The following is a 107,487-nucleotide window of genomic DNA, read 5'->3' as shown; positions in this document are numbered from 1 at the left end:
GGTGTCGGGGGAGGGGTGCTCCCCTTCCCTCCTCTCTCCACCCTCAGCTCTGTCCTCATCTCCCAGAGGCTCTTGTTGAAGACCCCGGCCCAGGGCCACCCTGGCGCCTAGCAGGGAGCACCAGGAGCAAGCTGTCATTGGGGAGAGGTGCTCCCCAAACTCTCCTGCGAGTTCAGGCACAGGTGCAACCCATGTGGGTCACCTGGGAGCTAAGGTAACGCTTTCTACTCCTCCCCTACAAAAGCCAGGGTCAGGTGTGAAGTAGGTGAGGACCGCAGGCAGAAGCTGAGTCAGGGCAGGCACCCTGGAAATGGGCGTCCCTCTCTGAACCAGGATGAAAGGCACCCCACCTTTAGAATCCCGCCCAGCCCGCATCTGGACCTAAACTGTGCCATTTGAATAGACACTTCCAAGCCCAGAGTCTAAAGTAAACCGAAACATTGTCACGCAGGAAGGGCAGTGATGCCTCGGGGGCTGTGGAGAGCACGGTCCGGCTCAGGTGTTCAGAGCAGGGGCTCTATGAATCCTGGGAACCCCCCTCCCCAAACCCGGGCAGGGGTGGAGCCTCAGGGGTCACCCTCCCAGGGAGCAGAGGTGACTCTGAAACCCCCATTTTTGGCGTGTGGTCACAGTCCCCTGTCTCCACGGCGTATACTCTGCCAAACAGCACCCCATCCTATTCCAAACCGTCAGCAAGTCTACGTTCCCATCTCACTGTGTATTTATGGTTGCCACCGTGTCTGATTCGATGGTGTTGTTTTTGTTTTTTCCCAGTTTTATCGAGTAGCAATGTGACTTCTTCTCCTTTGTCTTATGGAACTTTAGTAAACTAACCACTGTCAGTGACGGGGGAGAGGTCACGTGCAGGGGCTCGGGGGAGCCTTGGACCCCGGCGAAAGGCCACAGCATTTCGGGATGGTTGGCAAATCGCAACATTCTGGAAATGGCCCGAAAAAGGCCCCTTCTTCTACGATTCCCAGACCAAATTCTAGACCAAAGACACACGCAGACCAAGTCCCCAGGCCCCGCCTGGAAGGAAGGTCAGCCCCTCTCCCAAACCGGGTCCTTGCCTATCCCCGGGGCACCTGTCAGCAGTCTCGAGCCTCCTGCCTGACCCCCTAGCTCTTGAGTATCCATACAACTCGGTCTGTGAGTACCTTGTGTAATGGTGTGTGCCTCTGATGTCTCCGCGTAAAGGAAACTTGTCATTGGAGCTCACGACTCTGGTTCACCTGTCTCTGGGCAGGCCCCCTGCCCGCGCTCTATCTGGGATGGAATTCTGATGTTTGCAGCCAGATCTGGAAGAGAGGCAAGAGGGAGGCTTAAAGGATGTTTCTAGGGGTGCAGAAGTGGGGAAGGGCCCCAGGACAGTCTCACCTGGGGAGATGCTCCATGGAGCTGGGCCTGGGCCCTGTTCGTCCCTGTGGTCCCCAGTGACGGAGAGGCTTCCTGGGTCCCCCAGTCAGCACCCTCATTGTCAAAGGGGCATGTTCACCTTGAAGACCAAAGACCAGCCTTACGGCAAAGGGCATGCTCCATCCCCAGAGTCCAGGGACCCTGTGAGCGTCCTCAGGGGCCGGCTGGACCCCAGGCTGCAGCTCAGTGGGACAGGCAACACCGGCCCACCCGGCACCCCACCCAGCAGCCCTCTGGGAGCCAGGCATTGAGAGCCTGGGATGCAGGAGATGGCGGGATCTAGCCTGAGGCCACATGGGACATTCACAGCCATCACAGAGGGGCCTCGGGTGGTTTCTGGGCCCTGGGCAGCTCCCTCTGCAAAGCCTCTGGTCCCGCAGTCTCACCCCAGGTCCCTAAGACGGTGGGGGGTCAGTGTAAGGGGAGAGGGGGTCCTACTCAGCCTGGCCCATAATGTCCCCAGGTGCCACACAGCGGTAAGGGGCCCAGCATCTCCCAGCCCTTCCCCCACCACCACCCCTCCCCACCCCCAGGCCTCAGAGACTGGCCAGGAAAGAACCCAAGGGAAACCCCCTCGAGGTGGCCAGAGGTCCCATCCAGCCCTCAGACCCAAGGTCAGGGGGGCCAGGCTGTCCACGTGGACGCCGTGAATATCACTGTGCAAAAATCCCAACAAGCACAAAACAGAAAGCTCAGGCATCAAAACTCGGGGAGGGGTGTGGACACCCAGAAGCCAGGAAGCAGCCTTTGTCCCCAGCGGGCCGCTCCCTCCATGGGTGTCGCTGCAGACATGTTCTGCCCTGTTCCCTGGGGGGGGGGGGGTGGGTGGCTGAAGCATCTTATTATATATTTGACTTCAAATTGAGATGTCTGCTTCATTTTTTTTTTAACCCAATTAATTTTTGCATCCTTAGCAACTGTGACTGTATTTAGCACAAGAGAAAGCTGAGAATATGGGTCTTTGCCTCCTTCCAGAAATGTCTGGTTCATCAGGACTTTTTTTGAAACTTCAAACTATTTTTAAGATATTTTAAACTTTTGTAAAAGAAAAAAAAAATCTATCAACCAACAAGAGACTCTTCTGAGGAGCATTTGTATTTGAATAAGATCCTTGGTGTGTAATTCAGTCTCGCTGTATACAAGCTTTTGTGTATAAATGTTTTCTGATACGAATCCCTGTATTTTGCAGGGTGTTTTGTTTTCCTCTTTGGCTTTTCAGATAAATATGTATATCGATATTTTAAATTCATCTTTGCTTTTTTTTTTTAGAGGAGTTTGTAATCACCTTATAACATGAAAATAAAATTTCCTTTTAAAATCCGAAACGTGTGGATTCCATTTGGACACAGCCGTTTCTCTTTATGTTTAGCAAGCTCTTTACCGTTTTTACAGAGGGCTTTTAGTCCTGCCCCGGGGACATTCCTCAGAGCGGGGTGTTATTCTCTCAGGCTGGAGACACCGAGGTGAATGTCGTGGAGTCTGAGCCCTGGTTGGAAAAGAATTTCCAGACACGGAGTAGTTCCGAAAGGAATGGGTTTATTAAGAACAGAAAGCAGAGATAATGAGGGCGCTGCAAGCACCCACAGAGGGCCAACCCCCGCCCCGACAGACCAGGGAGAGTCCATGCAGGGCTAGCAGCCAATTATCAGTCTCAGGACAGAACATTCCTGCTGGAAGGCTGGCATTAGGTGATTAGTTGGGGCTTCCCTGGTGGCTCAGACGGTACAGACTGCCTGCCATACAGAAGATGCAGGTTTGATCCCTGAGGCGGGAAGACCCCCTGGAGGAGGGCATGGCTACCCCCTCAGTGTTCTTGCCTGGAGAATCCCATGGATGGAGGAGCCTGGCGGGCTGCAGTCCATGGGGTCATAGAAGAGTCGGACACGACTGAGCGACAAACGCTTTAGAGCAACATAGGCTGAGCGCCAGCGAGAGCGGTCAGGAGGCCTGCTGGGGATACCCAGGGGGGCTTTTGGCAATTGTGACAAAGGGGCTCCACCCGCTTCGGAGGTGACCTTGGTTCTGGGCTCCACTTCTGTGGCCGTGGGACAAGACTCCGCAGTAAAGAGGCAAGAGGGGACAGTTTGCCTCAGGATGCAGGAGTCCCTGAAAGTGTGGGCAGTGGAACTCAAGTCCCCGAATCCCTGGTCGGTTTCAGCGGCTTCTGATAATAGGACTTGACCGATCACCTGGGCCTGGGGTGGTCATCTGATCCAAAGCACCATGTGCCCACTGGAGGTGCTGCTCACCGCGTGCCAGCACCAGGCCCCATCATGTGCTAACACCCAGGCTCTGATTGCCATGGCCCCGGGCGCTGAACTGGGAGAGACTAGTGATTTTGGAGCCCAAGGAAGTAGTCTGTCACTGTTTCCATTGTGTCCCCATCTATGTGCCATGAAGTGATGGGGCCGGATGCCATGATCTTAGTTTTTTGAATGCTGAGTTTTAAGCCAGCTTTTTCACTCTCCTTTTTTACCTTCATCAAGAGACTCCTTAGTTCTTCTTCACTTTCTGCCATTAGGATGGTATCATCTGTGTATCTGAGGTTATTGCTATTTCTCCTGGCAATCTTGATTCCAACTTGTGCTTCATCCAGCCCAGCATTTCGCATGATATTCTCTGTATATCATGTATGCAGGTCAGGAGGCAACAGTTAGAACTGGACATGGAACAACAGACTGGTTCCAAATCAGAAAAGGAATATGTCAAAGCTATATATTTTCACCCTGATTATTTAACTTATATGCAGAGTACATCATGAGAAACGCTGGGCTGGAAGAAGCACAAGCTGGAATCAAGATTGCCGGGAGAAATATCAATAACCTCAGATAGGCAGATGGCACCACCTTTATGGCAGAAAGTGAAGAATGAGTGAACCTCTTGATGAAAGTGAAAGAGGAGAGTGAAAAAGTTGGCTTAAACTCAACATTCAGAAAACTAAGATCATGGCATCTGGTCCCATCACTTCATGGGAAATAGATGGGGAAACAGTGGAAACTGGCTGACTTTATTTTTCTGGGCTCCAAAATCACTGTAGATGGTGATTGCAGCCAAGAAATTAAAAGACGTTTGCTCCTTGGAAGAAAAGTTATGACCAACCTAGACAGCATATTAAAAAGCAGAGAGACATTACTGTGACAAAGAAGTCTGCCTAGTCAAAGCTATGGTTTTTCCAGTGGTCATGTATGGATATGAGAGTTGGACTATAAAGAAAGCTAAGCGCCGAAGAATTGATGCTTTTGAGCTGTGGTGTTGGAGAAGACTCTTGAGAGTCTCTTGGACTGCAAGATCCAACCAGTCCATCCTAAGGGAAAGCAGTCCTGAATATTCATTGGAAGGACTGATGCTGAAGCTGAAACTCCAATACTTTGGCCACCTGATGTGAAGAGCTGACTCATTGGAAAAGACCCTGACACTGGGAAAGATTGAGGGTGGGAGGAAAAGGGGATGACAGAGGATGAGATGGTTGGATGGCATCACTGACTTGATGGACATGAGTTTGAGTAAACTCCAGGAGTTGGTGATGGACAGGGAGGCCTGGCGTGCTGCAGTTCATGTGGTCGCAAAGAGTCCGACAGGACTGAGTGACTGAACTGAACAGAACTCCGCATGTAAGTTAAATAAGCTGAGTGACAATATACAGCCTTGATATACTCTTTTCCCAGTTTTGAACCAGTCTGTTGTTCCATGTCCAGCTCTAACTGTTGCTTCTTGACCTGCATACAGGTTTCTCAGGAGGCAGGTCAGGTGGTCTGGTATTCCCATCTCTTAAAGAAATTTCCACAGTTTGTTGTGATCCACACACAGTCTCTAGCATAGTCCATAAAGCAGCTGGTTTTCTAGCTAATCTGTTAAAGCCCAAACTCCCACTTTATCCCTTCAGCCCGTGTTTCTTCTTTGGTGATCATGTTTGCCATCTATTTCCCTGAGTCTATTTGTTTCGTAAATAAGTTCGTTTGTATCAATTTTGCTTGATTTTAAATATAATCGATATCACATAACACTTGTCTTTGTCTGACTTACTTCACTTAGTATGGTAATCCACAGGTCCATCCATGTTGCCACAAGTGGTATTATTTCATTCTTTTCCGGCTAGTAATATTCCACTGTTGTGTGTGTGTGTGTGTGTGTGTGTGTGTGGCATCTTCCTTGCCATGCAGCTATCAGTGGACACTTAGGTGGCATTTGGGTCTTGGCTGTTGTAGGTAGTGTTGCAATGAATGTTGGGGTGCGAGTGTCTTGTCAAATTACGGTTTTCTCTGGATATATGCCCAAGAGTGGGATTGCCAGATCACAGGGTAGTTGTCTTTTTAGTTTTTCCAAAAAACCCCAAATACTTTGCCCTGTAGTGGTTGTTACCAATGTACCTTCCCACCAACAGTATAGGAGGGTTCCCTTTTATCTAGGTCCTTGGTTGGATGGCATTACTGACTTGATGGACATGAGTCTGAGTAAACTCCAGGAGTTGGTGATGGACAGGGAGGCCTGGCGTGCTGCAACTCATGGGGTCGCAAAGAGTCGGACACGACTGAGCGACTGAACTGAACTGAACTCACAACTAGTGTCTGTAGACATTTATAAAAATTATTTTTATTGCACTATAGCTGCTTCACAATGTTGTGTTATCCTCTGCTGCATAGCAGGGTGAATCGGCTATATATATACATGTATATGCCCTATTTTTGGATTTCCTTCCCAGCACTGTGCTCTACAGTAGCTTCTCATTAGTTACCTGTGTTATAAGATCGCCTGGAGAAGGAAATAGCAACCCACTCCAGTATTCTTGCCTGGAAAATCCCATGGATGGAGGCACCTGGCAGGCTACAGTCATGGGCTTGCAAAGAGTCAGAAACGACTGAGCGACTTCACTTTCGCTTCACTTTCATACATAGCAGTGTATATCTTTAGTATACAGTTCATGGAATTCTCCAGGCCAGAACACTGGAGCGGGGAGCCTTTCCCTTCTCCGGGGGATATTCCCAACCCAGGGATCGAACCCAGGTCTCCCACATTGCAGGCGGATTCTTTACCAGCTGAGCCACCAGAGAAGCCCAAAAGTGAAAATGAAAGTTGCTCAGTTGTGTCCGACTTTTTGCGACCCCATGGACTATACAGTCCATGGAATTCTCCAGGCCAGAACACTGGAGTGGATAGCTGTTCCCTTCTCCAGGGGATCTTCCCAACCTAGGGATTGAACCCAGGTCTCCCGCACTGCAGGTGGATTTTTCTGTAGCTCAAATGGTGAAGAATCTGCCTGCAACACAGAAGACCTGGGTTTGATTCCTGGGTTGGGAAGATCCCCTGGAGAAGGGAATGGCAACCCACTCTAGTATTCTTGCCTGGAGAATCCCATGGACAGAAGAGCCTGGCGGGCTATAGTCCATGGGGTTGCAAAGAGTTGGACACAGCTGAGTGGCTGACACTACTTCGAGTGTATATCTTTAAGTCCCAATGTCCCAATTCCCTCTGCCCCAGCCTTGCACCCTTGGTATCCACATGTTTGTTCTCTATGTCTGTGTCTGTCTTCCTCCTTAACATAAAAGCTCATCTTTATCATTTTTTAGGTTCCACATAGGAACAACATTATACAATGTAGGTTTTACTCTTTCTGAATCACTATATGCCGGGAGCCAGCTCACGAGATCCCACCCATGACAGAGTCATGAGAAAGAGGAATGATTGAGCACGGCTTCTCAGGCCTCAGGGATTCTCGGAAGGCTGCCTCAGCGCTCACCTTAAAGATATCTGTCTTTCTGATGTTTACTATGATAAACCTCTTCTTATTTTCTGTGACTTAGGCAAAAGGCCTTTCATGATTCCCTTCTAAAACAGATCATTCTGAAACCTCAAATCAACAAGGCCCCGGAATGGTAGCACCCTAAATAAAATTATCTGGGATATAGAGTATGCTGATCTAAATTCCTTTTGCTAACATATTAGTTTGTTTAATAAATAAGCCTGTGCCTTTAGAGCTAATATACATGACTGCTCCTTAATAATAAAACAGCATTGAGAGCCTCTGCACTGAAAGCCCCTATGGACACAAAACCCTTCGCAGGAAAAAAGGCTTGTTAGGAAATATAAGAAATATTGCTTTATGAAACTGTTACTTAGTCTATATTTACTCACTATGTTTTTACTCTTAACGTATTTAGCCTATATAATGAAAGCATAATAGTTAAAAATTTATAATAAGACAATTGTTGATTTAACTGATGATTCTTACTTAGAGCTGACCTTCAGCTTGCTGTTCTATGACATTATGGGACCACATTCTTTTCTGTTAAGCTCAAGGCGTAGAGTAAATTACCGAAAACAGGTTTTACCTTGAAACTTTCTATTGATGAATTCTTTCCTGCTGTGCCTGATACAAAAGTGTTCTGACTGATCAACCCTTATCAATGCAGAGTCACAAGATGTTAGCAGGCCCCCAGGCCGGAAGATGATGTAAACAAAATGAGGCTTTTTGGTAACTAAAAACATGCAAATGGTTTCGACGAAGGTCAAAACTGCTGGCCTATTAAGCTGAATTGATAGGCCCATTAAGCTGAATTCATATCCCCATTAAGCTAAATTGGTATGCCCACTAAGCTGAATTGTTATGACTCTATACTTTACATTTGTTTCTATGTACCACAAAAAATATAAAAGCTGTCTTAAAAATAATAAAGTTGGAAGACACTTGGGGAGACACTTGGAAACGCTGAGACTCGCTGTGTCTTCTCACTCGCATCGCCGACGCCGTCCATCCTGAGGGAACCCCTGGACCTGCTGGAGCTGGACTCCGGCAACTATACTGTTTGACACTCTCTAAGCCCATTCACAACTCTGCAGATGGCATGATTTGGTTCATTTTATGAATAATATTCCACTGTACATATCACACACATCGTCTTTATCCATCCCTCTGTTGTTGAATATCTAGGCTGTTTCCATGTCCTGGTTATTTTAAATAGAGTTATGTGAACATTGTGGTGCATCTATCTTTTGGAATTACGGTTTTTTACAGGTATACGTAGTAGACATTATTATGAAACCCATCCTGACTGCTGCGAACGGATACCTTATTTTAGACTTGATTTTAGTTACTCTAATCATTGTCAGTGTTGAGTATATCGTCATAGACTTCCTACTTATATAAAAAGAATGAGCAAATTACCTCCTGAAACTGACGCCAGGGACCGTGGAGGCTGTGACATTTCCAAGCTCCTCGAGACCAGAGGTTCGGGCCAGCATCCCTTAGGGACACCGGGGACTCTGGTCCCAGCGGAGCCAACCAGACAGTACAGATTTAAGAGGGGGCTCAGCTGTACTCTTGCCTGGAAACTCCCATGGACGGAGGAGCCTGGTGGGCTGCAGTCCATGGGGTCGCACAGAGTCGGACACGACTGAGTGACTTCACTTTCACTTTTCACTTTTCACTTTCATGCACTGGAGAAGGAAATGGCAACCCACTCCAGTGTTCTTGCCTGGAGAATCCCGGGGACGGCAGAGCCTGGTGGGCTGCCGTCTATGGGGTCACACAGAGTCGGACACGACTGAAGAGACTTAGCAGCAGCAGCAACTGAGGGCACCCTGCCTGGCTGTCTGGACCCCACCCCGATCCAGTTCTGGCACCAAACCCTGGCCAGGGCCAAGAACAGGATAGGATCTCAAGTCCAAAAGCCATAGGCTATAAAGTAGCTGTTGCCTGTCTTTGCTTTCCTTTCATTTCTTGATGCCAATGCTCTGTTGGAGGAGAGCCGATTTGCAGTGCTGTGCTTCTGGTCAGTGCAGAGCTGCCTGATTGAGGTATTACTTATCCATGAGTATATCTGTTCTATTCTTTTTTGGATTCTTTTACCAGAGAGATCATTGCAGAAAGTGGGGCAGAGTGCTGGACATAGGTCCTTGTAGAACACTACAGAAACGAGGGGGAAAGGAAGGAAGGAATGAGCTAATCCTGTGGATTATCTCTTAGAGTTTCAGATTTCTGTTTGTTAGAGATAGATGTCTGTGTATACATGGAAGGAAGGAGATAATTCTTTTAATTATCTATTACAAATGCAGACTGCTGTGTCTATGTTAGTACCGACACCCTGATTAATATCGGACCCTTCAATTTTTTTTTTGGAGCCCTTTGAAAGTTCCCAGGGACTCTTTTTGTGCTGTGAATTACTTGTTTTCCATCTCTTTCTTCATTTCTCCTCCAAGGGACATGATATGGTCTTGTCATCCTCTGTCTTGCTGACTGCACTTAGAGAGTGATCCTTCAGACTCCATCCTTGTGGCTACCGGTGGTAGCATTTCATAATTTCAGTGGTGGTTCCTAATGGCTGAGTAATCATTCCGCACATATGAGCTCCATGTCGTCCCGAAGCTTTATCTGTCGGTGCGTGTTTTGCCGTTTCTCTGTTGTAGCTATTCTAAGTAGTGCCGCAGTACACGCTGGGGTGCGTGTATATTTTTGAATGATGGATTTTGGGGGGTACAGGCCTCGCTGTGGGTGTGTCACATCCTAGGCTTAGCCTCTCTTGATATTTTTTCAAGCTTTGGGAAACTGTCCGTTAGACTGGCGTTGCCCATGTACATTCCCACCTAGGGTGGAGGGGGGTTCCCTTTCCTCCAGACTCTCTCCCATTTACTGTCTGTACTCTTGTGAGGATGACCATTCTGACTGGTGGGATTTAATTTCTCATCATTTTGATTGGCTTGCCTGCACGAATTAAGGATACTGAGCATCTGGCCCTGTGGTGGAGTTTTCAGCTGATTTTTTTTTCTTTAAAGTGTGTGAAGAAAATTTACCTGTGCCAGTTGGCATCTTGAGTCACTTGTGTTTGGAAATTATTTCTGCAGTGCTCACCCCAGGACATGTCCTGAGGGCAGCTGTGATTAAGGGCACCCCATCGTCTCTACGCACCTGTGGCCTTTAAGCTTTAACCTGTCAGAGATTTGGCTGGTTCTGTGATTTCATACCGTGCTTAGTTGTGACCGTGAAGGATCGGGGGCAACTGTCGTTTTGAATGATGGTTTCTCAAGATACAGGCCCATGTATGGGAATGTTAGATCCTAAGATTAGCCTCTGTTGATAGTATTTTTGTGTGTGTGGCATTTCAACACTGTCCATCACACTGGACCTGGCCAACGTATGTTGTTACCCACAGTGTAGGGAAGTTCCCTTTCCTCCTGCCTATCTCCCGCATTTAATGTTTGTAGGTTTTGAGGATGTCCGTTATGACAAGTGGGATGTGATTTCTCTTTGCTCTTTTGATTGACATTCCTACAGTAATTAGGGATGCTGAGATCTTGTTCTGTGGTGGATGTTTGGGGTATTTTATTCGTTAAAGCTTATGAGGATAACTGGCCACTGGCATTGGGCTTTTTGAAAGTCAGGTGCTTTTGGAATTTTTTTTGCATTATCTAGGCAGGATGTATCCTCAGGGCAGCTGTCATTAACAGTCCCCCCAGGCATTGTGAGTGAGATATGCAAGTAGGCACATGTAGTCAGCTGGTGGCTACAGGAAATGTTGACAAGGTGGCAGAACTTTTCCATGCCCACCTTTGTTCCTGAGGCAACTAGAGCTTTAGGGAAAGTGATCAGCTGTTTTAAGAGTCCCCCAGGCCTTGTGGGTTAGAGGACCAGGAGGCACCAGAGCGCAAGGTGTAGTTACAAAAAGTGTCCACAAGATGGCAGCATGTTTCATGTCCACCTCTGATTCCTGAGACAACTAGAGCCGTAGGCCAAGTGGACTTCTGGACTGTGGATGAGAGTGGGATGTGCCCGAGGACGCACTTAAGGGCTTCATTCTCATTAATTCTACTCCTAATGATTCACACCTCCCATCTCAGAACGAATGCCAGCCTTGGACACAGCACCCTGCTGAGGCACTTTGGTGGCTGCGCGCACAGGAAGGAGGTTCAGGGTACGAGCCCAGGACAAGTGCAGGCTCGGTGACTCTCCCGCCCAGGTCCCAGTGGAGACTCTGGTCTCAGCCCGAGCGGGGGACACGCCGGAAGGTAAAGCGGTTGCTCACTGAGGCCTCTCTGCCAGGCCGTCCCGACCTAGCCGCTGTGCAGACAGGGGACTCCAGCCGGCTCAGGCTCCAGGGACAGCGGAGCAGCCCGATGCAGGGAGGGCGGAGGGGTTAGAAGAGGCATTTCCCTTCCCTTTCATGTCACCCACATGCTGTGGTCTGAAGGTCCGGCCGGCGTCTGTTGGAGGAGAGGGGATCTGAACAGTGGAGCATTCTCTGAGTGCACCCCAGCCTGATGCGGGTCTCAGGTATCCAGGAGGGTATCGATCCTATACTTCTGGGGAGACTTTGGCCACAGAGCTTATTTGACAAGGTCCAGCAATGGGCTCCGACCCTTGTAGTTTCTCTCTCCCTGATACAGGTCTCTCTGCATATGAGGAAAAACAGATGGAAAGAACCCTCCTCCTTCCTTCCTCATACACACAGAAATCTCTGTCTAACCTCTAACAGAGACCCTGTGATCAATATTGCCCAGAGAGGATCTCCTTCCTTCTGGATATGCACTGAAAACCGTGTGGCTTAGATAACGGGCCAGCACCTGATGCTCAGCTCGGTGCTCGGCCTTCTGCAATGAGCTCTGTCCAAAACACATTCGATTAGACGCGACAGACTCTGCAGAAAAGTCACCCCTGAATCAGGCGGCTGGACACGGAGAAGAAGTGCAACAGTGCAAATCGATCAGGGCGAGAGCCTCGGCTGGACGAGAGAGGAAGGGGAGGAAGGAGGGAGTGGAAAGCAAAAGAGAGGGCAGGGAAGCCATGCCTCCTTTCTTTCCTCCCACCTCCCTGACTTGGGCCACGAAGCCCATCCTTGGGGCCCAGCCTGGGCCGGAGTGGGGTTCACAGAGCCTGGCAGAACGCCCTTTTAAGAACCCCACTGGAAACCTCTACTGCCCCCCTTTCTCTGGCTTGGTCCAGACACCCAATGGCTCAAGGGTTCGAGGATCTTGGTGGCAATACACATTGGCCTCTACCTCTCCAGGTGCTGGTGTTTGCAGCCCAAGCCTCCTTTCTGACAGTACAGCTTCCTAGGCAATGAGCAGTCTCAGCAGGGTACAGGGGCCCTCATCATGATCAGTCCTGAAGGGGCCTGGTGGTGACGTTTTAGGGGGAGTAATGAAACACATGCCCTTGGGTGTTTGCTAACACACATTCCACGCTCACTCCCAGCCCAGGAAGCTGCCTTTCCCTCTAGCTTGGAGGGCCTAAGGACCAGAGGTGGGCATGAAGAAGTGCTGCCGCCTCTTGGACGTCTCCTCTAACAACAAGTCGACAGAAGTTTATTTTCCCTCCTGATTCACAAGGCCTGGGTTGTGTCAATAACCCTATTCTCAGGAAATAGCCTGCGGTAGATAATGCTAAAAAAATTCAAATCTCAGATGACTTTCAGGAAGTCAATTTGAAGAGGTAAATATACTCACACTGGTGATGGAGAAATAAGTAAATAAGCCATACCCTAAGATGCTCAAGATCCCTAATATTTAGGGGAATGCCAAGCAAACCTACAAAAGAGGGGTCACTCCTATAAGGAGGAGGTCTAGTCATTAAAAATCTACAAATAGTAACTGCTAGAGTGACCAAGGAGGAAAGGAGCCCTCCTACACTGCTGTTGGGAATATACATTGGTAAGAGCCACCATAAAACACTCCCCACCATCCTGAACAATGCTTACAGCAGAACAGTCCCATGAGTTGCCATTTTCTCTCCCGGATGTATGTCCAGAGAAAGTTCTAACTGGAAAAGAATGCACCCCAATCTTCACAGCAGCGCTGTTTCCCTGAGTCCACGCAGAGCAGCCAGGAAACTGTCCACCCGGAAACGAGTGGAAAAGGAAGTTGTGGTAGAAATAGATGACGGACTACTAGCCAGAAAAAAGGGATGCGCCCACAGAGACCCTACACCAAGTGAACTACTTTACACAGAGGAGGGCCAGTAAGACACACTATCACACATAGATGGGGTTGAAGCACAGGCAGAAGAGACTGACTTTGCAAAAACAGAGTGGCTCAGAGACTTCAACCAAAACGTAGGTGGAGGGATAAATTAGGAGGTCTGGATTAATACATACACAGAAATATATATATATATGTGCGTGTAGTGAAGTCACTCAGTCGTGTCCAACTCTTTGTGACCCCATGGACTGTAGCCTACCACACCCCTCCATCCATGGGATTTTCCAGGCAAGAGTACTGGAGTGGGTTGCCATTTCCTTCTCCAGGGGATCTTCCCAATCCAGGGATCGAACCCAGGTCTCCCACATTGCAGGTAGACGCTTTTACCATCTGAGCCACCAGGGAAGTCTTGTGTGTGTGTGTGGATATAATAGACCTGAGACCTGAGATTCAGCACATGGAACACTCCTCAAACTTCTGGAATTCTCAATGGCAAAAGAATCTGAAAGTGAAGAGATATGCTCTATGTATAAATCAAGGAGATCAAACCAGTCCATCCTAAAGGAAATCAGTCCTGAATATTCATTGGAAGGACTGATGTTGAAGCTGAAGCTCCAATCCTTTGGCCACCTGATGGGAAGAAATGACTCATTGGAAAAGACCCTGATGCTGGGAAAGATTGAAGGCAGGAGGAGAAGGGGACGACAGAGGATGAGATGGCTGGATGGCACCACCGACTCGATGGACATGAGTTTGAGCGAGCTCTGGGAGTTGGTGATGGACAGGGAGGCCTGGTGCGCTGCAGTCCATGGGGTCGCAAAGAGCAGGACACGACTGACAGAAGTGAGCCGATAAGTCAAGTTGAATCAGGCCGCTATACATCGAAAACAAACAACAGTGTAAATCAACTATACTCCAACATGTGTTAAAAATGAAATTGAAAAGAAAAAAGTAATGAAAGAAATGCCTTGCATAATGCTCTCTGTCCTCCTTGTCTTGGGCTGGTTGGTATTATATCCCTGGAGCCTGAGCCAGCTTGGGTCCCATTGCTGAACTGCACTGGCGCTGAGAGGCCTGGGGTGCATGCACTTGCAACCGAGCCCCACTTTGCTCCTGGAGCACATCTGTTTTACTCCTGATACAACCACAGTCTCCAGATCTAGGCAGACCGTCCTACAGCTACAGCAAGCCTGGCACACCTGAACGACAGTGGGCCTTCTGGCCAGGAGGAGTTTAAAAACTCACGGAGCCTCTGCGTGCCCTGGTGTCGGGTTCCCACTTCAGCCTCCTTCCTCCGAGTTAGCCCTTCTACGAACCACCGGCCACTGAGGAGGCCCTTTGTGCAAGGCTTGGGGTTTTTTTTTTTTGTCTAGGGTTGAATCTTAAGGGGGCATAAGTGGTGAGACACAGGCCCATAGTTCTTTGCTCAGGCACATTCCAGGCTAACTCACTCTTCATGAAGAACACTTTCCCGAAGGCTCTAGTGCCCCCAGTAAGCAGAATGAGGTGTAAACAAATGCTACTGCCTTGTGGACACTGTCTGTAACAACTTTAGTATTTAAAAGTATCGGGATTACGGTGTTTTTTTCCTGTATGTTTTTGTCTCCTTTGTCGAAGATTGATTATCAGATGTCTGTGGCTTTATCTGTGAGCCCCGTATTCCCTCCTATTGATCTATACGTCCATTTCTGTGACAGTGGCATGCTGCTTTGATGACTGTAGCTTTGCAGTGTCGTGTAAACTTTGGGAGACTTACGCCTTGTCGTACGTTCTTTCCTCTTTGGAATTGCTTTTTGCAATTCTGGGTCTTTTGTGGTTCCATAAAAATTTTAACAATTACTTTTCCTTGTGTTGTGAAAATCATCATCAGTAAGAAGTATCACAAGCCAATGATTTATTTTTTAAAGCAAATACTCTAATCCAGGTGGTTGTAAATAGTTTTATTTTTTTTTAAAAAATCACCCCAACAGCAGTCTCCTACCCAACCCTCAAGTCATTGCAACTTGGAGGGAAGAGGTCTGTACACATGTCCCCAGACAGACCCCAAATGGCCTTTACAATTTGGCACCCCTTGTCACGCTGTGCTTCCCAAGAGCCCTAAGAAAACCCCTTGTAGAAAAATACTTTACAAGGAATATGCTCTAATCTCAGCCAGAGAAAAATACAGCTTTTAGGGAGCGGGAGGGGCACATCGGGGGGAGCGGCTGTACTGAAAATGCATAGGCAGGCAGGATGCTCACCGGGGAGACGGGTGTCAGGAAACATCGATTCTGGGGTGACCAGTCCCCGTGAGAAGACAGAGGAATATTGCATATGAGGAGGCCGGCCGCAGCCAGCAGGCTCACCTGCAGGGCCCGGCTGCAGACATCTGGGGGAGTGGTGGAGGCCTCAGCCCGAGGATGCGCGGAGGGCTGGCCAGGTTCAGGGCGCATCTTCCTCAGCTGCTGTCCGACAGGCAGAGACGACTCTGAGACCGTCCCCGCCCTAATCGTGCAGAGGGATCAGCCCGCAGGGGGCACATGGCAATGTGCAGTGACCCAGCTTGCAAACAACACAGCTCTCGGGTCCTCACCAAGCCCCTTGAGGGGAAGAGCGTTATTCTGGGGACACAGGGGTGCGAGGTGGAAGGTGTGGGTGGGCGGCGCCTCTGTTTTCCTGGGACCCTGTTAAGAGCTGGGCAGGGTCCAAGCATGGCCGGAGACCTGGCTGAATGCTTCGCCCACCTGCATCCCTGGAGGGGGACACAGCCCTGACCTCCAGGGAGATGTTCCGGGCCCTTCTCCAAACCGAAAGGTAGCAGAACACGAGGAAAACCATTTTAAGCGATGCTGGTGCTTCCAGATTTTCCAGAGAATCAACTTCCAGGCGTGACCCCTTTGGACACTGTTGCCCCCAGGAGTGAGAAGGAACAGCCCGTCTCCCCCCGCCCCCCTAGGCTCTCCATCTGCTTCTGTCCCCGCCTCCGCTGATCTGGTGAGGAGCTATATCCCCCACACATGCATCCTGTTTCCAAGGTTCTCCCATCTTCACGGTCACAGCAGCTGAATGGAACACTCCTGGGTCTTCAGTCCGAAAACGATTCCCTCCCACCCTGAGATGGGTGGGCTGAAAGGGGTGCACTCGTAGGGGGCAATGGCCACGCATCCTACGAAAGCAGCAGGAGAGGCAGACAACCTGAAGCCCGCCTTGTGAAAGCTCACCCAATGGGCCCAGAAATGCGATCGCAAGCCACAGAGGCTTCGACCAGAGTCTCAGAAATGGAAGAACCGCTCAGGGGGCCCAGGATTCCAGACGTCCCGGTTCCGAGTCTCCTAAGTGCGTCAGGGGAGGGTGTGCCGGTGAGCCCTGGACCAGATTCTGGAGGGAAAGGGGCTGGCCCCCTTCCGTCTTTACTGGCGGGAGGCCATCCAGATCAAGTATCCCCCAGCCTCACCCTAAATGCTCCCCTGAGGGGAAACCAACCACCTGAGCTTGTGTGATCCATCCTTGAGAAGCTGCACACCCCTGCCTGTGACTGCGCAGCTGGGATCGGCTCCTCTTGCTCACCTCCTGAGACAGGGAGCTCACTCCTGCCCTGCAGTCACTCAGCTTCACATCTCTGCTGGGTGATCACTCCCTGCGTGGCGCTGAGCTGTCCCCGTACTGGACGCTCTTCCCAGGGGCCCTGCAGGGACCTGGGGCAGCCCCTTGACTCCGGTTGAATGACCTGCCTTCACCTCTATTGGGCGCCCCGCCCCACCCCGGCTCATCTCAGAGGCCCCATTGGAGAAAGACCTCGATGTCACTGCAAAAGGCCCTCACCCCCGTCACCACAGATTTGGAGGACAAAGTCCGGTCTGAACCTGCCCGGATGACAGACGGAAGGGCGGGTGGCCACTTCTCCAGTCCAGCTGCAGGCGTGGGAGCCAGGATCTTCCTGGATGTCCAGATCACGGGCCGACTTCAGAGCATCCGTGGGCCGCTGGGGCCGGGTGCTCGTGGGGACCGGCTGGTCTGGGCCAGCGGGTTACGGCTGATGACCAGCTCCACAATGTCGCCCGCATCGGCCAGGAGCGGCACGGTCAGGCAGCAGTCCAGGTCCCACGTGCGAACATGGTTGACCTGCACACGCATAGCCACGGGGCGCACGACATCCACTCAGCCTGGGCTCAAGGGGGTGAGGACTTCCCAATACACAGACCCTGTCCAGGCTGGACACACGGTCAGTCTGAACACTGACAGAGGCGGGCACTCCCATTTAACTCTTTCAGCCCTTCCATGCATCCTTCACCCTCCAACACCTGCACCTTCTCTCTGTTAACATCACAGGCAGACCACACGCTGAGCCTCCTGCCCGGCACGTGGGGCACAGGCAAGGGCGTGCCCACTCACATTTCCCAGGCTCCCTTGCTGTGAGACCACAAGACTTAGTTGCCATGGAGTCTGGGGCATTTTCTAGAGGGTGGAGCCTCCACAAGCCCAGGTGAAACAAGACCCACGGTGGATGTATTATAGGAGAGGTGATAAATAAAAGTTCGTGTGCGTTAAATCATTGAGATTTGGTGACTTCTCTGTTGGTCCAGCAGTTAAGAATCTGCCTGCCGATGCAGGGGACCCGGGTTCAATCCCTGGTCCAGGAAGATCCCACATGCCACAGGGCAACTAAGCCGGCTGAGCCAGCGCTCTAGAGCCTGCAGACTCCAACTACTGAGTCCACCAGCATATCCTAGAGCCTGTACTCTGCAGCAAGAGAAGCCACCGTAGTGAGAAGCCCATGCACCCCCACAAGAGAAAGCCTGGGCAGAGCAACCAAGAGCCAGCACAGCCAAAACGAAAATAAAAAATTTAGGAAAGAAATACCTAAAAACCACTGAGATATGGGGTTGTTGTTACTGCAGCATAACTTAGCCTCTCCTCACCAATATAACTGTGCGGTCATCCCCTTCTCTCAGATGAAGAAGCTGGGTCTCAGAGACGGGAAGCCACCTGCCCAAGGCCACTCAGCCAGGGTAGATGCTGGGCTTTCTCCCCACCCTGGGGCTAGGGAAGACCACCCCATCAAAGGTACCCCTACCCTGGCATTACCTGGAGAATCCGGTCGAAGGGCCGGAGATCCCCACGGTGGGCTGGCCCATCAGGCCGCACAGTGTGGACGTAGACGCCCTTCTCCAGGAGGCCGTCTGAGACGCTGAAACCGAAGTCACCCCGTGTGGGGTCCTTGTGCAGCGTCACCTGGGAGCAGCAGGAGGAGGAGACCTCTGGAGCCCCGACCTTCCCCCAGCATCCCACAGTTGCCCAAGTCCCTCGGGCCGGCATCAGAGGCCTCTGGGACCCGGCCCCAGCCCACCTGCCTGCCTCCCCCACCTCTGGAGACCCTCAGTCTGCAGCACTCAGTCACCATGGAAGCTGTAGGAACAGAGTTCCTTTCTGTTCCTTTTCAGTCTTCCCACTTCCATTCCAGAACAAAGTCTCCACAGGGTGGCCATGTGCTTTCACCAGCCTCTGACACTTCCCATTGCCCTGTCCACCAAAGAGCTCAGAGCCTTCTGAAGGCTATTATGGGGTGAGAGGTCTCTTTGCTCCTGTGTATTTTATCTTCCTAGACTGTAGCCTATAGTTGACAAAAATGCTGGCCTTTCCTTTAAGGTAGTGATATACATGCACACACACACACATATGGGCTTCCCTGGTGGCGCCATTGGTAATGAATCCGCCTGCCAATGCAGGAGATGCAAGAGACGCAGTTTCGATCCCTGGGTCGGGAAGATCCCCTGGAATAGGAAGTGGCACCCCACTCCAGCATTCTTGCCTGGAGAACCTCACGGACAGAGGAGCCTGGCGGGCAACAGTCCATGGGGTCACGGAGAGTTGGACACGACTGAGCGACTAAACCACCACTGCCATACATATATATACACACACGTACTACAAGCTTATATATTATATATACTCACACACACAATAACTTAAGTGGGATAAAAGTGAGTCCACTTAAAGAAAAGCATCACAAGTGTATGTGTGTATTTGCACACACAAGTGCACGAATGTATAGTGTGTGTGTGTGTGTTTCAGCCAAACGGCAGGAGTTTTGGAAAACTCTACCTTCTACATAATCTTGTGTTTTACTGGTGGAGGAGAATGAAGCCTGGAGAGGAGTGTGGTCCATCTGGGGAGTCTCCACAGCATCAGGACAAGCGCCCAGGCCTCCCGCGCACCCCGACCCCCAGCACCCACCTTGTGCATCTCCACGGGCATTGGCAGCAGCAGCTCCTGCATCTCTTCAGGGGAGGCTCGTAGCTCCCGGCTCTTCCTCCAGGGCTGGTGGCGGGGCCTGCCCTCCAGGGCCACGCTCTGCACAGCGCCTGTCATGATGGATGCCTGAGGGGACACAGCCCTCCATTCAGATGCTTCCTGCCGTTTGCCGTCAGCAAACTTTTGCAAGCGTATCCGAAACAGTTACTAAAGCTGATCACATCCTTGGCCACCAAGAAAGAAGTCTTACAAAAACTCCAAAGAGTTAGTATCAAATTGAACGCACTTTCACAACCCAGTGTGAATTGGTTTTAAAGTTTGTGTTAAGAAATAAAATAAAACCAAACATACGCAGTTCAAAACCAGACACCCCACTTCTAGAAATGTAATTAAAGGGCTTCAGTAAAAATCTCAATGGAAATTTTTTAAATATTAGGAATTGAATAGACCATAAAAGTACCACAACTTAAAGTTTATGGGGTGCAGTCAAGCAAGGGCTTACAGGTAAATTCATATCCTTAAATGTTAGGAAACAAGAAAGATTGAAAATTAAGGAGTTGAGAAACCAGGAAAAGTATCAGGACTTAGGAAGGGAATATGGAAGCATAACACGAAAAAGGGTAAGACAAAAAACCAATGAAACGTGAGAGAGAATGAACAAAACTAAAACTGGATTCTCTGATGAGCCATGTAACTGGCAAGACTAATAGAAAAAAAAGCTCCATCAAAAATCCAAGGAACAAACACAGGGCAGAAGCACAGATAAAGAGAGGGTACTGATCTCGGAGTGGGAAGGTGCTCCAGGAGTGACCCGGCGAGGACCCCCAGCCCGGGTCTCCCAGGGCAGCCTGCCCCATCGTGGGGAACGTGGACCTCACTGCAGCCGCATTCACCTCCCGGCCCCTCGTCTCCTGCTGTTACTGACGCTGACATCCAGAAGCTTCCCCGGGCATGCTCACAACCATGCAGACCACTGTACTGCACATACACACACACAACTGCCCTTATGCATCCACACATGCACACCCGGAGGCGTGTTGCGACAATACACTCCGCACTATGCGTGACAATACATTGCAGCGCTGTGCTCACATGCGCGCACGTACATACATGCTCCAAACACGCTCGCAGGCGCACACGCCCCAGTGGGCCACGCCATGGCACTTGCAGCTGCACACGTGTCCATCCGTGCGCGTGCAGCGCCTCCCCCGGAGGAGGCCAGGCACGCGCACTCGCACACAGGAGCACAACCCCAGCCACGTGCGGCCGCCCCGCAGGCACACGCACCGGGGTGCCCAAGCCCAGCGCCCCCCGGGGGCCTGAGGGCAGGGGTCCCTACCTCCAGCTCCCTCAGCAGCTCTGACTGACCACACGACTCCAGGTCTTCCAGGGCTTCCCCAAACGTGCGCCAGAAGCCCTCCTCGCGGCCGGGGCCAGGGGCTGGGCTGCAACGTAGGAACCAGAGAGCGTCAACTCCCAGCGGGCGGGTGGGCGGGGGTCTGAGGCGTCTTCTGGGCCCTGGGGACCCTGCGCTGGGCTCAGGGAGGGCCAGAGGGTGGGCGGGCGGGCGGGCTGGAAGGCAGGCGTCCTCCGCAGCAGTGCTGGGGCCCCGGGGCAGTGGCTGGTGACACGGAATGGGGGGGAGACGCAGTGAGGGGCCACCGGGACTGGCGGTGAGCGGCTAGAACAGGGGCAGATGAGACGGGGCGGTGAGCGGTGACACAGAACGCCTGGGAAGAGAGACAGACGGACAGAGAGACAGACAAGAGAGGAGATCCATGGTGCAGCCCCAGAGGACAGCCCCTGGCCTCCCCCCACCCCGCCCAGACACAAGGCATCACAGGACAGTGACAGACACACAGCTGGAGCCGGCGCGGACACGGAGGGATGAGGATGGAGGGTCCGGGCTGGGGAAAGGGCCGCGCCCCCCAGCGATTTCCATCACAGGAGGTCGGGCCCCTACTCGGCTCTAGACTCGCGTCCCATCAGAACGCAACAAGCCACATTTTCACTCTTCACCGCCTACAACACCCTTTGCTGTCGACACAGCCCCGGATGTTATCAAGTGTGCCGTGGTGTGCAAAGCACTCTCTCTCAGGAAGGCACCCAGGATTACATTTCCTGGGGAGCCTCCAGGACAATGATACAAAAGAGGCGGCCCCCTCGCCTTCCCATTTCAGAGATGAGAAGACAGAGTCTGAAGGCCATGCGCTGCGTTCAAGTCCATTCTACAGACACGCTGAGCCAGGCCCTCTCCTGGGCACAGGGCCGTGGAGGGGACTAAGGTGAGGGCCCTGATCTCACGGTGTGTGTGCATGAGTACCTACTGGGTACCAGGCTGAGCTAGGGTGCCACGCAGAAGACACGACAGCCAGGCCGTTACAGGCAGAGCCAAGGCAGCCAGTGCTACCAGGAGGCTCATGTGCACAGCCGTGGGTTCCAGCAGAGGGAGGCGTGCCTTCCTGAGACTCAGGGAAGCCTGCCGCGAGGAGGGGACGGCACTCTTGGCAGCAGGCACTGCCCGGATCAAAAGCACGGAAGAGGGAAGAGGGCGGCTGGTACTCATTGGGATCGCTCCTCACAGGAGCCGTGGGCAGCTGAATTCCTCCGAAGACACCACCACAAACACCATCACACCCACAGCCCAGGGCTGGTGCTCGTGACCATAGCCACCCGGGGCGGGGGGTGGTCTCCGCAGGAGGGCCACTGCCATCTGGGCCAAGTCGGGAGGGTCCGGGTTCAATGTTCCAGGTTCTGAGAACAGCCGATCACCAGACACGGGGTAGGCTGGGGTGGGGTGGGGTTGGGTGGGGTGGGGTGGGGTTGGGTGGGGTGGGGGATTCAACCAGGCTGCCTCCCTGCACCCCTCTTGCTTCTGCTGTGCCCCCGCCCCCCACCTGGGCCTCCTGAGATGAAGACAGCTCCGCCCCACGCTTCCTCTCCTCTCCCAGGGGCCACATAAGACTCATCCATGGCACCCACCACCCCAGCACAGGGACCGGCTTCCTAAGCCCATCCCAGCTGAGAGGCCAAGCCTGCCTCCTCCCCTGGGGGCGCCCCCCAGCCCCCCACAGACCTAGTGAGCGGCTCCCAGTCCTCCTCCTCCTCCTCCTCGGGGAAGATCTCGTTGGCAGGGCCTGGGGTATAGCTCGTCCTCCGGGGCTCTGTCGGAGGGGGACTGCTTCTCAGCCGGCTGGGCCGCCACTCCTGGGGGGTCACGGCCCGAGCTGCCGCCTGTGGAGTGTAGGAACCTGGCGGCGGGGAGAGAGAGAGCATCGAACATCCTGTCCATGTGCCCCGCTGGCCCTCCTTCCTGCCCCACCTCCAGCCTGGCGGGGTGGCCTGGGTCTTTGCCTCCTCTGGACTTGCCGGACCACCCAGGCCCCTACCCCAGAACCTCGTGACCTCATGACCATCAGCAGAGTGAATGCCGGGCCTCCAGGACCCTGTCCCAGGTCCATGGGGCTCAGCGTGGCCAAGCCCTGCCTGAGAAGGGGTCCACACTCTTAACCATCCCCTTCTCCCTGCCCTGAAGGTCCTGCCCCGCAGGGCGATGCTGACCCAGGGCTGCAGATGGGGAGGCTGAAACAGAGCGGGCAGATACACAGTGAGGGATGACCAAGGCCAAGGGTCCCTGAGACTACCTCGAGGCCTCACCCCACTCCTCCCTGAGCTAGGCCTTGGGGAGTCCCCTGCAGTTCTGGGTCACAGAGATCACAAGATTCAGACATCCCCCAAGGCCACCCATGGTCTCCACATGCAATGGGCAGGGGGCGGGGGCATGCGTCCTTGGGGGTGGCCTCCCAAGTGCGTCTCGTTGGCGGGATGGCAGGAGGCTTTCTGCCTTCCTGTCTTTGATGGGATGCAGTCAGCATTGAACATTTGCTGAGTGCCAGCCATCGGGCTGGGAATGAAGGAGGTAGAAGGCAGACCCCTTAGGCTCAAGCCTCATGGGGGAGATCTGAACGGGCAGCTTTGTGCCATGGATGCCAATCAAAGCCCAGGGAGGCCTGCGGTCCACGCTCTGAGGGTGAGGGGCCGTGAGAATGGCTGACCAGGCCCGGTCAGCTCTGCTGTTAGGAAGGGTCCCTAAGGGATGGAGCCAGCAGAGGAGGAGCGAGGAGGCGGGGCAGGGGCAGGGAACAGCCCCTGCAAAAGCCCAGAGAGAGCACAGTGCTTGTCCAGGGGCCCAAGGCATTACCTGGGCCCCCAAAGCCACCCTCTGTGGCCGAGCTGCCCCAGGACTCCACAGCACTGTCCACGCTGGGAACGGTGGGCGAGGATCGGGCTGCCAGCAGACCGCCTTTCAGCGCCTCTGGCGGGTCTTCATCCACATCACTGGCTTCGCTGAGGCTGCCTGATTTGCGGGGTGCGAGGGAGCCTAGGAGGAAAAGCAGGTGTCACCACCACTGGCTTCTGACCTTGGAGTCAGAGATGTTCAACCAGTCTGTTTCCCTGCTTTGGCCTGGTTTGGGGAATCACAGGCCCCTGGGCGCCCTGAGCCTCTTGCTGACCAAGTGGACATGTGAGGTGGGAGGCAGGCTAGTGGGAAAACCCATTTCACAGATGGGAACACTGAGGCTTTGGGAAGGCTGCACCATACCCCCAAGGTCACATGGTAAGCAACAGTGGAACCCAGATTCAAAGGAGAGATCTAAAGTCTGGACTCTTGTCCACTCCCTACCAAAGCACGGGGGATCAACACAGGGAAAACTGGGGAATGTATAAGTGACAGCCACAAGGGATAACAAGCAGGCTCTTTAAGAGGCAGGAGGCCGAGGCAGGAGGTGATGAAGAGCATGGTTCAGGTCCAGAGCTCCACAGTGGCTGTGTGACCTCGGGCGCATCACTCTGAGCCTTGTCTCCTCATTGTCCCAGGGACCCTCCCATCTCCACTGGGTGAGCAACATTCTTGTGAGACTAGGCCCACAAAGCGTGGCACAGTGCCCAAGGGATCTCTCTTCCTAAATGGGCTGGACGGCCCCCAGGGTGCAGGGTGAGGCTCACGGTCTAGCTGCTTCTTGATCTTCAGGGTGACGGTCTCGCCAGCCACCTGCAGGAGGTGGATGGCCTCGCTCAGTGGCCGGCCCTTGAGGCTAACGCTGTTGATGGCCAGGATACGGTCCCCGACGTGGATGGCGCCAGTCCTGGGGAGGGGGCACAGGGTACAGGACGGGAGTTAGGGACTTGAAGTGGGGGTCTGCCCTTCGGAAACTCGGGAACCCCAAAGCACAAGCCTGGCTGACCCCGGGTAAACCCACCTGTGGGGGATAAAAAAAAAAGCCAGTGTGATTGTGTTAATAGAGGTATCAAGTCTATCATCTGGGAGGGGATTTTTCCTGCTCAACTCTAAAGTTAGGTTCTGGAACCAGTGTTCAGCATGGATTTTGAGGATGTTTGGAATGCCACTTACTAGCTACCAAATACTATGTGGTCTTTTCAAGCTGAGCACCGAAGAATTGGTGTTTTTGAAATGTGGTGTTGGAGAAGACTGTTGAGAGTCCCTTGGACCGCAAGGAGATCCAACCTGTCAATCCTAAAGGAAATCAGTCCGGAATATTCATTGGAAGGACTGATGCTGAAGCTGAAACTCCAATACTTTGGCCACCTGATGCAAAGAACTGACTCATTTGAAAAGACCTCGATGCTGGGAAAGATTGAAGGCAGGAGGAGAAGGGGATGACAGAGGATGAGATGGTTGGATGGCATCACTGACTCAATGGACATGAGTTTGAGTAAACTCTGGGAGTTGGTGATGGACACGGAGGCCTGGTGTGCTGTAGTCCATGGGGTCACAAAGAGTCGGATACAACTGAGCAACTGAACAACAGTGTGGCCACTACAGAGTTTATGAATACATTTGCAACTCACATCATACTACACTTGGACAGTGCTGACCTAGATAAGCCAGGCGAAGGCAGGGAGGTTGTCTACTGTGCCCCTTAGGGCTGGTTCACAGTGGGTGCCCAGAAAACGTGGTTGAAGACCTCCGAAGTCAGAACCATTCATGATGCCCTCTGCAGTGTGCTGGGCGTCCAGCAGGGGCCGCTCCAGGAGCACAGCCAACAGGGTTACCCCTCAGCTCCTGAACCCCTCCATCCCCTGCCCCATCCACCCCACCGTGGTGTGCCCCGCCTGAGCTGTGTCCTCCTCCAAGGGTCCATCAGGCCGGCCAGGCCAGACGAGGCTCCTCTTTTACAGTAAGCTCTTCTCAGTGCCTGGAGCTCACTGCAAAGCTCTCCAGAGAAAGCCTGTCTCACCCACACTGGAGTTGTCTCCCTGTGACCCACAGGGAGACCCCCTCTCCGAGGGCGACCAGTTCCACTTCGGGTCCAGATCTCCCTGCTTCCCCTCCAAACTGGACAGCCTGGACATCACTCTTCTCACAGCTCCCCCTGCTGCCGCAGTTTTGGGGGAACTTCCTAGGGGAGAGAATAGCGGGCACCCCCCACCCCAGTGCCTCAAAAGAGGTGCCAGGGTCTGCTGGAACCCAGGTACTAGGGACATGGCCCCTGTACTATGAAGGGACAGCAAGCATGAGCTCCATAAAGGCTCACATGCTCACTTTCCAAAAATAGGGAGATCTCCAGGTTTGAGGGAGCAGATGGGCGAGTACATATTTATCCAGCATGCGTGCATGCTCAGTCACTTCAGCTGTGTCCGACTCTTTGCGACCCCATGGACGATAGCCCGCCAGGCTCCTCTGTCCATGGGATTGTCCAGGCAAGAATACTGCAGTGGGTTGCCACTCCCTTCTTCAGGGGATCTTCCGGACCCAGGAACCAAACCCATGTCTCCTGCGTCTCCTGGATTGCAGGCAGATTCTTTACCCACTGAGCCACCTGGGAGGGATTTATCCAGCACTTACCTGAAATCAGGATGGCTGCTAGGGGCTGGCCCCCACTTGAGGAACTGAGGCTCAGAGAGGGACAGGACAGGCCCCAGACCATGGATATTGGAACAAAGCTAAGAGCCAGTTTTGACTGACCTCAAAGCTCGGCTCCTGCCCCATGGGGTCCCTGGCTCACCCGTGTGTGCCCACAGAGCCCTGGCTCACCTCTCAGCCAGGCCACGCTTGGTGAGGCCCGAGATGACGATGGGATCGAAAGGCTCCTCTGTGCCTGAGATGGTGATGCCCAGGGGGCCCCCGTAGCGTTTCAGCTCCACTGTGTAGCTAATGGCACCTGTGGTCTCCTGTTCATCTGTGGAGGGTGGGTATGCATCAGAGGTTGGGGCACGTATCAGGGGCTGGGGCATAGGAATGGGCACGCCCAGAACCCCACAAAGCTTTAATGCACCACACTCATCATACGTTTCCATTAATACACCCATTCCCTCAGTCAGAATAAAGTTACCCATTCCCTAAATCACTGATACACCCAATTCCTCTGCCATTAATACACACATTCCCTAGGCCACTAATATATCCATTCTGTCAGCCACTAATTCACCCATTCCCTCAGCCATTAATACACCATTTCTTCAGCCTTTTAATTCACCTATATCCCTCAGCCATTAATTCAGCATTCCATCATGCTATTAATACCCACTGCCTAAGTTATGAGATCACCCATTCCATTACACCAATAATACATCCATTTTGTTACCGATTATTTCATCCTTTCCGTCAGCCATTAACAACCCATTCCCTCTGCCATTAATACACCCATCCCCTCAGTCACTAATACACTCATCCCCTTATTCCCTTAATACACCTATTCCTTCAGTCTTTAGTTCAGGCTTTCCTTGTGCCATTAATTCAGCCATTCTCTAAACCAGGAATTCAGCCATTCCCTCAGCCATTAATTCAGGCATTCCCTCAGCCATTCATTCAGCCATAATTTCAAATATTCCCTTAGCCATTAATTCAAGTCCCTCATAGCATTATTATACCTATTCCCTTAGCCATTAATACACCCATTCTCTCAGCCCTAATACACAAATTCCCTCAGCCATTAATTCACCAATTTCTTCAGCCATTAATTAATCCATTTTTTAGCTACTGATTCACCCATTCCCTCAGTCATTCATGCACCCATACCATTTACCATTAATTCACCAGGAATTCATCCATTCCTTCATTCCATTAATATCCCCATAACCTCATGCCATTGTTCCATCCATTCCCTCAACCATTAAATCACCCATACCTTCAGCCACTAATTGACCCATTCCCTCAGGCATTAGTTTACCCATTTGGTGAGCCCCATTCTTCCATTTCCTAAGGCATTAGTTCACCCATTCCTTTAGATTCTACTATACCCATTCACTCAGCCATTAACTCACCCTCTCCATCAGCCATTTACTTCAGCCATTGTTTCATCCATTAATATACCCATTCTCTCATCCACTAATACACCCATAAATTCTGCATTTAGTTCACCCATTCTCTCAGCTTTAACTGACAAATTTCCTCTGCTACCAATTCATCAATTCTCTCCACCATTAAATCAGCCTTTTCTTATACATTAGTTCACCCATTCTTTCAGCTACTAACACACCTATTTCTGCAGCTATTCATTCATCCATTCCCTCAGCCATTAATTCACTGATTCCCTTAGGAATTACTTCATTCATTCTCTGAGCCAGTACTTCCCCACATCCTCAAACACTAATTCACCCATTCCCCGAGACATGAAATCACTCATTCCCAGGGCCCTTAATTCAGCCAATCCCTCAGCCATTAATTCACCGATTCTCTTAGGAATTACTTCACTCATTCTCTGAGCCAGTACTTCCCCACATCCTCAAACACTAATTCACCTGTTCCCCGAGATATGAAATCCCCATTCCCAGGGCCCTTAATTCAGCCAATCCCTCAGCTATTGGTTCACACACTGTGTGTGCTACTCACTCGGTCGTGTTGACTCTTTGAGACCCTGTGGAGTGTAGCCCGCCAGGCTCCTCTGTCCATAGGATTCTCCAGGCAAGAATACTGGAGTCAGTTGCCATGTCTTTCTCCAGGGGATCATCCCGACCCAGGGATCGAACCCAGGTCTCACACATCGCAGGCAGATTCTTTACCATCTGAGCCACCAGGGAAGCCCCTGTTTCACACGTTATCTGCTGTTAATTCAACTATTCCCTCAGCCATTATCACCCATTGCCTCAGTCATTAATATACCAATTCTTTCATGCCTAAAATACCCATTCGCTCAGAGATTAGTTCACCCATATCCTCAGCCATTAATTCACTGATTCCCTTAGGAATTAGTTCAACCTCTCCCTCAGCCATTAATTAATCCATTCCACATCCATTAGTTCACCCATTCCCTCAGCCTTTAACACACCATTCCCTCAGTCATCAATACACAATTCTTACGTCCATTAATTCACCCATCCTGCCTCCAGTAATTCGCCCTTTTCCTTAGCTATTAAATCAGGTATTCCTTCAGCTATTAACTCAGCCAATATCTGAGCCATTAATTCATCCAGTCAGCCATTAGTTCTCTCTACCTTCAAACATTAATACACCAATTCCCCCAGCTTTGATACACTCGTCATCCACTTAGCGATGTTTACCCAGTTGCTCAGCCATTAATTCACCTTTTCCCACAAAAATTAGTGCACCTATTCCTTTGCCCACTATACACTCATTCTATCAGCACCTAATTCAGCCATTCCCTCAGCCTTCAATACACCATTTCCTCAGTCATTAATGGAGTCAAGTGCCTCCATTAATTCACCCATTCCCTCAGCTATTAAATCAGGCATTCCTCAGTTATTCAGTTCAGTTCAGTTCAGTCGCTCAGTCGTGTCCAACTCTTTGTGACCCCATGGACTGCAGCACGCCAGGCCTCCCTGTCCATCACCAACTCCCGGAGTTTACCCAAACCCATGTCCATTGAGTCGGTGATGCCATCCAGCCATCTCATCTTCTGTCGTCCCCTTCTCCTCCTGCCTCCAATCCTTCCCAGCATCAGGGTCTTTTCCAATGAGTCAGCTCTTCGCATGAGGTGGCCAAAGTATTGGAGTTTCAGCTTCAACATCAGTCCTTCCAATGAACACCCAGGACTGATCTCCTTTAGGATGGACTGGTTGGATCTCCTTGCAGTCCAAGGGACTCTCAAGAGTCTTCTCCAACACCACAGTTCAAAAGCATCAATTCTTTGGCACTCAGCTTTCTTTCTAGTCCAACTCTCACATCCATACATGACTACTGGAAAAACCATAGCCTTGACTAGATGGTCCTTTATTAACTCAGTTAACTTTATTAACTATTAACTCAGCTAATACCTGAGCCATTAATTCACTCATTGCCTCAGTCATTCACTTATACCCTCAGCCATGAATTTACCTGTATACTCAGTCATTAATAGATCAATTCCACCATGTCTAATAACACTGACTACCTCAGCAACTAGTTCACTCATTCCCTCATGCCATTAATAGAGCCATTCCCTGGACATTAATTCACCCATTCCCTCAGTCATTAATTCTCACACTCCCTTAGCCAGTGATACATCTATTCCTTCATTCCCTTATGCCATTAATACACCTATTCCCTTAGCCATTAATTCATTCCCAGAGCCATTAATAAAGCCATATCATCATGCCATTACTTCACTCATTTCCTCCATCCTAGTACACATAGTCCCTCAGACATTCATTCACTCATTCCTTCAGCCATTAATTAACCTATACCATCAGCCATAATTCACTCATTCCCTCAGCATTTAATTCATTTATACCCTCCAGCCAGTAATACACCAATTTCACAAGGCATAATACACCCATACCCTCATGGTTAGTTCACCCATTTGCTCATCGATTAATTCACCAATTCCCACAGCCATTAATACACCCATTCCCTCAGTCATTAGTTTACCCATTCCTTCAGCCATTAGTTCACCCATTCCCTCACCTGTTACTTCATACACTCAGCCCTTAATTCTACCACTTCCTCAGCCTTTTTAATACCAATTTCTTAACTCATTAATACACCCAATATTTCACCCATTAGTTCACCCATTCTTTAAGCATCTAATACATAGATCCCCACAGGAATTCATCCATCCATTTCCACACCCTTAAATTCACTGATTCCTTTATGAATTATTTCACCCATTCCCTCAGCCATTAAGTCACCCAACTCCTTCACCATTAATTCACCTATTATATCAGCTATTCATACACCAATTCCCTGAGTCATTAAGTCACCCATCCCTTCAGCTATCAATTCATCTATTCTCTCAACCACTATTACACCCATTTCCTCATGACATTAATTCAGCTATTCCATCAGCCATTGATTCACCTTCCACTAAGACATTAATTCAGCCATTCCAACTCCCATCCATTTAGCCATAATTTCAAACTTTCCCTCACCCATTAATTCGCACATTTTCTCTCAGCCATTGGTTCAGCCATTTCCTCAGTCATTTGTTCTTTCATTCTCTCAATCATAATTTCAAACATTCCCTCAGCGATTAATATAGTTCCCTCATGGCACTATTAACCCATTCCTTCATGACATTTATACACCCTTTCCCTCAGCTTTAACTGCCTCATTCATCTGCCATTAATTCAGTTATTCTCTCCATTAAATCAACCATTTTCTTATCCAGTAATTCACACTTTTCTCAGCCGCTAATACACCTATTCCTGCAGCTATTCATTCATCCATTCCCTCAGCCATTAGTTCACTCATTCCCTTAAGAATTGGTTCACCCATTCTGTGAGCCATTAGTCCACCCATTTCCTCAGCTTTTAGTTCACCCAGTCCCTCGGCCACTAGTTTACTCATCCCCCCTGGCATTGATTCCCCTAAGTGTCCTAAGTGTCTAATGGACCCAGTTCTCAGCCATTAATTCTTCTGTTCCTTCATGTCATTAATAAATGCAATTACTAAACATTAATACATCCATTCTTTCAGCCACTATATCATCCATTCCCTCAAGTATCACTTCATCCATTCCCTCCACCTTGATACACCAATTTCCCCAAGCTTTAATATCTACATTGGCCCATAAATTAATTTACCCGTTCCATCTGCTATTAATTCAGACATTCCCTCAGCCATTAATTCACTTATACCTCCATCATTAATTCAATTGGCTACTCAGTCATTAACAGACCAATTTGGTCACACCTAAAACACCAAATCCCTCAGCAACTAGTTCACCCATTCCCTCATGCCATTAATAGAGCCACTCCCTGGACATTAATTCACCCATTCTCTCAGTCATTAATTCACCCTTTCCATCAGCCATTAATTAGGCCAATTCCACAGGCATTATTTCCCCCATTCCTTCAGTCAATAATACACCATGCTTTTCATGCCTAATATACACATTCATCCATCCATCTATTCACCAATTCCCTTGTGGCCATTAATCCAACCTACCTCTGAGTCATTAACTCAGCCAGTCTCTCAGGTTTTAATTCACCCATTCCCTCAGTCATTAATTCACCTATGTGTGTGTGTTAGTTGCTCAGTTGTGTCCGACTCTTTGTGACCCCATGGACTGTAGCACATGAGGTTTTGTCCTTGGGATTTCCCAGGCAAGAATACTGGAGCGGGCTGCCATTTCTTTCTCAAGGGGATCTTCCCCACCCAGGGATCAAACCCAGGTCCCTCACACTGCAGGTAGATTCTTTACCCTCTGAGCCACCAGGGAAGCCCAATACCCTCAGCCATTCCCCCAGGTCTAACACACCCATCCTCCCAGGGATTAGTTCACCCATTCGCTCAACCACTGATTCACCCATTCCCACAGCCATTAATACATGCATTCCCATATGCCATTAGTTCACGCATTCTCACATGCCATGAGTTTACCAACTCGTTCAGCCATTAGTTTACCCATTCCATCGGCTATTACTTCAAGTAGTTCCTCAGCCATTAATTCAACCATTCCCTAGACCAATAACACACCCATTCCTTCCACATTTAAATCAACAGTTTCCTCAGCTGTTAATTCACTCATCACCTCAGCCACTGATTCTCCCATTCCATTAACTATTACTCAACACTTCCCTCAGCCATTAATTCTGTCCTTATCTCAGCCTTTGATACACCAATTCCTTCAGTCATTAATAGGCACATTCGTCTCATCCATTAATTCACTAATTCCCTCAGCCATGATAAACACATTCCTTGTTCTATTAATATACCTATTTGACCATGCACTAATACACCTATTCTTTCAAACATTAATTTATCTATTCTCACAGGGGACAACAGAAGATGAGATGGTTGGATGGCATCACCAACTTGATGGACATGAATTTGAGCAAGTTTGGGAGTTGGTTATGGACAGGGAAGCCTGGCATGCTGCAATCCATGGGGTCACAAAGAGTTGGACATGACTCAGTGACAACTGACTAACTGAACTGATTCTCACAGGCATTAATACAGCCATTTCCTCATGTCATTAATTCAATGCTTGCCTCAGCCCAGATATACCCATTCTCTCAGCCATTAATTCATTGTTTCTCTCAGCCATTAGTTCACCCATTACCTTGGCCATTAATTTACCCATTCCCTCAGACGCTAGTTCACCTATTCCCTCATGTAATATTTAATTCACCCATCACCTAAACCATTAAATCACCCAGTCCCTCAGCCTCTAACATATCCATTCCCTGGGCCATAAATATACCTATTCCCTCATAATATATCCATTCCCTCATGCCATTAATATACTCATTCCCCTCAGCCATTAATACACTCATCTCCTCAGACCACTAATTGACACACTCCACCCTAATACAAACTTTCCACCAGCTATTAATTCATCCATTCTTTCAGTCACATTTTACCCGGTCTCTCAGCCACCAATATTCTAATTCCATAAGTCATTAAGAGACCCATTCTTTCCACACTGAAATTACCAATTCCATCAGCTGTTAATTCACTCTTTCCCTCAGCCATTCATTCTCCTATTCCTTAGTGGCCATTACACAGCCATTCCTTTAACCATTAACTTTACCATTCTCTCAGCCGTTGATATATCAATTTCCTCAGTCAGAAATATACATATCCCACCCATGAATTCATCCATTTCCTCAACCATTAACTCATTTATGCCCTCAACCATTAATTCATCTATACACTCTGTCATTAAAACACCAATTCAGTTATGCCTAATATATCCATTCTGTTAGTCATTAGTTCACCTATTCCCTCATCCACCCATACACCCATTCTCTCAGCTGTTGTATCAAACATTCCCTCAGCCATTAATTTAATCATTCTCTCCCCCATTAGGTCAGCCATTTTCTCATCTAATAGTTCACCCATTCTGTCGGCCATTAATAAAGCCAATCCCTCAGCCATTATTTCACTTATCCCCTCAGTCCTTAATACACCAATTGTGTCATGCCTAATACACCAATTCCCTCAGTGATTAATTCACCCATTCCCTCAGTCATGAATACAGCCAATCCTTCAGGTATTAATTCAGCCAATTTTTCACTTATTTCATCTGCTGCTATACACCAATACTTTCATGGCTAATACACTGATTGCCTCAGCAGTGAGTTCCCTCATTCTCTCAGTTATTAATATAGACAATCCCTCACCCATATATTCAACCAATCCTTCATCCACTAATTCAACTAATCCCTCAGCAATTATCCGAGCCTTTCTCGTAGCCTTTGAAACACTGATTCCCTCAACCATTAACATACACATTCCCCCATCCATTAATTCATCCACTCAGGCCTCCTTTAATTCAGGCAATCCCTCAATCATTAGTTCAACCAAACTCCAAGCCTTTACTTTACTCATTCCCTCAGTTATTAATTCATCTATTCCCTCAGTCATCTGATCACTCATTCCATCAAACAAAAAATTTCTTAAGACTTTAGTTCACTCACTGGCCATTAACTGACCTTTTCTTTCCCTCAGTCATTTAATTCAGCCATTTCCTCAACCATTGATATACCCATTCCTTTATCTACTAACATATCCATTCCCTTATACCACTAATTCACCCATTTCCTCATCACTAATTCACCTATCCCCTTCATATGTAATTCACAAATTTCCTCAGTTTGTAATTTACTCATTCCCTCAGGCATTCAGTTCAGTTCAGTTCAGTTCATTCGCTCAGTCGTGTCAGACTCTTTTCGACCCCATGGACCGAAGCACGCTAGGCTTCCCTGTCCATCACCAACTCCCGGAACTTGCTCAAACTCATGTCTTTTCAGTCAGTGATGCCATCCAACCATCTCATCCTCTGTCATCCCCATTTCCTCTCACCTTCAATCCTTCCCAGCATCAGGGTCTTTTCCAATGAATCAGTTCTTCATATCAGGTGGCCAAAGTATTGTAGTTTCAGCTTCAACATCAGTCCTTCCAATGAATAATCAAGACTGATTTCCTTTAGGATGGACTGGTTGGATCTCCTTGCAGTCCAAAGGATTAGTCCCTCAGGCATTCATTCACCTATTTTCTCCACAATGAAGTCAGTCATATTCTCATCCATTATTTCACCCATTCTTGCAGCCACTAATAATGACTATTCCCAGAGCTTTTCATTCATCTATTCCCTCAGCCATTAATTTACTGATTTGTAAGACTTAGTTCTCCCATTCCCTATTAATTCATGCACTCCCTCAAACATGAGTTAACCTATTCCCACAGACAATAATCTCAATAACCAGAGACAATTCCCACAGACTATCACCTCAACTATTAATTCACCTCTTCCTTTCAGCCAGTAATACACCCATTCCCTGAGTCATAAAAACACCTATTACCTCATCTATATATATCCAGTTCCTCATACCATTAATGCACTATTTCCTCAGCCATTAATACACCAATTTCCTCATGCCATTAATTCACACATTCTTTCACCTCTAATATGAATTTTCCATTGGTTATTAATTCATCCATTCTTTCAGCCATTCATTTTCCATTCTCTCAGACACTAACCCACTATTTCCATGTCATCAATTCACCCATTCTTTCTGCCATTAGTTCACTCATGCTCTAACCACTAATATACCCATTCCTTCCGGCATTAATTCACCTATCACCTCAATCATTAGTTTACCCATTCCATCAGCAACATTCATCAATTTCCTGAGAAATTAGTTTACCCATTCATTCAAACAGTAATACACCCATACAAAAGTAAGGGATTAATGCACCCATTCTCTCACCCATTAATACATGCATTACATTGGCCACTAATATCCATATCCTTGGCCACTAATGAACCCATTGCCTATCAATTCATCCATTTCCTAAGCCATTAATTAAGCCAACTCCTCAGTCATTTTTTCACTTATTCCTCTGCACTTATACACCAGTTCTTTCACTTATACACCAATTGCCTCAACAATTAGTTAACCCATTCCCTCAGTGATTAATATAGTCAATCATTCATTCTTTAGTTCACCCACTCCTCAGCCACTATTTCAACGATCCCAACAGTCATCCCCACGTTGCTCAACAATTAATACAAACATTCTCCCATCCATTGATTCACCCATTTCCTTAGCCATTCAGTCAGTTCCTCATATATTAATTCAGCCAATCCCTCAGCCTTTAATTACTCCATTGCTTTGGCCATTAGATTACCCAGTCCATAAGTCACATTCCCCTGTATCATAAGACATTGGTTGACCCATTCACTTATAATCTAATACACCCATTCATTCAGCCACTAACTCACACATTCCCTTAGCCACTTAATTCATTCATTCATTCCCTCAGCCATTAATATACCCCTTCTTTCATTTATTAAAATACCATTCCTTCATGCCATTAATTCACTCATTTCTTAATCACTAATATGCTTATTCCCCATTTTATTCACCAATTCCCTCAGTAAGTTACTTATTTCCTCCACCATTAAAGCACCCTTTTCTCCACCATTAAGTCAGCTATAGTCTCATCCTTTATTTCATCCACTAATACACTTATTCCCACAGCTATTAATTTATTCCCTCAGTCATTAATTTCCTCAGAAATTACATCACCTACTACCTTAGCCATTAACTCAGCCAATACTGCAGCCTTTGATACATCAATACATGCCATATAAAAATATCCTCACCCATTTCCTCCACTCTAAATCACACATTCCCAAAGCCATTAATTCTCCCCTTCCCTCAGCCAATCATTCACCCATTCCTTTAGCCACTAATTCACCTATACCCTCAGCCATTAATTCATCTGTTCTTTCAGCCATTAATTCACACATACTCTCAGCCAGTAATACAACAATTCTGCCAGGCCTAATACACCCAACTCCTCAGGAATTATTTCACCCACTTGCTCAACCATTATTTTCCTCATAACCTCATGTGATTGGTTCACCAGTTCTTTCAGGTATTATTTCAACTATTTCCTCAGCCATAAATTCAGGCATTCCCTCCACCTATTTTTTTTTTGACAGGTAAGAAATAGATTTATTTAGATGACACATTCCATAGACAGTGTGGTCCATCTCAAAAAGTGTGAGCGATTTTGGAAGAAACACTCCACAGAGAGGGTGGGCCATCTCAGAAGGCAAGAGGCCTCCCTTAATCTTTGATACACTAATTCCCTCCATCATAAAGACACACAGTCCTATATCCATTAATTCACCCATTCCCTCAGCCATATTTCAGACATTCCTTCAGCCAAGCAATCCCTCAGTTATTAATACACATTTCCTCATGCTATTAATTCACACATTCCCTCAGGCCTAATACAAACTTTCCATTGGCTATTAATTCATCCATTCTCTCAGCTATTAGTTTCCCATTATCTCAGCCACTAACCCATTTCCTTAAGTTGTTAAATCACCCATTCTTTCTGCTGTTGAGTTCATCCATAAGCCAATTCACCCAGTCCTACCATCATTAAATCACCTATTACCTTAGCCATTAGTTCATTCATTCCATCAGTCACATTTACCTGTTTCCTATGAAATCTCTCACCCATTAATTCAGCCAATCCAAGACATTTTAACACATTCTCTTGGCCATTAAACTATTTCTTCAGCCAGTAAATCCCATATTCTCTCAGCCATTAATTCACCCATTCCATCAGCCATTAACTAAGTCAATCCCTTAGCCATTATTTCACCTATTTCATCAGCCCTAATACACCTGTTCTTTCATGTTTAATACAGATTCCTTAAGTGATTAGTTCACCCATTCCCTCAGCCAGCCTTTTAGTCATTAATTTAACCAATCCTGCAGCCATTAACTCAGCCATTTCCACAGCCTTTGATACACCAATTCCTCCAACCATTAATACACACATTCCCCCAGCCATTAATTCATCTATTCCCTAGCCATTAATTCAGTCAATCTCTCAGCCATGAAATCACAAATTCCCTTAGCCACTAATACATCAATTCCTTAATGCCTAACATACTGACTCTCTAGTTATTAGTTCACCTGTGTCCTCACGCCATGAATACGCTCATTCCCTATGTCATTTATAAACCCATTCACTCAACCATTAGTTCACTGTTATCTCAATCTTTAGTCACAGATTGCCGAACCAGTAGTTTATCCATTCCTTCAGCCACTAATTCACCCATCATTTCAGCCACTAATTCTCTACCATTAAATTCAATCAATCCATCAATCGTTAATTTACCCAAACCCTGAATCATTAATTCACCTATTCCTTCAGCCACTAATTCAGCCATTCCCTCAGCCATCAAGTCACCCACTCCCTCATGTCATTAATTCACGCATTCTCTCATGCCACTAATTCACCCATGCTGCCATACCATTAATACAACCATTCCCTAAGCTACTACTTCACCCATTTCCTCTCCATTAATTCACCTCTCCTCTCAGGCATTATTTCACTATTCCTCCAGCCATTACTATACTCATTGCTTCATGCCTTTAATACACCCGTTCTCTCAGCCATGAATTCACCCACTCCTTAATTCCATTCATTACACCCATTCCCCCAGACATTAATGCAGCCATTCACTCTGCCATTATATCATCCATTCACTCGGCCATGAATACACCCATTGTCTCATGCTATTTTTCCTTGGCCATTAATTCAAACATTCCATCAGTCATTAATCCACCCACTCCCTCAGCCATGAACACACCCATTTCCCCCATGGGAGGACTTCAGATGGCACCACCTGAGGCCATCTTCTGCTTCCAACAATGTTTCATTCTACCCAAACAGCTATTTCAATAAGAGTAGAAACACTGAACCAGCATTTTTATAATAAAGATTTCACATACCACACAGAACAACAAGGATAATGATGGTGATGATGATATTGACTATAAGATGACACCAGATTTCCCGTTTTTCTTAAAAACTCTGAAATCTGCCCACAAGTGAGCCTCCTTCCCAGGGTGGGAGTTGGTGGCAGCCCTTCTGAACAAGATTCTTGCCAGTGGCCACAGTCTTCTCCTTCTCCTTCTGTCTACCCAGACTGAATCATTTTTTTTAGCTTCGGCCCAATTCACTCACTCTGTCACCTGTCCAGCCTCAGATGTGCCTGAGTTTGCAGCCTCAGCTTATTCACAGCCACCCACGCAGTGGTACATCCCCCACCCCACACCCAGTTATCTGCACCCAGCAGCTTTGGGCAGGGCTTGTTGGGTCCAAGTCTCGCTCAAACTCTAGCAGACCTCACAAGGGCCTTTGGAGAAGCCCAGACCTGGGGACAGTGACACACCTGCCATCTTCCCCGCATCTTCATTCAAGGGGTCTCCACCAGCAGCCCCTGGGTGGCATCCACCACACTCCCTCCTTGGCCAGGTGGAGCACCAGATTGCCAGCTGGGTACTGTCTGGTTGGCGTGGGTGGGTGGGGATCAGGGCCCTCACCCGAGTTGTCCTCGTCCTTGCGGATCTTTAGCTTCACCAGGTCCTCACACTGGCGCAGGATTTGCACAGCGTCCTCCATGGGACAGTTGTCCAGGCGGATGTTGTCAATGGCCAGCAGCTTGTCCCCCGGCTCGAGCGTACCAGTCCTGCAGGAGCAGGGAGGGGATGTGAAGGAGTTGGCCACAAGCAGGCACCCAGCCCACCCCCGTGGGTCAGCCCCACCCCCTGCCAGGGGCTCCCCTACCTATGTGCCACACTGCCTTTCTTGATGTCAGAGATGACCAGGGGCTCCCCTCGCTTCCTGCTGGCCGCTGGAGGAAAGAAGCCAAAAGCCCATCTTTGGCCACCTCAGCCTCAGGGGCCCAGAAGTTGGGCGTGGACTCGGAGCCCCACGCCCCACTTCCCATGACTCCCTGGCTGGGTGGACTGTGAGCAAACCAGCTCCCCTCTCTGTGCCTCAGTTTCCCCTCTGTAAAATGGGGATGAGGCTGGAGAGTTCAGAGGGACATCCAAGATTAACTGGATGAAGCAGGACAACACCTCCCATGCTCAGCTCGTTCTCCAGCAAATGGAGCTCCCTGAGCGGCTGTGTCTGGCTGGTGTCTGTGACCCCAGTAACAGGTACAGACAAGGCCAGGTTCCAGAACCAAGTGACTCTTAACAGCTGAGGTCTTCCTTGCCTGCTGAAGGGAATGCTGGCTGCGGACACTACAGCAGGATCCTGCTGGGGAATGGCCTTTGGCTGAGCGAGCAGCCTCACCCAAGACAATGTCTACACCCATTGACCAGTCCACTCGGTGGTGCCAAGGCCTGGCTCCCAGCCTCTATGCAGGACAACTCCCACAGAAAGTGACAGTATTAGTCACTCAGTTGTGTCCAACTCTTTGTGACCCCATGGACTGTAGCCCACCAAGCTCTTCTGTCCATGGAATTCTCCAGGCAAGAATACCGGAGTGGGTAGCCATTCCCTTCTCCCAGGGATCTTCCTGATACTGGGATTGAACCCACATCTCCTGTATTGGCAGGCAGATTCTTTACTGTCTGAGCCACCAGGGAAGCCTCAGCTCCCGCAGCCTCCCAGCAAAGAGGATTGGGGGAGCCCTCTAATGGAACTACATCAAAGCCTAGCTCCTCCCACTGCCTGGTCCTACAGTCTTCCGCCCACAGGTGTTGATCCTAAGAGCCCTCCTCAATAAGGCCGCTATAGGTCACTCTTTGTGGGAGAGGCTATTTCCCAGGGAACATGATCTAAGATAATGGGTGGCTGAGTTTTCCTGCAGAAAGAATCCATTTGGGTTAATGGGTTTTCCCATGAGTGACCAGGTGTAAAGCGGTCCCTCTAGCCCAAACAGCATCTTTTCAAATGAGACAAAGGGGCCCCGTCTAATTAGTCTGTTGAGAAAATGTCAGAAAAATCTAAGTCTACCTTGAATGGACACCTTGTGTCATGTACAACCTGCACAGCTGCACCTGGTGGCCCTGCCCAGAGGTTCCTGGGCTGGAAGCATCTTCTCCCCACTGGCTGCTTCAACTTCCACCACCACTGACTGCGGGGTCTGGGGCAGGAAGGAGCTACAGCACCAGCCCTTCTGGACAGCTGCTCCTCCAGGGTGTGTGATGGGGAGATGGCAGGAGAAGAAGTTAGAGAGGGCTTCCCCAGTGGCTCAGTGGTAAAGAATCCACCTGCAATGCAGGAGCCACAGGAGATGGGGGTTTGATCCCTGGGTAGGGAAGATCCTCTGGAGCTGGGCATAGCAATCTACTCCAGCATTCTTGCCTGGAGAATCGCAAGCACAGAGGAGTCTGGCAGACTACAGGCCATAGGGTCTCAAAGAGCTGGACACGACTGAAGTGACTTCGCATGCACGCACGCACAAAGTCAGAGGACTTGGGCCTTTCTGGAGTGAGATGAGGGCTGGGGAGGGTCTGTGACCATTCCTCTGCCTGTGTATTCTACCTTCCTCTTTGCATTCTGCAGTCCCTCACTTTCACTCCTTTGACAAACCTGAATTAAGCACTGACTATGCTCCAGGCCTTTTCTGGGCCCTGGGAACACAGAGGCAACAGAGAAACAAACCTGGGCCACGTGACTGGTGCCTCACAAAACCACCTAACCAACCCTGAAGACTAAATAGGCCAGGAGACTCCCATTGTGCAGAACAGAAAACCGAGACGTCCAGAAGCCTTGCCTGAGGACACGCACTGAAGACAGAGGGAAGCCAGGTCAGCCAGCCCCCTCTCCCACCCAGAGCCTTCCCCGGATCTCCTCGTGCTGGGCGTTTTCTCAGGGCAGGCTGGAGGGCGTGTGGGACGGAGACTCACAGCTGATGGTGATGCCCAGCTCCACGCCGCGCCTCTTGGGCAGCTTCACGTGGAAGGTGCCGCTGCTTGGGATGACGGACTCTGGGTGCAAACAGACACAAACCCAGGAGACTCAAGCGAATAGCCTCAGGGAGTCTGCACCCCACACTCATTCTGGTCCAGTGGAGAGGGATGCTAAACACAACCCCATCCTGCTGCTTCTACCCACAGAAGAAAGTGAGGCACGGTGCACTGACTTGTCCCAGACAAGCACCCACGGGGTCAGAGCAGAGTAAAGACTGGTACCCCGACCTACAGCTGCCACTGGGGCCCCCTGGCCCGGCCCAAGCCATTCGGATCCAGCAAGGACTTACAGGGCACCTCTCACATGCCAGACCTCGGCTGGTGCTTCCAGGAGCTTCATCTCACCTAATCTCAACAACACCCCTTGTGACAGAGAGTTCTATTCACTTTACACTGCTTTTACGCTGGGGAAAACTGAGGATGGAGGAGGACGGGGCCCATCCGAAGCCACACGGTGTCCAAATCAGGAACCAGAATTCTAACCGAGTTGTTCGGGGATCTTTGCATAAACCCTCACCTCCCCGACCCGCGGCTCTTGTCCCCTTGTGAAAGTCCTCATCCACAATGGCGTGTGCAATTCCTTCACTCCCGCCCTGTGCCTTTCTCCTAGCGTTCTGGGGACACGCTGCAAACGCGGGAAGAAGCTGGGCGGGAGGTGAGGGGAGAAGGGTGGAGAAAGGAGGGAGCAGGGGGTCTCGAAGGAGACGAGGAAGCCGCAGGTACCCACTCACCGGCCACGTCGAACTCCACCTCCAGCACGACCTTGTGGGCCAGAGCCGCGTCCCGTAACAGCTGGTTGGCCTCCTCCATCGTCCCGTCCTCGGTGGCGATGCCGTTGATGGCCAGGACGCGGTCCCCTACCTGCAGCAGCCCACACCTGAACCGGAGAGAGGAGCGGCCTCTTTGGAAGCCAGGAACTTGAGGCGCCGGAGCAGGGCCAGGCCCCGCCCACATCCCGGGCAGGGGCGGGGCTTGGGGGGCGGGGCGGGGCGGAGAGAGGAGCGGCCTCTTTGGAAGCCGGGAACTTGCGGCTCAGGAGCTGGGCCAGGCCCCGCCCACATCTAGGGCGGGGGCGGGGCGGGGCGGGGCGGGGCGGGGCGGGGCGGGGCTGGTAGCGCACCGCCCGCCCCGCGCCAGCTGAGGCTTCTCAGGCCATTTACCAGGGACACTGGCTATAAGGGATGCCCTCGCTGGGCCTCAGTTTCTCTGTCCCGTGGGGATGATGCCATGCCTCAGGAGATGTATATACAGGACTCGGACTTCAGACCACACTGGGGTTCGTGTCATGGGTCACTCCCAAGCTGTGTGACCCTGGGCAGGTGAATCAGCTTCTCTGAGCCTCAGACCCCTCGTCTACAAAACGGGGCCGGCGACGGGGTGGACCGTGATGGTTGGTGAGATACAACTGTGCAGCCAGGCTAAGCGTCTGACTGGACTTCCCCGGCTGTCCGTGAGGCCCCACCCCCCGAATCGTAGAGTGGCAGGCCCACGGGGAGGGGGCAGTAGGCTCACCTCTCCGCCGGGCTGTCAGGCTCAATAAAACGCACGAGGGGTGGGGAGGACAGGGTCTCGGTGGCGAAGATGCCGCCCTGGAGCTGGAGGCCGAAGCCGCTGAGCGGATCTCCGCAGAGCACGACCTCCGTGGTCTCCGTGTGCACAATCTGGCCGCCTGGCCCCACCGTGCTGGAGGCCAGTGACACTGCGGGGCAGGCGGGCACGGCGCTCAGGGCACTGTCCCAGGGGGTACTTCCTGCCAGAGCCCACCCACCCTCGGCGGGACCACCTGGAGTCGGAGAGGGCGCGTGAGTGGGAAGCCCGCCCCGCCCCGGAGCAGGGCCAAGTCGCGGCCCATTCTGAACCTTGGGGCATGGGTTCCACCTGGCAGAGCTGCGCCCAGGATCCAGGAAGACAGCTCCTGGAATGCCATGTTATAAAACAGGCTCTGAGGGTCCGTGATATGAAGTCCTGTGATGTTGTGTAATGTTATGCCGTGCTCAATCTCTACCTCATGTCCTACTCTTTGCAACTTCATGGGCTGTAGCCCGCCAGGCTCCTCTGTCCATGTGATTTCCCAGGAAACAATACTGGAGTGGGTTGCCATGCCCTTCTCCAGGGGATCTTCCCCACCCAAGGATCAAACCCGTGTCTCCTGTGTTAGCAGGTGGATTCTTTACCACTGAGCCACCACGGAAGCCCTGTGTGAGGTTATACTTCAACTTATTTTATTATTGTATCATATATCAAATATCACATTATATTACTGTTAGATGCGATAGTATGCATTATGCCATTTTTGGCAACAGCTTTATTGAGATCTAGTTCAGCTTCCACAGTATTCACCCACAGAATGTACAATTCTATGGGTTTTAGTAAATATATTGATTATTTAGTATATTCAAGTTGTACAACCATCCCCTCAATTAATTTTAGAACACTTTCAATCCCTCAAAGAAACCCTGTTTTCATTAGTCACTCAAATCCTCCTGTCTCTCCCAGCCCTAAGCATACTTTCTATGTCTATAGATTTGCCTATTCTGGATATTTCATATCAATGGAATCATACTATAAATGGTCTTTTGTGTGTGGTTTCTTTCACTTAGCATGTTTTCAGGGTTCATCCATGGAGCATAGATCAAAATGTCCTCCTTCTTGAGGCTAATATCCCACTGTATGATGATATCACATTTTAAAAATTTGTGCATGGATGAACATCTGGGTTATTCCCACCTTTTGGATATTATGAATGACACTGTATAAACATTCATAAATATGTTTTGGGGTGAATATGACATATGTTTTCATTTCTCCTGGGTATTTACTTAAGAGTGAAATTTCTGTGTCATATGATAACTCCAGGTTTAACTATTTAACATATTATTTAACATATTTTATTTTCTATTCCACATATAAAATACATTTGTATTATTAATATGGATATTGGATATCATTTATTACATAAAACTTATATGTCATTCTATTAGTTATACCATTGTGTCTTTATATATTATTTTCTTATACTATTATATATCACATTATAATATGTGTAACATACTTTATTGTTGGATATATTGTGTTATTATATTTCTATTCATTATTTTTTTCACTATTACATCACCAATGATAAAAATGGTATCTGGAATATTGGAAGTGTTGAAAAATTTTTATTTAACTAATTAATCGTTATCATCAAGGAAGGAGACAGGTAAGGGGGTCCCAAGAGTCTCCAGGCTCCATAAGCTCCTGCCTGTGAAAAATATTTCTGAATCTTTTCACCTACATACCCGCTGCTTCAGTGGGTGACAATGGTGGTTGGTAAAGTTGTATTTTATCTATCACCTGACTCTGAATTCTGTTTCTCTTTTCATCTTGGCTGCCAGGAAGCTCATAACCATGTTTAGCGCCTTTCAGTGCCAAACTGACTTATATTTCTCTCTTCCCTCACCTGGTTCAATCCTAAATGGCCCAGTTTGACCCTCCATTCTTCCTGGAGGCCTCTGCAGTTCACATGGAAGGAGGCTGGGAACACTCTCTGTGTCAACAAAGGAAAGATTCTTCCCAGGCAAGATTTCAAAATTCAGGGCCCTGGACTTCCCTAGTGGTCCAATGGCTAAGACTCAGCACTCGCAATGCAAGGGGCCTGGGTTTGATCCCTGGTCAGGGAACTAGATCCCACGTGGTGCAACTAAGACCTGGTGCAGCCAAATAAATAAATATTAAAGAAAAAAAAATCTGGGCAATCTTCTGACATCTTGTTACTTCCACATGTCTCTTGCATTATCATTCATTACTATTCATTTTAAAAAATACTTAAGGGACTTCCCTGGTGGCCCAGTGGTTAACAGTCTGCCTTGTGATGCAAGGGACATGGGTTCAATCCCTGGTCAGGGAACTAAGACCCCACATGCTGCAGAGCAACTGCGTCTGTGCCACAACAAAAGATCCCATGTGCTGAAACTAAGATCCAATGTAGCCAAATAAATAAAAACTATATATTTTTTTTAATTTTTAAATATAAAATACTTAAATACCTTCATTTCAAAAGGAACTGCATATAGTGATCACAAATAAAGAGAAATGTCTATAAGCAAAAGTTGAGTAGAAATATATACCTAATAAAACTAAAAATTACTATATTCTGGATGGCTAGTTTCAGGCCTGTGTGTCACTGTTTTAGGAAAAATTAAATGTCAGAAAGGTGGTAGAGACAAAGTAACACCACACCCTGGAATGGATCAGAGGGTTGAAGGAGAGAAAAATGAAAGGAAGTTACTCAGAGACCTTCACACAAATCTGAAAAAGGCAGCCTTTCTTCAAGACACTTTGCCACCACCTGCTGGGAATTCTTCATAATAAAAGTTCCCTTGTGGCTCAGCTAGTAGAGAATCCTCCTGCAATGCAGGAGACCTGGGTTCAATCCCTGGGTTGGAAAGATCCCCTGGAGAAAGGAAAGGCTACCCACTCCAGTATTCTGGCCTGGAGAATCCCATGGACTGTATAGTCCATGGGGTGGCAAAGAGTCGGACATGACTGAGCACCTGCTAGGAATTTTTCATAATAAAAATACAAGACAAAGTGTACAAATTCTCTGTCACCCCTCAGGAGAGCCCTTGTGCAGTGCACAACCTGCCCAACCATCCGCAGCAACCTGGTGTACCACATACACTATGTAATGCCGCCTCCCCACCCCCGGCCCTGCCCAAAGTACCCCACACTTTGGCAAATCTCTCTCTTAGGCATAGCGGCAGCCCAGAGGGGACAGAAGACACCACGACTTACATGAGCTCTTGTGTTCCCTTCTCCGCTGCCGCCTCCGCCCCATTGTGGTCCGGGGGCTCATGGGCTGGGATCCACGAGGGAGGGTACTGGGGTTGGTGCAGGGAAAGGCATGGTTCACGGTCGGCGAGGAAAAGGGAGATGAGGACAAGGCTGGGGAGATAAGAACACAGACCCATGAGCCCAGCAGAGCCCTCAAACCCACACCAGGGAGACACAGGGGTGCCTCCCCCGCCCCCCCATCACCACGCTCGCTATGTGACCTCAGGCCCATCTCTCCCTCTCTGGGCCTCAAAGCTTACAGGCTTTTCACAGACCTGGTGAAACCCAGCTGCCAGACAGGGGCCCCTCACTTCTCTGAGCCTCGGCTTCCTTCCCTATAAAACAGGCTCCAGCCCCTCCCCAGGGACGGAGGAGAGGGACAGCGGGGAGGGTACTTTACAGCGGCTCTGGTCCTGGCTGGCAGGGGTGGCCCAGGTGGTCGTCCTGCAGTGGCCGGGCCGGGGGCTGTGGCAGGAGGGCACGCAGGGGTCCCAGCGATGCGGCTGCTCGCTCCTCTGCACCTTCACTGCAGCGGAGGAAAAGGAGAGACAGGCATTAGGGGCTGAGCAGGTCTGGACCTCCACACCCCTGGAGGATGAGCTCTGTCCACCCAGCGAGGGGAGGAGAGCGGGAATAGAAGGTCTGGAGTTTCCCGAGCCAGGCTGGGCATTCAAGACTTCGCCCACATGTCCCGGATGCCCACTGTGTGCTGGGCCCTGTGATCAGGGCTCAGCCACGCAGCAGCCTGAGAAGCAGGGATCCGAGAGGGAAAGCCTCACCAGACCGAGGCCCACAGCTGGGAGGGCTGGAGGAGCAGGATGTGAACTAAGCCAACTGGCTCTGGAGCCCACGAACCGGCTGGTCAGCCAGCTCCAAGGAGGGCAGTTGGCAGACGGTGACCAGCTGGAGCAACTCAAGCGACTGCAGTCATGCTGTAGCCTAGGTAGCCCCAGCCTGGGGCTGGGCAAGCGGGGCACCAGGGCTGGGCGTTTCTGCCCCATGCTGGGCTCTCAGGGGCAACCTTGGTCTCTGCTGGATTGGCTCAGACTTGCAAGGACCCGCATTGCAGTCTAAGGCTGTCCCCCTCAACCTTTCATGGGCCTCGACTTCAGTGGACTCTTGACTCCAGCTAAGCATCTGCTTCCCAGGGGAGCCCACGGACCCTGCCTCTCTCACCTCCCCGACCTGGTCCTCCTCCCCACAGTCCCAGACCCCGTTCTGGTTCTTCCTTCTGCTGTAGGACTTTGGCGGGGGGATGTCCAGCCTGGGGCAGCATGCTCTTGGATGGACGGACATCCCTGTGATCTCAGCCCATTGATTCTGCCTCCCTGTGCGGCGTTCCCACCGCCACCCGGGGGCTGGGCCAACTCTGGGGCCAGGAGCCGAGTCCACTCCCAGCTCCATCACTGACCAGCTGCGGGACTGGGACAAGTCCCTTAGCCCCGCCCTGTGCCTCGTTGTCATAACTGTAAAATGGGACAAGGCGGCTACTTCCTAGGGAAGCTGGGAGGATAGAATGAGTTAACACATGGGCTTGGCAGACGTTTATTTCAGGAGAGCCAGGGGGAGTGTCGGCAGCCAAGTGTCATCAGAAGGACCTGTACTGCGTGGACCCTCAGAGCCTCCGTACCGACCTCGTAGACATGTCACGGGGGTGTACCCAGATGAGCCCTGGGAAGCCCCAGCAGCACGGCCGGGGGTAGGAGATACAGATGCCTGGACTTCTGAGGGACTCACAGGGGTGGCTCTAGGCTCTCCTGACTGCTTGGCTGCCTCCTCTGGATCTGCTGAGGACCCTGAGGTGAGCCTACGGGTCCAAATTCTGAGTAGCACAGGGCACAGAAAGACTATCCCCTCCCTTGTTCTAGTCCTCATACTTCTATTAACGTGACCAGTGATGGAACTAGCTTTGGGCATATCCCCGTCAGCAAACTGTCAGATCAGAAAGTGTGAAAGTGTTAGCTGCTCAATTCTGTCAGACTCTTTGTGACCCCATGGATTGTAGCCCACCAGGCTCCTCCATCCATGGGATTTTCCAGGCAAGAATAGTGGAGTGGGTTGCCATTTAACCACCCAAGTTATTTATCTGCCCTACCTCCCACCCTTAGTTGCTGCACTTGACTCTTAGAGCGTCCCTGTGGGACTGGACATTTGTTCTGCTAAATGCTAGCCTACCCATTAGCCCTCAGATTTGAGCCCTGAGGTTTGCCAGGGGACTCACCTGCCTCTGAGGGCTTGAGGGGCCGCTGACTCTGGGGCGCAGGCAGGATCTCCAGCCGCACTTTCTCTGACACGCTGGCCAGGAGCTTGGTGGCTTCAAGCAGTGAGCAGTGTTCAGTGCTGGTACCATCGATGGATAGAATGTGGTCTCCAGCGTGCAAGGCCCCGCTCCTGGCCAGATCGGGGAGCAAAGGGGAAAGGGTACAGCCAGACAGCTCTAGACGACTCTCTCCCTCCCTCCCCACACACACACCTGCTCCCAGCAGGTGTCCCACCTGTCCACCACGCTGGCCGGCTTGATGCGGTCGATAGTGATGACTGGCTTGTTTCTGTGGGAGCCAGTGGTGAGAGAGATCCCCAAGGCTGACCCTGGCGTCTTGGTGATTTCCACTATCAAGGGCCCCGAAGCATTGGCCACTGTGTCTGGTACATGGAAGGACAGAGGAGTTTGAGATGCAAATAAATATTGAGCACCTTCCTCCGTCTCAGCTTAATCCTCACTGCCAGGGAGGGATCACTGCATCCACTTTACAGACAGGAAAATTGAGGTGCCTGGAGGCAAAGCCCTTGTCCAAGTTCACATGGCCACTTAACGGCAGAAGAGGGGCAGGAATTCAGGTTTCAGAGAGGCTCTGAGCCCAGGGCTTTGCTGGACAGTACTAATTTGCTCACATACATTGAGAGCCTGGGCTTCCCAGGTGACGCCAATGCAGGAGACATAAAGAGATGCAGGTTTGATCCCTGGGTCGGGAAGATCCCCTGGAGGAGGGAGTGACAACCCACTCCAGTATTCTTGCCTGGAGAATCCCATGGACAGAGGAGCCTGGGGGGGCTACAGTCCATGGAGTCACAAAGAGTCGGACATGATGGCAGCGACTTAGCACTCAAGTATCAAGAGCCCACTGTATACACTGAACTGTGGGGTTTCACTACAAGCCTTCCCCATCTCAGAAAGCTGCACCCCATGCATCCACCTGGTGGCTGGAAAACAAAACCCGGCTCTTTCCACTCTCATCCCCACCCACATGTAGAAACATCAGCAAAACAGTCCAGCGGAGCTTCATCATCTTTCCCAGATCTAACTCCTCTCTACACCACCGCTCAGCCCCTGGTCCAGCCACCATTACTTTCCACTCACCTGCACGGTCGCAGGTTACAGGGCATCCCCCAGCCTTCCCCATCTCTCTCCCTGATTTTTTTTTTTTGCACACTTATCATCCTCTGACCCACTCTGTATGTGACTTATCCCGCCCATGGTCCATTTCTCCCCACCAGAATGTCAGCCCCATGGGAATGGAGACCTCATCTGTGTTGTTCTCAGATGGATCCCAAGTGCATGGCAGAGCGTCTACCACCCAGAGGGGCCCAGAGAGGCTGTGACTGGGCCAGGGTCACAGCTCTTGCAGTGATAGGGATGTGTACCCCCTACTCCATGCCCTCTACCCCGGGGCCTCTTCTCGCTGCAGCCCGAGCCCTCAGGCCCCCAACTCACCCGGGATGGCCACGTCGTACTCCACCTGGAAGAGCGCCTCGTGGCTACACTGCCGCAGCGTGGCCAGGGCAGTGGCATGGCTGGCCCCGTGCAGCGGGATCCCGTCAACGCTAAGTAGTCTGTCTCCCACCTTCAAGGAGCCCTCCCTGCAGGGAAGGGCCGGGTCACGCCGCCTCGTCCAGCGAGTGAGAGAGGGAGGGCAGGGAGCGGAGGAAGGAGACAGGGGCAGAAGGGATGAGGGACAGCATGCGTGAGCGAACAAACCAGGGAGGGCATGCGGAAGAAGCCGAAGAACTGATGGAGGTCGGGTCAGCAACGACACTCCCCACTCCAATTCAGTTCAGTCAGTTCAGTCGCTCAGTCGTGTCCGACTCTTTGCGACCCCATGAACTGCAGCACGCCAGGCCTCCCTGTCCATCACCAACTCCTGGAGTTTACCCAAACTCATGTCCATTGAGTCGGTGATGCCATCCAGCCATCTCATCCTCTGTCGTCCCCTTCTCCCGCCTTCAGTCTTTCCCAGCACCATTTAGTGCTTAATAAATTCACATTCCCGGGCCAGCCCTCCTGCGGCTGAGCTGGAGATGCCCTTTGAGGTCCCCACCAGGGCCTCACCAGGGTCCCAGCCCTGCCAGGGTCGCCCAGCACCAGAAGCGGGCCGTCTGGAGGCTTGGAGCTGCCTGCACACAGGTCCCCCGCCCAGGGCCCCCTCCCTGGGTCTCAGCAGTGACTCTGGCCTGGTGACAAACGTGCCTGGGAAGGAATTTTGCTGGGTCCCAGGGGAGGGGCCTGAGGGGGTTCGCCTCGGCCTGGGTCGTATCCCAGCTCTGGAATGCCTGCCCCAACAGGTGGCCAAGGCTATTCTGGGTGGTTCTATGAATAGCTCGTCACAGGCCCCAAGGACGGGTTTAGATTTCTGACGAGGCCATTCCAGGCTTTTCTTAAAATGGCCAGGAATCGCCCTTCGGGAGGTCAGGAGGATCAGGAGCTGGGAGCTTGTTGTGTTCCTCCCTCACCTTCTCTCCTTCTGAGCTGCTGAACAGGCCCCGGGCAGGGCCAGCCGGCAGTGTGGCCAGGACTGGGGAGGTTGTCACTGAGGGCCACGGTGATGCCTGTCACCAAGCCCCACATCCCTTGCATCAGCTCTGAGGGGCTCCACTATTAGGCCCATTCCACAGATGGGAAAATGAAGGCCAGGGAAGAGGCAACAACACCACACCGAAGCTCTCTACCCTCGAGACAGCAGGATCTTGGGGAAGAAAGAGCTCAGAGGCCCCTTCATTTGGGATTCAGGGCTGGCTCCAGCAACAAGCCGCTGAGTGACGCTGGGCGCGGGTGTCCCCCGTCTGGACCTCAGTTTGCTCCTTGGAGACTCTGCCCGATGTCCCCTCCGCCTTCCACCCAGGGGAGCTAGGCGAGGGCAGTGCAGGCCAAGGCTGTAAGCTCCCCCAAGCTCAGGCTCACCTGTCGGCAGGGCCGCCGGGCCGCACGTAGGTCAGGACAAGCGGGCGGGACTTGTGCCCGTCTTCATGGGCACCTCCTGGACAGAATTTGACAAGCGATGGCAGTCATCCACCCACCCGCTGTCTGGTGCCCGGAGGCCCGAACCCAGACCTTAAGCAGCCGTCCTTAATCACCTCTGCTCGAGGACTCTGTTCTTGCTATTCACTGCCCCTCCTACAAGAGATGGACTGGAAATCCCACCCAGAGGTGGGATGAAAAGTAGGGAACAGAACCAAAGTCCTCTCTCGGTTAAACAGCTTGCTTCCTCTCCTGCAATCTCATCCGATTTCCCTTTTTTCCCCTGGTTGCTAGGCAGCTCCGAACTTCACTTTCTGTTACAACTTTTCCCTTTCACTTCCTCAACCATGCACACTTTACTGCTTGGCCAAGTTTTCCATTTAATGTTTGATTTAATGATCTTGGGTTCTTAAAGGTCAGAAGGAAGATTATATAAATATAAATACATTTATATAAATGTATAAATATAAATGCAAATAAATATATAAATATAAACATATTTTATATAAAATTATATAAATATAAGCTATATTTAAAATATAAATTATATTATATAACTATAATATAGATATATATCATAAAGATATATTAATTATGTATTTATAAATATATTTAAATATAAATTTAAAATTAATTTATATATTCATATATATTATAAAATATAAATAATTCATAAATATAAATATAAAAATTTATTTAAGTATAAATATAAATTTGTTTAAATATAAGTATGAATTTATTTTAATAAATGTTTATTTTAATAAAACATATGTTTATTTATTTAAATTTAAATATATGTTTGTTTAAATATATATTTATTTAAATATAAATATATTATAATTCATCAGAGCAAAACAAATCACATAGAATTGGCATTAGCCTTCCCGTCCCTTGACCCCAAAGGTGACTCTTACACTGACCTCTGAGGACAAAGCCAAAGCTATTGCCCTCCTTGTAGAGGGAGACATCCACTGTTTTTGAAACGATCCCTGGGTTGTTCTCGGGGGCTGGGGAGAAGTGGAGACCCTCTTGAGTCCTTCAGTCGCATCACCAAGCTGGCAGCTGTCCCCAACGTTCGTTCCAGGACAGGTGGGTGACCAGTCACAGAGACTACAGGAAAGGCCAACTCCCCCCACCCCATTTTACAGGTAGGACAAGTGAGTTTTAGAGGCACCCTCTTCCCTGAAGCCCACTCAGTCCTCCACTTAGAGAGGGGAGAGGGCTGGCCCAGGCTCTCACAGAGACAATGGCAGAACTCCAGCTTGAGTCCAGGGCTGGCAGTCCTAGGCCCGAGCTCAATTCCAGACAGTTACTCAGAATTTCAACTTTGGAGCTAAAACGCCCCAGGCCACTGTACTCAGTGCAGCATGGGAAGGGCAAGGAACGATGTATGTACTCAGCAACATTCCTAAAACCTTCCCCCCAAAGGAGAAGCATCTGGAAACTAAATACGCACGATGATAAGGGTGTTATAAACAGGGCCCTACCACCTCCTGGTGACAACGCACTGCATTTGCAGGCAAAGCCCCGAGTACGGCCTGGCTGTTTGTGGCCAGTCTCCAGGTCCTGCTCACCCAAGGGGGCGCTGCCCCACACCTCCCACCCAGGTGCTGGTGAGGAGGCAGCCGTGTCCACCCGAGACCAAGGCAGTGGAGGAGGTTCCCGGCCCAAGGGCACCCACCGGGCGGGGGCAGCTCAAACTCCACCTCCAGCACCACACGCTCGCCCACGTTCTTGAGCAGGGTAATGATCTCATCGTGGCGAAGCCTGGTCAAATGGATCCCGTTCACTGACCGAATGTAGTCGCCCACGTTCAGCAGGTCACTCCTGGGAGAGAGGGGGCCAGAGGACACGCCGGGTAACAGACACTGGCGTTCAAATCCCCCCCTTAACTGAATCCCGGTGGTCTCTGTGGCCCCATTTTACAGGTGTGGAAACTGAGGCTCGAAGAGGGCAGACCTGGTCAGGGGTCACACAGTGGGTGAATAGGAGAGTGCGGATTCTATCCTAGATCTGGGGGACACCCAGGCCTGGCCTTCTCCCCACCCCATCCCCCACCGATGCTGGTCTGCCTGCTTTCCCTCCTGCGGGGGGGGTCACCCTCACAGTTAAAAGTCTACAGAGTGGCCAGAGTGGCATCTCCTGCCATCCCTTAAAGCTCTTCCTGGGCCCAGAGGGGCAGTAATACAGAGGCTAACTCCTAGGTTTCATGGACCTGAATCCGCCTGCAACGCAGGAGACCCCAGTTCGATTCCTGGGTCGGGAAGATTCCCTGGAGAAGAGATAGGCTACCCACTCCAGTATTCTTGGGCTTCCCTTGTGAACTCAGCTGGTGAAGAATCTGCCTGCAATGTGGGAGACCTGGGTTTGATCCCCGGGTTGGGAAGATCCCCTGGAGAAGGGAAAGACTACCCACTCCAGTATCCTTGCCTAGAGAATCCCATGGACAGAGGAGCCTGGTGGGCTGCAGTTCCACCAGAGTCAGTCACACAACAAGAGGAGGAGGATGTCTAGGGAAGGGGCCTTCTGGGCAGAGGGTTCTGCGTGTGAAAAGGCCTGGAGGGCCCCATGAGTGGTGAGCGTAGGGTGCTGTGGTCGGGTTGGCTCCGGAGTAAAGGGAATGAAGTGCTCAGGGCCTAGAGTCCCGGCCTCCAGCCTTTCCTCCACAGACACCCAGCTCTTACTGCTCTGCTGAGGCCCCAGCACTCCCTCCCCTCTGCCCGGCCCCCTTCCTGTCCACCCCCCAAGACCGAGCCCAGAGTTCTCACCTGGCCGCAAGTCCCCCAGGCCTCAGGTTGGAGACCCTGGGCTTCCCATCCTTGTCGGTGCCCCCCGAGATGGTCAGGCCCAGCGTGCTGCCCTCCTTCTTGCTCAGCTCCACCGTGGTGACCCCTCGGAACTCCTCTGCCAACAGAGAGGGGTGAGCGGGCAGCGTGGGGCAAATTCTGAGCCCCTGCCTCCAGGACAAATAAAACGGATGCTTGATAAGCAGCACACGTGGCTGCGTGATGCTGGGTGAAATTGTCTCCTTTTTAACGGATCAGAGAGGCTAAGGGACTAGTCTAAGGTCACAGAGCAGACTCATTGGAAAAGACCCTGATGCTGGGAAAGATGGAGGGCAGGAGGAGAAGGGGGCGACAGAGGATGACATGGTTGGATGGCATCACTGAGTGAATGAACATGAGTTTGAGCAAACTCCAGGAGGTGGTGAAGGACAGGGGAAACTGGCGAGGTCCAGGGCGCAGCAAAGAGTCGGACATGACGAAGCGACTGAACAGCAACAACGAGGTCACCGAGTGGCTTAACAGCAGAGCTGATGCGGTCTGACCCCCGCCCGGAGCTCTCTGTGCCTCCAGAAAGAAAGGGGAAGGAGGGAGGCTGTTTACCTGGAATGCTCTGCCGGCGGCTCGCCAGGGCCCCGTCAGCCCCTCCGGTGTCCTTGCCTCCTTTGGTGTAAGGCCCATTGTCTGCAGGCAGCAAACAGAGGGAAGGGCCTGAGCTGCACTGTCATTTCCATCAGCCAAACCCCTCCTGCCTCGGCAATCTTCCGCTTCGTGGATGTGGCCCCTGAGGGGTTCCTTCCTGCCCCCAGCCCCACCTGGGATGTGCTGGGGGAGCCTCATGGCTTCTCCCCGCAAGGGCAACACTGTCTCTTCTCTCAAGTAACACGCTTTGGGATGTTCACCTCCGCCTGGGCAGTTCTCGGCCATGCAGCGATTCACCTCTCTAGAGCCATCATTCCATGTGCAGAGAAGGAAGCTGAGGCTCAGAGAGGGACCGCTCGTGCCCACAGTCACACAGCCTTCGGCCAAGGCAGCTTCTGCAAAAAGCCAGACGCCTGGCTCTGTTGTCCACCCCACCCCGTGCTCCAGGTTCCCTGGACCAGGTTCTTTATTTTTTTTCACATTCCCTCTCCAAATCCCTTCTCAGTCCTGCACAGAGATGGGTCAGGTCAACTGGCAAACCCTCAAGCGGGGTGACTCTCCCATGCTGCCCCTGGGGCCGCACCCTCCCCCACCTCCAGGCACCTGCACACTCCCAAGGCTTTTGCTAAAGAACCCGCCTGCCAGTGCAAGAGACACAAGAGATGCAGGTTCGATCCCTGGGTCAGGAAGATCCCCTGGAGTAGTAAGTGGCAGCCCACTCCAGTATTCTTGCCTGGAGAATCCCATGGACAGAGGAGCCTGGCGGGCTACAGTGTATGGGGTTGCAAAGAGTTGGACACGACTGAGCACAGAAGTTTCGCCCAAGTCTGCACACGCCCCCACTTGCCTCTGGAGAGCCCCCTCTGCGACGCGCCCCTTCACCACTCACCAGCTGTGAGAAGGCCACTCCCTCCCCAGCTCCCTGGCCTCTGCAAGGCCTCACTCACAGGACCGTCCCCCTTCCCACACTTCAGAGGAAGGGGTGAGAGAGGGCTGGGGCAGGGGCAGAAGCGTCTCATCCCATCCCAGCCACGTCCTTTTCACGAGGGAGAGGCTCAGGTTAGCGTTCAGCCAGAGATGGGGTCAACCGGGGTCAAGATCAGGACACAGCCTGGCCAGGGCTCCAGGCTCAGTCAGAAGCAAGCTACGGGGTTCAATCAGCGGCAGGTTTCTCAACCTCGACACTACTGACATTTTTTTTACCATGTTTGGGTTTCCCTGGTGGCTCAGATGATAAAGAATCTGCCTGCCAATGCAGAAGACCTGGATTCGATCCCTGGGTCAGGAAGATCCCTTAGAGAAGGGAATGGCAACCCACTCCAGTATTCTTGCCTGGAGAATCCCATGGACAGAGGAGCCTGGCGGGCTACAGTGCCATGTTTAACAGCATCCCTGCCCTCTAACCACTAGAGGACAGCAGCATTCCACGCCATCATCACAACCAAAAATGACTAGACACCCCCCTTGTCCTCTAGGCGAGCAATACTGTCTCCAACCTCCACTCAGCTCCTCATTGAGAATCAAAGTTTTAGACCAGGGGTGGAGCTCAGGCTGGGTCAGGGTCAAGTTCAGCCTGGGGTCAGGGCTCAACCCAGGACTAAGGAAGCCTGAGAAGCATCACCACCTGCAGCTCTAGACCAGGGACAGGCTTCCTTGGCTTTGCCAGAAGATGGGAAGTAACAAATCAAACCTCAGTTAAGCCCAGAGTCATTTCCAGGACCCCTGGAGTCAGCCCCCAGCAGCTTTGCTGACCACCCACGACCCCGGGCCCCGTGTTCACATTCGCGGCCATGGATTCAGGCAACACCCCATTAAGTATAATGCGTCTTATTACGGTTCCCTCATTTGCACTTCATTTAGATTCAACAAGACGTTTCTGAGCTAATCAAATTAAAAAGACCAGGTTCTATCAACTGCGTGACACTGAACATCTCTGATATTTCAATGTGGGCAATTCTGGAATTAAAATGTCTTGTTCCATGCAAACTGGATTCCGCCACTGGAAAATCTTTCTCTCCTGGGCTGTCCCAGGAAGACCCGAGGTAAGCTGGCTTCCCAGGGGGTGCTCGTGGTAAACAACTGCCTAATAGAGGAGACTTAAGAGATGCGGGTTCGATCCCTGGGAGGAGGGCGTGGTAACCCACTCCAGTCTTCTTGCCTGGAGAATCCCATGGACAGAGGAGCCTGGGGCTCCATGGGGTCACAAAGAGTCGGACAGGACTGAGCAACAAACACTTTCACTTCGCTTCAAGCTTGCTGGCTCCAAGTTTGGGAGTCTGGAGATAGGGGGAGGGGGAGATCTCCTAAGGACAAGAAAGCAAAGAGTCAAGTTTGCCAAATTCAGAGCTGTAGAATCTCAAAGAATGGAGAGGAACGGCAGTGGGTTCAGGCTGATTCTGAGGCAGATGCTGCTGAAGCAGAGGAACTGTTTCCTGGGGTGTCTCTGTGGTTTGTCGTCAACACTTCCTCTCTGCACTTTCCTCATCCCAATATTCAAATTCTGCTCCAGTGAATGACAGGGTGCCAAACTGGGCTGTGATGGCACGCTTGTCACGGCTGAGGCTGGGCACGGGGGTGGGGGGGAGGTCTGCTGCCTTTGGGTTAACTGTCAGGCATCTGACCATGCGATGCAAACCGAGACGCATGCAACTGTGTGCGGACAAAGAGTCAGCAGGCAATAAGCGAGGACACGAGAGATTCTTCCATTTAGGGAAGGCGCATGCATTTTAGGGTGTGGCCTTGATGAGTTCTCTTGGGAGTTGAGGCCACTCAGGACAGCTGACTGCCAGATAAGGGGCTTCTGGATACCTAAGACCCCTGCCACTTTCAGAAAGGCACCCACAAGGAATGCTACAATGTTCACTGATGCTTGTTCAGAGGGGACAGTACCCCACTTTCACAAACATCCTCAGGTCAGGGGGAAACAGGCGGCATTTAAAGCAAAACCCAAGACAGGGCCAGAATTACTAGTTAACTGTGTGACTTGAGTCTCTATTTCTCTGTGAAATGGGGGTGTCTCCCCCCATCACTGGCTCCAGACAGCGCAGGCAGGAGAATTTGAGGGAATTATTTTATTTATAGAAAACCCTCTGAGGGTTCAGACCCCAGTCCTGCTCTCAGAGAACATGCCTGCTCTCTTTGGCTCTCTTTTTTGTTCTGGGACCTGGTAATTACATGCTTAGAGATGAAGGCTTTTCAAAAACATCTTTCCCACCAATTTTCAGCTGGAAACGTGCATAAAAAACAGAGATATTTTTATCTGGGTGGTTTTTTTTTTCCCTGTCTCCTCCTTCCAGCAATGGGCAATTATGAGCTTTTGCCTTCAGTCAATCTGTCCTGTAAGAACTCGCTTCAGAGAGAAATTCATTTCCGCAGTGATGCCAACCCGTCCAGCAAACAGGCTGGGCAAGCAGGGGTGGGGGCGGGGGCAGGAGGGAGAGATGCCTTACGGAGCACAGACCTTACACGTGGTCCCCAGCCCCCAGGCTGCAGTCCGGGTGGGTGGGCTTCTCTTCTGTTTCATTTCTCTTGAAAGCAGTGCTCATTTGCCTTCATTATCTCCGTTTCTCTGGGGCCCCAGGGAGCTATTGAGCTTTGACAAAGGGGAAAGGAAGTCAGCCCCCGGCCAGGCTGCCTTTGCCAGGGTCCCGCCTAAGCGGGAGAGGGGCTGAGGCCGTGGGGCTGGGCAGGGGGACTGTGGATGGGGCGTGGCTGACCTCTGGCTCTGCGGACCTCGAGGAGGGAGCACTGGGCATCTGAGAGCGGCCACTGGGAAATCAAGGCCCCGGTGGGAGTTTCAGCTTGGGCCGGACAGAAAACGACCACTTGACTGCTAGCCGCCAGCAGGGCCAGCCCGGTCTGAGTGCCGATGGAGAGAAGGGGGTCCCCCAGTCACCTCTGGGTCCATCCACAACAGCGCACACAGAGACCCGCTGCGGCTTGCACCCCGCCAAGTGATCTGCTGAATCTGGCTGGGTTGGCCCCACCTCGGAAGGCATTGCCGGCTCGATGGAAAGGGAAGGATGGACTTTGGAGCCTAAACCTGCTGCCAACTGGCTAAGGGGTCTGGAACGTGTCGCTTCTCCTCTCCAAGTCTTGGCACAGTGCTGGTGCCCACCTCGGGGGCTGGTGGGAGGAAATCAGTGAGGTTATATGGTACCCGGAGCCAGGATGCATGTTCTCTCCCTGGCCCTTCCACTCACTTCATTAGAAAGATTTTCCTATTAATAACAGTAACAGTTCCTACTGAATAAGTGCCAGCGCTGTGCTAGGGGCTTCGCAAGTTTTATCTCATCACCTTCTGAGGTGGGATAATCGCTATTCTCATTTTACAGATGGGGTGGGGGGGGCTGAGGCCCAACAGGTTAGGTGACTTCCCACAGTAAGGGGCAGGGCCAGGATTGGAACCCAGGCGGTAGTCTAAGAAACTGTAACTTATTACCACTTTATCCTCAGGTGGGGCTTCCCAAGTGGCATTTGTAATAAAGAATCTGTCTGCCAATGCCAGAGACCTAAGAGACATGAGTTCGATCCCTGGGTTGGAAAGATCCCCTGGAGAAGGGAACGGCAACCCACTCCAGTAACCTCGCCTGGAGAATCCCATGGACAGAGGTGCCTGGCGGGCTACGGTCCGTGGGGCTGCAAAGAGTCGGGCATGACTGAATGTCTGAGCACATATCTGCAAGTGGGTGGGTGCCATGATCATTCCTATGCTATCAATGAGGAAACCGAGGCACAGAGAGGTTACGAGAACTGCCTAAGGTCACACAGCTCCTAGGTTGCTTAGCCATGGGCCCGCTCCTGCCTCCTCCCCTCGCTCCATGCCGCTCCTGGGGGGACTCAACTCGGGGGTGATGTCTGCGGCCCTCCTGGCAGCAGCCTCGGCTCCTTTGGGCACTCCTGACCCACCGAGTGATCGCCCTCTGGCCCTGGCAGGCTGGACCAGGGCAGACAGCCGGATGGAGGGGCATCGGAGCCAGCTGCAGGCTGACCGCAGAGCAATAGCCCCAATCCTCGCAGCTCACAGGGCTCCCCAGAAGCTGTGGAGAGATCACTGGCTCAGCCATGGGTGACCCTCGCTCTGTTCAGTGCATGTTTTTAAGGGAAACAAAAAGAAATTTATAAACAGATTTAAAAAGCAGACACCTGTTTCACTCGGAGCCAAGGACTGAAAAAAAAAAAGAAGAAGAGCACCTGACAAAGGAAAGCGGAGCTGGTTAGCCCGGGGCCTGGCCGGCTCCAAGCCCTTGACGGGCACTCATGTGTCCCACTCTACAGACAAGGGGGCTGAAGCCCAGAGGGACCGCTCAGCCGGGGAGCTGCAGAGGACAGACTGGCCCCCAGTAGACCACATCCTTCATCACCAGCTCTGCCCTCTCCCGCCAAACACGAGGGCAACAGACCCCAGAAGAGGGGTCCCTGAGGAGGCAGTGCCCGCCCCCATGAGCCCCCTGTTACGGCTCGGGCACCCACAGGCTGGACATGACCAGAGAGGTTGCCAGTCCCGCAATCTCCCTTCCACGAGGTGTGTGGGGCCCCCAGCACTGGATCCTGAGCCCACACTCTGGCTCATGTCCCCCCCTCTACGGGACCACGATGACCCCAGCATCATGGGGGGTTGAGCACAGGCTCAAGAGGGGCCGTGGCTTTCTGGATCTGTGCTGTCCCACGTCCCTCTGAAACCCACCATATCAGAGTGCATGACCCTCAAACCAGGTCACCAATAGGAGCAGTGAAGACTCAGTTCACCCAGCAGAGAATCAAAGCAAAAGACCTCCCCACAACTGACTGTCCCAGGCCTCCCTGACCTCACCTGCTAAAGCTCTGTCCTGGGCAGGCTCTGCTCTGTGCACTGGTCATCCCACACCCCAGCTTCCAGAGCACCTCAGGGCCTTTGCACTGGCTGTTCCCTCTGCCCAGAATGCTCCTTCCCCAACATCCGTAAAACTCCCTTCCTCACCTCCTTCAGGAACTTGTGGAATCTTTACCTTCTCATCTTCCCCAAGCAGCTTGTTTGAATTTACACCTGAACCACGCACCCCTCCGGCACTTCCCATGGCCTTGTTTCCCTAACAGACCTCACTTTTTTTCCCCGTTTAACTTATTGATCTTTACTATCTGCCCCAGCCCACTATGATGGCAGCCCTGGGGGGCTAGTTTTTTGTCTTTCTGTTCATTGCTTTTTCCAGTATGGAGAGTCTGGCACAGAGGAAATACTCAGTAAATCATTTGAAATGTAATTCCCACTTACAGATTAGATGCTGCTACTGCTGCTGCTGCTAAGTCGCTTCAGTCGTGTCCGACTCTGTGCGACCCCATAGACGGCAGCCCACTGGGCTCCGCCGTCCCTGGGATTCTCCAGGCAAGAATACTGGAGTGGGTTGCCATTTCCTTCTCCAGTGACAGATTAGATGAATGGGGATCAAAGAGGTGGAATGAGTTGTCGAAGGTCAAGGAATCAGGAACAGACAGAGGCAGGACGCAAACCCAAGTCTCCCTGGGTCTGGAGGCCTCGGCCTCCATGGTCTGGGGCCTGGGATTTCCCCCCAAGGCCACGGCCCCGCTGAGAAGCAGGAGGTCAGGCCTGCCTGAGGATCCAGGTGGTTCTGGTGAGGGTCCCCCCCACCCCCGGAGGAGTGGGCAGCTCAGGCCGTGGCAGAAGGACCCTCCCACCACCCTGACACACACGCACCCTGCCTGAGCCTCCCAGCTGGGACAAAGTCCACTTTGTGGCCGGCCAGCAGTCAGAGGAGAGTGGACACTGTGGGGTGTGGGGCTTCCTGCCCAAATCTGCTTTCAAGCCTACTGCGTGCCCCAGTCCGGGACACACCCCTTCCTGCAGGGCTCAGGGTTCGTGGGGTGAACAAGGCTCCCAGCACCAAGATGGCAGCGGCAAGTTATGGGCCTGAGAAAGGCCTGGTGCTGGCAGAGCCCATCGGGGAGGAGGAAGGGCCCTGGGCAGTGCACGCCACAGGCCCCGAGCCCCAGCCTGGCTCTGCCCTGAGGAGCCTGCCTGAGCGTGGCCCGCCCGCTCAGGGCCCCAGCCCGCTCTGAGAAATGCCGAGGGTGCATGGACTAGCCACCTGTTGGCTGCCCTTGGCCCCAGGCTCCAGAGAGGCCGTGTGGCCAGAGGCCCAGTGGGTGGTCACGTGATCCCAGCTGGGTTGATGGGAACCAGCCCTGGGACGTTTGCTGGAAATACCCTTAACCTCAAAGGCACTCGGGGTCCCCTGGGCACTTCAAGGAGAGGAGTCTGCCTGGAAATAAAGCCTGCCTGAAAAGAGGCAGAGATCTGGGGTCCTAATCATGTTAACTGAGCACCTGGATCGCACTGTGCCTGAATCCGCATCTTCGACTTCTCTTTTTAAGAAGAAGCCTGAGTGCCGACACCAAGTGAGACGGAGGTGATCCTGAAGCAAAATGACCTGGGGAGGAGACCACGGTGGAGTCCGCTCGCTTAAGGGAGGGGGTGTCAAGGAAGTCATTCAGAGAAGAAAAAGCCAGGGAGATCATGAAGAAACCCTCCCAGAGCAGCATGGAGGGGGTGGGAGAGGGGAGGGCCAGGAGGCCAGTGAGGAGCCTGGGGCTAAGGTCAGGCAGGTCAAGGGCAGAGACCACAGTACCGAGAAGAGGGGGAAGACATCTCCTCAGCGTTGCCCCAGGTGAGGTCTCCAGGGCACTGCCGCCCTTGTGGCTCTAACCATCGCAGGACGAAGTGACCCCCCGCTTCTCAGGCCTGATGTCTAGAAGACAGATGTGCCCAAGCCAAGAGAGGGGTGGAGTTGCCAGGAGGGGGCAAGGGCAGATCACAGGGAGTCAAATCCCAGCCATAGCCCCAGACGAGTCACTTAACACCTCCATGCCTCGGTTTCCCCAACTATAAAATGGGGAGATTAATAGTACTGCATGCACCGTGGTGTGAGGACGCCATGAGAAAATGCACAGAGACAGCGCTGAAAAGAATCTAGCACTGAGTACGATCGCAACAGCTGTCAGCTACTATTATTATTTGCATTATTATTATTATCTGGGGGCCTGGGGTAACTCTGCCACCTGCGATGTCGGGGGGCAGGGTGGGGGAGGCGAGAGCCTAAGTTCCTGGGCCCTTGGTAGCACGGTGCAGGAAGAGATCTACAAAAGAGATGCTATAAAAGAGATCTGGATGCCAATTCCGCCTTGGTCACTGTGGGTCTTGGGGACAGCTGAGGGCCCCTCCGACCCTCAGCTTCCCCATCTGTCCACTGGGACCAGTCTCTACCCTGGGAGCTGTTGCAAGGAGGTGCCAACAGGAGTATGCCAAATATGGGAAGGCATCACTGAGGCCACTCAGGACACAGGGTGAAGGGTGAGCTAGGGGCCCCTGCGCCACGCCCAGGGTCCCAGCCCGGGGCCACCCAGGAATGCAACAGCTGAGCGACACCTACCTGCCCCCCTGCCTCCTTCCCACCGACCAGTCGCCCCCCAGGCCAGGGGCGCTGTGAGCCAGGGCAGGAGTTCTCCAACAGCACCCTGGCACCCGCAGGGCATACAGGGGCGGGACGCGCCCCCCTGGGGCACAGCGGAGGCTGGAGCGCTGCCCTCCAGGGCAGGACAGCCCAGCGGACTCGGTCCCCCAGGGCCGGGGTCAGACAGACAGCCCTGCCACCTGCCCACTAGCCAGGCGTCCGGCCCCCGCCCGCCCTCCCCAGGCTGGGTCTGGGAGTGGCCATCCCAGGCCTGGCCCCACTCTGGGCAGCGGTTCCAGAGGACTCCATGGGTTCAGGTCGTTACTCACCCGCCTCTCCAGGGGTCTCCCGGCTGAGCCCACACAGCATGTCTGCTATTGTCTCCCTGGTGCCACCGGCTCCCTCCCTCGCCCTCCCCAGGGAGGGGCCTTGGGAGGGGAGCTCCTGGCTCCCACTGGCTGGGCACACGTCCACCCACCGCAGCGGGCGGCCCTCTGCTTAAAGGGGACACGGCCGTCATCACGGCTGATTCCTGGACGGGGCTCAACACCCCCACCCTACCCCACCCCCGCCGCCACCTAGTCCGAGTCTGGGCAGGGGGTCTCTGAAGATGGCAGGCCGCCCCCAGGGCCCCCAGGCAGACAGACCCCTGGGCCAACTCTGCCCCTGACTCGTCTCAGGACTTTGGGGAGTGATTGCTGCCCACCCCAGACTCAGTGTTTCCACCCGGAAAAGGGGAACAGTGCCTTCCAAACTTTTTTTTTTTAAGTAGCAGATTCTAGTGGAATCTTGCACGGGATTCCTAGGACATAAGGCAGAGGAAAAGCAGCTGTTAAATGAGGCCAGGGTGTGTCTGCTGGTCTCCATGTAGAAACCCTCACTCTCGGAGCCCCCGGCCCTTCCACGGACATTCCAGCTTCCTCTCCCAGGCCTCTGTCTCCTCTCCCCGAAGGTGGGACTTGGGGAAGACGAGCCCAGTGCTCTGTTATCTGGAGCATCCCCCAGCTGTGTGGGAAGACAGAGCAAGCCAGGAGCAAGTTCCGGCTTGATGAGCAGGGGCAGCTGGTCACAACTCCAGCCCCTGTTGGGCCGCGGGCCGGCACCCTCCTGGCTTCCTCTGCACCAGCTCAGGATGGCCCAGACCAGCCTGACGGACACCCGGGGCCCCCCTCCGGCTCTCCAGCTGTTCCTGCTCCCCACCCACCAACGCTGGTACCGGCGGAGAGCCACACACCTCAGAGGTGCAGGGAGAAGGATGGGGGATGGGGACTCGGGGTGTCAACAGCCTGGAAACGAAGGGCATGTTGCAGCCAGCTGAATGAGCAGAGAAAGAGGCGGGCAAGGTCTCGGCTCCCTGGAAGCGCTCCGATGCATGGGAACAAGGAGGCTTAAGTGCACCTGGGTCCTGCAGCAGATGGGAGGATGCAGCCCGTGGCTGGGAACCCAGGGCTTCATCTGAGGTTCCTCCCCAGCAGGGACGCCCACCGTAGAGTCCAGCCCACAATTCCTGGGCTGCCCATGCCGGCTCCTGCCAGCCCCTCCCTACTGGCACCTTTAGGACAAACCCAGACTCTGACTGTGTTGAGGGGGGTCACTTTCACCCCTGGATCCACAGGTCACGTTCCTTGACTGATGCCCACCTCCCAAGGGTGCCTTCCTGTTTGGGTGACTTCAGGTACGTCCCAGGGGCAGGGTGCCTGGGCCGGCAGTGAGGTCAGAGGTCAAAGGTCAAACAGAGATGCCAAGGTCTCAGCCATGAGAGGGAGGGTGAGCACCGGGTCGGAGAGGGAACCTGATTTGGGAGGTGTTTGCTGGGAGAGGGTGTGTGGGCTATCCATGTGGTCCACAGTGCCCGGCAACCATCACGATAAGGCTCTCGATGAAGACCCTGACAATCCCCAGGGCACCGAGAGCCACCTTGGAGCAGTCCAGCTGCACACCAGGCAGGAAGGGCCACAGCTCTCCACAGACTCTCATTCTCTTTCCCCCCACTTATAGGCCCTTCAGGGAGGAGGGCAGTATGGTGCCCAAGGCTTTGGAGTTCCATTCACCCGCTTTCATAAGAAAATATTTGCTCTCCGAACACATGCATTTAAATGAGCGATTAAGACTGAAGGTCTGAACCCTTGCCATGTTTCTGTCTGTCTCGCGCCTCTTTTGGAATTTACTCTCGTGGACGAGGAGCGGCTGGAAAGGTCACGCATGGGTTATGAGAGAGCTTCCTTGCAGCGATTCTCCGAAAGCCTGCTGTGTGGGGCACCAGCCCCAGAGACACCAGAATGCAAGTGAGGATCAGCATCTTCCCACTGCCCTCTGTCCCTGTCAGCCCACCAAGCACGTTTCACTTCACTTTATCCAGAAAGTGGGTTTGTGAGCAACTGTTGGTCCATTCTGGAACAAGGTAGGGTTTAAATAAACATTTGGCACAGAGAGGTTAACTGACTTGCCCAAGGGCACCCAGCTGTAAGGGTAGAGCCAGGTTCACACCTAAGAGGTCTGTTCGCTTTTGTCTTTTTTTTAGAGGACTGCTTCTTTTTTGTTTGTTTGTTTTTCCTTTAACATAGAGATGCAGTACTTTTTCTTATTTTTTATTTTATTTGGCTGCACTGGGTCTTAGTTGTGGTATGTGGGATATAGCTCCCCAACCAGGGACCGAACCAGGGCCCCCCGCATGAGGGAGTCTCAACCATTGGGCCACCAGGGAAGTCCCAGAGGTCTGTGCTTAAAGGCGCGGCTAGATGCCTCTCAAGATAAAGAGGTGTGGGGGTGAGCTGAGGGGGTCCATCAAGGTGTCTTTGAGTCTGAATGTGGAGGACGGGAAGGAAGGTGCCATGAACACAGTGCCATGCGACAAGAGAGGAGGAGACCAGGCGGGAGACGCAGATGGAGCCAGACCACGGAGGGCTGCTGACACTGGCTCCTCTGGGTGTGGGCTGAGGACCAGCAGCATCAGTATCACCGGCCCCACCGGGAGCCCCCCAAGAAAGGCAGACACTCAGGGCTCCCTGGGCCTGCTGAACCAGAATCGGCATTTCAACCAGCTCCCCAGAGGATGAGGAAGAAGTTTAAGAAGTGCTGTATGACGAGCCAGGCTTTCATCCTGCAGACAGTGGGAGCCATAGATGGTTGCAGAGCAGGGTGCGAGAGGCTCTGCAAGGACCTGAGACACAGAACACCTGCCTCCGAGGGAGGAGGGGGAGGGCCTGGGGATGAGCAGCAAGGGCCCCTTCTGGGACCTGGGAGTGGGTGGAACTGCTGCTGGGCCATGCCCCAGAGACGAGCCCTCTCGTCCACTGCGGCCGAAGCTCGGAGAAGCAGAGGAAAAGAGGCACAGATAGCTGGGCGTGCACTGTGGCTGGAAGCCAGGTCTGCTAGGGGCCCGGGTCACCAGTTGCTCGTGGTCACAGGGTTTGAGTGTTCTACATTTCCAACACCATAGATGACCCGGGAGGGGGACTGGGCAGCCTGGGGAAGGAGGCAGGGCCACTGAGCTGACGGGAGGTCCCTCCATGGCCAGGGGAGGCCCTGATGCCTGTGTGTCCTCAGCTTTTATGGGACAGTCAAAGAATCGATTGCTGTGTGACATAGGGCATGTGTCCAAACCTCTCTGGGCCTCAGCTTCCTTAGCTGCACATGGGGAATAATAACAGCACCCACCCTCTAGGGTTAGGGAGTCCACATATAGACTCAGGAAGCATTTATGAACCCACTTTCCTGCCAAGGATCTCATCCCAATGCCTTGGATGAATGAGGCCAGAAAAGGGGAACTTCAAGGTGGCTGAGCACACAAGCCAGGTGCACCCAGGTTCAAACCCCAGCTCCGCCACCCAACGACCTTGTCATTCCAGGCAAATCACTTCTGTCAGAACTGCTTCCCCACTGGTGACGAGCGAGGGCACAGAGACCTTAGGAGGTCTGCCCAGTGCCCACCCTTGACCTCTCGCTGCAGGGCATTCTTGAAGCCTCTTAGGGAGCCAGGGCACCACTGCCGGTGGGTGCCATGCAGTGTAGGACCCCGGCATCGCTGACCCACCCCCCGCCCGCCACGAATGGGAACTGACCCCACGCTGCACAGATGGGAAAACAGAGACCCAGAGAAGGTGATGTTGGAGCCCCCCACCCAGAGCAGAGTGGGACTTGGACCCTGGCCTCTGTCCCTCCTCTCAGACCCCAGGGCTGCTTCGTCATCACCACACAGACAGACCATGTCCTGAGCTGCCAGACTCTCTGAGTGACAGCCGGAAATGAAGTCTGGGTGGGAAGGACGCAGAGATGGCGATCCGAGGACAAGAGATAAACCCTTTATTGCTGTTCCGTTGCTTCTTCCTCCTGGTCTCCCTCCCTCCCTCCTCACACCACCCGGAGGGCCAGGCCAGGACAATCACTCCCCTCTCCTCTTGTCAGACATTCCCGTAACTGGGCACTATCGTCCCCATTTTACAGATGGGGACACTGAGACCTGGGGTAAAGCCACACCTGGGCTGTGCCCAGGAGTAGGCCCCCAGGCTGACACCTGTCGGTCCCCAGTGCCTTTCACCCCAGCCTCCCTCCAGCCCTGGAGGGCAAGGTGGTCTCCAGCGGCTTCGAGAGCAAAGCACGACAGGCCATGTGCAGAGACGGAGAAGGGCGAGGCTCGGGAGGCGAGAGGAGCTGCAACGGGTCCTTCACAGAGAAGCTCTGCGCCCGGCCGAGTTCTCAGCGCTTTACACCTGTCTTCTCGTTTCATCCGCATTCCTCAGACGTGAGGCAACTGGGGCTCAAAGAGATGAAGCCACTTGCTCTGAGTCTCACGGAGTGTGAGGAGGGAGTGGGGATTTACGCCCAGGCCCTGCTGATGCCATTGACACAAACACCCCGCTTGCAGGCCCCCCTGAGAAATGCACACTCACGGATACAGGAACAAAGAGAAACAGGTCGGGGGGTCCCCAGGCTGCTGCTCCTGGAGGGTTTCTCTCCGTCCTCTGACTAGGGCAGGCCAGGGGGCCGCTGGCCCAGGCCTGGACACAAACGGGGCAGCTGCTTGGAGCTCCCTCTTGGCCTCCGTGCAAGACACCGGCTACGGCTTCTCTCCTGGAGGAGAAACGTGGGGTGATGACCACGCAGGGGCCCCTGGAGCCTCGGGCTCCTCCTCTTAATGATGAAGCTGTCTGTCCTCACGGGGTTTTGTTGAGAAACTCAGTGACTAAACAAAATGCCTGGAAAGCTGTGGCGTGCGCCATGGAGGTAGTCAGTGTGAACATGGCCCTGCCCTGCCTCTCTGCTCACTCGGTCACCCGAAAGCACCCACTGCCTGCCAGAAACTAAGCTGGGCACCAGGTTTCCAAGAGGCCAAAGCAGGTGTGGGGTCTGCCTCTCGGGATGCTGTTCTGGGGGAAGGACAGAGATCAAAGGAGTAGAAGTGTTAGTAGCTAAGTTGTGTCTGACTCTGTGACCCCAAGGACTGTAGCCCGACAGGCCCCCCTGTCCATGCGATTCTCCAGGCAAGAATACTGGAGCGGGTTGCCATTCCCTTCTCCAGGGGATCTTCCCGACCCAGGGGTTGAATCCAGGTCTCCCACATTGCAGGCAGATTCTCTACCGTCTGAGCCATCAGAGAAGCACCCAAAGGAGAGAAACCCACAAGTACAGGTAAGTGATGGAGTCGGTGCTAAGAGCTGAGGGGCCAGGTTAACAGGAGGCGGGCAGGGGTCAGGGAGCCCCCGGAGGAGGTGCCTGTAGGCTGAGACAGGTTGGGAAGGAGCCAGAGTGGCTGCAGAAGAAATCAGGATGAGTGTGTGCTGTCTGGGGAGCAGGCAGAAAGAGAGGAGCTGGGATTCTGCTCCGGGTGTGGAGCCAGGGGAGGCACTGGGGGGTTTAAACAGGGTCCTGAGTGATCTGACTTGTTTCCAAAAAGCAGCCGGAGGGACTGGGCTGCCAGGGTCCAGATGGCATGGTGGGGACCAGAGCAGGAAGGGCCAGGTGCCTCAGGGGCAGGAGACCGGGAAGCCAATTTTCTCTGTGCCTCAGGCCAGTCCCTTCCTGCTCTGAGCCTGTTTCCCTTCTCGTGACCAGCAGTGTGAGCCTGGGACCTGTCAGGGGGTGAGAGCGAGGGGAGAGGTCAGAAGCCTGGAGTCAGGATGCATCACGATGAAAAACAGGAAGAAAAAGGAAAGGGGGCGAGCTTAAAGGAAACAACACAAATACGTGCAAGGAAATGCAAATGCGTGCAAGAGCCGCCAGACTCACTGGCAAGCGGAGAGGTGAAGGGGAAGCAGTGATTCTCCCACTGGACTCCTCAGGGCAGCAAACATGAGAAATGCAGGCGAGAGCAGGTGCTGGTGCCCACCGGGGAGATGGAGGGGTAGGGCACTGCCGGCGGGGTAAACTGAGGCAGCCAGAAGAGACCCAGCACACTCCCCGCTGGTAGGCAACCTCCGGCAGTCAAAGCTACGGTTTTTCCAGTAGTCGCGTACAGATGTGAAAGTTGGACCATAAAGAAGGCTGAGCGCCAAAGGATTGATGCTTTTGAATTGTGGTGCTGGAGAAGACTCTTGAGAGTCCCTTGGACAGCAAGGAGATACAACCAGTCCATCCTAAAGGAAATCAACCCTGAATATTCATTGGAAGGACTGATGCTGAAGCTCCAATACTTAAACCACCTGATGTGAAGAGCTGACTCATTGGAAAAGACCCAGATGCTGGGAAAGATTGAAGGCAGGAGGAGAAGGGGACGACAGAGGATGAGATGGTTGGATGGCATCATCAACTCAATGGACATGGGTTTGAACAAGCTCCGGGAGTCGGTGATGGACAGGGAAGCCTGGCGTGCTGCAGTCCGTGGACTCGCAAAGAGTCAGACACGACTGAGCGACTGGACAACTCTAAAGGGCAGCCACGGGAGCGCCATGTGTGAAGATGACCTGCATCTCCGTGCTGGGGGAGGGGGCAGGTAACGCGACGGCCACGCCCCATGCACAGCCACGTGGATGGGTTTAGAAATACAGCGTCAGGTTCAAGGGAGAAAGGAAAGGAGGAGGAAAGGGAAGGAGAAGGGAAGGAGGACAGAGGAGAAGAAAGGAGGCAGGAAGGATTACGCGATTTCCCTGTAATATCATTTATAAACTAAAAACATACCTAAAGCACAACGTGTGCCCAAGGGCACACACACAGTAAGCCCTATTTCACAGAGTGAAGGTTTCCAGGGCGGTGACTGGGAACAGGGGCAGGGCATGAGGAAGGGAAAAATAAAACAACCAGAGCTGTGCCAGGCTGGCCCAGGACCAAGTGCGCTATAAACTGAAGAATCTAGCTCAACCGCTGAAGCCTGGGATTAAAAATAAAAAACAGATGCCTCGAATGGCTTGTTAAGAAGCTGAAGCGCTCTCTTGAGGATACTGGGGAGCCATAGAAGGTTTTAGAGGGAGGGAGTGATGGGGTCAGCCCAGTTCCCTAGAAAAGTAACCAAACTGGGAGCTGAGAGAGCCCTGGGCGGGGTGGAGCCTCGGCTGTCCTCAGTCACCCTCCCCACAAAGACCACTCAGACTGCCCACCTGCCCTCTCGCTGCCTGAACAAAACTAGCAAATAAATGGGTAGGCGGTCAGGGCTCAGCCCTGTCACACGTCCTCATCTCCGAGTGCCAAGGACACCATGGCAGTGCCCTCCCCAACCCCCACGTGTGTCCAGCATTGCAGAGAACCCTGGGCTGGGAGTCAAGAGATGCAGGTTCAAGGCCCAGCTGCTGCCCACACAGGACCAACTCTGTGCCGAGAACATCACAGGTAATGCAGAACATCAGGGTCTCTTGTGGAAGGGACCACACTCAATGAGGATCCGCCAGGAGCCCAAGTATAACAAAAGGGGGCCAAAGAGTCAGGCTGCTCGGGGAGGCATCAGGGAAGGCTGCCTGGTGGAGGCGGTGTCCGGGCTAAGCCTTGAGGGACGCAGGAACCAAACCCTCCGAGATGCTGCAGGAAGGGCATTCCAGGCAGAGGGACAACCTGGGCAAAGGGTGGGAGGGGGAAGGTGCTCAGTATCGTAAGGAGAGGCACCAGCCCATGTGGCTGAGGTCGGAGGCCCCACAGGAGCAAGTGGGCTGGACAGGCAAGGGGGTGAGTTCTGATAGCCGGAGATTTGCTTTAAGGAGAGAATGAATTGAATGGGGGCATCCTGGCACCTTGTGGATAACACTTAAGGGGAGGAGGCTCTCCTCAGCGCCCTCCACGAGATGCTGGCAGGAGGACACGTGGAGGGCCCTCCCACGCGACCGAGCTGTTGGGAGCAGGGCGGGTGTGGAGAGCACTGAACCCAGAGGACCACAACATCCCCTTGGGGCTGGTGACCCGTGAGGCTTTGGAGGGGCAGGCTCAGCTCTCCTCCTGTGCCCTCAGCCCCCAAGAAGAGAGGCAGGTGGGTTCAGCCTGTGGCTAACACTGGACTCCCACCATCCCCCCTCTGGATCAAGTGCTACCCTCTGTGTCCTTGTGCAAATGCCCCAGAGAAAGGGGGCGTTTACACATGGCTTTGCCATTTTGAGTGCCACGTCGCAAGGAACCCTTCAAGAGCCCTTTGACGCGGACACTCCTGCTCCTCTCTTACAGAGAGGAAACTGAGGTGCAGAGAGGGAAGGGACTTGGCCAAGGCCCCCTGCTAGGACGGGCTGAGGGTCAGATTGTCAGAATCAGGTGCTCTCGCCTGGGGTCCTTTACATGGGTGCTTCCTTCTGCCTGGAACTCCCTTCCCCCTGCATCCCTAGAGCCCAACCTAAATGCCACCTCCACCAAGAAGGTCACCCTGACCACACCAGGTGGATCCTCTTTACCCTCTCCCAGCCTTTCCATCAGTGCATTTGCTCACCAGTTTTTTTCCACTAAAGAGGGGACCCTGGACTGTCTTGCTCACTGATTTTGACCCTATACTCGGGGCTGAGCTTCATACAAAGTAAGAGCTAAATAAGTGTTTGCTGAATGAATGACTGAGAAATAAATAACCTCTGGATTGCTATATTGGAAAGAATCCCATCATTCTTCCCTCTTCAGTCTCATGCAGGAAGCCCTTCTGCTGTCTGGTAGAGCTTGCATACCTCCACAAATGGGGAGCTCACCACCTTACAAGCAGCTCTCCCTATTCCTAAATGACTGTCAGGATGGGTGTCATTCTGTTATCCTGAGCTGGAGCCTGTTTCCCTATGGCTCCTCTGGGCCCTGCCCTTGACATCCTGCAGAGACTCAGAGGTCATGCCCGGAGCCAGGTCACGCCCTCAGAGCCGTGGCAGGAGAAGCCACAGCTCAGAGTCTGGATGTGGTTCCCGTGGGGACCCACTAGCTTCCCTCCCACCCTGAGGACCTCTCCTGGGTGTGTGGCTGGAAAGAGCGGGCGGCCATCCACACCCCACACCACCACGAAGTCTGGGGCCAGGCTCTTCAATCCCCTCTGGGCGTCGGTGTGCTTGTAATGTCCAGTGGCACGTGCTTCAGGCCCACGAGGCTAGCACGATCACCTCTTTTTACAGATGAGGAAGCGAGTCCAGAGGAGCAGGAGACAGGGGCAGGTATCTGACTTCAAAGCCTTAATCCCAGCCCAACAGACTCACTTTCTCAAAAGGGCTTTGTGTGATAGTCTTATCTTGTTTTGTGTCCTCCAGGTGGACTATTTGAAAGAGAATCCTGGTGTTGTGGACTCATTAGTGGTACAAGCTCATGCAGGGAGAGATTTTGGGAAAGCCAATTTTGGAGAAGGGAATGGCAAACCACTTCACTATTGTTGCCTTGAAAACCCCATGAACAGTATGGAAAGGCAAAAAGATATGAAACTGGAAGGTAAGCCCCCAGGTCGGCAGGTTTCCAATATGCTCGAACGGTGGTCCTAGGGAAGACTCTTGAGAGTCCCTTGAACAGCAAGAAGATCCAATCAGTCAATCCCAAAGGAAGTCAACCCTGAATATTTACTGGAAGGACTGATGCTGAAGCTGAAACTCCAATTCTTTGGCCACCTGATTCAAAGAACTGATTCACTGGAAAAGACCCTGATGCTGGGTAAGATCGAAGGCGGGAGAAGGGGATGACAGAGGATGAGATGGTTGGATGGCATCACCAACTCAATGGACATGAGTTTGAGCAAGCTCCGGGAGATAGTGAAGGACAGGGAGGCCTGGTGTGCCGCAGTCCATGGGGTCACAAAGAGTCAGACACGACTTAGCGACTGAACACCACCACCAACAAGGAGGTCGCACAGCCAGTGAGATCCAGGCAGTAGGACTCCCTGGTGGAGGTGCAGGGCAGGGGCGGCCCCTAGCACAAGCCACTTGTTTGAGGACCAGGCTTGACTCTGAGATTTTTGGGTCAGTGCCTGCTCCCAGCCAGTTGAGGCTCCCCACGTTCCACGGCTCCCTCAATGCTGTTTAGAAAGAACCCTTGGGAGGCCACCAACTGGTGCCAAAAACCCGCCCTCCCCTGCAGCCTGGCCTCCTTCCATTCCCACCTCCAAGCCTTCACACTCTCGGTCCCCCAGGAATGAGCTGGCCCTAAGGCCTCCTCTGCCTGGCAAAATCCTGCAAGCTCCCCAGGGTTGCCCCACTGTCACTTCCTGGGGACCCGGCAGCTGGTTGGTGTCCCATCTGGGTCTCCAAAGCCCTGGGGCATCCCTCAGTCCCACTGTCAACTCACCGGATGCCCCCCTCTTCCTCACCCATCTACTCCAGACAAGCCTGACACCTAAGGGGTGACAAACATTCCACCCCTGCCAGCACCCCCTCCTCCAGCAGCAGCAGCGTGCGGGCCTGCAAGGGGACTCTGGGTTCAGGTCCTATCTCCACTCCTGACTTGGCTGGGTGACTGTGAGCAAAACTGGCCTCAACCTTTCCATGTGTAAAATGGGGGTACATGTGTGGGCTGGAGCAAGAGTCAGACCTGTGGCCTCAGGGGGCTGCTTCAGCTCCTACCTCGCCAGCCTGTGACCCCTTCACCTCTGTCCCCAGCTTGGGCTCCAAACGACACTATGTGCTCAGTTGCTGAGTCGTGTCCGACTCTTTGGGACCCCATGGACTGTGGTCAGCCAGGCTCCTCTCTCTGTCCATGGGATTCGCCAGGCAAGAATCCTGGAGTGGGTTGCCATTTCCTTCTCCAGTAGGGGAGTTTCTGGACCCAGGGAACGAACCTGCATCTCCTGCATCTCCTAGATTGGCAGGCAGAGTCTCTACCACTGAGCCATCTTGGCTGTTTCCAAACCTCAAACAAGCGTTCCTTGACGGACTGTTTTGCACCGGGGACCGAGACTTAGTAACGAGCAAGGACTGTCCCCAAGATCACCGCAGGGACCCCAGATGCCCCAGTTGTATGGCTTTAAGAGGCTGCCGGGTAGGTGCCCTCTCTCCTTCCCACACATGCACTTATGAGTCACCATCACCTTGGCCGAGTCAGTGAAACGCGGGGGATGGAGAGACAAGGTCAGCCCAAGGAGAGCGATGGGCGGATGGGAAGCAGGGTGACAAGACTTCCAGCCCTGGGGGAGCCGGGTGGGGCACAGAGGGACACTGCAGCCAGGAGGAGCAGGGAAGTGCTCCAGGACCACAGGCAGCGGGGTCTCCTGTGTGACCGCCGTTCTTTCTGCTCCATCAGGCCATCTGCCCAGGGAGGAGACAGGGTCCAGCAGCCTTCACAACCATCGGGGCGATTAGGGCAGGCAGATGGTTCTGTTGGACTGGACATTCAAGCCGACAAACAGAGACAACGCTGGGACACGGGCTGACCCGATCAGCACTGGTGCTGGTGGGTGACACCGTTGCTCAGCCTGGAGGGGGAGCCTTGGGGGACCCCATCGCTGTCTCTGCAGGGCCATCCTGGGGCAGAGGAAGCAGAGGAAGGGGGTAGAACCTGGGGAGAGCCTGAGGAAGACAGACTAGTAGCTGCACGCTGAGGGGTTCCCTGATCCTGGACAGGAGGCCAGATAACTGACCACTGAGAAAAACGCCAGTGGTGGGATGTTTGGGCTTGGAAGTCAGACTGCCTGGGGGTGAGGGTAAGGTGGGGGTGGGGGCGGGGCGTGAGGGGGGCAGGGGGTTACACAGATACCACATTTTCCTTCCTGGCTGTGTGACCTTGGAAAGTTGGCAAGTCACATCCTCCCTGAGCCTCAGTTTCCTCACCTGTAAAATGGGGCAATTTAGTTCACAGCTCACAGGATTGTCGCCAGGATGAGAAAGTACATGGGAAGCACTTAACACGGTGCCTGGCAAACATCAAGTGCTCAATAAAGGCTTGGGGAACAAAGAACAGGTCCAGAGGTTCACTCCTGGCCTGCGGGGGTTCCAGGAAATATTCCAGGGCTGAGAGTTGATCCTTGGCCCTCTCCCCCCAGGGAGGGAGAAATCCCCAGGGACTCTGGACAGCCTCCCTCATCAGAACTTGGCCGGGTGGGGCGGGGTGGGGGGGCGGGGGTGCGGGCTGCTGTCTGGACGCTGGAGGCGGGAGGCTTGTTTCCACACTGAGAGTCAGATCCGAGACCCCAGCGCAGCTGCTGCAGTGTGAGAAGCGCCGGGAGCCGGATGTGGAGGCGAGAGGCAGACACAGAGGAGAGACTCATTAGGAGGGAGAGGAAGGAGTGAATAATTCATCACAGATGTGCGCCATGGAGGGGGGCGCGGGCGGACGGAGCCCAGGAGGGCACGCACACAGGAGGCCCCGCTCGACCGGTGGTGGGGACCGCTATCCTTGATAACCTCGTCATCCCTGAGCTGCCCCCGGCTCCCCCAGCACCACAGGGGCCTGACCAGAGGGTCCTCACCACCTGCCCTGAGTGCCCCTGCTCCAGCCTTGCCAGCCTGGGGACACGCAACCCGTCCACACCGCAGGACCTTTGCACTGGCTGCGGCCTCTGCCGGCCACACTCTTCCCCTGGACAGTCCCCTGGCTCCCTCCCTCCCCTGCGTCAGGGCTTTGAACCAGTGTCACATCTCAGTGTGGCCTTCCCTCCACACACTTTGTGAAACCGTACCCCACTAGCCACTCACCCTCATGCCCTTTCCCTGCCTCGTCTTTCTTTCCAGCACGTGGCACCACCATATATCTCCCTCATCTGTCTTGTTCCTTAGCTGCCCCTCTTCCTAGAAATGTCAGCTCCAAGAGGGCAGGGATTTTTGTCCGTCTTCCTCTCTATTGTACCCCCAGGGCCTAGAACAGTATGTGCCGTGTAATAGGGGCTCGGTAGGTATCCTGTGAATGAGTGGATGGCTCAGGGTATTCTCCTGCCTTGACAACCATCAACTCCCCGTCCACCTCGCTTCAGCCCTAGCTCTCTCCCCACATCCCCGCCTGCGGTTTGCTCAGTACCCAGAGCCCATCCTAACACTCACAGCTGACCTCTATTCCTTGCTGCTCATGGACCCTCCATGGTGTCCCCTGCATCCAGGACAGAGTCCAGGCTCCACGGTCTTCCACTTGCTCTGCCCTGGATCCCTTCTGTCCGAAACCCTTTGTGCTGACCAAAGTCGGCTGACCGATTCTCTGAGGCAGATCTTTGTACAAACTGTTCCCTTTGCCTAAATCCTCTCTTCCTCCGTTAGCTGTCTGGAAAACTCCTACTCATCCTTTAAAACCCCACTCTGGGAGCTTCCTCCCCCCCTCACAAGAAAATCATTGCTCCCTTCTCCAGACATGAACAGGACCCTGTCTGTCCCCCCACCAACCCACCCCCCACCCCTGCCACACCCTGACATCATCTACACGTCGTTTCTCCCTGGGTCTGAGCCCCCTGAGTCAGGAACTGCAAGTGACACCTAGCACTTTGAAAGTATGACCTCAGTGGTCCTTGCAGCCACTCAGAGAGGAAGGTTCCAATATTAATCCCATTTCACAGATGGGAAAACGGAGGCCCAGAGAGGTGAAGGCATTTGCCCTGGTGGCACATCTGAGACTTAAACCTGGTCAATGGCTCCAAGACTTGCGTATCCTGCCTCCCTCACATCAGCACACATCAAATTATATCTCTCACTCTTTGAATTGAATGTATCCATTTTATGCCTCTAGAGGCTCGAGCTCGGCTCAGGCTCCAACACTCTGCAGGCTCCCCCTGCCTCCCCAGGCCTCTGCCCCCGCCCCCTACTGTCAAGATGTGCAAACTAAGGCCACTGTCAGGACTGAGGCGGGTGGGGGGGAGGACACTAAGCAACCAGCATCCTGGAGATGTTCCCAACGCCGGGCACACACAGCAGGGGCTCCCCTGGCCTCTCAGGCTGTGGCAGAAATGGGGTGCCAGCCAGGTCTGAACCCCAGCTTTCCCCAGTCCCAGCCCCGGGCAGGAAGCACGGCTCCTCAATTTAAGCAAAACTTCAAATCCCAGTCGGGGACACAGAAGAGGTTGCAGATGGCAGGAGGCCCGGGGACTGCCCCTGTTAAGCAATCACAGGATGAGGAACTTGGGGGTCTTACCCAGGAAAGATGGGAAATAGGTTTGCTATTAAAAGAAAATATATGGGCTGGAAGTGGAGAGACGTGTCCTCACAGTTTTAAAAAATGTTTTGGAAAAGAAGAAGGAACGCCTCCCCTCCCCCCACAACCTCTTGAATCTGTCTCCCCCGAGAATTCCCATTTTAAATGGATGTGCAGGCTCACAACACAGGCGAGCAATATCCCTGTGCCTCCTTCCAGCCCCCCAAAGGACTAGCGAGATGCCACAGAGCTTGGCACCTGTTAGCTCACAGTGTGTCCTCTGGCAATTAGGTCGGGCTTCCCTCTGCCTTCTTCGTTTCTTTCCCGTGAAGGGCTTGCTGGTCCCAGACACAACCACCCTGGGGTCCCTGTGTTTGTGAGGTGGGGGGGGGGGGAGAGGGGGCGGAGGAAGTTGGACCGCACATGGCAAGATGAAATTCAAGATTACCAGGGGGTCTCCTGGGTGCCGGGCCCCGCCCCAATCTTTTCTAATCATCACTGCAGTCTCGAAAGGGTGGGCTTTCCTTGGGTGCCTTTTATCGACAAGGCAACTGGGGTTCTGAGCCAGCCACGCAGGAAGTAAGAGCCAGGTCTGTTGGGGACAATTCAAGCACTTTCCGCACCTCCAAGACCCAGAACCTGATCTGCAGCACGAAGCTGGCTGTTCTCCAAATCCTGGGGACATGCAGATCAGAAGCAGGTCAGGCTGGGTCTGTCCATCCCTCCAGCCTGGGTGGATCCCCCTGGGTTCTCCGAAGGTTGGGGGGCTGTGGACCCAAACAGGATGACAAGATCCTTGATGGGGGAGGGGCTTCTCCCCTGGGGACGGTCCCAGCACAGGGGCATCTGGGAAGCCCCAGGAGAGATCCTGTCCCTATCCAGGCTGCTCTGCCCCCAAGGAAGGGGCTTCCAGGGGCCTCTGGGATGTCAGACCGCCAGTGAGCCGCCCATGGGCCGGTGCAGGCCCCATGGACCCTGCCACCTCTTGGCCATTCCTGAGGCAGCCCCTCCCCACAGAGGCCCCTTAGTGTCTGGAAAAAGATGCTGCTGACAGTTGTCAGAGCTGGCTTGAGAAACCCTCCGGATGTTGGCTGTGTGGCCACGGGCAAGTTTCTTAACCTCTCTGGGCCTCAGTTTCCCCCTGTGCACCCTCAGGGTGAGGATAGGGCCAACCGTGCAGGGCCACAGGGAGGAATTAAAGGGTCAGCACGATGCCTGGCACACAGTCAGCTACTCTTGTCCTTCTGAAAAGGACCATTATCTTGAGTTCTGAGGCCGGAAGCACAGAGGCTGCGAACCCACGTCCTCCACCCCATCCCAAGTGCACGAAGAGGCCTGGGGTCACAGGGCCTGGAGGGCTGGACTCCCTGCTCCAGACGCTCCTCCCCACCCGCCCTGCCACCGGAGCCCGCTCCTGGGGCTCAGCCTCGTTCCGGGCCCCGAATCAGGAGAAAAGCAAAAGTCAGCAGGGACACGGGCGATGAAGGCGAAGAAAAGTGGAACGAGGCTGACAGTCGCAGGGAGAGACGCGGGGACAGAGCAGGAGAGAGCACACGAAGACCCGAAGTCGGTCAGAGAGATGCACGGAGGAGGCAGAACCAGACCAAGAGGGACCGCGAGAGACCCCGAAAGAGACAGAGGCGGAGAGAACGCCGAAGAGCCGGAGTTGGCGACTCAGACAAAGACATGGAGAGGTGGAGGCTCGGGGAGCCTGACAGACGGAGACCCCAGAACCGAGGGAAGGCGGAGCCAGGGGGGACGGGGCGGGGAGGGGGCTCCCGCGGCCGCCGCCCTCCAGCTGGACCCAGGTCCAGCCCTAGTCCCCGGAACCCCGTACCTTTGGGTCGTCGCCTCACCACGCCCAGCCGCCACTTGAGCGACACGGCCAGCATCGCGCCGCCTGCCCTGGGCCCGGGCCCCGCTGCTCGGGCGCCCGGCGCGGCTCCACGCTCCTCCGCGTTGCTTGCGCTTCTGGCAAAGGCTGGGCGCTCCCTGCTCCGCCCTCCCAGGTTGCTAAAATAGACAATCCTCCCCGGAGCCGGCAGCGGTGCCATCAGTGAGGTCCTTCCTCCCCCGCAGCCCGGCCTGGAGAGTGAGGTTCCCGGGGGGCAGGGATGCCGGGGGACCCCCGAAACTGGAGCAAACGTCCACCGCCCCACCCGGTCCTCCTCCTCCCAAAGCGCTCACCTTGCCTGCTCACCCCATCTTTTGCCCAAATCTACCAATCCCCCTCCCTCTTTCCCAGGGTGGAGGGTCTGTTTGATGCCCCCAGGCCTTTGCACTCCCCGGAACGTTCCTCCACTCCTAGATGGCTCTGTCCAGGGAGGTTTGCTCAGATATCCCCGCCCGCCTGCTGGGTCCCAGTAATGCTTTTTGCAAACTAGGTTGAGATTGTCTAGCCCCTCCAAGCCTGGGAGCCCCTGCAGACAAGGACAGGGTCCACTCATCCTGCATCCCCTGAGGTCAGCACAGGCATCTCACGGCCATCGGTGTTGAATGCTGAGTCCAAGGCCCCACCGCCTCACTCCCAGCTGCTACACTTAGCCTGGTTTGTAACACTGGGCAATAAGAGAATCCCTACCGAACTGGCTGGGGTGAGGGCAGGGGGCGTGGTGTTGGTGGATACCTGTGAGAGCTCCAGGCATCCAGCAAGAGCTCAACAAATGCATCTTGTGTCCCTTCCTGTCTCACACACAGCTAGCCTCCTCGCTAACCACCCCAGCACTACACTTGGAGCCAGGCAGAGGGGCAGCAGGGGGCACGGGGTCACAGAACAGATGCGTGGCAGAGATGGGACGGGACGCCAGGTGGGGCCCCTCCCCATCAGGGCGGCTCCTGCTTCCTCCAGCCTTTCTGCAAACCACTGAGGCCGCCACGATGAATCAGGCCACAGAACACCTTCACAGGGAAGGCCAGACGCCCTCTCGGGAATCACGAGCTAGGTTGTTTCAGTCCTGTCTGACTCTTTGCAACCTCTCGGACTGTAGCCCGCCAGGCTCCTGTCCACGGGATTTTCCAGGCAAGAATACTGGAGGCGGTTGCCATTCCCTTCTCCAGGGGATCTTCCCAACCCAAGGATCAAACCCGCTTCTCTCAAGTCTCCTGCACTGCACTGGCAGGCGGATTTTTAACCACTAGCACCTCCTGGGAAGCCCCTACTATGGAGGGAGTGTGGGACAATTGTGAGTCAACAGACCCTGCAGCTAACAGAAGTGACTCACCCAGTGAGACACTGATACCCTCCTCAGTGATCCCCCAGTCCTTCAGATTCCACCCAGGAGTCTCCACTTGGCTCTGTCATGTCTTAATGCCTCCTTGAAGCTCAGAGATCAACCAGTTTTGACAGAGAGCATGCCCCAGACTCAGAGTGTGCCCCCTCCTCCACCTCAGGGTGGATTCCAGCCCAGAGCACCTGGAGGCTTTTGCTGGTGGGCTCGGGGAAGCCCTGTGGGGGCGACTCAGCGAGGCCAGCGTGCCTGGGTCCTTTCTACTGCAGCCAGTGGGGACTCCATCCCTTCATCCTGAAGGCAAGGGTGGCAGGCGCCGCTCAGGGCAGCCCGGGAAGATGGAAGCAAGCATGTGAAGGGATCACACAGCTGCTTCCTGAGACAGGGCAGGGTGTAGGGCGCCCCCATCTCAGATCGACCCACTCCACCACAAGGCTGCCCACAGGCAGGGAGGCCCAGCCTCCAGCTAAACAGCAAGTCTCTGGCAGAGCTGTGCAGAGTGAGATGAGAAAAGAGAAAACCCGCCTTCGAGGATGGGCAGGCCCAGGTTCGAATCCTGACTCAGGGTGCCCCCACTGAGAGCCTCAGTGGGTTTATCTCCCAGCTCGTCCCAAGCTCAAAGTCCCATGGGTTGCCCCCATCGAGAGGGAGAGCCGATTGGGGAGGCAGCTCCCTGGGTGCCAGAGGGCCCAGGTCCCGGTGCTGTGTCAGGCATCACCCCAGGAGCAGAGCGAGGAGCGCGTGGTCCCTGCCCTCTGAGAGCGCCCAGCACAGGAAGACGCTCTTCGCCCCAAGTCTGCCCATCAGAACACTGGGGACAGGACTCTGCACTGCGAGATGATCCCACAAGTTGGAGCATCTGTACACGGCAGGTGCTCAACACCTCCTCTCACCACGCACAGTCCAACTTCTCCAGACCACAAGCTCTTGGAGAGCTGGTGTTGGCATGGACTCCTGCTCTTTCTGCCTCCTGCTCCTTCTTCTTCCAGCAGCATCACCCCACTTTTCTGGGGGGGCTGCTCCTCCCCTGCACTCAGGCTGGATGGAGGTTCCCCCTCTACCCCTCAAAAGCTCCTGGAGGGCCCTTGACCCAGAGCCCACTAACCAGCACTCTCCCAGCCCGGCCACAGTGACGGGCTCAGGGCCGAGGACACGACCCAAGTCCCGAGACCTGATCAAACTCCTGGGAAGGGGAATTCTGTCCATTGCAGGGTGTGCGGGGAAGTGGTGTCATGCTGGAGTCACTGGTGGCCACTGTGACACCAACACGGAAGCGGGGGCCGTGAAACTGATTCCATCCTGACGATGACGTGCCTGACGTCAGTAATATCCCTTTTCTGTTACTTTAGCCAATGCATTCCCTCTTTGGCTTAAGCAAGTTTGGGTTGAGTTTTTGGTGACTTGGACTCCAACGAGTCCTGACAAACCCAGTGTCTTCCTCATTCAGCTTCCAGGGCAGAACAGGGTCTTGGCAAATGTTGAATGAATGAACAAACAAGTAAACAGAACATAGACTGACATGCTTCCCAAACTCTACCATCAGTGGTCGCCCCGAAACCTTGACTTGAGTTGAAGGAGATGGAAACTGGATGATGGGTTCCTTGCTGGCTCAGCAGTCCCGACTGGCAGGAGTGGAAAAGGGACACTGGGGCGTTCTGGCTTCTAGCCGTCGAGAACTTGTCTGTTATCTGAGCGGCTCCTGTCAGGTGCCCCCTTCCCCAGATTTTCACAGGGCTCCTTCTGCAGAAACAGTAGCTTAAGGGAGAGTGTGGGAGAGTGCAGGACCCCCTAAAGGAGATGAGACCAAGGGTGAAAGGGCAGATCAGGGGGCTCCCCTGGTGGCTCAGTGCTAAAGAATCTGCCTGCCAATGCAAGGGACATGGGTTCGATCCCTGGTCCAGGAAGATCCCACATGCCTCAGAGCAACCAAGCCCACACGCCACAACTACTGAGCTTGTGCCCTAGAGCCAGAAACTGCAACTACTGAGCGTGTGCGCCTCAGCTGCTGAAGCCTACACGCTATACAGCCCATGCTCTGCACGAGAGAAGCCCGCACACTCCAGCGAGAGAAGAGCCTGCACGGTAACGAAGACCTGGCCCAGCCCCAAATAACTAAGTAAATTTCTTTAAAAAAATTAGCAGATCAGCCCAGGTGGGGAGCCAGGGGCCTTGAGTCCAGGTTCCAGCCATCTCGGGCTACAGGGTGGCCCCAAGCAAGTCCCTGCGGTTCTCTGGCCTCTTGGGCTGGAGTCCACGGTCCTCCCTGGGCTCACCCTCCCTGTGAGCCCCATTTCCTCTCCCCCAAGGCCCAGAGACGTCCCTCCCATCACCTAAGGTCACACAGCCCCTGAGGCAGCCAGGCCAGGATTCGAACACAGGGCCACCTGACTTCCCTTAAAAACGAGCTGACAAAGCCCAAGAGATGGGCTCAGAGGAGGGAACCAAGCACAGAGGGACCCAGGCTGGGCTCCACCCCTAGATTCTGATTTTTCATCCCTGCCTCAGCCTCACAAAGCCCCAGGGGCACCCCCACCTGCTTCCCGAGCAAATTAACATCTCATAGAATATGCCTTTAATCTTCTCAGCCCGGCCCTTTTTTCCCTGTGGGCCAAGTGGTGTGTGACATTTCTGCCACCCAGCTCTGCTGATCTAAATAAGACAGAGGCCCCCAGGCTCTGCAGGCAACAGAGAGGGGGCGGGGGTGGGGGCGGCCAGAACCCTCTTAACCGCTTCTCCAGGCTGGTGGAGGGAGGAAGTGAAGTGAAAAGCGAAAGTGATGGTTGTTCAGTCGAGTCTGACTCTTTGAGATCCCATGGAGTATAGCCCACCAGGCTCCTCTGTCCATGGGGCTCTCCAGGCAAGAATACTGGAGTAGGGTGCCATTCCCTCCTCCAGGGGATCTTCCCTTACTCCAGGGGATCTTCCCCACCCAGGGATCGAACCCAGGTCTCCCACACTGCAGGCAGATTCTTTACCATCTGAGTCACCAGGGCAGAGGAGAGGACAATGGCTATCCATCCATCCATCCATTCACTCTTTCAACAAGTGTTCTATTGAGCACCTTCTGTATGCCAAGCCAGGAGGTTCGGCCACCATCAGAACCAGTCTTCACCGTGCTAACATTCTAGTGGGAAGACAGAGGAGATGACCAATGTAAGAATCAAGTAAACATCCCAGGATGTTAGAATAGAAGGTGAAAAATGTTAGAAATGAATGGAGCAGAGTGAGGGGTATGCCAGCACAGAGGGAGACGTTACCAATTCTAAAGGGAGTGGTCTCCTCAGAATCCAGACTGTGGTCTCTAAATACCCCAGGGCTCCTCAGAGAAGAGGCTGATTCCAGGACTGGTGCAAGATGAGCCCAGCACATCTCGTGTTGCTGTAAAGTCAGGATATGCTTGTGGGGGCGCTAGTGGTAAAGAACCTGCCTGCCAATGGAGAAGACATAAGAGATGCAGGTTTGATCCCTGGGTCGGGGGAGATCCCCTGGAGGACGGCATGGCAACCCACTCCAGTATTCTTGCCTGGAGAATCTCATGGACAGGGGAACCTGGCGGGCTACAGTCATAGGTTCACAAAGAGCTGGACATGACTGAAACAACTTCACACACACACACACACACACACACACACACACACACACGGGCATGCTTGAAGGCTAATAGGGAGGGCTGAAAGGAGACAGGAGCCAGGTTGAAGGGCTGCCACCAGCCACATGTGGGCGAAGCTGAGCATCAGAAAGAACAATGACTGCAAAACTGCAAAAATCCATGTGTTCACGCTTCTCAAAAGAAAGAAAAACCTCCTCAATTCCTTTGAAGGGACTCGAGGCACCAACTGATTATCCTATGAACAGCAGATGCAGGTAAAGAATGAAGCATTTATCTCTTCTTCCTGTATGAACAGTACTCGAGAGGAACCAAATAAGGGAACATCATTCTTTACAGAAGAACCACTGCAAATAGGTGCAGAAGAGATAACAGAACTGGAAAGCACCTGTTTGCAGTCTTAATGAAATCAAGGATTCGGCCCTGGGCATCAAGGGAGTGTTGAACAGAGCCGGGTGACAGCGGGACCAGGCAGACACCGCTTGAGCCCCTGAAATGATCTTAGCGTCACCAAAAGTGGAACATTCTGGCATGTGGGCCTCTTGATAGGATGTGGAAGGAAGCCCATAGCACCACCTGCTTTGCCTGCAAAATCAGACCTGAAAGAGGAGAGTGAAAAAGCTGGCTTAAAACTCCACATTCAAAAAAGCGAAGATCATGGCATCTGGTCCCATCTCTTCACGACAGATAGAAGGGGTAAAAGTGGAAACAGTGACAGATTTTATTTTCTTGAGCTCCAAAATCACTGCGGATGGTGACTGCAGAAATAAAAGTAAAAGACACTTGCTTCCTGGAAGGAAAGCTATGGCAAACCTAGACAGCGTATTAAAAAGCAAAGACATCACTTTGCTGACAAAGGTCCATATAGTCACTATGGTTTTTCCAGTAGTCATGTACGGATGTGAGAGCTGGACCAAAAGGTTGAGTGCCAAAGAACTGATGCTTTTGAATTACGGTGCTGGAGAAGACTCTTGAGAGTCCCTTGGACTGCAAGGAGATCCAACCAGTCCATCTTAAAGGAAATCAGTCCTGAATATTCATTGGAAGGACTGATGCTGAAGCTGAAGCTCCAATACTTTGGCCACCTGATGCAAAGAGCCAACTCATTGGAAAAGACCCTGAAGCAGGAAGATTGAGGAGGGCAAGAGGAGAAGGGAATGACAGAGGATTAGATGGTTGGATGGCATCACCAACTCAACAGACATGAGTTTGAGCAAATTCCAGGAGATAGTGGGGGACAGGGAAGCCTGGCATGCTGCCGTCCCTGGGGTCGCAAAGAGTTGGACAAAACTGAGCAACTGAACAGCAGCAAGATTCCAAATCGCAGTCAACAGAAAGTACAAAGACTGAAGAATGTATTAATGACACCGTGAGGCCGTTCCACAGGGCAAATGACCCAGTTTTGCCAATAAATAATTACAGTGAAAAAAAACAGAGGGAAAGGCACTGTTAAAGATTAAAAGAGACTTGAGAGACTGATAACCAAATGCAATTCGAAGACCCTGGTTGGACCCTGATTTGAATGAACCAAGAGTGAAAAGATATTTGGGAGATAACAAGGGGAAACGGCACAGGGACTGAACAGGAGACGATAGGAGGAAATTACGGTGAATTCTGTTGGGTTGATGCTGTTATTTTAATTATATACAAGAAGAAGACTTTGTTGGAGATACAGATGAAACAAACAAACAAAAAGGTCAAGATCTGCCCCTAATACCCCCTAAAATGCCTCGGGGATATTCCTGTGCTATCTGTGCCATTTAGAAGTAAATGAAACACTGAAATAAAAAATAAAAAGAAGTAGGGGGGTTCACAAGGGCTTCCCTGGTAGCTCAGATGGTAAAGAATCCACCTGCAAATTGGGAGACCCAGATTTGGTCCCTGGGTCAGGAAGATCCCCGGGAGAAGGGTATGGCAACCCCCACTCCAGTGTTCTTGCCTGGAGAATCCTATGGACAGAGGAGCTTGGCGGGCTACAGTCCTTGAGGTCACAGAGAGTCAGACACGACTTAGTCACTAAACAACAACAACAAACAAAGTCGGGGCTTGGATTTTCAGAGAGGGAAAGTGACTGTTCCAGCATCACACAGCTTCCAAGTGGCAGGGGAGAGAGTTCCAACACAACCCAGCCAACGACCTTCTCCCCCTACCCTCTGCCATCCACCCTCATCAGACCTACTCTCAGCCAGAAGCAGCCCCATGGGGAGCTCAAAGCCCGCCAGGCGAACAGCTTATCCGTCTGGTAGATCCGAAACTTTCCTGAGTCAATGAAAAGAGCATCATCAAGCATTTTCCGAGTGGGCCAGGGTGGCTGTCCAACAGGTGTGCCAAGAGGGCCACCTGACAGGAAACAGGTGGCATGCCTGTTAATAGTCCTGGCACTGCCCTCACAGTGCAATCATTAGGAGCAGATGCCTGGGCAGGACATTAACGAGGATGCAGATTAAGTTGTGGGGTGCTTGGGCAGAGGTGATGGAGATGCCGCATTTATGGTCGGTCCCGGGGGCCACCAGGGCTCCCCCACCAGCACCCATGCCTTCCCCACCCTGACCTCCGGGGCTCCTCCCCAGGCTTGTCCATGGAGTCCCTGGGAGGGGAGAGCCTGGCGGCAGCTTTAGCAGCCAAAGCCCTGGGTTCAAATCCCACCCCCCCATCTAGGCACCACATGGTTGCGACAGCCTCAGGAAATAACACGGGTCTGGAGCCAGTCAGGTCTTCCCTGGTGGCTCAGACAGTAAAGAAACTGCCTGCAATGCAGGAGATCCGGGCTCGATCCCTGGGTTGGAAGATCCCCTGGAGAAGGAAATGGCAACCCACTCCAGTATTCTTGTCTGGAGAATCCCATGGACAGAGGGGCCTGGTGGGCTGCAGTCCATGAGGTCGCAGAGTCGGACACAACTGAGCGACTGAAAAACAGCAACAAAGACCTCCCCAGCCTTTGCACACGGCAACCCTCCCCATGAGCCCACGATGTGGCGGCTAAGATTAGTTCCAGATACCCGGTGGAGAGCTAGGGAAAGGGCTGGGGTTGGGGGGGGTAGCTCTGAGCCTGAACCCCACAACCAGGCTCCAAGCCAACCCTTGCACCCACCCCTCTGTTTCTTCCAAACACGGACGCCTCTGTCGTGGTCCCTGTGGGAGCCTGTGGGCAGGTGTGATTAAAGACAGCGAATGTGGCAAAATGAGGGCTGGGGGTGCAGCGCGCACAGGGGTCTGGGCGAGCTCCCAGCCTCCATGCCCTTCCCACCGTGTTCTCTTCCCTGTGACCGTGCCTGCGGGCCGGCGGCCCAGGGAGGGGCCCTCTAGGGTTCTGAGAACCCCGCCTCCCCTCGGCCACCGCGGGGGCATCACCTGGCATTTCGGGAGGGTAAGGAGGTTCATCCGGGTCTGTGTGTCTGCTTTAAGTGGACCCGAGGCTGCAGGTGGATGACATCACGGCCTGGGGGAGCCCGTGGGAGGCCCCGGGAGGCAGCCATATCCAAGCATCACCCTTCCTGGGGTGGCCTGCAGGTCCATTTCCTCCAGCCCAGCACACAGAAGACCAGGAGCCCCCATGGAGGGGTACAGGGGCTTGTCCCCATCCACCCATCACTGGCATGGTCTGTGCATTTCACCCCAAAGCCCTGACCTCAAGCACAGGAGGGGCATCAAGCCCTGACCTCAAGAAAGGAGGGGGCTGGAGGTCACATAGCTCATTAGTGGCAGCTTCAGACTGAATGCTTGCGCTATCTGCTCAGCCTCTCGGTCACGTCTGACTCTTTGTGACCCCACGGACTGTAGCCCACCAGGCTCCTCTGTCCCTGGAATTCTCCAGGCAAGGATACTGGAGTGGGTTGTCATTCCCTTCTCCAGGGGATTTTCCTGATCCAGAGATCCGAACCCACGTCTCCTGTGTCTCCTGCATTGGCAGGCAGATCCTTGACCACTGAGCCACTTGGAAGACTGAATGCTTGTATCTCCCCCAAATTCTTATGTTAAACAGCTAACACCCAAGGGGATGGTACTGGGCGGTGGGGCCTTCAGTAGGTGATTGTGGTCAGTGGGATTAGTGCTCTTATAAAAGAGGCCCCAGGGACTTGCCTAGTGGGCCAGTGGCTAAGAGTCTGGGCTTCCAGTACAGGGGGCGCAGGTTTGATCCCAGGTCGGGGAACTAAGATCCCACATGTCGTGCAGTGCGGCCAATAAATAAATAAAATTTTAAAAGAAATAAATAAAAGAGATCCCAGAGAGTCCCTTGTTCTTCCTCCGACATGAGGACATGGCAAGAAGGCGCCAGCTATGGAAGTGGGCCCTCCTTGGAGCCTGACCACAGTGTGCCTTGATCTTGGACTTCCAGCCTCTAGAACCGTGAGAAATACATTTCTGTTGTTTGTAAGCTACCCAGGCAGTGTATTTTGTTACAGCAGCCGGAATGGACTAAGACAGTGGGGCCAGAAATACCAAGACCTGTTACCCATGCCCCCCAGCCCCATGCAGGCAGTAACCACACTCTCCAGAGACACCCAGGGATGGCCCTGGTGCGGCGGGGGGGAGGTCCCAGATAAAGAAAAGGCGAGTGTGTCCTAAGGGGCCCTCTGGCCTCTCCGCAGAGAGACTGGCCTGGCCAGGGTGACCTCTCTCTGCCCACTTGTCCTCAGGGCAGGGGTGTCAGTAATCTGAGCAAAGTCTTGGGACTCTGGCCACTCGAACAAGCTGCCACCATGTGGGAAACAGGGCCCAGGCATGTAGGAAGCTGGGTGATGGCCCACAAGGGCATAGGGCTCCCCCCAGGATGGGGACACAGAGCCACAACACGGGGGATAGGGTAATCAGCCACAAGGGCACACAAGATTGGAAGCCTGGAGCTCCAGTGTGCTGGGTCCAGGGCCACAAAGCACTCACCGTGGGACCATGCCTTGCTGGGACCTGACCACAGGCCACCGGACAGCAGGGGACTGTATCAGAGTTACAGACACAGAAACCACGGCGGTGAGGGAACCCCAAGCCACAGGTCATCAGATTTAGGGCGAGGACAAGGCAGAGGGGGACATCATGGGACCCTGGGCCAGGTCCAAAGGCACAGCATGAGTTCCTCGCTTCTTGCCAAGCAGACTGTGTCTCCCAAAAGTTCCTTTCCATAGCCCTGAGTCTCCCAACCTTGCCCTCACTAGAATGGCAGCTCCACTAAGGCAGGGTGCGTGTCCCAGCACACAGTAGGTGCTCAATGATACTTGCTCAGTGAGGGACTCGAGGCATGCCCAGCCCGGAGGCATTTTCCTGCTCTTTGCTGACCCGAGGCCCCCTGGGCTCCCCGGGACTGGACAGAAGGCGATGCATTCTCTCAGTCCCCTTCTCAGGTTGGTGCGGATATTTGCACAAGGTCACCGAGCCACGAGGACAGAGCTGGGATTCGAACCCAGAACCCTCAGTTCCAAGCACTCTTTCAATCTGTTCCTGGGCACTGAAAAAATGTCTGCAAGGGGGAGGAAGGCAGTCCCCTGAGAGGAATCCTGGCGACAAGTGATTCAGAGTCCCCTGCCTCTGCATGGGTTCCAGCCGAGGGAGGTGGCCAGCCGCCCTGAGGACAGTAAGTGCCAGGCCCCTCCCTGGGGACATGCCAGCCTCGGGGCTGCAGATAGAGAGCAAGAGGTTAGGAGTGAGGGCACCTCACTTCTGGAGCTGCCGGGGCCTCTTCTCTGCCCGAGGCTCAGGCAGCAGAGTCAACCAGAGGAAAAATAAGGAGGACGACAGCAGTGATAACCCAGTGGCATTTATGCCCAGACCTCATGCGTTCCCAGCAGTCATTCACTGCCTTGCTAAAGACATGCTGGGCAGCTCTCATGCTCCGGCAATGAATAAAACTTGTAAGCACTAGGAGACACACACAAGAAGGGGAACAGAGATGCAATCTAATGTAGGTGGAAAGAAGCACGTCGAAGAAAAATAAGAGTCAGGTGAGCGGATTGTGCGGGGGAGGCGGCCTCTCTGAGCAAGTCTTCATACACAGGAAGGAAGCGGGGGACCCAGCCAGGCCGATCCCTGAGTGAGGCAGAGGTGGCAGTCAGTGCAAAGGCCCCGAGGCAGGGCTGAACCTGGCGTGTCTGAGGATCGGGGGGGGAGCCAGTGTGGTTGGAAGCTTGAGTGAGCAAGGAACTAGATGTCTCAAGATGTCAGAGGTCACAGGGCAGACCACAGAAGGCTGGGTCTGTGGGGAGGGAAGTAGGGGCCATGGGAACAGGCACTGTGGCAATGGGGTGAAGGCGGGCAGAAGGCTTTAAGGACAAAGGTGTCTGATGTTCAACTGGGAGATGTGTGAGTTTGTGCAATGAAACCCTCTCTGTTGCCTCTTCCTGGCCAGCATCTTAGTCAAGCCTGCCATCCCTACGTCAGTCTCCAGGGCTTACTGTGTCCCAGCCTGAACTCAGACAGGCCTCATGGGGGCAGAGACCACCCCTGTGGGCAGGGATGTGATCGCTACACTGAAGCAGCAGTAGCCGAAGCTCAGAGCCAGGACCTGGGGGGTCGGGGTGGCCGCCCTGGGTATACAGAAAGTTTGGAGGGTATTTGGACCACCTGGGGTCAGGAATGGAGGTGTTGTGGCAATTGCAGCCTCAGCTGGACTGATAGTGGAGCTATGTAAAGCGCAGTCTGTGGACCCAGGCCTGCCCTTGAATTAATTCTCACTGGACAGCAACAGAAAAGTTCAGAAACAATAAATGGTTAGCAGTTCGACACTGCTATAACACCCAAGGTGCCTGATCAGGGCCTGTCTTTTCTATGTGCTGTTTTATTTCATTTTTCAAGAATTCATTGCTAGCATACTTTTTAAAGGGCTTCCCTAGTGGCTCAGATGGTAAAGAATCCACCTGCAATGCGGTAGACCTGGGTTCGATCCCTGGGTTGGGAAGATCCCCTGGAGGAGGGCATGGCTACCCACTCCAGTATTCTTGCCTGGAGAATCCCATGGACAGAGGAGCCTGGGGGGCTACAGTCCAGAGGGTCACACAGAGTCGGACACAACTGAAGCAACTTAGCACACACGCACACGTGTACTTTTTAAACGTATCGGTATCCCATAGATTAAAAAAAAGAAGAAGAAAATGCTAGCCCTTCACCAGACAATCAGAGAAGCACCGCTTTGGAGGAACTAACCAGTGACAAAAAGCTGGCACCCAGCCTGAGGTGTAACTCACCATAAAGTCATGCTGCAAAATGAATGTTTAGCTTTTGAAATGACACAAAATTTTTATGTATGCTGAAACAGAAACAGCTTTGTCAGATCAGGGTTTCTCAACCCCTGGCACGACTGACATTTTGGACAGGATAATTCTTTATGGTGCAGGCTGTACTATGCATCTTGGGATGTTTAGCAGCCTTGACATAGTCCTCGCGCAATTTGGAACCAGTCTGTTGTTCCATATCCGGTTCTAACTGTTGCTTCTTGACCTGCATACAGGTTTCTCAGGAGGCAGGTAAGGTGGTCTGGTATTTCCATCTCTTGAAGAATTTTCCACAGTTGGCTATGATCCACAGTCAAAGGCTTTAGTGTCGTCCATGAAGCAGAAGTTTTTCTGGAATTCTTTTGCTTTTTCTATGATCCAGCGGATGTTGACAATTTGATCTCTGGTTCCTCTGCCTTTTCTAAATCCAACTTGAACATCTGGAAGGTCTCAGTTCATGTACTGTTGAAGCCTCGCTAGGAGAATTTTGAGCTTTACTTTGCTAGCATGTGAGATGAGTGCAATTATGTGGTAGTTTGAACATTCCTTGGCATTGTCTTTCTTTGGGACTGGAATGAAACCTGTAGGGATATGAGTTTGCAAACCCTGGTGTCACCCTAAGGGTCGACACTACGGGCTCCCTGTTGGATCTCCCCTCCCTAAAGTTGGCCCATAGAAGAGGCACAGCGACCGCTGAGGACTGATCTGAAAATGTCACCATGGGAACCAGAAGAGCCTCAGAGACTCCATCCACACAGCGGTAAAGCTTCCTTCAATGCCTCCTACACCACCTCAGCTCCCAGAGCCCAGGGACAGTAGACCAGCAGCTGGACAGAAACCATGGCCTTCAGCCAGAGTTTGAGACGGAGAGAAGTGGTCTTCCTGAACGGTTGGTCGACAAGAAGCCGGACGACGGCCTGGAAAGGGGGAGCTGATGGAGTGGACGCTCCTAAAGACACTTCGGGAAGCACAGCTTTCAAACCGCCTGTGTCTGCACTCCAGCCTGGGGGGTGGAGAAGGCAGGTAGCTCAGATTCAGAGGGCCCTGGATGTCTGGGCTCTAATCTGGGGGGGCTCTGATTCACAGTGACCTGGCAGGGGTCCCAGGGTCTGTCTTTTTAAAGCTCACCAGGTGATTTTGATGCACAGCAAGAGTTGAGACCTTCCTCCGAGGGCCTCAGAATCTCCTGGGAAGGTTGATAAAAAATAAAGGTTCAGACAGGAAGGGAGGAAAAGAGGGAGGGAGAGAGGAACAGATGGGAGGGAGGAAAGAAGGAAGGAAATCTGACGACAAGTGTTGCTGAGGATGTGGAACCACTGGAACTCACACATGGCTTGTGGTGACGTAGAGCAGTACAACTTTGGGAAGGAGTTTGGCCGTATCTCTTTAAATATGCATATTCTAAAACATACCTAGATAAAGCTGTTAAGAATATGCTTACCCTATGGGCTGACAGCTGCCCATGAAGGTGTGTAACCGACAGAAACGTGTGCACCTGGCTACCAGGAGGCAGGGTCAAGAATATGCAGAGCAGAAGTTTCTCATAAAAGTCAAAAACTGGAAACAATCTAGCAGTCGAGAAAAGGAATACTACACAGCTATGAACAAGAACACACTGCTGCTACCCCTGACACAATGGATGGAGCTCAAACACGTGGTGTTGAGGGAGAAGAGCTGGACAGAATACACACTGCATTAATGTGAAGTTCAAGAACAGACAATAACAAACCTTATCAGGGAATGATACATACAAGGGGTAATGCCACAAAGAAAACGAACAGAATGATCATCCAGAAAGTCAGGACTGTGGATACCTCTGGGTGGAGTGAGGGAAATGCAGCTTGAGATGAACCCACAGAGAAAGAAATAGAAATTTCTTAACCAGGGTGGTGACAAGGGTGTTCACTTTTCATTATCTTTTCCTTCTCCTCTGTGTTACAGTCACATGCATATTTTACAATTTTCTTTATTTTAATATTTACTTTTATGCATTTATTCCCAGGTGGCGCCAGTGGTAAAGAACCCACCTGCCAGTGCAGGAGACACAAGAGATGCGGGTTTGATCCCTGGGTCAGGAAGATCCCCTGGAGGAGGTCATGGCAACCCACTCCAGTATGCTTGCCTGGAGAATCCCATGGACAGAGGAGCCTGGCGGGCTATAGTCTATAGGGTCTCAAACAGTTGGATACAACTGAAGTGACTTAGCACACACACCTATTTATTGGCTGTGCTGGGTCTTAGTTGCAGCAGGTGGGATCTAGTTCCCAGACTGGGGATCGAACCTGGGCTCCCTGCATTGGGAGTGTGGAGTCTTAGCCACTAGACCACCAGGGAAGTCTCTACAATTTTAAGTTTCCATTCCAGTTCCAACAATGCTGATTCCTCGGGCTTGGGTTGGGGCCCTGGGATGAGCATTTTAAACATGTCCCTAGCCACCCCTGCGCCCTGAAGATTCTGATTCCCAAGGTCCTGAGGCCACACCAACCTCTAAAACACCCACGTGTTGGGAAGAGGAGCCCAGAAAGCCAGCCCCCAGTTGGCAAGCTGGGCCATCGCTGGTTAGAAGCGCCCAGAGGACCCCCAGGACTGTGGCCGGCCCACAGCAAGTTCGTTCGTGTCGGTGCACTAAAGGATGACCTTGGGGGTTTGAGGAAGGAATTCCTGCTGGCGGGTGCCACTCTGGATGCGGGTGATGCTGGAGAGGAGGGTGACACAGAGTTGATGAGTCACTGAAATCCCGTCGCAGAGGGGCTGGTGGCCCAGTGTGCCCACTCTGGAGGCCAGGCTCGGTGACTGCACTTTAAGAAAAACAGAAAGGATGGGGAGGAAGCAATTAAGAGGCTGCCATCAGGGAGGCATCTGCTCGGGCTTCTGCCGAGGCACGTTCGGTCTCCCCAGAGTCCAGGTGGGGGTGGGGGAGATGGGAGCGGGGAAGCTTCAGGCCCACCCTCAGCACGAGGCCACGGAAGACAGAGCCGTGTGGACGCCGCCAGTCCGCGTCAGCTGCTACCCTGTCACCACGGGAGGGAGTGGGCTACCCCCACAGTAGCTCCTGAATCGCTGATCGCCCGCTAAGTGCCAGGCCCCGGGGCAATACTGGGGAGAGAAAGAGGGCAGCCCCAGCCCTCTGCTGTGGGACTCAGGGCATGAGAGGGGGCAAAGGGAGGCTTTCCTGGAGAGAGGATGCTGGGCCAGGTCCACAGGATTAGTGCGGGTTCCCCAGGGAAGCCCCCTATGCCCCAGAGGCAGAGGAAGTGCACGGGCAAGGGTCTGGTGTGGGAGTAAGGATAAACACGCCTGGGTGCTCCCCAGGCTTGGCTCTGGGGCTTTATGCATCCACATGGATTATCGCATGATGACGCTTTCACGCAGGCGCTACTATTCCCATTTTACAGATGAAAAGAGTGGACCACAGAGAGGTTAGGTACAGAGAGGTTAGGTAGCCCGCACAAGGTCACAGAGGAGGCCTGTGTGGCTGGAGCCCAGAGAGGGCAGAGAGAAACAGGGAGGGGGAGAATGGATGGGGCGGAAGTGCTGGGCCACACAAGAGGATCCTGGATCCTGCAGCAGCCAGGAGCCACTGGAGGAAGGAGGAAGTCGGGGTATCGGACGTGTTTCAAAGGTGCCGAACGGCCAGGGTACAGCCAAAGTCGAGCAACAGTGGGCAGTAGACAGACACCTCCCCTCTTGTTGTGCATTGACTGAGCAACTCAATGCACCACGGTCTTTCCTGCAGACAGCACGGTCCATACTGACTCCTGACAAGAACGTCTTGGACACAAAAGCACAAATTTCACGATGTGATGAACACAAGGAAGCGCTTCCTGGCATGAGCCTCAAAGACCCCACTCAAACCTTTGATTAATCCTCTACAAAGCGCAGTTAAGCCACTTCCACGGTTTCTGTTGCTGTTTTTGCTTTATTGAGGTCGATTTCATCAAGACGGAGTCTTTCTTAATTAAAACCTGTAATGAAGATTTGACTCTTCAATCAGTTCCTTTGCCCACAGCACACACCACTGATCACAGCAACTTCTGCCGCCTCGGATTCCCCGTTTCGGCTGTGATCTCTGTCAATTTCAACTCTATCGGGTCAGAATTTTGCAGATCTTAATGTTGGCATGGAGATTTAATTCTTCTGTCAATTTTTAGATCAATAACTACTTTTTTTTTTACCATGCACAGTTTTAGCCAATGTCAGTTTTATTTTGTGTCGGTTATTTCTACTGGTGATGTTCATGACAGATTGGACTGGAGACAAATGGTCCGTGATTTTTTCTCAGGAAATCTGTGACAAATGGAAATATGCTTGCAAACCAGAAAAAGAACAGGGCTCTGAAGACAGGGGGAGAGAGATTCAGACCCATACTGAGACTACAGATAGAGGCTAACAGGGAGACACAGAAAGACATGGAGACAGGGAGATACTCAGGGAGAGGGAGACCCGTGAAATGACAGTGTAGCTCCTGACGGCTCCGCAGAGTCACATGGTGGTGTTCGAGCGAGTGGGCCACCCTGCCCTGCTTCCTCTCCAGCCCCTAAGGGACAGCCCCACCTGCAGGCCGTGGTCCTGCCTGGAAGGTGAAGAGGTTCTCGGAGTCCTTCCTGGCTCTGCCTTGCGTTCGCACAGGGGAGGGCCTTCCGCAAGGCGGACCTGGACTCTGAGGCAGGCTGGGGCCAGGGCTGGTTTTGGTAGCTCTCCTCTCGCCTGCCATCCCCGATCCATCAGGAGTAGCTGCGTGGAGATGGGTTTAAAAAGCCTCCGAGGTTAAGTCAGCAGGAAGGAGGGCGGCAGTCAGCTGGCAGTGGGCTGGGGGGCGAGTCTCAGCCACTACCTCCCTGGGCCTCCGTTCATCTCGGAAATGAGAATATTTCTATGATTTGGTCTCAGGAATTGTTGGGAGGATTAAGTGAAATAAATGGGGTGTATGTGTGTGTGTGTGTTCAGTTGCTAAGTCTTGTCCAACTCTTTGCAACCCCACAGACTGTAGCCCGCCAGGCTCCTCTGTCCATGGGATTTCCCAGACAAGAATAGAGGTGGGTTGCCATTTCCTCCTCCAGGGGATCTTCCTGACACAGGGATTGAACCCGAGTCTCCTGTGTCTCCTGCACCGACTGGCAGATTCTTTACCGCTGAGCCATCTGGGAAGCCCAAATGGTGTATTACACAGGTGCTAATAAATATTATGAATGAAAGGATTTTTTTCTTATTTATTGGGTGAGTGGATGATGAGGTAAGAAGCCCCGGGCTGGACTGTCTCACACTGGGTGTGTCAGGTCAGCTGCTTTCTCTCTCTGACCCTCAGTTTACTCATCCATAAGATGGGTCTGCTTTTTATAAGCAGCTGAACGTACACTTGGCATGTAACCCAGTAGTCCCACTCCTGGGTATTTAGCCAAGAAAGACAGAAACATGTGTTCACACAAACCCTGGTCTAGAAGGGCTCCTGGCAGCTTAAGTCACATTAACCCCAAACTAGGAACCAGCCAAATGCCCACGAACAAAAGACTGAGTAAAGATACCCTTTTTCTTACACTTGGCAAGAAAAAGAAAGAGGTTCCATCACACAGCAGCACTGGGGTAATCTCAAGACATGATGAATGTGCAAAACTATACATGTATGATCCCATTTCTATGAAACTCTAAAAAAAACACAAATCAATTTATATTGATGAAAAGCAGATGGGTGCTTGCCTGGGTCTAGCAGGAACTATTTGGGGGGCATAAGAAAGCCTTGTTGGGTGATGGGAAGGCTCTAACTATTCATGGATTGGGGCAGTGGTTACACAAGTCTATACATTTGTCAAAACTTTCAAACTGTACACTGAAGATGGGTGCATTTTATGTAAGTTACACTTCAATACGGTTCATTTTTAAATGGTTCCTGGGACAATCTTCTTGCAAAGTTTCCTGGGTCGGTCTATGATCAGATGGTATATACCAATGGACGGGCTGGACCTTGTCACCCTGGAACAAACTCTAAAGGCGGGAGGGGTTGGGGGCGTTTCTTTGGGTGGTACCGGAAAAAGGAGCCCACAGCACGAGCTGTGTTGAGATTCCTCTGTGAGGGTGACCCAGCTCTGGGGTCAGGCTGACCCGGGCGGGAATCCTGCCTCTCACCTTCACCAACTCGCTGTGACACTTGGGGCAAAGCAGTTTCCCTGCCTGAGTCTCAGTTTCTGGAACATTTCTCTTTGTCAAGGTGAGCTGAGCTCCTAGCTCTGGGCTGGACACCAGGCCATGCCATCAGCCCTCATCAAAACTGGGAGACCAATACAGACACGGAGCTCGTCTCCGGGGCGCCCAGCTCCGCAGAGGTGGCCAGAAGCTCTCGCACGCCACTCCTCTGGGCAGTGAGGCAGGCCTGTCCATCTCATGTGTGACGGTCTATTTGCTGCTAATCACTGTGATTCTCCTATCAGCCTCACAGCATCTCCCTCCCTCCAGGGCAGGGGCTGATGATGAAACCACCTCATGTCAGGGTACTCAGACAGCTGCTGACCCCACCATGGGACTGCAGGATGGACACAGGAGGTCTCCCCAGCTGCCCCGACAGCCTGGGGGACCTCAGAGGGTAAACCACCCCCTCTCCGACCACCGGGCAGCCTGGGAGGACCCTGCAGGACAGAGCTGGTCTGGCCACCCTGCACTCCAGAACCCAGGGCAGATAAGAACCAACACTCGTCAATGAGCTCAGGATGAAAACCACACTCAGCTGCCCCTCTGGCCCCGGAAGGTTCTCCTCTTCCCTCTGCTGAGGCCATCGGCCTCTCCTGTCCCTCCCTGAGTGGTTTCTCCCAGCCTTAGGTGAGAAGGGGACAAACACACCTTGACTTGCCACATGGGGCTTATTTCAATAAGCACCATGGTTGCTCTGTGATGGTTCACTTTATGTGTCAACTTGGGTCAAACTCCAGTCGAGACGTTGCTGTGAAGATATTTTCTAGATTTGATCGACGTTTACGATCAGTTGTTTAGTGAAACAGATGACCCTCCATCACGTGAGTGGGCCTCACGCTGTCAACTAAATGTCTTAAGAGCACAGACTGAGGTTCCCGCCATAAGAAATCTGTCTTAAGGCTGCAGCACAGAAACCCTGCCTGGGGCTCCAGCCTGCCGGAGCTGCCCTATGGATTTCTGTATGCCAGCCCCAGCATTATGTCCGCCAATACTTTAAAACAAATCTCTTCTTTTTCGATAGCTATACAGATAGATAGATCTCTTATCCCTTCTGTTTCTCCAGAGAACCCTGACTGATGCACTCTGAGCCCACACTCCTCACTTAAATGAACTGAGGCCCCCACCACGGACAGCAGTTGTTTCTACCTATCCATCATCCAGACTCCAGTCTTCTGGTAACAACACTCTGATTTCACTCTGGGGAGACCCCCACCCCCACCCGCTGTCCATGCGATTCATGGGGCTGACCTTGCTTCCAAGGTGGGCACAGCCAATCAGAGCAGCTCACTCTCCCAGCCAGCTGGACCCAGCTGTGCATTCTTGCCCCACCGGACTGTAGGATGGTACGAGCCTGGAGCAAAGCCAGCAGCACAGAGAAAGAAAGACAAGGAACGGAAGGACGGAGCTCAGATGTCATCCTTTGAGCCCCTGGATTCAACCCTTCCTGAAGCTGTTATGAGCATGTCAGGTCTCTTCTTTGCTCGTGCCACTTGGGGTTGGGTTTCTGTCATTTCTAACCCACAGCTTCCTGCCTGACATCGCCCCCTCTGCAGGCCTGAGAGTGAGCAGGTGGCCACGGCTCACGGAAAGGGCCTGGTTTGTTTTGGATCCTGGGGTGTGCAAGCCAGAAGCAGAGCTGATGAGCAGAGCGGCGGAGGGAAGGCTGAGGAGGGAGAAGGAGTGGGAGAAGGCACCCAGCATGGGGCTGCCAGAGGGGACAGATTGGGGGAGAGAAGGGAGCGGCGGGTCAGGTGAATTCACCCCACGCTGCTGCGGGTGTCATACACCTGCTCCTCGTCTCTCTAGGGAACCTGCAGCAAAGTGAGGTTTCCACTCCTACCCTCAGCGTGTGATGTCCCGCTGCGCCACCTCCACACAAATACTCAGCAGTTTCAGCCTTTTCAATGTGGGCCCTCTGCTGGGGATCTCTCTGTGCTTTGTTTAAAAAACAAAAAAATTACTTATTTATGGCTGGCTGCATCAGCTCTTAATTGTGGCATGACAGATCTTCATTTTTGCATGCGGGCTTACCTGCCCCATGGCATGTGGGATCTTAGTTCCACAACCAGGGATAGAACCTGTGTACCCTGCCTTGGAAAGTGGATCCTTAACCACTGGACCACCAGGGAAGTCCCTATCTGTGGTTTACTCTCCACGTCCCTCTGTGAGATGCTGCCAAGCACTTCTGCACACATTTTATTGGCCGTTTGGATCTCCTTTGTGAATTGCCTGCTTGGGTATCTTGAGCAGTTTGCTTTTGGGTTGCCTGTCCTTTTCCTGTTGATCTTTATGTATTCTGGATGAGCCCTTTGTCTGTCGGCAATATAGGCTACATATGACTGCAAGGCGGGCCCAGAGAGAAACCACAGGCCACTCATGGGGCTCATGCTTATTCAGGATGGGTCTTTGTTGTTCAGTCACTCAGTCTTGTCCGACTCTTTGCAATCCCATGGACTGCAGCACGCCATGCCTTCCTGTCCATCACCAACTCCCGGAGCTTACTCAAACTCATTCCCATTGAATCAGTGATGCCATCCAACCGTCTCATCCTCTGTCGTCCCCTTCTCCCCCCGCCTTCAATCTTTCCCAGCATCAGGGTCTTTTCCAGTGAGTCAGCTCTTCGCATTAAGTGGCCAAAGTATTGGAGCTTCAGCCTCAGCATCAGTCCCTCCAATTCAGGATTGATTTCCTTTAGGATGGACTGGTTGGATCTCCTTGCAGTCCAAGGGATTCTCAACAGTCTTCTCCAGCACTAGAGTTCAAAAATATCAATTCTTCGGCGCTCAGCCTTTTCTTTATGGTCCAACTCTCACATCCGTACGTGACTACAGGAAACATCATAGCTTTAACTATACAGATCTTTGTCAGCAAAGTGATGTCTCTGCTTTTTAATACGCTGTCTGGGTCATATGCAGGGTCTAAAAAAAGTCAAGTTGTGAAGCTTAGATATTTTAGAAATCGCTGACCATTACATCTTGAGTACATGAAGACTCAAGCACAGGCCAAAAAGCGGGAGGGCAGGGGAAGGAGGAAGAAGTCCAGTGAGTATTTGCCCTGTGCCAGGCCCTGTGCCAGAGTGCCACCTGCTTCATCTCAAGTGCTTGTGTGGCCCTGGCCTTCCCAGAACATGCGGACCTGTCTGCACCTTGGGGCCAACACATTGGCTGTTGCCTCTGCCCACCCAGTTCCCTGAAGATCGGGATTCTTCTCATCGTCCAAGTGTGTGCTCGGCCACCCCCCTCTCAGAGACACCTTCCTGAGGACCACAGGAGAGGGGAGTCACCACCCCATTTGCCCTGCCTGGGTTCCTTTCATTCACATTCTCATGCATCAGTTGACAAGGCGCTTGGCTGGATGTAAGATCCATCAGGCACGGTCCCTTCTGTCTCATTTACACTGTACCCCCAGGACCTAAGGCAGTGTCTTCACATAACAGCTGCTCAGCCAACAGCTGTCAAACAAATGAACAAACAAGTCTCACGACAACCCTGTCAGGCAAATAGCAACGGTGTGCCCATTTCACAGATGAAGACACTGAGACTCCGAGAAGTTGGGTAAGGTGTTGAAGGTCTCAGAGAGAGTGAGGGGAATCCCAGTCCTTCCGAGTCTGCAGACTGCCCCCGCCCCTTGCCCGTCTCGAGGTTTCTTTCAGCCCTGGAGGGTGGCAGATCCCAGGAACTGTTAATCCTGTCTTAGAAGTGGGTTTTGTGGCTCCAGATGAGCTGGGCAAGGGGGACAGAAGAACTGAATGGGGAGTGGGGAGAATGTGAGGCTGGGCCCCCTGCCAAGAGGCCAGTGCATGAACAGAAGCAGGTCAAGTTTGCAAAAGCTGGGCCCACCCGCCTGCCCAAGGCATACCCAGAGACGCCCTGAGACTCCCCCAGCCCAAACCCCACCCAGGACAGGGCCCTTCCAGCAGCAGCCTGAATGGGGCGCTCCACCCCTCCTAGGACAGTCCGGTTCAGTCTGGCCCAGTTCCCGGGGAAGCAAGAGCTGTGGGAGTTGTCCTCGACCTGAGCTTGGCTGGGAGGCCTGGAGGGGATGCCCAGCACCTCTGGAACTGGGAATTTTGAGCGCTGCTGGATATCTGGCTAGAAATTAGGTTAAAGCAGGAATAATCAGCTCATTAACCCCCTTGCTAGACTCCACACACACCCAGCCTGTCTCAGAGTGACGCTGCCTACTGTCGCTGTCTGCCTGGATCCGAGGAGAGCGGTACAAGTGGGATATTTTATTTATGCGTCGTGCATATTTATTAGGAAGCAGTAAATAAATTAGCTGCCTGCCATCTGCAACCACCAGCCCACTCTAAGTTCCCTCCGTCCTTGTCTGCCTCAGCTGGGGCCACACCAGCAAAGCCCAGGTCTGGTAAAGAAGGGGTTCCTTTCTAGAAGGATTTTTCTCCAGGGTTTGAGCAGCGCTAGGATTACCAGTTTTCTGAAAAGAAATCGATATCGGGTCCTATTCTAGGCCATTTGCCAACACTTGCTCCTCCCATCAAGCCTGGGAGGTAGGTATATTGCCATCCTCATTTTAAAGATGTAGACGTGGAGGCTCAGAGAGGTCAGGTCACTTGCTCAGGGACACACAGCAAATGAGTGGAGGAGCTGAGCTCAAGTCAGGGGAGGCTGAAAGACTTCTGCAATGTGCTGGGGAGAAAGGTTGGACCAGGAGGCAATTATATTCCCGTTCTGGTGCTAGTTGCTGTGAGGTCCAGGCTTGTCCCATAACTCTCCTGGCCCTTCTCTGTTGAATGGGAAAATAAAACACAATAGGACAGACTTCATACGGTGGAAAAGCAAATCACCACCCGTGCAAAACCTGAGTGGCCTTCAAGCACACTCCAGAAGCTCCTGACCCCCCCTGGTAAAGGGGCCAAACAGCTCCCTCACACCTGCCCCAGACCTGCTGTGCAATTCTGGGCACATCAGTGAACCCCTCAGAGCCTCAGCGCTCTCCTCTGTAAAATGGGAAAATAGCTGGCTTGGGGAGGGCATGGGCTGTGGGGAAGAGGATCTCACGGGTGTGGGAAGCCTCTTAGGTCTGGTGGAGGCAGGCGGCAGGTGGGGCCAAGGACAGAGGAGCAGGAGGGAGCCCAGAATACCCGGTGGTGCTCCAGAGCCCAGAGAAGGGCGGTGACTTGCCCAAAGCCACACAGCAATCACAGCCATCCGGAGTCTCACACCATGTGCCTCCCAGGGCGCTGAGCCCAGCGCGGTCCAAACTCAGCCTGGATCTGAATCTTTTATGAAGCGCCATAAATCTCCCCAGAATGGCTCCTGCCCACAGCCTGCAAGCCCTGCCTCCCTGCCTCTGCCTCCCTGCAGGCCCTTCTCATTAAATGAAGTGCAGAATCCAATGCAATTGCTTTTGACTTTCCCGAGGGGCCACCTGCCACCTCCCTCCAGGGTGCCTGCAGAGCGCTGACACTATAAAGCTTTATTGTTTAAGATGTTTGGTTTAGCATCTTGGTGAGCCCCAGCTAGGTGCTAACACAGCCCCCTGAAAGCCCCGGGAGGTAGAATTGGCCCAATTCACACTGAGGACAGTTCAGAGCAAACACAGGCCCACCAGGTCCCCTAATTCCTGGGCCTGGGGAGCTGGGGGGAGAGGAGCTGCCGATGCATAAAGCCACCTTGTCCTCGGGCCACTGTCAGAGAGAGGACAGGGGTGAGCTGCAGCAGGAACAGGACAGGTCAGACTCCAAGGAGACCAGACAGTGCAAGGCCGGTGCACATGGAGCGAGTCTCAGCCCTCCGTCTCCCACACAACGAGGGTTCAACCCGGCATCTACCATGGGCCAGGTCCTGCAATGGTTTCCCAGGATGCTCAGAAGGAATTCAGACTCCTCTGCTCAGCCTGCGGGGCCTAGTTGAGCTCTCTGCCTCACCCTACTCTACTCTCCTGCATCGTGGCCTCCATCCCTCAAACACACCAGGCACACCCCTGCCGCAGGACCTCTGCCCCTGCCCTTCTCCACCTGCCAAACTTCTCTCCCAGGTCTTCCCTCCGCTGGTCCACGCACAAATGTTACCTCCTCCAGGAGGCCTTCCCTGACCACTTTGTCACTCTTTATCATCTCATCCCATTTCTTTACTTAAATAATTTTATTTATCTACTTTTGGCTATTCTCAGTCTTTGTTGCTGTGTGGGCTTTACTCCAGTTGCTGGGAGTCAGGGCTACTCTCTAATTGCAGCTACTCTCGTGTCACGGAGCACAGGCTCTGGGGCTTGTGGGCTTCAGTAGTTGCAGCTCCGGGGCTCTAGGGCACAGGCTTAATAGTTGTGGCGCATGAGCTTAGTTGCTCCGTGGCCTGTGGGATATTCCCAGATCAGGGATCAAACCGGCAGGCATATTCTTTACTGCTGAGCCACCAGGGAAGTCCCCCATTTAAAAAAAAAATTTATTTGGCTGTGCTGGGTCTTAGTTGTGATGCACAGGATCTGTGATCTTTGTTGAGGCGTGCAGGATTTTTTTTTTAAGTTGTGGCCTGCAGGATCTTTTTCAGCTTCGGCATGTGAATTCTGAGTCATGGCATGTGGGATCTATTCCCTGACCAGGGTTCCAACCTGGCCCCCCTGCACTGTGAATGCAGGGAGTCTTAGCCACCGGACCACCTGGGAAGTCCCTCATCCCATTTCCTTGCCTTCCTTTGTTTCTGTGAACTTACTGATTCGTTCGCCTGTTTATGGCCCAACTCCCCTGCTCCATGAGGACAAAGACTGTCTCGTTGGCTGCTGCAGCCCCAGTTCTTAGAGCAGTGACTAGCACCTGGCCGGCCGTGGTTAACGACTGTAGAATGGATGAAAGCGAGGAAGGAATCAGTCCACTCAAGGCCAGGCCACAGGCAGGAGGGAGGCAGCAAATGCCTGGGGTCCCACATATGATGACAGTCCCCTCCTGGCCTCACCACCGCCCCCTCCCGCCTTGACCACCCAAGGTCAGTTCCCTGAAGCAAAGGTGCTAGGGGAGGGGGAGGCTTCCCAGAGGGAGTAGGGAGACCTCATGGAATACAGAGGGCTTCCCTCATAGCTCAGTTGGTAAAAAATCTGCCTGCAATGCAGGAGACCCGGATTCCATTCCTGGGTGGGGAAGATGCCCTGGAGAAGGAAATGGCAACCCACTCCAGTATTCTTGCCTGGGAAATCCTATGGACAGAGGAGCCTGGCAGGCTACAGTCCACGGGGTCGCAAAGAATCTGACACAACTGAGCGACTAACCTATTACTACTATGGGATACAGAGAGGGAGAAATGGTTTAGAACATGAGGAATAGCAACACTCTAGGAGATTATGTAGCCATTAAAAATGACAAGTGTGAGAAATAACATCTGCAAGGGAAAAGCCCAAGCAGAACTGCCTTACAGACTGATGACAACCACAAGGAAGCTGCGGCCTTATTTGCAATAGCAGAATGCTGGAAACAACCTTGTGATCCAACTTGCAGGGGAGGAGAGCAGGTAAATAAACTGTGCCCCACACAGACACTCAACAGGGCATTCTGCAGCTAGGATAACCCGGGGAGATGCTAACCCAGTGAAGCTCAGTGAAGGAAAAAACAAAAACAAAACATAAAATGGTATGTCATATGACATCAGCAAAAATAGACAGTGGAAAAAAGACTCTGAGGGAACACATCTAAGGGTCCCTGGATGGTGAGTTGACAGAGAATGATTTTAGTTTTGTTCTTGGTCTTTATGTTTCTTTCCAAAATGGTCTGTTTTTAACAACAAATGCATGCTCAGTCAGGTAGAAACTTAATTTTTTCTTTTTTCTTTTGGCTGCTCTGTGTAGCACATGGGATCTTAGTTCCAAGGATCAAACAGGCACCCCCTGCATTGGAAGGGTGGAGTCCTAACCACTGGATCACCAGGGAGGTCACAGAAAGTAACTTAATTTAAAAGGATACTGTTACTAATTTTTAATGATGGCAAAAAGCCAGAGGAATGTGCCCGTATCAGTGCTACAGGGAGAAGGAGGGGGCGTTGCAATGCCTTTTTAAAAATTGATATTGCTGTGCTTAATTATTTTAAATAGTTAAAATGCCCAACAAACATTTTATAAGATTTCTTTATTGCAAACAGACAAAGGAACAAAGGAACAGACAAAACAGACAAAGGAAGAACCAGGAAACTGGTCAACAGGAGGGTCAGAAGACCAGTTTCAGCTCAGGGACCAGGTGAGGTCTTCTCCCCTCTGGGCCTCAGTCTCCTTATCTGTTGAATGGGATTAATCATTTGCTTCCCAGTGTTGCTGTAGAATCCAGGCCTGTAGAGAAGGGGTGTGCCTATGCCCAACACTTGGTGGCAGCTCAGTAAATGCTGGTGCCCTCTGCTCTCCAAGCAAGGGACATCCCAGTAGGGTCCTCCTTAATGCTACACTCTCATCAGGGAGGCAGGGAGTGGTCCCCAAACGCTTTGGATCTCATACTCCCATCTACAGAAAAATGTTTGTACGCTCCCTTGCAGCAACATATGCACATCATTTATGGACTATCCATGCTTCACTGTATCTGTGTATCATGCCATATAACACATGCAAAAACAGAAATAATTTAATTGTGAGAAAACGCTACCATAAACTGAAACTCAATATTTTTTTCCATCTTCCTCTTCAAGAGACATCCTGGGTGTGATAGCTGCACCCCACTTTGGGGAACCACTAGCTGAGCTTGCAAGCTTCTGGAAGGCAGAGGTCACCAGAGGGCTCGAACAGCAAACTGTCCCAGCAAACTGTTGACATCCAAGGGGGTGACAGAGGATGAGATGGTTGGATGGCATCATTGACTCAATAGACATGAATTTGAGCAAACTCCAGGAGATGGTAAAGGACAGGGAAGCCTGGTGTGCTGCAGTCCATGGGGTCGCAGAGAATCTGACACCACTGAGCGACTGAACAAGAGCAGTTTGGAGGGATGTCTGTGGTTCAGGCTGGTTTACGTTTGAAAGAAACAAAACAACTGCAAAAGGTAAACCACTCAAATCAGAGTCTGACTCTTCAGATCTGAAGGAACTCTGGCCTCCCCAGAGGCACTGGGCCTCACTCTCCCTCTCCCTGGGCAGTCTCCCCACGAGAACCGGAGAGAGCTGGACCAAGTGATCTATGAGGGAGGGCCCTTCCTGCTGACCCTGGGCATCACCGCCCCCCAGGCTCTTCCCACCCACTTGAGGGAGGTGGCCTCTCTCGAGAGGCTGGGAGGTCAGTGATTTACACCCTCCTGGGGCCCAGCCTCACTGTAAAATACAGCTGCCCCCATC

General features: G+C 52.8%; 1 protein-coding gene across 1 annotated transcript; it reads right to left on the bottom strand.

Annotated features, from left to right (window-relative positions):
• Window positions 1-15,245: 15,245 nt before the first annotated feature.
• GRIP2 (glutamate receptor interacting protein 2) lies at window positions 15,246-64,030 on the bottom strand. Its single transcript, XM_081526468.1, has 24 exons — window positions 63,947-64,030; window positions 55,135-55,215; window positions 54,517-54,652; window positions 53,430-53,575; window positions 52,669-52,755; window positions 51,692-51,767; window positions 50,228-50,373; window positions 49,011-49,158; window positions 48,737-48,906; window positions 46,916-47,041; window positions 46,477-46,626; window positions 43,213-43,399; window positions 42,432-42,577; window positions 41,638-41,718; window positions 39,560-39,626; window positions 39,316-39,461; window positions 26,609-26,753; window positions 24,559-24,698; window positions 23,753-23,932; window positions 22,628-22,802; window positions 20,891-20,996; window positions 19,534-19,677; window positions 18,385-18,531; window positions 15,246-17,421 (listed from the first exon to the last, which is right to left on the bottom strand). Exons 1-24 carry the CDS (start codon window positions 63,984-63,986, stop codon window positions 17,263-17,265), a joined length of 3,129 nt encoding a protein of 1,042 aa, XP_081382594.1. The 5' UTR covers window positions 63,987-64,030; the 3' UTR covers window positions 15,246-17,262.
• Between the last annotated feature and the right edge of the window lie 43,457 nt (window positions 64,031-107,487).

The sequence above is a fragment of the Giraffa tippelskirchi genome, chromosome 9 (genome assembly GCF_054371585.1).
Source record: "Giraffa tippelskirchi isolate mGirTip1 chromosome 9, T2T-mGirTip1v1.2.pri, whole genome shotgun sequence".
NCBI classification, from domain to species: Eukaryota; Metazoa; Chordata; class Mammalia; order Artiodactyla; family Giraffidae; genus Giraffa; species Giraffa tippelskirchi.
The sequence above is the reverse complement of the archived record's forward strand: the minus strand, read 5'-3'. Positions and strand labels throughout refer to the sequence as shown.

Coding starts and splice junctions, on each gene's coding strand:
- GRIP2 (XM_081526468.1), bottom strand. CDS start 63,986: ATGCTGTGTGGGCTCAGCCGGGAGACCCCTGGAGAGGCGG. Junction 53,576..54,516: donor CCTGGGGGACTTGCGGCCAG/GTGAGAACTCTG, acceptor CCTCTCTCCCAG/GAGTGACCTGCTGAACGTGG. Junction 22,803..23,752: donor GGGTGGCTTTGGGGGCCCAG/GTAATGCCTTGG, acceptor CCCCGCCGCCAG/GTTCCTACACTCCACAGGCG.